The 124553-nt window shown below is 43.0% G+C and overlaps 1 protein-coding gene across 1 annotated transcript; it reads right to left on the bottom strand.

Annotated features, from left to right (window-relative positions):
* Positions 1–16573: 16573 nt before the first annotated feature.
* LOC126237424 (hexamerin-like) lies at positions 16574–66367 on the bottom strand. The gene is made up of 10 exons (XM_049947533.1): positions 66252–66367; positions 51810–51937; positions 38562–38720; positions 37008–37185; positions 34539–34843; positions 29947–30105; positions 29695–29859; positions 29473–29601; positions 22782–23097; positions 16574–17066 (listed from the first exon to the last, which is right to left on the bottom strand). Exons 1-10 carry the CDS (start codon positions 66331–66333, stop codon positions 16636–16638), a joined length of 2052 nt encoding a protein of 683 aa, XP_049803490.1. The 5' UTR covers positions 66334–66367; the 3' UTR covers positions 16574–16635.
* Positions 66368–124553: the final 58186 nt, after the last annotated feature.

Below are 124553 nucleotides of genomic sequence, written 5' to 3'. Positions count from 1 at the left end.
AAATTGATGCGTACAAGAAGAAGGGAACTAGGTTAAGAGACAAATTACAGGGTACTGACGATTGAAAAGAGATTAGGAGAAGGTATCACTGTTACAGTTGAAGTCATGTACCTGAGGATGATGTTGATTCAAGACACAAAAATCCACCAGGTCCTATATCTTATTATGAGAGAAGCAGAACACATCGCAGTGATAGTCATTTTATCCGTGACAATGTAAATTGTGGTGGTATGTTCGGTTTTGACTATAATCGTTTCTTATCTGTCAAAATTTTCAAGTGTTCAGATATACATCAAACGGTAGTCACATGCATCTTAGGTGGAGCAATTTGATTTTTAACTCCCACAAAATTGGCCTTCCAATCATAAGGCTGAATTTGTGTGTGGTTACTTGGAAGTTGAGCCTGCTGTATGCATGCATACCTTGATTAGAAATGCTGGATTTTATGAGGAGCTTAGGGGCTTTTTCTTGTCTACGTATTGGTCTGAGGAGTACAAGGCAAACATGGTACACTGACGATGTAAAATATTTATCATTTCGGTTTTGCCAGTCCTGCATATTTCTTTATACAATCCATGTAGTCATGCTGAATTGGTTCATATTTGTCTCATAAATCTTCCATTACGCTTTTGTCAGGTTTATTACTAGCTGTGTTAAAGGGGATTTAGAAGGTTTCCAAAGCTTACTCTAAGAACTGGGTGAGTAGTTATGGAAATGATCATGGTGGGAATGATAATGAGTTCTTTAATTCTAGGCCACATTGTCGTAGGAATTACAATTGCAGGTGATTTGATTCATGTTGTGATAGGTATGGGAATGATAGATGGAGGTATCAGCTGAAGTGCCTGGCTGAAATAAAAGTGATAATTTTAGAAGAGGTAGAGATGGTTGGCATAGTAGGCACAATAGTCATCACCTAGGAAGTTGGGAAAATAGCAGAAGTGGTCACTAACATGATAGAGACTCAGGGATATGCACCACTAGTGTGTGATCAGTTGATCCATAGAATAATGTGTGTGGAGGACCCACAGCCACATGATTAAAATTGCTGTCAGCAGCCGATCGAGATGCTGGAAATATGACTAACAATAGCCATGAACAAATTGGATTTCGAGGATATGAGACGACTTTTTCTCGATGAAGGACAGGAAAATATAAATTATTTGGTGAGTCCAGTGATTCAAATCGGTGTTGACAAAGGTAGTCAAGTGACTGTCTTGAGCGTGTTGGCATTTCAGGGGCGTGGAGACCTGTTCTTCCTTTGGCAACAGACAAGGGTGAAAGGTGTGATGGCTAGAAAAAGTATAGAAGTGGATATTGAATTTCTGTCTCAAAGTATTAGGTTTTCTATGAGTTGTGTGATTGTGGCAAGGCTGGCGAATGATTTGATTATAAGAGTTAATTTTTGTTGAAGTACCAACCAGTAATTGATTTGGAATGTGGTGAAGTGGTATTGAACTGTAATGAGTCTATGATGTTCTGTTCTGGTGAGTGTACGGTTTAGGAGAAGAACTTAATCCATTATTTTATGTATCTCAGCAGATGCGAGTTATCTTTTGAGTAGAAAGCCTGTCGTGAGTGAGAGTAGTGGTAGTGAAATTCTATAACTAGATTGCTAACACAGTGTTTGTTATGTGCAAGAAACATGGAACTGGGTTGACAGTCCTGAGGAGTCAGATGAGATAGTGAAAGGAAATTTGTTTACATGCTGCGACGTCTTTCTTCAGAGTTTTATGAACATCCCAGAACTATTGAAGGCTATGGGGCATAAGGTATTCTTTATCATTCTTTGTCCTATACCAGTGATATGTAAAGAGGGACATGAGGAAGAGATTTAGAAGATGTCATAGTAATGTGTAATTGAACCTGCTATTAGTTCATACAATAATCTATTGCTAGCGATGCTGAAGAAAGGAGATGGTACTGGGTTGGTATCGAATTCCAGACAAATTAATACAATTACTGTACCAGAAATTGGTAGACCATTGACATTAGATGAGCTTCATATGAAAAATACCCAGCCTTGTTTTACTATGATTCTTCCTACCAGGGTGAATGTTAGTTCAGCAACGTTTATCAGAAGCTTTAACAGGACTCTTCCAGCAGATTTAAGAAAGATATTAATCACCTACATTCATGAGTACCGATTGCGGAGGTGAGTTAGGATAGACATAATGAGGTTTTGGATAGGTTATTGAGTACTGTCAAAAAGTAGAGTGTCACTGTGAATTTAGAAAAATGGGAGTTTGGAAGGAGTCAAGTAAAATTTCTTGGACACGTTGTGACTGCATCAAGGATACTACTTGATCCAGAGAATATCGAGGAGATTAGAGACTTTCCTCTTCCTAGGATGAGAAACTAGATTCGGGGAGTCCTGGGTTTAATTCTCTTGTGTTACAGATTTATTAGCATACATATTGACTTGTGCACTGATGTGTAAGGAAACTTTTAGGGTTAGGGATTTCTAAGCTCATGTAGAGTTTGAGAGTGTGAAAGAGATTCTTTCAGAGTGTTCTTTTCTTTCACACCTCGATTTGATTAAAAAATTTTGTGTACACTCAGATAGTTCCAAGACATGTCTTGTTATTGAGCTCTTCCACAGTTTTGTGGTAGGTGAAGTGATGAAGCATTTTTTGTGAGCTGATGCTCACAAAGTGTGAATGCAACTACCCAGTCACTGAGCTTGAGGCTGTAGCTGTTGCATGGGATTTTGTGAAGTTCAGATTTTATTTGTTTAGTCGGATGAGCAAAGTCTATACTGATCACATTGTACTGGAATGTTTGATGTGTGTGACGATGACTCATGGTCATTTAGCCAGGTGGGGACTGTATCTGCAAGAGTTGACCTTCAGGATTGCGTATATTCCTGGTAAGGCAGCATCGTTGTTCATGCTCTTTCTAGATCTCCTCGAGTGTAGAATCATCGGGCCAAGGATGATCTTATAGAAAAGAGTTTCAATTTCTCGTAGTTGTAGAACATGTCATTCAACCATTTCATTAAAAGTTCACTTGAGAATATTGCTGGGTGCAAGGTAAGGATCCATCTTGAAAGTAATGAAGGTGAAGCGGAGAAACCAAAACAATGTTGCAATTAGGCACATTTATTCAGTGAAAGTGAGTTGTACTTATTCTGATAAATCATTCAATAAACTGGTTCGGCAGTCATAATTTAAATTATGTATACTTTGGTGCAAAGAAGTGTTTTCACAAATGTCATAAAACACGCTATTTTATGAATATGGAGACATGGTTTAGTAAGGTTTTAGCTACGTGCAAGCCTTGGCAAAAACGTGAAAATGCCGATGCGTTCATCATGCACCATTATTTCTGATTATTCTGTTGAGATTAAGAAGCTTGCAATAGGTTATTTGTTTGGTCCTCTTCTAAGAACTAGTTAAGGGCATTCCTTCGTTTTTGTTGGTGTTGAGTTAACTTTGAAGTTTGTATCACTGACACCACTGAGGAGACCTACTAGTCGATCTGTTGTACGAGCATTTTTGAATCGCTTTCTGTGAAGACTGGAAAGGTAGTATCAGGCAATGGTCCACAATTCAGACCTGTAGTTTGGAAATGTGATTTGCATAACAGAAGAGTGAAGACAATATTCATATCATTGTACCATCCGGCATCCAATCCCTCTGAGCAGGTCATGAAAGAGCTTGGTAAACACTGTAGACTATTCTGTCAGTGATGTCATAAATATTTTGATTCATATTTACATTTCTTTGAAGAAGTGATAAATGAACTGCCAAATGATTCAACATATTTAACCCCAGTTTTAGTATTTCATACCTGACCACGTTCGAAGTCCATGAGGTCCGTCCAATAAGGTATTGGAAAATGTACTGTTCCCAGTTTCTCCTATGTTGACACGTAACTACTGTATCTGGACACCTGGCTGAGAAAGACTTACAAGGCCCTCCATCGGTAATGCTGGAATTCAGTATAGTGTTGACCCACCTTTAGCCTTAACGACGCCTTCCACTCTCGCAGGCATACGTTCAATCAGGTGCTGGAAGGTTTCTTGGGGAATGGCAGCCCATTCTTCAGAGTGCTGCACTGAGGAGAGATATCGATGTCGGTCGGTGAGGCCTGGCGCGAAGTAGACGTTTCAAAACATTCCAAAGGTTTTCTACAGGATTCAGGACAGGACTCTGTGCATGCCAGTCCATTACAGGGATGTCAGTGTCTTGTAACCACTCCGCCACAGGCCATGCATTATGAACAGGTGCTCGATTGTGTTGAAAGTTGCAACCGCCATCCGCGGATTGCTCTTCTACAGTGGGAAGCAACAAGGAGCATAAAACATTAATGTAGGCCTGTGCTATGATAGTGCCACGCAAAACAACAAGGGGCGCTCGCCATATCCATGAAAAACACCACTACACCGTAACACCACCGCCTCCGAATTTTACTGCTGGCAACACACACGCTGGCAGATGACGTTCACCAGGCATTCGCCATAAGCCCACCCTACCATCGGATCGCCACACTGTGTACCGTGATTTGTCACTCCACACAATAGTTTTTCCACTGTACAATCGTCCAATGTTTACGCTCCTTACACCAAGCGAGACGTCGTTTGGCATTTCCCGGTGTGATGTGTAGCTTACCAGCAGCCGGTCGACCATGAAATCCAAGTTTTCTCACCTCCGGCCTAACTTTCGTAGTAGTTGCAGTGGATCCTGATACAGTTTGGAATTCCTGTGAGTTCCTGTTGATAGATGTATGTCTATTACAAATTACGACCCTCTTCAACTGTCAGCGTCTCTGTCAGTCAACAGACGAGGTCAGCCTGTTCACTTTTGTGCTGTACGTGTCCCTTCACGTTTCCATTTAACTACCACATCGGAAATAGTAGGCCTAAGGATGTGTAGGAGTGTGGAAATCTCGCGTACAGACGTACGACACTAGTGACACCTAATCACCTGACCACGTTCGAAGTCAATGAGGTCCGTGGAGCGCCCCAATCTGCTATCTCACGATGTCTAGTGACTACTGATGTCACTGATATGGAGTACGTGGCAGTAGGTGGCAGCACAATGCACCTGATAAGAAGAACGTACGTTTTTGTGGTTGTCCGGATACTTTTGATCACATAGTGCATGTAGTAAGAAAGGCTTTAGAAAATTTGAGAGGCTGCAGAAAGGTGTCGAATGAGAAGAGCAAGAGATCAAAGGCATCTTTTGCGGTAGGGCAGAAAGTTCTGATGAAGATGCACAAACTGTCCTGCAAGCGTCATGCATTGACACACAAATTTTTCCTTATTTAAATTGTACTATTTATGGTACAATAAGTGGCGCACCAGAATGCAATAAGAGTAGAAACTCTGTAAACCAAGAAATATAAGGGGTTACATTGTATCTCATATGTAAAATTATTTTGTGCCTAGTCATATTGGTAAGTGTGGTGGAGACACTGAATCTCATCTGCAATTTTATATTACAATGCGTTTTTATGTTTTATGTATCATATGATATTGTGTAAAGGTTTTTAACTGTAGCTACCAGTCATAAAATTTCTTAACTCATGTATTACTTATTTATTGTGCAACATATTTCGAGGTCATACCTCTTTATCAGGCTATACGGCATTATAAAAACAATTTCACATTAGGATCATGCAGATGTTAGTCTTTTCGTAAATGCTGTGGTTATCCTGTGGAAGAAGGGAAAACCTAGTAAGAGGCAATGTCGCTTTGTAAGCTGGTCTGATGTTTGCATGAATTGTTTTATAGCAATCGCTCACTTTGTTCTTATGGCACGGCAGCCTCGTTGTGATGAGCTGAGGTGTTTCCATTTCTGTGACTCTCTTGGCTTTCTTGATTACTGTTCACAAATTTTCACAAACGTACCAGTAACTTGGAAACACGATCACAAAAATAAACCTGTAGTGCAATGGACAAAATCGCGGTCAAAATACAGCTGGTTTCGATTTGACTATCGATCTGTCGATCTATGTGGTTCAGACGTTTACAATGCCTTCTGCACGTCTTGTTAACGTATTACAGATGTAGATTGACGAAATACATTGTAAATTGAGCACATGTTACAATATTATTGTACAAATGATGATATAAAAACTATTTATTTTACACATTTCTAAGCTATTGCTGGGGCTAGAGTCAAATGACTGTGATGTTATGTATCTTTTATTCTGAGAGTACTGTAATGAAAATGGAAAATAAATATGAATTTTTGAAGTCTTTCACTTCATTCAGGATCTTGTTATTCCCCATGTGGCCATGGATGAATATTTCCATTTCTTCCAAGATGTACATTTTCCAGTTTTTTTTAAAATTATGTAGTACTTTGAGATCGTTGTCTATTGTAATATTGTGTCCTGTATAGTTGCTTTAATTGGTTTGCCAAGTCTGAAGTAGTCAATGTGTTCTTTAAAGTGGGTTTTAAAATTTCTTCACGTTTGGCCAATAGAATATTTGTTGCAATGGGTGCACGTAATTTTGTAAATTTCTGATTTGTTCAGTTTCTCTGTAGGATGTGAGATGTAATGTATCAGTTTCCTCTTTAAGTCGTTGTTGGTGGCAAAGGTGATCCTGATGACTGCTTTTTTACACAGCTTGGCTATTTTGTCTGATATGACACCTAAATATGGTAACGTTATATACTTGGGTTTTTGGATGTTGTGTGAGGAATCTGTGTCACATTGTTTGTTGTCATTTTTAGTTGTGCATTGTGAAAGTGTACCTAATTCTTTGAATTGCTTGGTAGCTATGTTTTACTGAGAAAGAGTTTTGAAATTTTTATTGTTTTTTATATTTGAATACAGCTTATGCATAAATTTGTAGACTGTTTGATTTATAGCATTGATAATTGGTCTGAGAGGGATATTAGGTTTATGGATCTTTGGCTGGGCTCTTAACTTTGAAACTGTTGAGTTAATAATTGTTAGTCTCTGTGTTTCTTCCCCTGTTAATAAGAAATATTTTTCATTCAACTGTTTCTTTAGGTTACTGTTGAATTTCCGTGTGTGGGCATGAGAGATTCCTTGTATATGATTATTTTGAAGAACGCAAGTGTTTTATTTATATATTCAGGTTTGTCCATGATGACTACTGTATTGCCTTTGTCAGATTTTACTGCTAGTGCATTACCCTCAATGAGATTCTTGTTGGTGTTTTTAGTAACTGGTTCTCTTCTTTAGCTTCTTTTACTGGATTATTGCTGCAGTGTTTCTCTATTAATTGGTTAGTTTTATGTCCATGGCCAAATGGGGAATAACGAGATCGTGAATGAAGTGAAGGACTTCAAAAATTCATATTTCTTTTCCAATTTCACTATGGTACTCTTAGAATGAAAGATACATAACATCTGTCATTTGACTCTAGCCCCGGCAATAAATTAGAAATGTGTAAATTAAATAGTTTTTATACCATCATTTGTACAATAACATTGTAACAGGTGCTCAGTTTGTAATGTATTTCGTCAACCTACATCTGTAATACGTTAACAAGACGTGCAGAAGACATTGTAAACATCTGACACCACATAGACCGACAGATCGATAGTCAAATCGAAACCAGCTGTATTTTGACCGCCATTTTGTCCATTGCACTACAGGTTTGTTTTTGTGATCGTGTTTCCAAGTTACTGGCACGTTTGTGAAAATTTGTGAACGGTAATCAAGAAAGCCAAGAGAGTCACAGAAATGGAAACACCTCAGCTCATCACAACGAGACTGCCATGCCATAAGAACAAACTGAGTGACTGTTATAAAACGTTTCATGCAAACATAAGTCCAGCTTACAAAGCGACGTCGCCTCTTACTAGATTTTCTCTTCTTCCACAGGATAACCCCGGTATTTATGAAAAGACTGTTTAACATCTCCATGATCCTATTGTGAAATTGTTTTTGCTTATGCCGTATAGCCTGATTTATATACTCGAAACACGTTGCACAATAAATAAATAATACATTAGTTAACAAATTTTGTGACTGGTAGCGCTAACTAAAAACCTTTACATATTTTTGAGGCACTCACGATCGAAAAACAGTCAAAATTGCTTCAAATTCTCGTATGATATTAATAAACAACTAAGTTTCCGGATATGAGAACTTTTTTTAAGCCTTTTCCATCATCTGTGTGTTTTAAATCATTCAAACCCAGGAAATAAGTTTATTATGGAAAGGATATGTTGTATATATATACAATCTTGAGCAATTAATAATGGTGTATCACACTGCAAGGTGTCATAAACCCATGAGTTAACACATTAGCAAGGGAGGTTCAAGGTACTGGTATCATTTAATGAGATTTTGCTTCTACTGTGAAAGGCAGGCACACTAAGATAGTTAACGTGATATTTCTTTTTGTTCTTTTCATATTCTTATGTTCTGTGACAATTCGTTCCGTCTTGTTATGTAATGTGCTGACTCATTTTAGGTGTTACGAGCACTGTGATGAAGGAAGTGCAACAAATACTGGAGGTTATGAAAGTGGTTTCGTATAATTATACAGGATATATTTCCTAAGAGTCATCAAGTACAGTTTCTCTGGTGTTTTGGCAGATATTTCCAATTTTGTTTTTGAGATCTGTAGCTGGAGTCACCCCAAACAAATACCGTTGTTCATGTCTCTCATGTGACACCTAGTATCGACAGGAACCATCAGATTGTTTCCTATTAAAAATAAAATGATTTTTAAAGCAGACTTATGCGTCCATTCGACAGAGCAGTTCCAAATTAGTATAGTCCAATAACCTTTATCGATATGTATCAAGATGGGGAGTAAAACATTGTAGTGGTTAACAAAAAAAATGAGAAGAGAAGAAAGGAAAAGGTTGAAAATGTGGGAAGAAATGGTGAATAAAAAGGGGGTTTTAAAATAGTTAATGATCGTGAAAAGGGGAAAGAATGAAATGCAAATCGGGCTTCGTATTACAGAAAAGTTATCGGACTTCGCGATTCGAAAAAGCTATTGTTGGGGTGGTCCCTGTGGCGTTTCTGAGCAAAAGTCAAACCAATTTCCACTACAAAAATTATTTGAAAGAGAACAGAGAATAACAAAATGTGATTAACAGGGGGAAATGGCGTAGATAAGAATTCATCCTTTACCATGTTAACATGTCTTCTCTCGTGCGGCGTCCAGGTCTTGTTCTCCAAAAATCTCCTGCTTCATTTCTGCGTGAAAAGTCTTAGCTGCTCCGAAATATTGCAATAAATTTCATTGTCCAGGAATTACTAATGTATACAAATCAAAATCGTCTTGATATTAAATGCAATGTATTTTATGTGCTGCTTCCATCCTCTGAATTTCATACAAATTTCCACAATACATCTCACATCAATAAGTTTTTTCGTCTTCATGCGACCAAGACTAGCTAATAAGTAAGTTAAGCTTCCGCTCTCCAAGAGACAAAAAACGGATAGAAAACAAATAGTTTCAATTTTAGTACCTTCATTTTCTTACATATTTTCTCTGCCGTCGAGCGCTCATACCGCTGCGACGGTATAATTTATATCTGAGGGAACGAGTGTAGCGCGGCGAAATTCAAAGTCCCGCTACAACATGATGTGTAGCCAACTCTACAGCAGCAACAGCACCGCTCTTACTCACAATGACTGCGACTGCCATGCAGCAGCACTGCTTTGTCACTGCTGAAGTGTCGGCTATTCTGTTTTAATGTTAATAGTGTTTAGCTTTCAGAAGTATTCGTTGATAAGTTGTTTATTTGTTATGAATTGTGTTAGCTTTCTGTTCCAGTGAGTGAAGAAGCGAACATATATGGGTAATGTTTGGTCTTGACTGTGGTTACCAAAAGATGATCAGTAGATGTGAGTTGGGCCGAGTAGTGTTGAAATTAATGACGTAACTGTGTGTAGTTTGGAGTGCTGCGTATAAGAAAACTTTATTGTCATGAAATGTGAAAGTACTTTCTGGTACTAATCTGAGGTCTCTGCATGATATGATTATTTCTATGTTGTCTTGTTATGTTGCGATGTAAATCCAGTCTTATTTGGGCAAGCCTATAGTGGCTGTTATGAACCACCTTCTCTTCTCATTACATCACTGTAATATTTTACTGTCATCCATGAGTTTTGTATACTAGTACTGTCTTAATTGTTGTCATTGGAAACGATTTTAGTAATTCCATAGCAATGATTATGATTTCATTTATCAATGTATGATATACAGGGTGGTCGATTGATCGTGACCGGGCCAAATATCTCACGAAATAAGAGCCAAACGAAAAAACTACAAAGAACGAAACTTGTCTAGCTTGAAAGGGGAAACCAGATGGCGCTATAGTTGGCCCGCTAGATGGCGATGCCATATGTCAAACGGATATCAACTGCGTTTTTTTAAAATAGGAACCCCCACTTTTTATTACATATTCGTGTAGTATGTAAATAAATAGGAAAGTTTTAGTTGGATCACTTTTTTCGTTTTGTGATAGATGGCGCTTTAGTAGTCACAAACATATGGCTCACAATTTTAGACAGACAGTTGATAACAGGTAGGTTTTTTAAATTAAAATACAGAACGAAGGTACGTTTGAACATTTTACTTCGGTGGTTCCAATGTGATACGTATACCTTTGTGAACTTATCATTTCTGAGAACGCATGCTGTTACAGCGTGACTACCTGTAAATACCACATTAATGCAATAAATGCTCAAAATTATGTCCGTCAACCTCAATGCATTTGGCAATACGTGTAACGACATTCCTCCCAACAGCGAGTAGTTGCCTTCCGTAATGTTCGCACATCCATTAGCAATGCGCTGACGCATGTTGTCAGGCGTTGTCGGTGGATCACGATAGCAAATATCCTTCAACGTTCCCCACAGAAAGCAATCCGGGGACGTCAGATCCGGTGAACGTGCGGGCCATGGTATAGTGCTTCGACGACCAATCCACCTGTCATGAAATATGCTATTCAATACCGCACGCGAGCTATGTGCCGGACGTCCATCATGTTGGAAGCACATCACCATTCTGTCATGCAGTGAAACATCTTGTAGTAACATCGGTAGAACATTACGTAGGAAATCAGCATACATTGCACCATTTAGATTGCCATCGATAAAATGGGGCCAATGATCCTTCCTCCCATAATGCCGCACCAGACATTAACCCGCCAAGGTCGCTGATGTTCCACTTGTCGCAGCCATCGTGGATTTTCCGTTGCCCAATAGTGCATATTATGCCGGTTTACGTTACCGCTGTTGGTGAATGACGCTTAGTCGCTAAATAGAACGCGGGAAAAAAATCTGTCATCGTCCTGTAATTTCTGTTGTGCCCAGTGGCAGAACTGTACACGACGTTAAAAGTCGTCGCCATGCACTTCCTGATGCATAGAAATACGGTACGGGTGCAATCAATGTTGATGTAGCATTCTCAACGCCAACGTTTTTGAGATTCCCGATTCTCGCGCAATTTGCCTGCTACTGATGTGCGGATTAGCCGCGACAGCACCTAAAACACCTACTTGGGCATCATCATTTGTTGCAGGTCCTGGTTGACGCTTCACATGTGCCTGAACACTTCCCGTTTCCTTAAATAAGGAACTTTCCGGCGAACGGTCCGGACACTTGGATGATGTCGCCCAGGATACCGAGCAGCATACATAGCACACGCCCATTGGGCATTTTGATCACAATAGCCATACATCAACACGATATCGACCTTTTCCGCAATTGGTAAACGGTCCATTTTAACACGAATAATGTATCACGAAGCAAATACCGTCCACACTGGCGGAATGTTACGTGATACCACGTACTTATACGTTTGTGACTTACAGCGCCATCTATCACAAAGCGAAAAAAGTGGTCCAACTAAAACATTCATATTTCTTTACGTAATTCAGGAATATGTCGTTCTTTGTAGTTTTTTCGCTTGACGCTTATTTCGTGAGATTGTTGGCCCAATCACTGTCACCACCATATAATGATGTCGTCCAGGATACCGAGCAGCATACATAGCATACGCCCGTTGGGCATTTTGATGACAACAGCCATACATCAACACGATATCGACCTTTTCCGCAATTTGTAAACGGTCAATTTTAACACGGGTAATGTATCATGAAGCAAATACCGTCCACACTGGCGGAAAGTTGCTCGGTATCCTGGACGACATCATCCAAGTGCCCGGACCGTTCGCCGGATAGTTACGTTATACATATAGAGTGAGTCACTATTGCCACCAAGAATAACACCGAAAGTATGATAGGAGCTGAAAAGTTTGTGGGACAAATGTTGCGTGTGACAACGGGGGCAATAATATGGCGTTGGTTTTTTGTTACTAGGTGGGGTCGCTTCAGAGACATGCAGTTCAACTTTGTTTTTTAAAATGGGATGCTATAGTCTTGTACTTATTTTCCGATAGCGGCTATCGAGACGAATCCTACGATGTACAACAGTAAGATCTTTGAAGGCCAACGAAGGTCACAAAGGAGGCGTGAACGTCCATTTACAGAAGGTGTTCGAAGTTGTGACTATTGATATCAATACAGTGCTGTAATCTTGTTATCATGGATTGAGTGGTATTCCTTATCACACCGTCACTTATCGAGGCACGTGCTCTGTCCATTCTCTCTCTCATATCTTCAGGTGTAGTTGGTAGGTCTTTATAAACAATGTCTTTTACGAATCCCCACAGGAAAAAGTCCAGAGGCGTCAAGTCTGGCGAACGAGCCGGCCACGATACATCTCCTCTGCGTCCAATCCAACGACTTGGGAATTGTCTCTGCAACTCATTTCCAGCCATCAGCAAAAAAAAGTACCCGACACCCATCTTGTTGATATCACATTCTGTTCCTTGTTCTTATAGGTATTTCTTCGAATAAAAGACCTAATGTTTCTTGCAGGAATGTGGTGTACTTCCTACCATTAAGATTTCCTTCGATGAAATAGTGGCCTATAATTCTGTCCTCTAGAATCCCACACCATACATTGACCGACCACGCTTTTTGGTGTGCAACTTGCCGCAGCCAAATGGATTTTCAGTTGCCCAATAATGCATGTTTTGCAAATTAATATTTTCATGGTTCGGGAATATAGCCTCGTTTGTAAATAAAATCAAATTAATAAATGCGTCATTCCTCAGAATTCAATGTGACGCATACAATCCGTACCAGTCAATTCTTGGTGGAGAGTGATATGGTAAGGATGACATTTATGGCGATGCAGAACACGAACAACACTACTCTGGCGGATATGTTTCCGATGCGTTAAAGATCCAGTTGTTCTCAATTTATCATACACGTATTTAAACGTACGACTTGTAAGGCGAGTAAGTTGAGGATATCTTTCAGCGTATAAGTCTCTAGCTCTCACTGAATTTCCTTGGCATTCTCCGTAAATGAGAAGCATACCGACTTGTTCTTCGAAGGACTACATCATTCACATTCGCTTGATTCGACGATAATAGCCTTACCGTTCCTATTAGTGTTGTATTACGAAATGGGGTTTACATGTCAATGGCACGATATAGGTGAGATAATAGTCACAGCATGTGCTTCGTTAAGTGCCAAAGTGATGAGGAATACCACTCAATCCATGATTAGAAGATTGCAGTACTGCATTGATACCAATGGTCATCACTTCAAACAGCTTCTGTAAATGGACGTTCAATCCACCCTTTTGACCGTTGACCTTCAGAGGCCTTACTGTTACACATCATTGGATTCGTCTCGAAAGCCGCTATCAGAAAATAAGTACCAAACTACAGCATCCCATTAAAAAAAAATAAAAACAAAGTTGAGCTTCATATCTATGACGCGACCCCACCTACCAACAAACAACCAACGTCATATTATGGCCCCGTTGTTCCATGCAACATTTGTCCCTCAAAATTTTCAACTACTATCATACTTTCGGAGCTATTCTTGGTGGCGATAGTTAGTGACTCACCCTATATATATGTTTCATGGTTGACTATAATGTTTATATGTAAAGAAACCTACGTAAAATCATGATTATGATGTAAATTTTCTGCAGTTAGGATCAGAAAGACTAGAGGAGAGAGAGGATTTGGTGCTGGAGTGGTGGATCTCATGGAGGTTCCCTCTGGAAGTGCAGTGCCATAACTGAATCAGGAGCCTGGCGTCGTTAGCTGCTGTGTATTCACAGAGGTATCAGAAACTTCCTGATCTGCAGATCAGTGGATAAATGTGCGTATGGGAATTAGATTCCCCTAAGGAATCGGAAGTGTGGGGTGGTTGTTGGTTCACACTAATTTAATGTATCTCTGGGACAATGTGATATGTGTGCGTGTGTGTCAAGGCCACATTGCACTTTGTATCATGCTTTCATGATCAGAGAGATTTGGAATGCAAACCAGGTACTTGCGCTTAATCGCAGTGAAGAAGATAATGAAGTACTATTACTGCTGTGGCGGTCCACTTCAGACATCGTAGCGCCTACTGCATCGGCATCCCCCTTCACGTCCAGCCAACACGGGATACCTGCATTAAAGGGCTTATATTCAGCAGGGAAACCTAAGTCGTCTGTGTTGTCAACACAAATATTTGCCGGCGGCCACAGCACAACACAACACCAGGTCTCCACCAACGGCCACCAGGGACCACTACCCGTTTGCGGAGACTGCAGAACAGCTCCACCAGAGGTCACAGCTAGCCCAGGAACTACTTTGATACGCCAGGCACGTGATCGCAAATAGTTCCAGAAGATACATCCGCCAAATGGGCTTTATAGTGCGGCGTACCGTCGGGAAAGTGCCGTTCGACGCACTGCTTGGAAGTGTACCGAGCTGCCACATCGGCAGCCACGGCCAGACGCCTCTTCTAGTTGGTCGATCTGTTATGGATGAACTTGGTATATTCGTCGAACCTCCAGACGTTGTAGAATTGTTTGATTGTGATCTCTCCCGGTGACGAGTCGGGTCTTTTTCTATTATTATTTGTTATTTTCTATTTGTGATGATCCGCAGTTGGGATCGAGTTTGTTGTTCTTTTGGAGTTGTATTGTTTTCCGCTTTTATATTCTGCTAGTGCAGATACGAGGGTGAGTCAAATGAAAACCTTAAATATTTTTTAAAATATTATTTATTGTGCAGAAGTGGTATAAAGCTGTATCACTTTTCAACATCATCTCCCCCAAGCTCAATGCAAGTCCTCCAGCGTTTACAAAGTGCATAAATTCCTTTAGAAAAAAATTCTTTTGGTAGTCCACGCAACCACTCATGCACTGCGTGGCGTACCTCTTCATCAGAACGGAACTTCTTACCTCCCATTGCGTCTTTGGGTGCTCCAAACATATGGAAATCTCTTGGGGCAAGGTCTGGTAAGTATGGTGGATGAGGAAGACACTCAAAATGCAGGTCTGTAATTGTTGCAACTGCTGTACGGGCAGTGTGGGACCTTGCATTGTCATGTTGCAAAAGGACACCTGCTGGCAGCAATCCACGTCGCTTTGATTTGATTGCAGGCCGCAGATGATTTTTTATGAGTTAAGTGTATGATGCACTGGTGACAGTGCTCCAAAATGACGCCATTTACGTCCCAAAAGAGTCACCATAACCTTCCCTGCTGTTGGTTTTGGTGATGAGGAATGGCGCCATTCCTTACTCGCTCTCTTCATTTCCGGTTGGTGGAAGTGAACCCAGGTTTCGTCCCCAGTAACGATTCTTGCAAGGAAGCCATCACCTTCTCGTTCAACGCGTCGAAGAAGTTCTTCACAAGTATCTTCACAAGCATCAGCACGTCGTTCTCTCATTTCAGGAGTCAGCTGCCGTGGCACCCATCTTGCAGACATTTTGTGAAACTGGAGCACATCATGCACAATGTGTGTGCTGACCCATGACTAATCTGTAAACATGCTGCAATGTCATTCAGTGTCACTCGGCGATTTTCCTTCACTACGGCTTCAAATGCTGCAATGTTCTGTGGAGTCACAGCTCGTTGTGCCTGACCTGGACGAGGAGCATCTTCCACTGAAGTCACACCGTTTGCGAACTTCCTACTCCATTCGTAGACTTGCTGCTGTGACAAACATGCATCACCTTACTGAACCTTCATTAATCGATGAATTTCAATAGGTTACACACCTTCACTACGCAAAAACCGAATAACAGAACGCTGTTCTTCCCTGATGCAAGTCGCACGTGGGGCTGCCATCTTTATTCTGATACTGCGACGGTATGTGTGCATCTGCACTATGCTACCACTTACAGGACATTCTGCACGATGTCTGCAGCAGGCTTACCAACTTACAGGATAACGGCGCGAAATTTCGATTTGTTATTACAAATTTAAGGTTTTCATTTGTCCCACCCTCGTATTTCAATTACAGGTAGTTTCTTCTGTTCAGAAGAGTTGAAATGATTACTCCTGTGTCATGTGTGTGTAAGAATCTCAGCTGCACAGGGGAATCTGTAACGAAAAGTATGAGTTTTGAGGTTTTTGAAGCTACTGTACACAGTGTAACCGGGGTCGCCTCAGTCTGGTCCGCCAGTGCTGTGGATGCATTTGAATACCGTGAACGGTGGTGTCAAAATTCTTGTTAGGGAGGAGCAAACCCCACATGAGGTCTTAGCTCACGTAATGCTTTATAAATGAACATGTCATCATGAAATAAAACACTGTTATGTAAAACAACGAATATTTATTTGGCACTAGGAATTGGCAGCGGCTGGTGAATACATGACTAGACAGCTGGTCGATTGATCTCGTCGATGGTCTTGTGGTAGACGACGACATCCCCGATGTGGGTGTTGGGCAAGTCGTAGTAGTGCGGGATGCGGCGGTCGAAAGGGAAAGCGACCGGACGGCCGTCTGCGAGCTCTGCGGTCCAGTAGCCGGCGACGAGCGACTGCGCGTCAGCAGAGGCGGCGGTGGCGTTCGAGGGCAGGTAGCTGGCGATGACGTAGAAGCGCAGCGGCAGGCCTTGGCGGGAACCTCGCGGCAGCATCAGCCGCTCGGGGAATCCCCGGCGGGCCGTGGCGGCCGGGCTGAAGGGCTGCTTGCCTTGCAGGGCCTCGTTCACGGCCGACTCCAGCTCGCTCGTCGACAGCGGCGAGGGCCGCACGCTCGGGAAGTCGCGAGAACTGCGCGAGATCTCGTTCTCCCCGGCTTGCACTGCACAGCGGAACAAGCGAAACGTAATTACTGTTTGTCTTGAAACTAGGGCTTTTGATTGTAAAATTTTTCTAGATAACCTTAAGTATTGTGATATGAGTGGGACAGTGCATAAATGGTTTAATTCATACTTAACTGGAAGAATGCAGAAGGTTGAAATTAACAGTACAGATAGTCTACAAAAACCAGCAGAAACCTCTAACTGGGGAGGTATCAAGAATGGTGTCCCACAGGGTTCAGTCTTGGGTCCCTTATTGTTCTTAATATATATTAACGACTTGCCACTCTATATTCATGGAGATGCAAAGTTAGTTCTTTTTGGTGATGATACAAGTAGTCACCACACCCAAGAAGCAAGAATCAGCTGAGGAAATTGCAAATGTCTTTCAGAAAATTATTAAGTGGTTCTCTGCAAATGGACTCTCACTAAATTTTGAGAAAACACGGTTTATACAATTCTGTACAGTAAATGGCATAATACCATTGATAAATATAGACTATGAACGGATGTCTGTTGCTAAGGTAGAATACTCAAGACTTCTGGGTGTGTGCATTGATGAAAAATTGAATTGGAAGAAACACATCGATGTTCTGCTGAAACAGTTAGGTTCAGCTATTTATGCTATTAGGGTTATTGCAAATTTTGGTGATAAACATATCAGTAAATTAGCCTACTATGCCTATTTTCATTCACTGCTTTCATATGGCATCATATTTTGGGGCAATTCGTCATTAAGAGAGAAAGTATTCATTGCACAAAAGCGTGTAACCAGAATAATAGCTGGAGCCCACCCAAGATCACATTGCAGACATTTATTTAAGGAACTCGGGATAGTCACAGTACCTTCGCAATACATATATTCACTTAAGAAATTTGTCATTAGTAACCCATTCCAATTCAAAAATAACAGCGAAGTGCATAGCTACAACACTAGAAGAAAGGATGATATTCACTATCCTGGGTTAAATCTCACTTTGGCTCAGAAAGGGGTGGATTATGCTGCCACACAAATCTTTGGTCATTTGCCAAATAGTATTAAAAGTCTCCCAGATAGCCAACCAACATTTAAAAGCAAATTAAAAGAATTTCCGAATGACAACTTCTACTCAACAGATGAATTCTTAGATATGACGTAGTAACTAAAAAAATTAATTAATTAATTAATTATTTTGTGCAAAGGAAACTTATGTTAACGTGACACGTTCTACATCATTACGGAATGTCGTATTCATGATCTACGGAACAAGTACTAATGTAGGTATGTATGTTTGTATCCATAATTTCTGTCTGAGAAACCGGGACGTTTGTCTTAAACTGACTGAAAATGGACTTAATTTGGGAAGCAGAAACCGGGACAAACCGGGACACTTCTCTAAAGCTTAAATAGAGTGAATTGGTTAATGGAAGAAGAAACTGGCGTAGGCATACGTATTCAAATACAGAGTACGTAAACAGGTAGAATACGGCGCTGCGGCCGACAACGCCTATATAAAACAACAGTTGTTGGATCGATTACTGCTGCTACCATAGCAGGTTATCAAAGATTTAAGAGAGTTGGAACGTGGTGTTATAGTCGGCGCACGAGGAATGGGGCACAGTACCTCCGACGTAGCGACGAAGTGAGGATTTTCCATACGACCATTTCACGAATGTACCTTGAATATCAGGAATCCGGTAAAACGTCAGATCACCGACATCGCAGTGACAGGTAAAGGATTCTGCAAGAACGGGACCAACAACGACTGAAGAGAATCGTTCAACGCGACAAAAGTCCAACCATTCCGCAAATTGCTGCAGATTTCAATGCTGAGCCATCAGCAAGTGTCAGCGTGCGCACCTTGAACGAAACATCATCGATATGGGCTTTCGGAGCCGAAGGCTCACTCGGGTACCCTTGATGACTGCAGCACACGCCTCGCGTGGGCCCGTCAGAACTGACATTGGACTGTTGATGACTGGAACATGTTGTTTGGTCGGACGAGTTTCCTTTCATATTGTACTGAGCGCAAGGATGTGTACGGGTATGGAGACAACCTCATGAATCCGTGGATCCTGCATGTCAGCAGGGGACTGTTCAGTATGGTGGAAGCTTTGTAATGGTGTGGGGCGTGTGCAGGTGGAGTGATGTGGGACCCCCTGCTGTGTCTATATACAAATGTAACAGGTGACACGTACGTAAGCATCCTGTCTGATTACCTGCGTCCATTCATGTCCATTGTGCATTCCGACGGACTTGCACAATTCCAGCAGGACAATGCGACACCCCACACGTCTAGAATTGCTACAGAATGCCTCCAGGAACACTGTCGTGAGTTTAAAGACTTTCAATGGCCACCAAACTCCCCAGACATGCAGCATATCTTGGATGCCTTGCAAAGCGCTATTCAGAAGAGATCCCCATCCCGTTTACTCCTACGGATTTATGGACAGTCCTGCAGGATTCATGGTGTCAGTTCCCTCCAGCACTACTTCAGACATTGTTTTACTGCATGCCACGTCGTGTTGCGGCACGTCTGTGTGCCTGCGGGTCACTGCACGATATTAGGCAGGTGTTCCAGTTTCTTTGGCTCTTCAGCGCATTTTCTCGTCTTTGTGTTTATTACCATATGTGGTTATAACAAAATAATCGACCTTTGAAGGATAATTGCAAATCTGTTTGACAGCGTCGCACGCTGTCATTGATTTCACGGTTGCTGTTGCTTTTGTTCTGCCCAACACCACTTTTTCTTTTTCTTTTTTTTTTTTTTTGCTAGACCTTTCAGAAATATAGATTTAGTAATGGTGAAAATGTGTTTTTCCTCTTTTAAAATAAGTACCACATCAGGGATTCCCAAACAGTGGTACACGTTCCACTGGTGGTACGCAAGTACATTTCAGGTGGTCGCATACAAGCAGACAAAACACGCATTAATATAAGTAAAATTATTCTCTTCCATTACTTTATTTTTAAAGCAAAATGGTAGTGACAAAAACTAATTAATAATAGTAGCACATCTATAATCATAAAGAAAATACATTCACGCAGAATGTTTTGGACTGTGTGCACGACACAGGAAGATCGGATTGTAACTTGCCTACCCCTCCCACTTCCTTAATTAGTCGTCGCTGCCTTGGCGGGGAATGATTCTTTTTGTTTTGATGTCAGCGAATTTCTGATAGGGACTTGACGGTGGTTATTCGAAAGTTTGCATGTCGCTTTGCAACTGCTGCCAACTTATGCGGTGTGCCAGTGTGTGTTATCACTACGCAGTGCATCGTTTATTGCTGATATTATCGCTTTCTTGAGCGTTAGCGTAAATGGCATCTTGATACAAAGGAAGCTGTCTTCTGGAACCGAAATGAGCATACTACAACGAGTTGATTCTTGAGTTCTATAACTGTCATATGAAGCTTAAATTGACTGTGTGACTTATACGTGATTCTATTTTCAGTTAACCGCAAAGCAATTTTTAACCCAGGAAGCCACTTCTAAATTCAAGGGTGCAGTTAGAAAACATAAACCGACACTTAACCGCAAGTATGATGAAAACTCTTTTTAAGTTACAAGTACTGAAGAATAACTTTTTCGCATTCCCTACTCTTACATCATTATTGGAAGGTACCCTACTATTACATCATTGTTGGAAGATAATGAACTAACTCCGATGGAAGATTTAGTTCGAGATATACGTTTAGAGGTACTTCAAGAAAGTTTTGAAAAGTGCTTTCCCATATATGCAAGTGCATAGGCTTCCTTGGCTAGAGTCAGTCGACATAAAAGTTTTCTAAGTATCATGCGGCGGAGTAATGTGGAAAAAGAACTATACTGGAGGCGCTGAAGAAGGCCACTGTAATCGTGACTGAAACGTTGATTTCTCCAACATAGTTGTTTACATTATGACGTGATACGACACGAGAAGACTTTTATGTCTACTATCCCAAAGATTATGCAAAAGGCCTGTCTAAGTCGGTTGTCTCGTATGTCTAGAGACGCCCCGGACAGCGGTGGTATACCAAACTGACTGTCGCTTGCCATACTGCCCGACAACCAGGTGTGATAGCCTGCGATGCCATTTCTTTTCTTTGGTTGTCATGTGCGGCACCCGTACAACATAGCGGTACGTAGATGATTTTCAACGCCTCGTTTTGTTGCCCTTAATTGCAAGCTATCCTGGACTTACATTTCAGCAAGATAATGGCCACCCACACACGGCGATGAGGAGGAGGAGGATATTGGTGTTTAACGTCCCGTCGACAACGAGGTCATTAGAGACGGAGCACAAGCTCGGATTAAGGAAGGATGGGAAAGGAAGTCGGCCGTGCCCTTTTCAAAGGAACCATCCCGGCATTTGCCTGGAGTGATCTAGGGAAATCACGGGAAACCTAAATCAGGATGGCCGGACGCGGGATTGAACCGTCGTCCTCCCGAATGCGAGTCCAGTGTGCTAACCACTGCGCCACCTCGCTACACACGGCGAGAGTTTCTACTGCTTGTCTTCTTACGTGCCAAACACTACCGTTGCCAGAATGGTCGCCGGATCTTTCCCCATCTGAGAATGTTTGAAGCATTATGGGCAGGGCCCTTCAGACATCTGGAAGACACTCAACAACTCTAGCAGCCAATGCCAAGCCGAATAGCTGGATCAGAGGTGGACCAATGCGTTATTGACTTGCTCAGTTTGTGTAGCTCTTTCTCCTGAATAAATCTTTACAATTTTTTTTGAAATTGTAATCGTTTGTTTGTTCGTACATGTACATCACATCAACCTATTTCCGTCCCGTTCCATAATTCCTTCGTTGTGTGTAGTTTTTTTCGTCTGTGGGAAAAATTAATATTTGGGTCAACACTTGTGAAACTCTAATTCCTCTCTCTCAGACCCCACCCTATGGGGAGAGAGGGAGAGTTTTAGTAAATCAAAATTTACGACGTAAATAAGTATATTTTATTTATCAGTAACCATTTTCCACGCAAAAATGAGAACATGGATTTTGTTGAATTACAGCGCCAACTACCAAGAATCAAAACAAATGTTTAAGACAAAATATACGTAGTTTTTTAATGTAGAATCTGATTCTGCAATAAAAATGGCGGTTACCATTTGAAATTTTAAAGTTACCTCCCGCCCCACCCCCTAGGGGCTGGGGTGGCGGGCTAATTTTAGCACCAGCAAATGTCCCCCTCGAAAATAACCAACTTTGGATTCTACACATTTTTTCGTGTGAAGCTTATTTTTCGAGTTATTCTGGTTTGTTAACTTAAAATTTACACCATGTATATGAAGAAATCTTAACCTGCATTTCTGAGCCCGAAGGATAATACATATGCCGCCTTAGTTCTTGAATTTATATTTGTTTTCGGAAGGGCACAAGGTGTGAAAACCGGATGTGGAGATATGTAATGTATCCAGTTTAAGACATTATGGGACTGGGCGAATGGTTAGTAAAATTATAACAAAAACTCTGGGGAAATGATGTCCACATTATTTAGAAAGAGTGTACGTACCGCCGAAGGTTTTACTGCAGTAAATTTAACATCTAATGCGCGTGGGATAATGTATGTAAGATAAGCTGTTAGCTAAAAGCCAAATGAAAATTCTAATGCGTCCATAAGGTGTATATGACGCTTGATAATTAGTGATGGCCCTTTAAATTGCGGATAAACAATGTGTTCACTACCCGCTGTTCAGTTTTGCTGTATTTGTAATCCTATGCGGCTAAGTGTAATGTGCACTTACCTTCGTATACGAAGCGATCAAATTCAACGAAGTACTGCCTAGCCTCGTCCACCGTCATCTCGTTGCCGTACGAGTCGTAGCGTGGTCCATAGAAGGTACGGAAGATGGCCTTGGTCGGCTTCTCGCTGGACACCTTGATGCGGTACGTGAAGGGTTTGTGGTTGAGGCGTGGCTGGCGGGCGAAGATCTTCACCTTCTCGGCTTCTTCGGCGCTGGATACTTTGAGCGTGTTGTCCACCTCGATATCGAAGTTCTCGAAAAACGTCACCAGTCGGTCGACGTCCACAGACTCGATTTTGACTCCAGGGAATTCCAGCTGTAAAGAAGCAGAGTTGGTTTGTGACTCATAAACATACAGTGGAGAAACAGCACGTAATACATGTATGGAACAAGAGCAATCGATTCTGTGTTATCTGTGCTTGAGATAAAAGCAGTGTAGTATGTCTTTCCGTTACTCTAGAAAGAAAACTGACGCTGTTCACCAGCTGCAATGGAGAAACTGGAAAAGACAAAGCTCTGTGAAGTTATTGAAATCGTAAATTACTTTAAACATACGAGGCACGTCCGGAAAGCAAGTTCCGTTTGTATTTCTTTCCGCAGCAGCGATACAGTCGCATGATAGATGTGCTGAGTAAAGGAGGAATGATGGCATTTTGAGCTCTGGGTGCTTTTTAATACTACATGGTGCTTGTTTAGAAAGGCAAAGTTGATTGAAAATACCGCTGCCTATGAAATTAGATATGTAATTTGTTTACTGGATGTGAAGATTTCTAAACCAGTCGATAGTCACCGACATACTCGTATTTCCGAGGTTTACAGAGAAACTTGGACGTCTGATTCAGTGGTAAGGAGATGGGTCCACCAGTTCAAAGAAGGACGTGTTGTACACGGTGACGCAGGAAGTGGTCGTCCGTATTTAGTTAACCCTTTGTACCGCCACTTTGTAGTTCAGCAACATATCATTCAAGTCTCCATAAATAAATATTCTCGAATATTAGAGCACGAAATTTTCAGCGTTGCAGTGCTCCGACATTTCCTCTTCCTTTCTAAGTTCTCAACCTCCACCAAATATCTCTGCTGCGAGTATTCGTCAGTTGTTTTCCAAGGATACATGTATCTGAAGTCAGCTGTTTTTGATGAGGGAAAAATCGGAAAGAAGTGTTAAGTGAGACTGAACTGCCGGTGTATTTAATAGGTAATTTTACGTGTATAAGTAAAGTTATTTCTTTATTGCAGTAATGCAACACTGCTTGAATACGGTCCTCAAAAACCCACTATTTCATGCAAGACGCTCAAGATGAGAGACAGATAATAGTAATTTGCTTCCTGTTACAGACCCTATCTGGAACAGATTGTTTAAAATATCTCTGACAAAGAAACGCAGTGAAAAATTTGGTAAAGGACCTCTTGAGCAATACTTGGCTGTTAGTGAATACATGTGCTCAGCAAACCCTCGTAACAGCATGAGCCGGCGCATTCCAGACAAACCGTACTATTAGGGTTATAAAAAGGGGTTTGTACATAATGCTGTATCAGGTTTTGATTGCAGGCTGAAAGAGGCAAACAGAATTTGGTAAGAGATAGAGATTCCACATATGGGAGCTTCCTCAAATGTAGATATATGCCTAGCAAGGGACATTCCAAGATATCAGAATTATCATATTTTTTTGATAATTATTTCAATTCCTTTGTTAAGTTACGTGAACCAAAGGAGGTTCCTACCCTTTGTACTCTTAGAAGAAACTCTATTCCGAACTGTAATATACCAGTTGTGAATGAAATACAGAAAAAGGACGTCAGTGGAGGAGAAGTTTCTGTGATTATTTGGACGGATAGTAAGACAGAAAATCTGGCATTAACATTTGCGTGAGAAACGCCTAAATGACAAGTGCGGCGTTATGACAAATCTCAGGAAAAGTATATTTCCATTTACAGGCCACTGATTGTTGGTGAATGTAATCGACATACTGGTGGGGTGATCTGACCGACAGTATTATGGGGAGATAAAGAGGAGCAAGAAATGACCTGTATGCATTTTTTACCATTTTCTTGTTTGTTATATAAATGTGTGTAAAAAGAGAAAGCGCTTTCAAGGAAAACAATGACTTTAGCGGAATGTCGACATTATTTCGCTGAATTATTGCGCAGTCTAAACAAAAATCAAAGTGTTCAGTGGAAGAGGATATTCAAGAAAAGAAACATAAAGGCCCCACACAATATGTGCCACCAAAACCTCTACATCAGGTCCAAGTTGGTCATTAGACAATGGGGATAAACAAAAGGATTATATGAAAATTCCTGAAACGTTCAAGTTATGCACAAACCGCATGTGAGAAGTGTTGCGTTGAATTCTGTTGCAACCACAATTGTTTCAAGAGATCTCATAGCGACTAACACCCCAGAAGTGCTATGTTTTTCACATGTAAAAATTATGGCTTGATATCGCAATGTTGCAGAAGAACTGCAACACTCACATTTGTCAATAAAAATAGTGTTACTCGAAAGCAGCGACCTTTTTAATTATTTTTCCCTCGTACCATGCCTGCTGAAGAACATAGTTTTAGCTATGTCGCTTGAAATTGTTGAGATATAAAGGTTAATGAAGAACTCGTAAAGGGGAACCGTTATTTCTACACTACCCGACTTTTCTAAAAATTTTACACAAGTTTCAAGGTCGCTTCTTCATAACATTGTTTCTGAAAAAGTGAGTTATCGAAAACTGTGCGATCGCTGGGTGACTAAAGCCTTACAGAGCAACATTCAAACACACACACACACACACACACACACACACACACACACACACACACACATACACACACATGAAAAAAGTCTGGACAGTGCAGTTGGTTTTATTTGGCGCTTTTCAATAGAGATGGGGATGAATTCCTAAGCAAGATAGTGACAGTGACCAGGGATGAGTCTCGGATCGGTTATGAAACCCCTCAGTCGTAACAACAACCAATGAAATGGAGGCTCACTGCATCAACAGTGAAGATTAAACCTAATCAATTCTTGACACCTCGGAAAGTCAAGGTTACAGTCTTTTGGCACAGACGCGGCGTCATAATGATGCATTTTTTTTACTGCGAGTCGAACAATCATTGCAAATGCTTACTTTGAGACGAGAATGAGCGCCGCGGAAAGCTCACATACAGTACTGTTTTGATTAACGTCAGTATCCGACGTCACTCACCCTGCGAACAACTCTCACTGTACTTCGTCTGGACCGAGCGAGGTGGCGCAGTGGTCAGCACACTGGATTCACATTCTGGAGGACGACGGTTCAAACCTGCGTTCGGCCATCCTGATTTAGGTTTTCCCTGATTTCACTAAAATCACTTCAGGCAAATGCCGGGATGGTTCCTTTGAAAGGGCACGGCAGACTTCTCTCCCCAATCCTTCCCTAATGCGATGGGGCCGATGACCTCGCTGTTTTGCCGCGCGGGATTAGCCGAGCGGTCTCAGGCGCTGCAGTCATAGACTGTGCGGCTGGTCCCCGCGAAGGTTCGAGTCCTCCCTCGGGCATGGGTGTGTGTGTGTTTGTCCTTAGGCTAACTTAGGTTAAGTAGTGTGTAAGCTTAGGGACTCGTGATCTTAGCAGTTAAGTCCCATAAGATTTCACACACATTTGAACATAAGATTTCACACACCTCGCTGTTTGGTCCCGTTCCCAAAATCAACCAACCAACCAACCGACTTCGTCTGGAGCTTGTTTGACCGCTATTCGTACAGCTCTGACGTCGCCCCTATAGACTTCCACTTTTCTGCACCTGAAAACGTTCTTTGGTGGTTAAAAATTCAACAACAACGTCGATCTCGAAGACCATATTACCACATGGTTGTGAGACAAGGAAGGCGGCAGCGTTCTATGAGGAAAGCATACAAATCCTTGTGCCAGGCTACGACAAGTTGAAAGACGCCAAGCTCTCCTGGCTTGTCCCCTTCCATTTTTTGCCTTGATTCAGTTTTTTCTCACACTGATGACCGCACAGTTGAGCGCCCCACAATCCAAACATCAATTTTTTCTCGTGAAGTTCCCGAGTGGTGACGGCGAATTAAGGTCACTGGAGTAATGAAATCTGGAATGAGAGCTTTGATTTTCTGAAGACAGAAAATGGATGACAAGGCTGGCGTAGAATGAGATTTTCACTCTGCAGCGGAGTGTGCGCTGATGTGAAACTTCCTGGCAGATTAAAACTGTGTGCCCGACCGAGACTCGAACTCGGGACCTTTGCCTTTCGCGGGCAAGTGCTCTACCAGTGAGCTACCGAAGCACGACTCACGCCCGGTACTCACAGCTTTACTTCTGCCAGTACCTCGTCTCCTACCTTCCAAACTTTACAGAAGCTCTCCTGCGAACTTTGTTAGGCGTACTTTGTTAGGCATGGGACGATGTGTGGTGGCAAGCTATCTGAGCGACAGGAGGAGTGTAACTTCTCGCTCGTCGCAACACAGTGGATGCCTAGCTTTCTTTGTAGCGGTACGAGCAAGTTATCTGGGACATGGGTACCACCTGCGATGTGGCCTTAGTGCACTGGGGTCCGCTGCACGCCTACCAGACGACGTCCAGATGGCTGCATCAGTTCGGAGAATTGTAATGTCTGCGTCCAAAGGGGTCGACAATACGGCGCCCACGGGAACAGTGCCGCCCATCGGCCAGATATAGTTTCAGGCCTATACTTCCCCACGTATAGACCGAAAAACGCCATCTGATTGACGCGTGCTGACGCAAAAGAGCGCACTCCGAAACTGGAGGGACAACCCACGATAGGAGGAACATTTGTTGTAATGGCTTGGATGGGAAAGGAGCGGCAGAATCTGAGTGTGATTAGTAGCTGTTTCTGTGTCCTCCCACGATTGAAGGTCTTCCTGCGCAGTGGGGACAAGGCACTAATATTTTGTTGTGAAGGTGAAGTGGGGAGGTACTGGCATTTGCTTCTGGACAGGTGGAGACATCGGTCGTGTCTCGCTTCTGGACCGCCAAAGCGAATTTTAAAGTTATTCACTTCTGGTCAGCCAAAGTGAAGGTGATCACAAGAGTCAGAAGTGTTACTGTCACGGTAAACCGGGCAGCGCCTGTCTGTTACCACTTGGTGGCAACAGTCGGGATTGTTCGTCCTTTCGCGCTTGCGCTGTTTCGTTCGGGTCTTTAGCCATGGGCACGGACCCCACTGAGAGCAGCTGAAAGCATCATCCCCGTGCTCCGAGCTGTCGGCACGTGAGCAGTCTTGCACATTGGTGACGTATTTGCAGCTCCGGCGTAGTAAGCTATGTAGTTAATTTGACCCCTCCAAGCTTACGCTTTCGCCTTGTCGCCATACATAGACACGGCTTGCGTGTAAGATCTGTTCCAAGGACTCTGATTCCCGATCAACACTGTTCATAATAGTCAGGGGTAACGTCTTAAGGCATACTCTTACTCACAAAGTTTGTAGGGCTCTATAACGTGATAGTTCATCCCACTCCTGTATGCAAATGCCCCTGTGGACGAGCGGTTCTAGACGCTTCAGTCCGGAACCGCGCTGCTGCTATGGTCGCAGGTTCGAATGCTGCCTGACTAATGGCCTCAGATGTTAAGTCCCACAGTGTTACGCGCAATTTGAACCTTTTTTTTCCTTTCTTTTTGCAAATGCTGCCAACATCTCAATATCTAAGTTCTTGGAACTTCCTAGCAGATTTAAACTGTGTGCCAGACCGAGACTCGAACTCGGGACCTTTGCCTTTCGCGGGTAAGTGCTCTACTGACTGAGCTGCCCAAGCTAGACTCACGACCCGTCCTCACAGCTTTACATCCGCCAGTACCTCGTCTTTTCGTCGGTAGAGCACTTGCCCGCGAAAGGCAAAGGTCTCGAGTTCAAGTCTCGGTGTGACACACAGTTTTAATCTGCCAGGAAGTCTCATATCAGCGCACACGTCGCTGCAGAGTCAAAGTTTAATTCTGGATACATTGTTCTTATTTATATTCCATTCAATATTTGTGTGCTGTAATACTTCAGGAATTTTCGCAATAAATAACTCTGTGATACCAACATCTCTGTGCTATTTAAAAGTTGAATTTCACCTTTATCGTCAGCTCCCTTTGCCCGATATGAGTGATCAGCTATTAAATTATCACAAATAGATTTATGTCGAAGGCGCAACTCTTCAACTGACCACAAACAGGGCCATATCATAATTTTCTCCATGAATTGTATGTTGTGTGATAGGAAGAGTGGTGGTTAAAGTGAGGTTGGGAGTATTTACCGAACTAATACGGATTTATTTAATGAATTTGGGTGACACGTCCACCTCTCAATCCCGGTACTTTGCAAAGGAAATGTAGGCAGTAGCCTTTAGTCGCAATTTTTTATTTATTATTTTGCCTATTGGCTACCAGTTCCGGCACACAGTACGATCTTCAGGCCATCCCGTAGGCACGCACAGTCGCCAGGCTCGCTTTCTAAGTAGGGCTGTCAAATATTTGACACATGTGCTTGCGAAGCGACAATGACGATTGCGAGCTAGGGAATGGCCTGAGGATGGTACTATGTGCCGAAACTAGGCAAAATAATAAAAAAATTGCTAACATAGACTGAAACATATATTTTCAAACAAAATTGGTAAGGCTAACAGTGGTACTCCCGGTTAGCGAATTTTCTGTCGGATGTAAACATGCGGTAAGACTGTTCTGGAACTACCTGTAACTTACCTCTCGTCTCGTGTACGGTTTAAGATAGTTCTGGTACTCCTGGAAAACTCTCAACACTCTCTTGATAATCTGGTAGTACAATGGGTCACGGAGCATGGTTTCATATTTCCCAAATACTGTGCCGGCGACCTGTGAACAGAAATGAACGACAGTTTTCTCCATGTCTAGTTTGAAGCTGGTAATTTCTGTGCGGTTCTGTTAGACCATGCCTTAGACACTTACTCCGTATCGCTGTGCGGGTTCGAGGTATTTGCCAAAGAACGACAGGAGGTCGTTGTAGACGGAACCGTAGTACCTGGGGTGGATGGAGTCGGCGTTGTTCTGGATCATGTTCGCCAGCATGTTGACTGCTTCGCTTGGCTTGTACCTAAACCTGCCGTCTATTGCCTGCGGCAGAAAACGAATTTCGTCAGGAAGTCTGACTTGCGGATCTGTTACACGGAGACAAAAGAGGGAGGGAGGTCAGGTACTCACGTGTATGGCGAGGCCCATGTCGATAGCCTCGAGCACTCTGTACTCGCTAAACCAGATCCTTTGCAGGGCGGTAAGGTCACCGTCCGGAATGTTCAGTTTTGCAGGACGCACGGGAATTTCGACGCCGTTCTGCAGCCTGAGCTCAGGGTAGTAGGCAGTCTGGAAAGGAAACGAAGTCGATCTTAATAGCACGCGCAAACTCCAACTCATAACAGCTCTCCACAGGATGTGGCAACATCTTTCAACTCTTACATTTAAACTACATAATGGAATTTACAAAAATCAAACAATGGAAAATCCAGGATGGATTATAACAATACCAGAGAAAGAAAGTTGCTACTCAAAACATATAGCGGAGATGCTAAGTCGCGATAGGCACAACAAAAAGATTCACACAATTATAGCTTTCCGCCATTAAGGCCTTTGTCAGTAGTAGACACACATACACACACGCACACATACCACACAGACACTCACGCAAACGTAACTTGCACACACGTCTGCAGTCTCAGAGGTGTGGTTTCAGCTCTCTGAGACTGCAGACGTGTGTGCAAGTTGCGTTTGCGTGAGTGTGTGTGTGTGTACGTGTGTGTATGAGTGTCTACTACTGACAAAGGCCTTAATAGCCGAAAGATATAATTGTGTGAATCTTTTTGTTGTGCCTATCGCGACTCAATGGAAATTACAAATACATCTAGCAGTAACTGATGAACTACCAATTAGATTATTAATATCACTCAGCCGTATGTTGCCGCAGGTTTACGTTTTAACGTTTCCATAGTTTTATAATTACCTTTTTCCCCTTCTTTACCTTGATATATCTCCACAATCTGACAGTAATACGTTAAGTAGGACCGTATATGTAGAATGTGTGAAGTACAGATTTCGATGCTTTATTTAGAGTGTGATAATACACTGAAGCGCCAACGAAACTGGTATAGGCGTCTGTATTCAAATACAGAGATATCTAAACATGCAAAATACGGCACTGCGGTCGGCACCGCCAATACGAGTATAAGATAAAAAGTGTCTGCAGTGGTTGTTAGATCCGTTACTGCTGCTACAAAGGCACGCTATCAAGATGTGAGTACGAACGTGGTGTTATAGTCGGCGCTCGAGCGACGGGATACAGCATCTCGGAGGTAGCGATGAAGTGGGGATTATCCCGTACGACCATTTCACGAGTGTATCATGAATATCAGGAATCCGGTAAAACGTCAAATCACCAACATCGCTGCGGGCGGAAAATAATCCTGGTAGAACGGTACCAGCGACGACTGAAGAGAATTGTTTAACGTGACGGAAGTTCAACCGTTCCGCAGACTGTTGCAGATTTCAATGCTGGGCCATCAACAAGTGTCAGCGTGCGAACCATTCAACGAAACATCATCTATATGGGCTTTCGGAGCCGAAGGCCCTCTCGTGTACTCTCGATGACTGCATGACATAAACTTTTACGCCTCGCCTGGGCCAGTCAACACCGCCATTCGATTGTTGATGACTGGAAACATACTGCCTGGTCGAACGAGTCGCGTTTCAAATTGTGTCGAGCGAATGGACATCTACGGGTATGGAGACAACCTCATGAATCCATGGACCCTGCTCTTGGCTCTATAATGGTGTGGGACGTGTACATTGGGAGTAATGTAGGACGTACTTCGCTACGCCAGTGAGGTGGTGCACCATCTTGCTGGAAAATGAAGTTCTCTGACTCATCTTCTTCCAACTGAGAGAAGAGCCATTGCTCTAGTGTGTCAAGGTAGGAAGTGCCAGTTACAGTAGGTTCACCAAAAAAGAAAGGCCCATAACCTTTAACTGCGAAGGCGGGTCTGAGAAGAATATGACATGGAAAAGTTATCGAAAAACATTGGTGGCACTCGCAAGAGCATTTAAGTACAAATGCATTACAAATGCAGTACAAGAGCATTTAAGTACAAAGTGCATGAAGGTAGTAAAACCTTCTAGAAGGAATTGAAGTGCAAGAAACCAGTTTTCTGATAAACCCATACACACACACATAAGGTAGGATGAGTAAAAGAGAATAGTGGGTTTATAATCAAATTTTGTATTCAGTTACTTGTATTACGAGTTAGTGAATGGTTTTACTTTACAATTCGTGCGCTGTACTTATTCTCTTTGAAACATGAAAATAAAATGGCTCTGATGTAATTTTTGTACATAGGCCCTTTGCCCGTATAAGAAAATTGGGATAAATAATGGACTGGACTACACCGCGCAGTTAGATAGCCTGTGTATGAGAAACCATTACCAAAGTGAAAGACAGGTTAATGATACATTTGCAAAGATTTCGTGGAACTGAAGACCCAACAGTGGACAAAAGCACAGGGTGTTTATAAATGAATATCGGGGTTTTAACGCTTTATAATATTTATTATATTAAACTTACAGTTATAAATGGTATGTTAAATGAAAGAGCAACTCAAACAGTTTTACCAAAAACCTTATAAATGTTCAATGTGAGCACCATTTGTCACGCGGCACACATCAAGTCTATAGCCGAGTTCTTGCCAAATGTTGATAAGTATGTCTTCAGTGATGGTAGCAACAGCTACTTCAATCCGGTTTCTTAATTCAGGGAGATCTGCTGGTAGCGGAGGCTCGTACACACGATCCTTGATGAAGCCCCAAAGGAAAAAATCGCATGGCATTAGGTCAGGTGAACGTGGAGGCCATGCAAAGAAAGCCCTGTCATTGGGCCCCTTGCGGCCTATCCAGCGCTTGGGTACAGTGAAGTTCAACCAATCGCGTACTTCGCTATGCCATTGAGGTGGTGCACCATCTTGCTGGAAAATGAAGTTCTCTGACTCATCTTCTTCCAACTGGGAGAAGAGCCATTGCTCTAGTGTGTCAAGGTAGGAAGTGCCAGTTACAATAGATTCACCAAAAAAGAAAGGCCCATAAACTTTCCACTGGGATACGGCACAAAAAACAGTCACTTTAGGGGAATCTCGTTACATTTGTACCACCTCGTGAGGATTTTCTGAGCCCCAGATGCGCACATTGTGGGTGTTAACATGTCCACTACGGTAAAAGGACGATTCATCGCTGAAGACAACATGATCCAGAAAATCTTCATCGTCATGAAACAACATTTCGTTTGCGAAGTTGGTACATAATCCATTGTCTGCCGGCTTTAGAGCCTGTAATAACTGTAAACAGTAAGGACGTAGTTGTACGCGTTTTCTTAAAACTTTCCAAACAGTCGACATGGGGACTTGTAATTCATGACTAGCCTTCCGGACTGATTTCTTTGGGTTATGAGTGAACGAGTCTCTCACTCGCTCAAACAGTCTCTTCACTATTTCTTGGTCGTCATGTGCTCTTCCCTTTACAAAGGCAGCTGGTATTTTCAAATTGATGATACCATCTACGAATGCTATTATCACTTGGAGGATCACGACCGAACTTCAGCCGGAACGCGCGTTGCACAGTAACTACAGATTCTGTCTTTGCAAACTGCAAAACACAAAACACTTTCTGTTCACTAGTCGCCATCTTCGCTACTACCGCTGTCTAGCGGATTGCGGCGGAAACATTGCACGCTGCGCATGCGCACTGGTGCCAAACACAACTGTTTGTGTTGCTCTTTCATTTGACATATCATTTATAACTGTAAGTTTAATGTAATAAATATTATAAAGCGTTAAAACCCCAATATTCATTTATAAACACCCTGTAAATGTGAAGCTTGTAAGGGCAGAAAAATGATGTATTCAATTATCTAGATTTTATTGCTTTACGGGCTAGCTCTTACAGTTTAAATATATGTCCAGTGCGACCCAGTGATGGGAGACTTGTGAATATAAGAAATGAATTATGAAGCGAAAATATTGTGTGAAGTTTGTAGAGAACGAAGAATGTATTCCAAGAGAATGTTACATAAGACACATAGAGCTATTTCAAGTAAATGAAAATTATAAAAGGGTGAAGAAATATAGAAGGTGGTGCAAAGTGTGTGCTTTTTTTGAATAATGTCTAGAGCGATAATGCCAAGATCTCATCAGGTAGGAGACCAGGGCAGAATCACAGCAGCTGTACAGAGGAGGTGTGCAGGTGTCAGTAGGTAGGATTGGTATACACACAAACCACATAAACAGAAGAATTCATAGGCAATTGTTGTTGTCGGGGACTTCTGTACGAAGACTGGTTCAGTGCAGCTTTCCACTGCAGAGCTCCATGTTCTCGGGAAATATAATGGCTTGCTTCCAGCCATTCGCAGTACCAACATAGACAAGACCATGTCGGTCAACGTCAAAGACCAAATCAGTCAATCATACAGACTGCCCCTGCAACTACAGAAAAAGCTGTTACCCCTCTTCAGGAACAACTCTGTAAGTATCCCCTCCTCATGTGGCTGCACGTGCATCGCTGAGGGATGCATGCCACCTCACCACGCCAAGATCCATGGTTTGTGGGGGTCTTAGAAATAGATCGCAATGACGATGGAAATAATTGTGTTAGGGGAAGATGGGGAAGAGGGGGGAATGTCGCATTGAACACGAGACAAGAGGAGACAGTCCTAGCCATCTTGTGAATGCCCGTCAGAGGTGAGTTTGTAAAGGAATGCCTACCAGTGAGACTTTGTCGTCGTTGATAGGGGAGACATCTGGCAGGCCGAGCGACAACCTCTCGTGGAAGTAGCGGGCGAACAGTTGCCGCAGGACGTGGTAGAAGACGTCACCGCGGACTTTTCCGTAGTCCATGGTGTAGTTGGCAGCGCTGAGGAAGTACGGGAAGCGGTAGTTGAAGTCTGCGAAGAACTCGTTGAGTCCGACATCTTCCAGGTAGTACGAGAGCCTCTGGTCGGGAGTGTGGGCAGTCGGATAGCCAGTGTAGTTGGCCATGATGTAGTAGGGCTTCCCGCCGGAGGCGTATCCTGTGAACAGACATCGCACCTTTCAGTGACGCAGTCCAGGTACATAGAGTGAAATAGTGCTATCTGGTTCTGACAGATATTTCTTGTATCACGTACATTATCATGTTTTGTCACATTACTTGCTCTGTCAGTAAAGTTATAGCAGAACATTATAATGTTGTCAAGGATATAACAAAGACTCATCTTTGGTGTTCACAATGAGATTTCCACTCTGCAGCTTAGTGTGCGCTGATACGAAACTTCCTGGCAGATTAAAAATGTGTGCCGGACCAAGACTCGAACACGGGACCTCTGCCTTTTCCGGGCAAGTGCTCTACTGTCTGAGCTACCCAACCACCACACACGCCGTGACCTCACAGCTTTACTTCCGCCAGTACCTCGTCTCCTACCTTCCAAACTTCACAGAAGCTCCTTTGTTCCAGTAGTGCTAGTTTTGCAAGGTTCGCAGGAGAGCTTCTGTGAAGTTTGTAAGGTATGAGACGAGGTACTGGCAGAATTGAAACTGCGAGGACGGGTCGTGAGTCGTGCTTGGGTAGCTCAGATGGTAAATCACTTGCCCGCGAAAGGCAAAGATCCCGAGTTCGAGTCTCGGTCCAGTACGTCGTTTTAATCTGCCAGGAAGTTTCATCTTTGGTGTTGTTGTGACATCTATCGTTGCAAACACCTTGAATGCACTGAATGCTAGATGCAGGCAAGGCTTTTGCCCAACAGAGTTACACCACTTGCCGAAAACGGTTATAGTGTTTCGCCACTACGCCAACTCGTTGCGCTAAACGACAACACTAGAACGAATCATCCTTGTGGTTAGACGGATTGTTTATGTAGGCAAAACTGGGAGTATTTCCTCTATGATTGTTTCCTGCTTCGGTTTTTGGAACACACCTAAGACGCTCTGGCAAGAACCCCCAACAAATACTTCATTACAGGAAACTTTTTGGTGTTCGCCGGCCGGAGTGGCCGGGCGGTTCTAGGCGCTGCAGTCTGGAACCGAACGACCGCTACGGTCGCAGGTTCGAATCCTGCCTCGGGCATGGGTGTGTGTGATGTCCTTAGGTTAGTTAGGTTTAATTAGTTCTAAGTTCTAGGGGACTAATGACCTCAGAAGTTAAGTCGCATAGTGCTCAGAGCCATTTGAACCAACCTTTTTGGTGTTTTAAGAACTCCAAGATCACTTCTGATGGATATCATGTTGTGGAACGACAGCTGTTTCTTCCTCTACCAACGGCTTAAGTGAAATGTGCCTAGCACACTGGTCTTCCAACTGAACACACTCCATATGAAAAGGGGTCACTCACATGTTGCATTAGTGAAGGGCGCCGAGCGGTTCTAGGAGCTTCAGTCTGGAACCGCGCGACCGCTACGGTCGCAGGCTCGAATACTGCCTTGGGCAATGGATGTGTGTGATGTCTTTAGGTTAGTTAGGTTTAAGTAGCTCTAAGTTCTAGGGGACTGATGACCTCAGATGTTAAGTCCCATAGTGCTTAGAAGCGTGGCGTGGCATTAGTGAAGGGCATGCTGTTTCTGGATGTGTAACGCTACACTCTAGAGTTATCTGTATGACATCTATATGAATTCTGACTTTTGAACTGAGTGTGGACTGAAATTATAATCAGATTTGAGTATCGCAGTTCAAATGTTGTAGGAATGCGAAGCTTACTACAGCGTGAGACCATCAGAGCCCATTATTACAGAACTAATTGATTTAGATTTCCAAATAGTTATTGATACTATCGGGGGACAACATATTCTGAAAAGAAATTATTTTAACAATTGAAATTGCTATCACTAGTCACTTCGTCCGTCACCGAAATGTTTGTCTGTGATGGACATGAATCAGGGCACAGTGTTCTGCCATCATTCAGGTGTTGAGTGACAGCCCTTCTGATGTATGGGAAGGTAGTGTGCCCATTGGTCCATTTAAGAATTCATTGTAATTGAGCAGATGGTTAAATGAACATCGCTCTCTTTTCCTCTAAATAATGTCTGTCCACGAACAACAGTAAAGCATGTGAATATCTGATTTCATGGATCAGGTTTAATTCTTCACTTACGCCACTTCAGTACTTTCAGGAAAGAAAACAGATACACGTACGAGTGCATGTAGTACATTTCGTCTTAAAGCCGCTTTTCGATCCGCCACTGGCCTCAAGCAGTGCCTCCTTACCTCCCAGTCTGGCGTCGTAGACCTGCTGGATGACGTCAGAGGTAATGAAGAGCTCTGGATATATTTCGTAGAGGGGAGGCAAGACGAAGTCCTTCGTGTCCTGGCGCATCCTTATGGACGTGAGGAATGCTACCATAAACTGATCTCTGTTCACTCGCTCGCGGAGGTACAGGGCCGTCTGCAAAACGTAAAGTAATGTTGGAGTAGTCGCTACTTCATGATCTTAGGCGCAGCTTCGGCTGTAATAATACGATATAAAGCAAAGAACATAGAACACTTGGAGGCAAGTGAAAGGTCATGAAAAGTATCAGAAAAGACAATGACGACAAGTACAGTATATATTATTGTCACAAGGAAATTATCTGTTTCTGGAGCTATTGGAGGTAACGTACGTATTAGACAGTCACTTAAAAACCAGTAAATGATCGAAGACAAAGTGAGCGTACATGACACACGTGCGTAGAGAGACAAACATGCACACATCAGTATCAACAGTATGAATATAGCAAATCCACTACATAGTCGAAACAAAGGCACACACACACACACACACACACACACACACACACACACAGAAGGAGAGAGAGAGAGAGAGAGAGAGAGAGAGAGAGAGAGAGAGAGAGAGGGTATATTTATGTAATTTTAAAAATTGCCTGAAAAAATTTATAACCGAAACGAATGGTACAAAATATGGATGCAGATGTGTATTTATTACTTTAAGAGTAATTTTTCCCTAATGTCGCTATTCTGAAACAAAAGCAACAGTTTTATATTATAATACCACCTGAATGATAGACAATATCATCATAATCTGTCTAGTTTTTTACAGGAAATAGAACCAATATAACCGTGACGTTAATGCAGTTGCTGTCGGACTGAATTTCTGATAACGAACTCAGCACACTATAGTGGTCGAGGAATTCTTTGAGAGAAGACAGCACTGTCTTTCAAATTGATAACGGTGGAGCTGGTTTTCTGAATCTTAGACCACGGCGAATAGCAAAATATCAGTTATATTAAATACGAATGTGGCGCGTAGAAGGCAGCTTCAGAGGGAAGTACGAGGGCTATTCCGAAAGTAAGGTCCGATCGGTCACGAAATGGAAACGACTATGTAAATCCGATAAAGCTTTGCACAGATGTGTTGGGTAGTGTCTCTAGTATAACCCCAGTTAGCATCACGTCGCTCTTCTCATTTCTGAGCTCGCAGTGAGTGCGTAAAGATGTCTAGAAAATAGTGTCTGCCGCCAAGTACGGGGGCCTGGTGAGAAATTTCCCCTGAAGCTATGCAGCTAACATTACATAACTGTCGTGCTGTTTCGTCTTCAAGACAATTCTCAGCCGCATTCTGCAGGGGCAATGAAGATGCTCCTGCATCGTTTTCAAACCTTGAATCTGTAAGGCCAATAAATCGGACGTTTCTAGCAGCAGTATTAATCTAGCTCTCTAATTAAGCAGTGCAAGTACATAAAATTGTTACTAGCCTCGTGTAAAAATAATCACTACATTAATTATTAATGCGGCACCACACACATGTTATGGTGCTCTACGTACCTTGTAGAAGGTGTCGTAGTCCTTGGCGTGGTACAGCAAGTCGAAGAAGAGCTTGATCTGATCCAAATGGTGGTCATCAAACACGGAACTGGGCTGCTGCATGGGCAGAAACTCACCGCTCTGCTCCATCCGCGTGAACTCTTCCACTAATTCTGGCACCTGTAAGCAGTGCGTAGATTGTATCAAATATACGATACCAATTGGCTGTGTTACTCGTTTACAAAACACAGGCTCTACTGGGGTAGATCTATTTCTTTGAGAGCGAGCAAAAGGACAAAGGGTTTCAACCGGAACAGAAACTTTGTAAATAAACGTCAGATATCCCTTGTCCTCAGCATCAGTGAATTTGAGATTGTACGGCTCTTCAGAACGACCGTACCGAGATGAAATGGCACTATAGGCCAAGTGTCATCTCCGAACAATGATTACACTATAGTTCAGGCAATTAGTGGATGTATGACGCGTTTTCTGGTGTACAGCTGGGTTGTTGATTAACTGCATTCATAACACTTCGGCGACCGACCATGTCGCCTTCCCAGTCGTCTTCTTCAGCTGCTGTAAGCTGTGTTATGCATATTCGCTGACTGAAGCTTAATACACAGTGAATACACATAACACACCTTATAAGTAAATGTTTCCCTGAGACATTTAAGTCTCTTTTTATTATCTACTGTAATGATCGAAGCAAACGAAAGGGAATTAAAGTTTGTGCTTTGCCGGGACTCGAAGCAGAGTCTTCTTGCTTAGCAGGGAGAAATGCTAACCACTACACCATCACAGGACGATGGCCAGCATTCACCTAAGCTGAGTACCCTCCCCAACTTCAACTCATTTTTCCCTTACATATTGTCATTACTGCCAGGGCTCTCCGACACTTGCAAGCACCCCAGCATTGGACGTAATTGGACGTCCTTGTACCATTTGGTTATCTAATAGATCTTATAATTAAATGCTTCCCTGAGGCATTTAAGTCTCTTTTTATTATCTACGATAATGATCTCAGGGAAAAATTTAATTATGAGATCTATTAGATCACCAACTGGTACAAGGACGTCCCATTACGTCCAATGCTGGGGTGCTTGCCAATATAGGAGAGCCCTGGCTGTAGTGACAATATGTAAGGGAATAATGAATTGAAGTTTGTGTTGCGGAGGGTACTTAGCTTAGGTAGTTCGTGTAGTAATATTGACTATCGTCCTACGCTGGTGTAATGGTTAGCGTTTTTGCCTCGCAACAAAAAGACCCGGGTTCGAGTCCCGGCCGCAGCAGAAATTTTAATTCATTTCGTTTGCTTCGACCATTATCGTACGCATAACACTGCTTACAGCACACTAAGAAGACGACTGATCAGTCGTCCAATTTCTTTTGCATAAAACGGAAACAACAACATGGATGTAGATGCCGAAAACGCCTGAGAGATCACGTTAGTGGATGTTCTGATCTCAACCAGATCATTAGCAGACAATCTATACATATGTATAATTTAAAGTCCCCCCTGAGCGTTTCTCTGTCTGTGTGAAGGATAATCCCAGGAACTACTCTAGATATTTTGATGAAGTTTTCACTAACAGACAGACCGGCTCACGAGGAAAGTTTGTTTATACAGTGTCCCAGAAACGTTGAAACAGACTTCGAAGGGTTGTAGAGGGTGTCCTGAGGAACAAATTGATTATAGGAACTAGTGTCTGGGCCCGCATCTCGTGGTCGTGCGGTAGCCTTCTCGCTTCCCACGCCCGGGTTCCCGGGTTCGATTCCCGGCGGGGTCAGGGATTGTCTCTGCCTCGTGATGGCTGGGTGTTGTGTGCTGTCCTTAGGTTAGTTAAGTTTAAGTAGTTCTAAGTTCTAGGGGACTGATGACCATAGATGTTAAGTCCCATAGTGCTCAGAGCCATTTGAACCATTTTTTCTAGTGTCTGGAAACATCATCCAATGACGCTATGGGTCCTTCAACATGAAAAGTGACTTTGTAAGCTGATAGAAACGTAGGTGGAACGTCTCGCCAGTCGAAAAGATGGAGCTAGATGTTGAGTAGAAACACCCTGTCTCTTATGAATGCGATGCTCTGTTACATCGGTGGACGACGGTTTCGGACATGGTTTTTCAACCACAGTTTCTTTTCCTCCTGGATAGCTTGAAAATCTCCAATTTTTTCGGTATACAGTAGAAAAAAAGCTGCAGATGGAAACCTGTGTCGAAAACTGTCATCCACGAAGGCAACAGAGTACTGCATTCATAGGGGACAAAGTATTTCTACACAGCAACTAGCTCCATCCCCTCCACTGGTGATCGTGGCAATCAGTTGCGATCACTGAATAAAAAAAAATAAAAAAATAAAAATCACCACGAGTCGTTCCGCCTATGGTACGTCAGCGTACAAAGTCACGTTTGCTGCTGAAGGGGTAGCCTAATGGCTGGCGCCGGAACGTGTGACTTTGACACTCTGCAACGTCGTTGGATGATGTTTCTGGACATGGATTCCTATCGTGGATTTGTTCCTCAAGGCGCCCTCTACAACTCCATGACGTCCTCGTTCGACGGAAAACCAATGGGCACCTCAGCCCCAGTGTCTACAGGAAACCTACACACACAGATCGGTATCTACACGCTCTCAGCCACCACCATCCTGCACAAAAACGTGGCGGTCTGAATACTCCATCGTGCTAAAGTCGTCTCAGACTCTGAAAGTCTGCCGCCAGAACTGAGCCACCTCCGAAAAGTCTTCCGGGAAAACGGGAACAGCCACGGACAGGTGTCACAGGCTATATCTGGTGTGACACGCAAGAAACACACCATCAGAGAAGAGAACACCGCCGAAGAAGAAAGCAAGAAACTTGTGTTTTTGCCTTGCTGTGGTACAGTGTCGAGGAAGATTAGCCGGCTCTTGAAGAGATAAAGCATTTCATCGGTGTTCAGGTCCCTAGCAAAAATTCGACAGCTCATGAGGCTTGTGAAGGACGATCTAGGGCTTAGAACGCCTGGAGTGTACAAGATACCATGTCAGTGTGGCTGTTACTACGTCGACCAAACAGTACGCACTGTGGAGCAACGCCGGATGGGACACGAGAGGTCCTTACGTTTCGCTGTCTAGAAAAATCAGCCGCGGCAGAACACGTCTTAGAAAATGGACAGCGAATTCTGTTCGACGAAACATCTGTCTCTATGAGGCCGAAGGGATTTTGGTATAGCGTCATAAGAGAAGCTATTGAAATAAAAACCTCTGAAAACACCATCAACAAGGACAGCGGTTTGCAGCTCAGCACAGCCTGGAACCAGGCCATCGCGAGGTTAAACCGGGCGGGTCGGACGCGGGATGAAAACATTACCATATATGGCGAGGAAGAGAGCACCAGTGACGTCAAAGCCAGCAGTGCGGCTACATAACGACGCGGCCACGGCGACACAGCAGTCAGTCTTACCACTTGACAATGAGTGAGGAGAGCTCGGTCGAAAGCTCGTGGGATTTTAGCCACCTGACGCGGCTGGAAGCCCGAGAAAGTTTTATTAACTCCTTCAAAGTTTATTGCAACCTTTCTGGGACACCCTATATAATTGATAAGTATTTCCTGCAAATTTTCTGAAGTATGATGATGTTTGCGAAGTAAGTTATACCTCCTAAGAAGTTTCCTGGTGTGCGCTGCTTAAATCGTTTAAGTTAACTTTTGTTTAACAACGTTGTTCTCTGAATTTTAATCATAACTCTACGCTGTGACCTGTAAACAAATTTACCGCTACGTTGTCTAGCGCTGGATACTTAGTGCCACTCATGTGAAGCTGGGACAGATTGCTCATTGAATAATATAGATGTGTGTAGTGCATATGTCCCAGTGTACCCGTGGAACTCCTGGAGCTATTGCTACTGAATTTCGTTCACATTTGAGTTTGTGTCTGGGAAACAGTGCTGTGTGGTTAAGATACATCTAACATCTCAAGGGAGGAAGAGTTAAAACTTTAGACTGTATGTAATTATTTCAACTAAACATTGTACTATTACTTTAAAAAGAATCTGTGTGTGATGCACCGTTATTGCTCCTAAGAGGAGCAGCAGGGGTTATTGGAACACGTGCGACCTACGAACCGTAAAATATGTTAATGTACCTATAACAACTCTAGGGATAGGATAGGGGTGCGCGATTGGAACTCTGGAGTGCGTGGAGCCACTTCAACCAAACTTGGTACACGTTTGACATAATAACTAGAAAAAATTCAGAGGAGGTAAAGAACTCAAAACATCCGCAATGAGGGAGTGTGGGTGGTAAGAGGGTGAATTGTGAAGCTGATCACAACGTTGGAACGCTTGGAGCGATTTCGATCAAACTCGATAGCTATGTGACTTATCAAGTGAAACGTGTTGTGTCGATTCCCTAAGGTCTCGACACAATGAGTGGCTAGGTGCACGCGAAACTAACGCAGACGGGCGTAAATTCTGAAACAGGAGACTGGATGAAAACTATAAAGAAAAGAAGAGAGATGTTAATATACTTAACTTTAATGTAGTCTTGTTCTTGTTGAAATACATCTCTTGCATAGTAGTAAGCAATTAGCAATGATACACATGGCGCCTTGCTAGGTAGTAGCGATGGACTAGCTGAAGGCTATTTAATCTGTCTCTCGGCAAATGAGAGGAAGACGTGATACGTCTTGTCGCAAGCTATGTCGTCCGTACAACTGGGGCGAGGTCAAGTCCGTGTCTTGTGACCTGCCCTGTGGTGGCGCTACGTTTGCGAATACACAGTGGCGACACGCGGGTCCGACATGTACTACAGGACCGCGGCCGATTTAAGTTACCACCTAGCAAGTGTGGTGTCTAGCGGTGACACCACATTCCTCCCCCGCAAATCGGCGAACGGTCGTGAGATAAGGCTTCCGCCCGCCGTGGGGAGGACCCCATGTTGACGTATGCGATGAGGTGGGGAGCCTAACAACAGGCGAGGCTGTGCCACCCGCACCCGGCCATTCGGTCCGAGGGGAGCTAGGAAACGCCTGCAAACCTAGTCCAGGGTGCACGTCAACATGAGGTGCATGCGCACGTAATGAGAGAGGGTCCGCAGGGTCGACCTCCATGTGGTCGGAGCACCCGACGGGCGAAGACGACATCCGGTCCGGAGCGGGCAAGAGGTCCATGGCGGAGGACGACTGGTCACGGGAAGCAAGCGGCGGCGCGTGACCCAGGGAGGCGCGAGGCGGCTGCAGCGAAGCGTCCGCTGCTGGCGGCGCCGGCGGCGGCTGCGGCGGCGCGACGCCATGAGGCAAAATGGAAGGCATCGTCGGTAACACCTGGGGATGAGGCGAGCCAGTAGATGGGTCCCCAGGGCGCTGACCTGACGGCTCCGTCGCTGAAAGCAGACGGGGAGCGGCAGAACCCAGGCGACGACAGAGGCGCAGCTGATTGAGATGCCGACGCACCTCACCAGAGGCCCCCAAAACCAAATACATCGCGCGGCCGAGGCAGCGAAGAATGCGCCCTGCGAGCCAACGCCGTGAACCGCGATAGTTGCGATAATAGACAACGTCGCCAGGAGCAAAAGCAGGAGACTGCCGCTGCACAGGAACCTGATGTGGCGGATGCAGCAAAGACATCAGAGTTCGATGAGGACGACCATGGAGCAACTCAGCCGGCGAGCGACCATCGCGGGGCTGAGAGCGATATGAGGACAAAAAGAGCAACAAAGCGTCCTCCCGAGAATGCGACTCTTTCAACTTCAACATCTGCGACTTGAAAGTCCGGACCAATCGTTCAGCGGCACCGTTTGACTGAGGCGAAAACGGCGCGGATGTCAGATGTTGAATACCATTGGCCTTGCAGAACGACTGAAATTCTGCGGACATGAATTGTGGGCCATTGTCGGAAACAATAGTCTGCGGAAGACCTTCAATGCAAAAGATAGCAGACAAGGCTTGGATGGTGGCAGAAGACGTCGTGGAAGACATCCGGACAACAAAAGGAAAATTACTGAAAGCATCGACCACAACCAACCATCGAGCATTCCAGAATGGACCAGCAAAATCGATGTGCAAGCGTTGCCAAGGGGAAGTGGCTTTCGGCCATGCAAAGAATTTCCGCGGCGGTGCGGATTGTTGTTCGGCACACGCCACGCAAGAGGAGCACATATTCGCAATCGCAGCATCGATTCCGAACCAAGTACAGTGCTGACGAGCAAGTTGTTTCGTACGCACTATACCCCAATGTCCTTGGTGAAGAAGCTTTAAGACAGAGGACTGTAACGAACGTGGGACGACGACTCTGGATTGATCATTATCGGAACGCAACAACAAAACACCACGTCGAACAAAAAGTCTCTCCTTGTGAGCAAAAAAACGGCGAACCAAAGGATCCTCGATCCGTGACTTTGACAAGGGCCATTGCGTAGCAACAAAACGCAAAACGGGAGCAAGGACAGGGTCAGCAGCTGTGGCTGTAGCTACACGACGAAAATCAATCGGAAACGATGCGACCACGTCATCGGTTTCCGAATCAATGAACATGCAAGCAAGTTCGGAAGAATCGAATGCTTTATCCTCAGCAACAGGCAAACGGGACAACGCATCAGCGTTGCCGTGCTTAGCAGTGGACCGATACAAGATATCGTAGCGGTACTGCGAGAGAAAAAGTGACCAGCGAATGAATTTCTGCGCTGTACGTGGAGGTACAGGCTTGTTCGGATGAAAAAGCGATGTCAAAGGTTTGTGGTCCGTGATGATGGTAAAGTGACGACCATACAAGAAATCGTGAAACTTTGTTACACCAAACACAAGAGCCAAAGCTTCCTTCTCTATTTGGGAATAATTTCTTTGCGCAGATGAGAGCAATTTTGACGCAAAGGCAATAGGGCGATCATGCGAACCATCTTTGTGCGCAAGCACAGCACCGATCCCGAAATCCGATGCATCTACCATCAACAAAAGGGGTTTTCGGGGATCGAATGGCGTCAGGCAAGTATTGGAAAGTAACGCCGATTTCAACTGGCGAAAGGCGCGTTCGCATTCCGTCGTCCAGACGAACGGAACACCTTTACGGCGTAAGCGATGAAGCGGAGCTGAAATGGAAGAAGCATTGCGCACAAACTTTGAATAATAATTTACCTTACCCAGCACACTCTGCAGCTGTTTTAAGTTCTGCGGTGACGGCAAGTCCTGAATGGCACGAAGGTGCTCTGGACTCGGATGTATACCTTGGGCATTTATGACATGCCCCAGGTACGGTAAGTCACGAGCAAAAAACACACATTTGTCCTTCCTCAATCGAAGACCATTCTGACGCAATACCTGAAATAATGTCCGGAGATTCTGCAAATGTTCGGCTTCTGTCTTTCCTGAGATCACAATATCGTCCAGATAGTTCGCAGCCGTAGGGACCGACGCACAAATAGTTTGTAAATATTGCTGAAATAAAGCAGGGGCGGATGCACACCCGAATGGCAGTCTTTTGAAGCGATACAAGCCAAGATGCGTGTTAACCACTAAGACGCGCTGGGATTCTTCGTCCACAGGTATTTGCAAGTACGCATCTGCTAGGTCCAATTTTGAAAAATATTTTCCCGGGCACAGTTTGTCAAAAAGATCTTCCGGGCGGGGCAAAGGAAAAGTAGCAGTCACAAGTTGTGGATTCACAGTTGCCTTGAAGTCCACGCAAAGTCTCAATTTTCCGGAAGGTTTTGGCAAAATTACTAAGGGTGAGGCCCAGAGAGAAGCCTGCACACGTTCAATTACACCTTGAGATTCTAAATCGTGCAATGTTCGTGCGACCTCATCACGCAATGCGTGGGGAACATTGCGCGCTCTGAAAAATTTCGGGTGCGCGTTGTCTTTCAGTTCCAAATGCGCTTCATAGTTCTTAGCGCAACCAAGGCCCGGTGCAAAAATGTCTGCAAATTCTTCACAAAGACTAGAAACACTGGCGGAAGGCACAGTCTGATTCACGGATAGGACCTGATTTACAATAGACATATTAAACAATTGAAACAAATCTAAACCAAACAAGTTCACTGCACTAGAGGAACGAAGAACATAAAATGACACAAGCTTTGTCTGTCCCTTGTATGTTGCAATAAGGCTGCACTGTCCTAACACAGGTATATGCTGTCCTGAGTAACTAGTTAACGTAACATTTGCGGCACGCAATGGCGGGGCGCCCAGTTGTTTGTACGTGTCGTGATTGAGCAATGAAACTGCAGCTCCGGTATCGAGCTGGAATGGGATCACTTTTCCTGCAAAGTCTAAGTCCACAAAAAGTTTATTGTCCTGTTGACGACAAGAGCGACTGTCTCGTGCAATTTGAACTGATACAGGTCCAGAAGCACTTGCAACTTTACGGGATTTCCGGCGACGTCGACGCACACTTTGGGTGGGACGAACACAGTCACTGTTAGCTAAAGTGTCACTGGACGGGTGGGAACGAACCACATGAATGTCCATGGGCGAAGGTCCACGAGCCTGATTGTCCTGGGTTCGATTCCGGCGCGAAGCAAAGGGCCTGGAATTTGTGTGATTGTCTGTTCTTAACTTTTTCTGGCAAACACTTTGTACATGGCCTTTCTTTTGGCAGTAAAAGCAAATAGCTTGGCGTGACGGGCAATGTTCACGCGAATGTCTAGTGGCACACCGCGGGCAAGATTTCACTGCATTTGCTTGCTTACGCGGCGCACGTGGTTGCAAGCTAGGCGGCCGCAGCGAAGTCGGGCGCGAGGGCCGCTTAGCGTCCCGTGCAGCGGGCCGGGCGGGCCGATTAATGTGACACACTGCTGGCGAAGTTTCAAATGATGCCTGAGCAAAGTCAAGTGTGTCTTGCCTGTCCAATATGTCTATCACTTGTTGCAGGGAGGGATTAACTAGTTTCAAAATCTGTTCCCTTATGCGAACATCAGAAACGTTTTGTGCAATTGCATCACGCACCATAGTATCTGAATATGGGAGGCCACATTCACAGGCAAACGCGCAGTCTCTAGTAAGTCCTTGCAAAGTTGCTACCCACTCCCTATTAGTCTGACCGGCGGTACGTTTTGTACGAAAAAACGTATACCGTTTTGCAACAACATTAACTGTTTCTTTGAAATAGGCATCTAAAGCCGACAAAATTTCCTCGTAGGTCAGAGTTGCTACGTCGCGTCGGGGAAACAATTTCACTATCACACGGTAGGTAGACACACCGACACAAGAAAGCAAAAACGGCTGCCGCTCGTTACCTTGAATTCCATAAGCAGTGAGGTGGAAGTTGAACTGATCGGCCCACTCAGTCCAGCTCTCGTTATGGGCCTCAAAGGGCCTAAATGGCGGTGCGACAGCGTTGTGTGGCTGCGGTAGCGATGAAGCGGCTGCCGCCGCATCGGTTTGCAGCGCACGTTGACCCTGGACGAGCTGTCCAAGGGCTTCCAATAACGCCTGCGTCTGCTGATTCTGCAAGCGAAAAAATTCGGACAGTACATCTGGAGATTGCGGCGAAGCCATGACACAAGCAAATTAGAGCAAGTATAACACAAAGACTGCAACGTGGGCGCGGCACCACTCCTCGGCGCCAAAATATTGTTGTGTCGATTCCCTAAGGTCTCGACACAATGAGTGGCTAGGTGCACGCGAAACTAACGCAGACGGGCGTAAATTCTGAAACAGGAGACTGGATGAAAACTATAAAGAAAAGAAGAGAGATGTTAATATACTTAACTTTAATGTAGTCTTGTTCTTGTTGAAATACATCTCTTGCATAGTAGTAAGCAATTAGCAATGATACACATGGCGCCTTGCTAGGTAGTAGCGATGGACTAGCTGAAGGCTATTTAATCTGTCTCTCGGCAAATGAGAGGAAGACGTGATACGTCTTGTCGCAAGCTATGTCGTCCGTACAACTGGGGCGAGGTCAAGTCCGTGTCTTGTGACCTGCCCTGTGGTGGCGCTACGTTTGCGAATACACAGTGGCGACACGCGGGTCCGACATGTACTACAGGACCGCGGCCGATTTAAGTTACCACCTAGCAAGTGTGGTGTCTAGCGGTGACACCACAAAACGAATTACGCTTTGGGTAAGAGATCCAAAGGGCATACTTAGATGACGACAGGGACAGAAAGGAGGTGAGGAAATAATTGACAACAGCCGATATTATTACTGCATGCACAGCTCGTTACAGAGTAAAAATGTAACTATGATTAGTTCGGATTGTTACATCAGTTATATAATATGTAATCAGCCTATAATATGTAATCATCAAAACATGCAAGACAGGGAGTAATGCAACAAACTTCAGAAAGCCTCAAAAGCACTGTGATGTGATTGCTGTCGCGACGCGAACAGCTTAGCATAGCGTCGATTTGCTGCTCTTGCACTGAATTTAATGACAAGATTATGTCCAGACGAGTCAGTCAGCACATGCACTGCACATTTGCACTGTTGTGCAGATATTTTCAGTGCAGTGCAGGTATAAGAATAAATGGGAGTGATAAATCAAACGAAATGCAATCACGTGTAATGAGCCATCGGAGACCAAGGGTCTTTTATTCCAAAATACTCAGATAATATGCGTGGGTTTGTTCTATAAGAAGACCCCTTGCCGACAATTGTTATGAAAAAGAACGGTTCGAGCACTTCATAATCGCTTAAAAAAGAACTGAATGCATAGAAAGCCATTTTTCCATGCATATACGACTGATATTTTTTTCAGGGTACGATCTGTAGCGAAGTGGTAACCACAGAGAAAATGAAAAATATTTCATCTACAATCTTGCAGCTACGTTTCTACATATTCTCCACTCCGTCTCAGACATTTGTGGTAGCGTCGTACTAACTTTCCAATACCCTCGTCGTAGAAGGTAGACACCTGCGCTTTTCGCCAGTTTCCACTCTGGTTTACAGCTCGGTAAGATGCTGTTCTCATAGCCAGCGGTTCATGTGAGCAAAGAAATGAAAATCGGAGGGAGTCACGTCTTTACTGACGAGCCGGTAGCCGTGCGGTCTATGGCGCCTTGTCACGGTTCGCGCGGCTTCCGCCGTCGGAGGTTAGAGTCCTCCTTCGGGAATGGGAGTGTATGTGTTGTTCTTACCGTAAGTTAGATTAAGTAGTGCGTAAGCCTAGGGACTGATGACCTCAGCAGTTTGCTCCCTTAGTCCTTACCACAAATTTCCATGACTGATGACCATAGATGTTAAGTCCCATAGTGCTCAGAGCCATTTGAACAAATTTCCAATTTCACGTCTGTACCGTATGGTAGATGATCATACACTTCTTATAGAAAACGCTCCAGGAATATCCTTCTTGCAGCAGCACCTTGTCGCCGGCCATTTTCATGCAGAAGAACGATTCCTGAAGACAACATTCCTCTTCCCTTGCTCTAAATTGTACTTAGTAGACGATTTTCTGGAATTGCCTGATACACTCGCAGAACAAGGTCATCGGTTGGCACTCGCTTCCTTTCGTGACTGCTTACATCATGAACATCTGTCCGTTATCTGGGCTGCATGAAACCATGCGGTACCCCTCAGCATGAAGAAATCTAATGTCAGGAACGTAATTCACACTTGGCTGGAGACACTATTGTGCACTGTGACGCTATCGACGGACACATTAGAGACACTGCACAACATATCGGCACAAAGCTTCATCGGACTTTCATTGTGGTCGTAATTTCACAACCGATTGGAACTTGAAAAAAGAAAAAAAAATAGCCTTCGCATGTTCGCAGAAAATGGGACAAATAATTTACTGGACAACGCATTACAAAATATCCCGTTACACTCAAATTCTGGACCTATAGTCATGATTTCATGTTCCAATAATTTATTTTTAACTCTTGTATTTAATACATAGTCTTAGGAAACGAAATTCCGGTGTTTCGTGGAGCAGCTCCCTAGCTGGAGTCTTATTGTCCTTACAAAAGTGGGACGCGTGGCACTATTAGGTGCAAGCAAATTACTTCGAAATACTTCTAGCAATGGCTACTTTGTGTATAAAATGAAGTCACTTGAAAAATACATTGTGTCTGCTACAGTCGAACGCACTTGAGCGGACGCTTACGAAGTCTGTCAATCAGGTGCGCTGCACGGGAAGTTTCACTCTCTGGCCACGCGTAGCTGCATCGCAAGTGATGAGAGGTATGATGTAGGCAAGCGATCAGAAGGGACAACTCGCATGCGGGTTGTTGTCTTGCCGCCTCAAGCAGAGCAATAGTCTACTGCCAGGTGCACACCATCTGGATGGACAACCTCCGCGATCGTGTGGCCACAAACCACTCGAAAATGACCACAGGATCGGAAAATGATAAATGTTCAGTAACGGCGAATATGAAATCTTTTAAAAAGTCTAAGACTGTGAGCCTACAACAAATACAATTGCCTAAACTCTTGCACAGCTGCGGCGAATGCTCGAACACGTAACTACCTCACGATTTTCCGCAGCACCTTTAACAAGTCAGTTGGTTTTATCCGTAGAGATGGTATTCCGTGTAGTACTTCACTTTAAACCTCAGAACTAATATCTTGACGTTTTATTTACAAACGGAAAATTTTCGAAACAGTATTGCAAATGTACTGAAACAGTCATTATTTATAACTTACATATACGTAAATGTATTCACAGCCTGCGCTTCTACGCCACAAACATCGTTGACACTACCTCAAAATGCAGGAAAGTAAAAAAAAAAAATCAGTTTATAATCTACCGTTAAGTGAAAATAAGAACACTCTACTTCCGATTTTCCTCATTCAGTACCGTAGTAGTATTATCGCAGGTAATACACGGTTAATTCTGTGGTTTGCAAGATAGAAAATTTTCAGTTTGTTAACAAAATCTGAGAAAGGCGGGAAGTAAGAGTAACGTATAGCGACCAATTGATGATGAGTTTGCTGCGGAGGGAAGGTTTTCGAGAGATGATTCTACTCAAAGGGGAAAGTGTTATACGGCGTGGTTAAAAAATATTTTATTAACATGCTTAGTAAAGCAACAGTGGCTGTTTTTAAGTGGAGGGATGTATTTTTTTAATGCGACTTTAAAAAATTTGTGTAGAGTACTACAGAGGCAAAGTTATCATCAGTCCCTCCAGCAAAAAATTTCACTATGTGAGAGAGGAAATGTGGTAATAATGGAAGCCATTTCCGATTATTTTCTTTGCTTGACTTTTTTAATTTTCATATTAAATATTTAAGACACACTTATTTTAGGTTCACGTTAGAGCTGCTGGTGAGTAGAGGAAACGCGCGGCAGTACAATCTCCTACCGCCACATTACTAATTACTCCGCTGCGAGTACAGCCGGCCTTCCGTGTCATTACCTGGTAGTTTTCGGGCTGTAGCTTGTAGTCCCTGGCGATGGCAGCCATGTCTTCCCATAGCGGCGACTGGCGGTAATGCTTCAGCAGTCGTATGATGTCCTTGTGACGCGTTAGTTGTACCTGGTCAGCTGTCAAACAAAGAAAGTAAAGCCAGTTATTAAAATCAGAGGAGGACTTCGTTTCCTGGAGGACGACACAGATAGGACTACATGTGAAAACAGGTTCTTTATACCTTTTCCGGTAGCACAAATGTAAATATTTGTCGCCACTGACTGGGATGTCCCAAAAGGAATAATTTTGATCATTTTGTGCAGTACAATTCAACGTTAATAATAATAATTTAAATAAAATAAGTTTTTAATGTAACACGTTTTTAACACGGTCTAGAAACCATAAAAAAATTTCTCCTAATAACGTAGAGATCCCTAACCCTATACAGATAGTCCTGAAAACTCAGGCTTGTGAATTTTTAATAGCTATGCGAACACCCGCAAAATTTAAAACGAAAGATGTGGAGCGCATGCAGTGACAATTGACGCATGGAACAGTTCACCAGTGTCACTAACAGTTTTATTGCACTGCAAACTGCACTGTTTTGTGATTTTTCACAAATACAGAAACTCTCTACACTCCTTACTATTATCTATTGCATGCACTGCACGTGTCTCGTTTTAAACTTTACGAGTATTGTTGTAGCTACTGAAAATTCAGAAGCACAAGTTTCTAGGACTTCCGTAAAGGAGTAGGAATCTGCATGGGGCTATGAGAAATTATTTCATCCTTTTTAGTCTATTTTACAAACACGTTATGTTAAAAAAGTTGTTTTATTTAAATAACTATTTTCTGCTTCTTAGTCCTGGGTGTGTGAAATTTTTAAACATTTTGATGAGATTACAACCAACAGATAAGGAAAATTTCAGATTTTTTTCAGTTTCTTTGGATCAACTACATACTGCTTTCTGCTACGTTTATGTGGTGAAAATACCGTGATAGTTTACCAGCAATCGCTCTTATCGCCAAACGTTAGCGAATGGAACAGATTAAGGGGGAAGTAGCAATAGCAAAAAATGTATCTTCCAACACAAACTAAACAAGAATGTCAGTTTATATTGCATCGCCAACGAATTCTGATCTATTTTGAAAGTTTCAGGCGTCTAGCGCCTTCCCCGTTGTACAGACGGACAGAACACTCACTGACACAACACTCACTGCCACTACATGCACCGTATGTGTGTCTGAAGCAGTCATTCCTTGCCAAGTGACGCCGCTTTCGCGTGGATGGTTTTAAGTCGATACTAGGATGGTGGCCGTAATGTTCTGGCCAATCAGTGTGTAGTGTAGTGACGTCTCAATTTGGCTGACGTACCCTCTGTTAACAATATTATACCATCACTCCATGGCATTCTGTGGTTTGGTATTTAATCCACGACATCGGTGGGAAGTCAGGTGATCATGAGTAATACGCCATTGCCTCCTCTCTTTGCAGACCACATACCGGCAGTGAAACTTTCTTGCACCCTTAGAATACGAATTGCATGTCTGCATGTCGGGTGCCCATCTACACGCATGCATTAGAGAGTTTGAGCCCGGAGCATCTTCCTTGCTAGTAACTCGCTACAAGATCTGTAATACGCAATGTGGAGGCACAAGCACCATCATGAAGCTATTCAGAAAGCGAGATGCAATTATTTTTCTCTTTTGCGGACTGTACATTGAGTTGGCAGCATGTGGCAAGCCGAATCTGTATGCTTCTCGCAAGTAATCCAGATATCTGCCTTTCGCGGACCGTGAACCACGTCTCGCTGAACGACTCAGTGTCAGTACGCCATACGCCTTCCCTACTTTCCTCTAAATTCCTCACAGGCTCTCCCTGTGTCTGCAAAATTTACAAGAAATGAGAATCCTGTCCGCAGCTCGTGGTCGTGCAGTAGCGTTCTCGCTTCCCACGCCCGGGTTCCCGGGTTCGATTCCCGGCGGTGTCAGGGATTTTCTCTGCCTCGTGATGGCTGGGTGTTGTGTGCTGTCCTTAGGTTAGTTAGGTTTAAGTAGTTCTAAGTTCTAGGGGACTTATGACCACAGCAGTTGAGTCCCATAGTTCTCAGAGCCATTTGCACCATTTTTTGCAGTCGCCGCGTTACTTACTGTTCTACCCAAGAGGTAGGGAGCCAACTTTAGTTAGGGCACAGCAGAATTCAACAACGTCATTTTAGAATTCTGCATCAAACTGAAGCGTTGAGACACTCCGTGAGAATTGCTCAGATAGCGCAATTGGTATTCTACAGCACACTGTTCTATTTTTGCAGGGGTATTGCTTAATTATTTCGAAAGAAGTAAGTTTGAATTTCGCACGTTGTTACACATGATTTAATTCTCATTTTGCAACATGATGTTGTTGTGGTCTTCAGTCCTCAGACTGGTTTGATGCAGCTCTCCACGCTACTCTATCCTCTGCAAGCTTCTTCATCTTCCAGTACCTACTGCAGCCTACATCCTTCTGAATCTGCTTAGTGTATTCATCTCTTGCTCTCCTTCTACGATTTTTACCCTCCACGCTGCCCTCCAATACTAAATTGGTGATCGCTCGATGTCTCAGAACATGTCCTACCAACCGATCCCTTCTTCTAGTCAAGTTGTCTCCCCAATTCTATTCAGTACCTCCTCATTAGTTATGTGATCTACCCATCTAATCTTCAACATTCTTCTGTAGCACCACATTTCGAAAGCTTCTACTCTCTTCTTGTCCAAACTATTTATTGTCCATGTTTCACTTCAATACATGGCTACACTCCATACAAATACTTTCAGAAACGTCTTCCAAACACTTAAATCTATACTCGATGTTAACAAATTTCTCTTCTTCAGAAACGCTTTCCTTGCCATTGCCAGTCTACATTTTATATCCTCCCTACTTCGACCATCATCAGTTATTTTGCTCCCCAAATAGCAAAACTCCTTTACTACTTTAATTGTCTTATTTCCTAATCTAATTCCCTCAGCATCTGCTTATTTCCATCGTTTAATGTCTCATGACTAAGTTTTATGGACTAACACATCACTTATGAATGAAGCATTGATTGCGCAAAAGCGAATAGTAACAATAATGTGTGTTGTTTTTATAAAATCCTTTTGTGCATCAGGTCGAGTCATTTTGAAACTAAAACCATTAAAACCGACATTTTAACTAATCTGTGGTGGTCCTCTTCTGGGCTGTCGGTGTAGTCACCGCTGCAAAGACGGTCGAAACGGCGGTTTTTAAAGTCGTTTCAGATTTAAAATTTCGCTGCCTAATGTGCAAAAGAATTTTATTTAAATTGGCACTGGCCGTTGCAGCCTTCGTGCTTATAGCAGTATTTGGTGTTCACCAACGGGAGGGAAGTTACGGTTTTCACTTTTATACTTTTTATATACTTTTATATACTTTCATACTTTTTATACTTTGCTCGAGAACAGCAACCGTATTGTAGTTTAAAACAATTCTCATTTATTCGTCGCTCTTAGCTACACATTTACTACATGACATGTTTCGATCTCTCTGGATCATCTGCAGGTCAACGTAGTTGCCTCATAAACCCGTCATACCTGAGTAACAACCTCATATCTGACAAGGGAACATCCCCATCGCACCCCCCTCAGATTTAGTTATAAGTTGGCACAGTGGATAGGCCTTGAAAAACTGAACACAGATCAATCGAGAAAACAGGAAGAAGTTCTGTGGAACTATGAAAAAATAAACAAAATATACATACTGAGTAGTTCATGCTTAAGATAGGCAATATTAAGGATAATTTGAGCTCAGGAGCGCCGTGGTCCCGTGGTTAGCGTGAGCAGCTGCGGAACGACATGTCTTTGGTTCAAATCTACCCTCGACTGAAAATTTTAATTTCTTTATTTTCGCAAAGTTATGATCTGTCCGTTCGTTCATTGAAGTCTCTGTTCACTGTAATAAGTTTAGTGTCTGTATTTTGCGACCGCACCGCAAAACCGTGCGATTAGTTGACGAAAGGACGTGCCTCTCCAATGGGAACCGAAAACATTTGATCGGAAGGTCATAGGTCAACCGGTTCCTCCATAGGAAAACAAGTCTGATATATTCTATACGACACTGGTGACAGCATGTGCGTCACATGACAGGAATATGTTGTCGACCCACCTAACTAGTACACTTGGCGAATGGGTAAAATGATTCTTCTACCTTGCCCGATTTAGGTTTTCTTGTGGATGTGATAATCACTCCCAAAAAAGTGATGAAAACATAAGAGTTTGTCACATAAATTGAAAACAAAAAGTTAAATTTTTCACTCGAGGGAAGACTTGAACCAAGGACCTCTCATTCCGGAGCTCGTTACGCTAACCACGGGACCACGGCGCTCCTGAGCTCGCAATTTCCTTGATATTGCATATCTTGCACATGGACTACTCAGTTTGTATATTTTGCTTATTTTTTCATAGTTCCACACAACTTCTTCCTGTTTTCTCGATCGATCAGTGTTCAGTTTTTCAAGGCCTATCCACTGTGCCAACTTATAACTAAATCTGAGGGGGGTGCGATGGGGAGGTTCCCTTGTGAGTGCAGTACTGTGGTACGGGGTAAAGTATTGTGATATAAGGTTCTGGCACACTCTGCGGGTTGCTGACGCAACGACATAGAACTGAAGATGATCCAGAGAGATCGAAACATGTCATATATTTAAAAAATGTGCAGCTGAGGCTAAAGAATAAATGATAATTGTTTTAGATTACGGTTTTAATGTTCCGTGGACGACGAATTCACAGGGGAGGCAGCACAAGTTTTGATTGGGGAAGAATGGGGAAAGCAAATCAGCTCTGCGCCAATGCAATTATACCGGCATTTTCCTTGAGAGATTTAAGGATACCCCAGGAAATTTGAGTCTTGATTCCTGGAGAGGGATTGTAACCATCGTTTTCCCAACATTGCCGAATGCGTGTACAGCGTGCCACCTCACATCATTTGGTAGAGCTAGACAATTCGTAAGCCCCTCGCCAAGCAGCAAAGCACTGATTCGTTCCACATCCTTCAAGGATCGTATTCATTACGGGATCAGCTAAGAAAATTCGTCATGAATAATCCACCGATATTTCAGAATATTACTAATGTGCACAACAGCAGAAGAAGAAATTGCCTTCGTCTCTGACTGCTAAAGCTGTGAGTGATTGAAAAACGAGTTCTACAGAGAGCGGCAGCGTTCATAGTAGGATACTAAAAACACACCATCAGGCAGTAACTGTAATTTATTTATTACCTCTTATGTCAAATAATAGTCAAAGGTATGCCATTTACTAATGTGTAAGTCACTGTCCATTGCGTGGATTACTGTATGAATATGACTCCTGTCAAATGATGCCCCCTCTGCCCAACACATTCTTGTAGGCGGCGTTGGAAGCTTTCGTTAACTCGGCATAACGTATTCCCTGGGATAATGCCGACGGCACTTCTGATGCGATCCTTCAACTCAAGAATGTTGGCCAGAATTTGCATGGATTTCTTGCGTCAGACTTTTTCCTTTGGGGCTACCTGAAGCAAGAAGTGTTCCGAAGACGTTGTGCCACCATTCCTGAGTTGAAGGATCGCATCAGAACCGCCGTCGGCAATGTCCCAGGGAATATGTTGCGACGAGTTATGGAAAGCTTCCAACGCCGCCTCGATGAATGTGTAGTGCAGAGGGGGCATCATTTGACAGGAGTCTTACTCAAAAAGTAATCCACGCAGTGGACAATGACTTACACATTAGTAAGTGGCATACCTGTAACTATTAATTGACATAAGAGGTAATAAATAAATTACAGTTACTGCCTGATGGTGTGTTTTTAATATCATACTATGAACGCTGCCGCACCCCGTATAAGCAACCACAAACATCTGTGATCATTTACCCAATAACATAAACTGTCTGATTGCTAACAAAGTAAAGTTTAAATATAATCTGAAGCAATTTTGCTGGACAGCTTCTTTTGTTTCATAAACTACTATTTAATTAAACACCGGCAGCACGTGCAGAATAGGAGAGAAACGTATACTTTGTGTTTCACTTGTAACATAACAAAGACTAATATGTACATTTTTATTAAATTTAAGCCAATGTTCTGTTTAGAAATCGGTAAATGCAACCGCAATCACAGCAGACTAAAGCGTGTAAACTGATACTTTCCACATCATTTCGATAGAAATTGTGCAAATGTTCAGTGAAACACGTAATTAACTGATTTTATTATGTGGTTTGGGGCGTGACAGATGGGTACTGGTAATTTTAAGAAAAAATAAGATTTCACTTTCGAAGAATTTTGTTTCTTCACCTGGAGATGAACAACATTTGTAACCCCAGTAACTGCAGTGTTTAAACTGATCTGTGTGGGAAGTTTCCAATGGCATCGTCGCTGTTTTGAATCTACCGCAGTTAATGGCGCCTGACACCCATACAGCGGTTCTCCATTAAGAGGCGCAGCAGGTACCTGTTGCTACCGAAAATGCCTGCACTGCTAATTATTTCTGACACCCCGCTAAGTTTCGAGCAGGAAAACGCACTACAGTTAAGTTGGGTTCGTTCTGGCAGCGTTTGTCACCGGATTACACGACGCCTATTACGAAATGGTTATTTCTATTATGAATGTCATTCATTTATAGCGAGGGTTGACTGGAACAGAAGGGAAGGTTAAAGGTTGAAGTTCCGTCAGCGACGGAGCCGGAGCACAATCTTATATTATGTTTGCTTTGAATAATTTAAAACAGTAATCGCTTAAAAACGAAAACAAAATAACACACTTTCATTGGTTTATAAAGGTGCACTGTTGCTCTGTAACATCGAATGACAGCGAATACGACATTTTTTCCGTAGTGTAACAAAAAAAGAATTAGCAAAATAACGAATTTGTGGCTGTACACAAAAACGAATAAGTTTTTCTGATTATGCTGGTCGCTGTTCCAATCATCAGTATGTCAGGAATATGTAACAGTGTAATCAGTGTTTAGTTCAAAGAACTGTTCAACTGTGAACCAATGGAGATGGCGGATTTGATAAGAGACCGGACTCTTGCTGTGGAGGGCCGGGCTTCAAGCACCTGGTAATTCAGACTCACGTTTGCTGTGATCTTCCCTAGGTCACTTATGGTGAATGGCCGGTAGTTTATTTCAAGGCACATCCACCGTTTCCCCGCATCACCCTTGTAAAATCAGAGCTCCTGCCACGTTTCTTCTGATCTCATCGACGTGACAGTAAAGCTGTATTTTTCTTCATTTAACAAATGTTAAGAGATTTGAAGAAATGTCCGTGTGTCGATATGGGGGCGATGTGACGAAATTTTGAGCTCTGACCGACACTATACGCAAAAGAAGACTCAAGAAAATCGATATTTCAACTGAGATTCAAACACTTTTCAAGGAACACGTGGGAAGCAATCAGAATCTTCGCGAAGTACGATAGCAATAATCGAAGTTAAACCGTTAGCAGGCAGGTTTATTGAAGAATGGTTTGCGCAAACCAGCAAATCAAGTAATCACTGCCTCCCAAAAGATCTGGATTTACTGCTTACAGTGAACGACATCGAAGTACATTGAAGCTGCCTGTATTCCAGAAACAATATGACGGTGAAATTTTTGTAAAGAAATTGTGTTAAACGAGCATCATGTGGTAATGAAACAATCAATCATTTATAAATTTCTGGTTTGGAGGATCTCTTACAAAGTGTCTGAAAAAGAGCATGAAAAGCATTTAGGCCTCATGCAGTTGCATAATATTGATAAGGATTATTTACAGAAGAATTGAAAAATTGGTAGAAGGCGATCTCGATGAAGATCGCTTTGAGCTCCGGAGAAGTATTTAAACATGCGAGGCCACTACTTGGACTGAAAAAGTCAATCCTACTTTTATAGTATTTGTAGACTCACAGAAAACTTTTCATATCGTTGACAGGAAAACACATCTTGAAATTCTGAAGGTCGCAGGGGTAAAATGCGAGCAAAAAGTTATCTGCAAGTTGTAGAGAAACCACGCTGCAGTTGGAAGAGCCATGAAGGATAAGCAGTAGATGAGTAGAAAGGGAGACAAGTTTGTTGCCACTCATGTTATTCGATCTGCGCATTGAACAGGCAGTAAAGGAAGCGAAGGAGAAATTTGGAAATGGAATTAAAGTTCAAGGAGAAGGAATTAAAATCATGTGTCTGAGACGGCAAAGGACATGGAAGAGTAGTTGAAAGGAAAGAATAGTTCCTTGAAAAGAGGTTAGAAGCTGAGTATTAAAAAACATTAAACAATGGCAATTGAATATAGTGGAACTAAATCAGATGATGCTGACAGAATTTGATTAGGGAATGATACACTAGAAGTAGTTGACGAGTCTTGGAATTTGGCACCAAAATAACTCACGGCAGTGAAAGTGGAGAGGACATAAGATGCGCACTGGCAATAGAAAAAAAATTGTTTCTGAAAAGATAAGTTTGTTAATATTGAATGTAGGTTTAACTGTTAGGAAGTCTACACTGAAGATATTTTTCTGGAATGTAGTCATGTACGAAAGTGCACTGTGGGCGATAAGAAGTTCAGACATGAAGTAAAAGAAGATTTTGAAATATCACGCTACAGAATAATGTTCAAAATTAGATAGGTAAATGGAATGACTAAAAAGGAAGCACTGAATCGAATTGGGAAAAAGGAAATGTGTGCCAGAATTTGAGCAAAAGAGTTGAGCGATTGGTAGGAGACAGCATGAGGTATCAAGGAACCGTCAATTTGGTAATGAAGTGTGAAAGTAGGAGAGGGGGACCAAGGCTTGAGTACGGTAAGCAGTTTGGAACGGATGTACTCTACGACAGCTATAGAGAGATAAAGAGACATCGGACTGAAGACCACACGAACAACAACGAGACCAAAAGAAAACTACAGAAAAAATGTTACGCAAAAAAAATGTAGATGAATTCGAGTGTCTAGCAGAGTAGAAACAAGAATGATGAAGTCGGGCGGGTTTTTCCCTAGAAGTGGAACGAGATGAGAAACGAAAGATTTGCTGAGCAGGACAAGCCATAAGAAAAGACTCTAGAACTGCTGGGAAACAGGCTAAGACTGTGACTAAGGAAAAGTAGTAAAAAGTGGCTTATGTACCTTATGCTGGCGCAGTATCGGGAAAGATAACACTTCTGTGGAAATATGGCATTCGGCGTATTCCGCTCCCTTCGACTAACATAAAAAGTATTCTTTATAATGTTAAAGACGGTGTAGACCTCTGAAAGTCGGGTGTGTGTCGCATTCCATGCGCATGTGGCGTGTCTTACAAGGGGCAATCAGAACAGTCGAGGAGAGATGCGATGAACATCACCAAAACACCTTACTAAAACAACCAAGCAAATCAGCTGCCGCTTAGCACTGCCTCGGATATAATCATGAAATGAAATACGACCAGACCAGTGTCGGGGTGTAAACGCCGAGTTTGGAGGCTGTGTAATAAAGATGTCAGAAAACCTAATAAACAGAGACGGAGGTTTCAATTTTACACGTTCACGCCGGCGCTGAGAATTGTGTTTCTCGCTGTAGGGCGACGCATATATGCATGATTTCCTTCATCTGGAGGCGCTGCTTTTCCTTTTACTCGCCGTGGGGCAGCGAGCGCGTTCAAACGTCCTAGGATACTATTTTGAAAGTTGCATGAGTCTGTTCTTTTTAAAACAACGACATATCACATAAAATAATTGTTCATTAAATTAATCACAAATTATGAGATACTTCATTTATTCAGAAAGCTCTCTCGCTGAAGTGTTACACAACATTGTATTCACAACGTTCTTTGCAACTGGCTGATAGATAACACACCATACTTTACTGCGTTGCTGGTAGCATAAGTTGTTGAGTTGAGGGTGAGCCACCGGCGGTACACGCCGCCCTATGGGATGATGTAGCGCGATCCACTCGTGGTACACGCCGGCGGCAACGTGTTTAGTAACGCTTGGTGTCCGGCACACAGTTTATTAAATTCTCGCTGGACATTATATCCACCAGAGCAGCAAATCGCTGTCAGAATTTATTTTCTGCAAAATGTCAGCGCGAGCTCTGAAAAACAACGGGCGAAGGGAGGTAGGATCGAACTCGTCTACAAATAGCATCGCCAGACGGAGACATCTGCATTATTAAAAGACACTGCAGCACACAGTCTCCAGGCCCGGATGGCATTCAGTCACTCCACTTAAAGCAACTTCCATCCAATAGGAGCAAACTATCTCAGCAGCATTTTCAAGTCTTAAGTTAAACTGCTTTCCCCGACCTGCAGCGCGGAGTGGCCGCGTGGTTTTAGGCGCCATGTCACGGACTGCGCGGCCCCTCCCGCCGGAGGCTCGAGTCCTCCCTCGGACATCGGTGTGTATGTGTTGTTCTTAGCATATGTTTGTTTCAGTAGTGTGTAAGTCTAGTAATCGATGACCTCAGCAGTTGTTCCCTTAGGAATTCACACACATTTGAACATTTTTTTCACCGACAAAACTAACGAAGAAACTGTATTTCCTCGGAATGATAGACCGATAGCTCTTTTAAATTTCCTAAGCAAAATTCTCGAAAAAACTATCCTGAGCTTTCTCCGGTCCTTTCTTCAAGACACTAATATAAGCAGTCCTGAAAAATTTGTTTACCGATCATTCCATAGCAATAACCGATAGAGAGAGTACAGGTCTAGAATTACTAGATATAGAAAAAGACATCGAATTGCATAGCGGATCGCTACACAAATGCTACAGTCATGGATGTGTGCTGCACGTAAGCCAAAACGTATCAATATTTCTATCAACCCCTAAATTTTACGTTCAGGTACATAAATTCAAAAGTATCCTAAAAAGAATAGAAGCCGCAGTTCCGCATGGCTTCCTGCTAGCCCCTATCCTGTATCATATTAACGATGTTCCAACCAGACCAAACAATCAAGTAGCATTATTTGGACATGATAGCGCGATATTCAACTCACAAAAGAATCTCAAATATATCGCGTCGAATCCGATTCGACAGCTAGAAAAGAACACACAGCGGTGCAACTTTTAAATAAAAAAAGTCCTACTAAAACAAAGGCTTTCAAATTCATATATCAACAATGTCAACCAGTGCGGTAAATCTAATTGGACAATAACCCACTTCCCTGGAAAAGTCCCGTCACATACTCGACACGCATCTTACGTGAAAACCGCAGCCGAGTGGTTCTATGCGCTTCAGTCCGGAACCGCGCTGCTGCTACGGTCGCAGGTTCGAATCCTGCCTCGGGCATGGATGTGTGTGACGTTCTTAGGTTAGTTCGGTTTAAGTAGTTTTAAGTCTAGGGGACTGATGATCTCAGATGTTAAGTCTCATAGTGCTAAGAGCCATTTGAACCATTTTTTTTGGAAACCGCATGTCAAACGTCAGTCCACAATAGCATCCGATCGCCTCCTTCAACTCAAGCCAGTGCTGAAAGGACGTGGATTAGCAATACACACCAAATTTATGCTCTGGTAAAAAACATGGTTTACGAGTCAACCTACGGGTCGGAATCCTGGGGCACTACCTCGGATAGAAACTTCCATCGAATTCAAATCACTCAAAGTGAAGCTGTACGAATCATAACCTGTTCTCCATGATATGTAATAAACCATAGTATTCACGAAAATAATATTCTGCCCATCTCCCCTATATACGTATTAAAGCCACTCTATTTTCGAGCAGATCAGCCTCCTCTCTCTACCAGCTAATATCCTGCCTAGGCAACAATATCAGCAAGATAACCTACAACCAATTAGTCCAAGATTATAAGTCGCCAATTCTGGTTCTGAAATGATATTCATTCCACTTACACACACGACGGAAGGGATAATCCTAAATTGATCTTTCGACCTTATTATGGGCTTGAGTCGAACCATGGTATGCCCGCTCGCTGGGCAATGGGATCTAGGCAGCGAGTTCACGTAACGGCAAAACGGGCAGCGCCTGGGTCGGTCGTTGAATGATTTTGCAGTGAACACATAGTGTGTTGTGGGGCGATCACTCTGTTGTATAAATAATTCAAAAGCCAAGATCGCTTAAACACTGTTTACTAGATTACCGGTTTCAACACACTAAAGGTACCATTATCGGATCTGTGAAGATATAACATGACAGATCTGAGGGAAGGCTTACATGAGTTACACTATATACGTTACTATTAGTACAGCACAACATACCTGAATGTAGCTTAACATGCATAAATCATTTGGATATAACGATACATGACACAGACCAGCTGATATAAAATCATTGTCGCAGAAATAAAAATTAAAAAACAACTGCTCTCACGGTCATACTATTCCATCAGATATATAAAACCGAACTAACCAGATTTCTGCGACAATGCTTTTATATCTGCTGGCCTGCCTCGTGTATCGTTATATCCAAATGATTTATGCATGTTAAGGTACATTCAGGTGTGTGGTGCTGTACTAGTAGTAACGTATATAGTGTAACTCATGTAAGCCCTCCCTCAAACCTGTCATGTTATATCTTCACAGATCCGATGATGGCACCTTTAGTGTGTTGAAACCGGTCATCTAGTAAACAGTGTTTACGCGATCTTGGCTTTTGAGTTATTTATACGTTGAATAATTGTGCATAAAAAGGAAACAATAACTTGGCAGGTCACCTGGAAGCACTACTTTAATGGTTTACGATTATGAGACTCTAGTACAGTAGAATAGGGACTGGGAGGAACGCACAGTGTACAAAGAGTATTAGAAGGAAGTAATTAGCATAAAACTTTGGAACTATCAATGGAAGTCCACTGGTACTTTGGTGACATCTGGTATTTGTTCGCCCTTTACTCTAGAAGCATATGAAGTCCGTATGAAAACACTTGTCAGTAGAAGGAAAAACCAGTGCTAGTTGCAAATTTCCACTTCTTATTCATTCGATAACTAGCTTCGGGCCGAGACCCTTTTATAAGCATCAAATATTATGAATCACCTCGAAAGGAACGATATATTGATACGGAAACAGCATGGTTTCAGAAAACATCGTTCTTGTGCAACGCAGCTAGCTCTTTATTCCCACGAAGTAATGGCCGCTATCGACAGGGGATCTCAAGTTGATTCCGTATTTCTAGATTTCCGGAAAGCTTTTGACAGCGTTCCTCACAATCGACTACTAATTAAGATGCGGGTCTATGGGATATTGTCTCAGTTGTGCGACTGGATTCGTGATTTCCTGTCAGGAAGGTCGCAGTTCGTAGTAATAGACGGCAAATCATCGAGTAAAACTGAAGTGATATCAGGTGTTCCCCAGGGAAGCGTCCTGGGACCTCTGCTGTTCCTGATCTATATAAATGACCTGGGTGACAATCTGAGCAGTTCTCTTAGGTTGTTCGCAGATGATGCTGTAATTTACCGTATAGTAAGGTCATCCGAAGACCAGTATCAGTTGCAAACCGATTTAGGAAAGATTTCTATATGGTGTGGCAGGTGGCAGTTGACGCTAAATAACGAAAAGTGTGAGGTGATCCACATGAGTTCCAAAAGAAATCCGTTGGAATTCGATTACTCGATAACAGTAGAATTCTCAAGGCTGTCAATTCAACTAAGTACCTGGGTGTTAAAATTACGAACAACTTCAGTTGGAAAGACCACATAGATAATATTGTGGGGAAGGCGAGCCAAAGGTTGCATTTCATTGGCAGGGCACTTAGAAGATGCAACAAGTCCACTAAAGAGACAGCTTACACTACACTCGTTCGTCCTCTGTTAGAATATTGCTGCGCGGTGTGGGATCCTTACGAGGTGGGATTGACGGAGGACATCGAAAGGGTGCAGAAAAGGGCAGCTCGTTTTGTATTATCACGTAATAGGGGAGAGAGTGTGGCAGATATGATACGCGAGTTGGGATGGAAGTCATTAAAGCAAAGACGTTTTTCGTCGCGGCGAGATCTATTTACGAAATTTCAGTCACCAACTTTCTCTTCCGAATGCGAAAATATTTTGTTGAGCCCAACCTACATAGGTAGGAATGATCATAAAAATAAAATAAGAGAAATCAGAGCTCGAACAGAAAGGTTTAGGTGTTCGTTTTTCCCGCGCCCTGTTAGGGAGTGGCATGGTAGAGAGATAGTATGATTGTGGTTCGATGAACCCTCTGCCAAGCACTTAAATGTGAATTGCAGAGTAATCATGTAAATGTAGATAATAAAGTCGAAAATGGCCTTGCCGAATATGTCGAAATGTGCAATGGGCATTTACAGTGCATACAGGTAAATGTACGTTATGTTCATAGTGCATTTCTGAAATCTTCGGAAGTTTTCGATTTTGTTATGATGATTCGAAAGTGGTTCTCGGCCCGAAACTAGTCATGAATAAAAAGTAAAAAATTGCAAATTGGATTGAAGATTTGTTCTACTGGTTAACAGAAGTTGCTGACCGAAGGTACTCCAGTGTGCTGGAAGTTGTGTTACGAGCGGCAGACTCACCCTCCTTGGCGACCATCCGTGCTGGCACGGCTGCGACGGCAGCCGCTAGAGCGAGCAGAGCCAAGGCAGCGGCGGTCCTCATGTCTCCCGGAGGGCTGGAGTGCGAGTCCTGGCGCGGAGGCGGCGCGGCCCGCTCTTATACCCAGCCGTGTCGCTATCTGCGGGAGCGGGGTCGCGCGTGTCACCTGGGGGCCTTCCCCTCACGCGCCCAGCACCCGCGCTGCCCGGACCGGCTCAAGGCGTCGGCCATGCCGCGGCAGGGCGTGGGCGTGCGGTCGCTGACCCGGCCAGCAGCCGGCACAGCTGGGCTGTCGCCGGGGGACGAACCACCGTCTCCTGCCCACTGCGTCTGTCGCCCTTCTCGCGTTCACTCGCCTTCCACGCTTTGCTACGGCACGAGGACGGTACCAATGTTTCACGAACGGTGTTCGTTTGGTTATACACTACTGGCCATTAACATTGCTACACTACGAAGATGACATGCTACAGATGCGAAATTTAACCGACAGGAAGAATATGCTGTGATATGCAAATTATAAGCTTGTCAGAGCAAACACACAAGGTTGGCGATGGTGCCGACACCTACAACGTGCTGACATGAGTAAAAGTTTCCAAGCGATTTCTCATACACAAACAGCAGTTGACCGGCGTTGCCTGGTGAAACGTTGTTGTGACGCCCCGTGTAAGGAGGAGAAATGCGTACCATCAAGTTTCCGACTTTGATAAAGGTCGGATTGTAGCCTATCGTAATTGCGGTTTATCGTATCGCGACATTGCTGCTCGCGTTGGTCGAGGTCCAATGACTGTTATCAGAATATGGAATCGGTGGGTTCAGGAGGGTAATACGGAACGCCGTGCTGGATCCCAACGGCCTCGTATCACTAGCAGTCGAGATGACAGGCATCTTATCCGCATGGCTGTAACGCATCGTGCAGCCACGTCTCGATCCCTGAGTCAACAGATGGGGACGTTTGCAACACAACAACCATCTGCACGAACAGTTCGACGACGTTTACAGCAGCATGGACTATCAGCTCGGAGACCATGAATGCGGTTACCCTTGACGCTGCATCACAGACATGAGCGCCTGCGATGGTGTACTCAACGACGAACCTGGGTGCCCGAATGGCAAAACGTCATTTTTTCGGATGAATCCAGGTTCTGTTTACAGCATCGTGATGGTCGCATCCGTGTTTGGCGACATCGCGGTGAACGCACATTGGAAACGTGTATTCGTCATCGCCGTACTGGCGTATCACCCGATGTGATGGTATCGGGTACCATTGGTTACACGTCTCGGTCACCTCTTGTTCGCATTGACGGCACTTTGAACAGTGGACGTTACATTTGAGATGTGTTACGACCCATGGCTCTACCCTTCATTCGATCCCTGCGAAACCCTACATTTCAGCAGGATAATGCACGACCGCATGTTGCAGGTCTTGTACGGGCCTTTCTGGGTACAGAAAATGTCCGACTGCTGCCCTGGCCAGCAGATTCTCGAGATCTCTCACCAATTGAAAACGCCTGGTCAATGGTGGCCGATCAACTGGCTCGTGACAATACGCCAGTCACTACTCTTGATGAACTGTGGTATCGTGTTGAAGCTGCATGGGCAGCTGTACCTATACACGCCATCCAAGCTCTGTTTGAATCAATGCCCAGGAGTATCAAAGCCGTTATTACGGCGAGAGGTGGTTGTTCTGGGTTCTGATTTCTCAGGATCTATGCACCGAAATTGCGTGAAAATGTAATCACATGTCAGTTCTAGTATAATGTATTTGTCCAATGAATACCCGTTTATCATCTGCATTTCTTCTTGGTGTAGCACTTTTAATGGCCAGTAGTTTATTTATCCTGGCTGGACGCTCCGTTACACAGAACCGGACACAATATGAATCACACCGGTAGTCCTTACACTACCTGTTTCGGTCACCCATGAGGACCATCTCCAGATACACAGCAAAACACCGACAAACCAAATACAACTAATCACCAATCTACATCTTAACAAATTTCTTTTTCTCTTCAGCAGTCTCCTGATGGTCTGATGTGGCCCGCCACGAATTTCTCTTCTGTGCAAATCTCTTCATCTCCGAATAGCATTTGCAACCGACGTCTCAATTATTTGCTGGATGTATTATAATCTCTGTCTTCCTCTACAGTTTTTGCCCTCCACACCTCCCTCTAGTACGATGGAAGTTATTCCCTGATGTCTTAACACATGTCCTATCATCCTGCCCTTCTCCTTGTCAGTGCTTCCCATATATTCATTTCCTCTCCGATTCTTCATTCCTTACCTTATCAGTCCACCAAATTGTCAACATTCTTCTATAGCACCACATTTCAAATGCTTCTATTCTCTTCTCTTCTGGTTTTCCCATAGTCCATGTCTCAGTGCTATCAATTCTGTGCTCCAAATGTCTCATTCGCAGGCATTTCTTCCTCAAATTCAGGCCTATGTTTGATACTAGTAGACTACTCCTGGTCGGGAATGCCCTTTTTGCCAGTGCTGGTCTGCTTTTGATTTCCTCCTTGCTCCGTCCCCATGGCCCACTTTGCTGCCAAGGTGGCAGACTTCCTTAACTTCAAGTGCTTGGCGATCACTAATCCTGATGTTAAGGTTCGTAGCTGTCCTGACTTCTGTTTACCTCTCATTATTTTCGTCGTTCTTCGATATACTCTCAAAAATGGTTCAAATGGATCTGAGCACTATGGGACTCAACTGCTGTGGTCATAAGTCCCCTAGAACTTAGAACTACTTAAACCTAACTAACCTAAGGACATCACACACATCCATGCCCGAGGCAGGATTCGAACCTGCGACCGTAGCAGCAGCGCGGTTCCGGACTGAAGCGCCTAGGACCACTCGGCCACAGCGGCCGGCTTTAATCTTATCATTGATATCCTTTTGCCCTGAGATTATTCCCACTATTGAACCTTTCTTTTAATTCCGTCACTGCTTCTTCGATGTACGGATTGAATGGTCGGGGCGGAAGTCTACACACTTGCATTACACCCTTTTTAATCCGAGCATTTCGTTCTTGGTCTTATAATCTTATTGTTACCTTTGGCTCTTGCATGTTCTGTGTATTATCTTTCTTTCCCTAGAGATAATCCCTATTTTTCTCAGAATTTCGGACATCTTGCCTCATTTTACATTAACGAACGCTATTTATAGGTCGACAAAGCCACTGAACATGTCTTGATTTTTCTTCAGTCTTGCTTCCAGATCTGCCTCTGTGGTGTCCTAAAGCCAAACTGACCGTCATCTAACACATCCTCAATTTTCCTTTCCGTTCTTATGTATATTATTCTTGTCAGCAACTTTTATGCATGAGCTATTAAGCCTCGATTTCGGTCAGCGATGACCATCTTTAGATCTGCAGTACAACAGGGGAGAAGCAAACACGTGGGCCATTCGGCCAGTAACGTCCGCTTCGTTGCGAAATGAAAACCACAGAGAAAATTTAAAAAAAGTTTTATTGCAACAGTTATCTGCATCTTCCAGTTCATTTTCTACATAGTCGCCACTCCGAGTAAGACAACTTTCCAATACCCTCATCATAGAAGGCAGCCGCCTGTGTTCTCCGCATATTCTCTACGCTAATCTGCCCGCAGCTCGTGGTATCGCGGTCGCGTTCTCGCTTCCCGAGCACGGGGTCCCGGGTTCGAATCCCGGCGGGGTCAGGAATTTTCACCTGCCTCGAGATGACTGGGTGTTTGTATTGTCCTCATCACATCATTATCATTCATAAACATGGCGAGTTTGGACCGAGCAAAGGCTGGGAATTTGTACGGGGGATGATAACTGTGCAGTTGAGCGCTCCACAAAACAAACATCATCATCTACGCTAATCTGCAGCTTGTTGTCTGTACCAGACTGTTGTCTTCATGGCCAGCGGCTCTTGTGAACAGAGATTAAAATCAGGGGGATCCTAGTCCGGGCTGTATGGTTGAGGATCAAACACTTCCCATCGAAATCGCTGTAGCGGCGTCGTCATTGCCCCTGCAATGTGCGGCCGAGAATTGTCATGAAGAAGGAAATTCATGACAGTTACGTTGTGTGGGCTGCATGAAATCAGGGGAAATCTCCCAGAGGCACCCATACTTGGCGAGAGACAGTATTTTCTAAGCATCTTTACGTGCTCACTGTGTGCTCAGAACTGAGAAGAGCGGCGTGGCGCGATTGATGGGTGTACTAGAGACACTGTCCAACACATCTATGCAAAACTTCTCCGGATTTTTCACTTTGGTTCCCATTTCATGATCGATCGAACTTTACTTTCCGAATAGCCCTCGTACGACTGGTGGACAGTCTATATTTAAAATAATTAAATCTGCGAATATGAAAAATATTACTTTCATATTAGGGCGTGCTGAAAAGTAATGCCTCCGATTTTTTGTGTGAAAACTCTTAAAGGTTTTTAAATAAAATAATCGGTATTAACATTCTACATGTTTATTCTTATTGTCTACACATTTATGAGTTTTCTCATTTTCAGCGTATTGAAGAGCGATCTGTTTTAATTGTTAAAAACCATTCAAAAGCCAAGACCGCATAACTTGGTTTTATTTTAGACAACCGGTTTCAACAGTCATTGCTATCATCTTAAGGTCTTTAACATCTTTTTGTTGTAAAACACGTTCATTCTACTGAACCTCACACACAAGATGTGAAGTGGATAAAACTCAGTGCATTACAAACTTTTGCAACAGAATTTCCAAACTGTTATTTTATTAATAGTTTGGTAAAATAACAGTTTGGAAATTAGAGAGATGAAAGGTATTTGGTTTGACATTCTGTTCTGAACAGCCGAGATCCCGCAACCATCTCTGAAAAGCTGGACATACAGAGACTTATAAACGTTTGTCATCGTAGTGCAAATACACTTTAAATGGCGTATAAGGTGCCTTATACGCCATTTAAAGTGGATGAGAAACGTTTATAGCGTGATGAGTTTTATCTATTGGAAATCTTGTGCGTAGGTTCAGCGTAAAAGAACGTGTTTTACAACAAAAAAAAAAGTTAAAGACCTGAAGATGACAGCAATGACTGTTGAAACCGGTCGTCTCATATAAAATTTTTCTATGCAATCTTGGCTTTTAACGGTTACTAACTACATATTTACCTCGTAACATAGTCGCCATGGCGACGAGCACATTTCTCCCAACTACGGACCAATTTGTTGATACCGTCACCGTAGAATGTTTGACTTTCGACCAAGCCACCTCCTCACTTCTTCTTGCACCGCTTCATCACTATCAATGTGAAATCCTCGAACACGTTCTTTAAATTTTGGCCGGCGGGGGTGGCCGAGGGGCTCTAGGCGCTACAGTTTGGAACCGCGCGACCGCTACGGTCGCAGGTTCGAATCCTGCCTCGGGAATGGATGTGTGTGATGTCTTTAGGTTAGTTAGGCTTAAATAGTTCTAAGTTCTAGGGGACTGATGACCTCAGAAGTTAAGTCCAATAGTGCTCAGAGCCATTTGAACCATTTTAAATTTTGGGACAGATGAAAATCGTATGTTGCCGGGCCGGGGCAGTATGGAGGATGACCGATGACAGAGTCGGGTTGTTGCTGTGAGTGGTGTGGCATTGTCGTGCTGAAGGAGCGTGTGTAGACGAACTCTTAGAATTCTAAACTCGATTACAGTGGGCTGCCTATCACGCGCACCATCATAGTTAACGTTATACATGGCTACATAAGAGACTGCCGCGCGGAGTGGCCGCTCGGTTAAGGCTACAGATCCAGTACAGATCAATACCAGACATTTGAATGAAATGGGGGTATATATAAGTCTAGGTGACAAACCGTTACTATTAGCGATAGTAATATAGGCATGAAACAGTACTAAAATTGTGTTAAAAGCGAATAATAATACCCTAAACCCTTCTTTGTTGTTTATTAATTCTTTTTCTCATTGTCACCTTCCTCGTGGTAGTCCCCTCCCGGAGATCCGAAGGGGAGATTATTCCGGAATCTTTTGCCAATGAAGATATCATCATGACACTTTTTCCGTTACAGGCCACATCTCCTGTGGATACAGGTTATGTGTCTCTAATGCAGTGGTTTCCATTGCCTTCTCCATCTCCATGCCGTTGATCATTGCTGATTCTTTCGCCTTTCTGGGGCAGTTTCCCACAAGGGCTAGAGAGTGCGCTGAATCTCTGACCGTTCCTCCGCCCTCTTTGACAAAGCCTTTGTTAAAATGAGGGCGACTTCTTACGCCTTAAGTCTTCGACCACAATTACTGATGATGACTTTTATTCAAAAATTAGGTAGTGGCATGGTTCGAACCGGGTTCGAGGACGTTTTGACTGCTTATAAAAGACTCTACCGCTTGACCACGGGTGCAAATGATATAGAAAGAGAGGAAAAATAATTTGTTACGTTTTTGTTCGTTAGTGAAAATGAATACGAGGTGCTTGCTGATATCTCGGATTGTGGAACGCTCATAGGATTGTGTAGCAAAAAAATGTAAGAAATAAAATAATGAATTTAAACCGCTTTCGCGTCCTTTGCACAAAGAAAATGAATCATTACACATCTTTCACATACGCTGGAATTTATAATTAGCCGAGGCATTTGAAATGACCACCAAGAAAACCGAGCACGAGAAAATGACTGCGTAATAACGGCGGTTGTCAGCTGACAGATACAGGTATTCAGCGCTCAAGTGCCGATTTATAATCACAGCGTTTCAGTGGCCATATTTAGAAATGGAACTTAGTTTAAAATTTTGTTTCTTTTATTCCAGTCTTTGATCACGAGAACTGTCCTCAGACTATCGATTTCGGTTAGTGGCGACCATTTTCAGATCTGTGTAAAACATATGCTGTGGTAGTGAAGCCAGAATACGTTTCAAACAGATCAGAAGAAATCGATAGTCGTGGGGTTATTTTTGTCATCATGAACTGGAATAAAAGAAACAAATTCTACACTTCTGGGATCCACTGTTTTTATTCGCGATCATGTCCTAACGTATGTGAAGAAAAGCCTCGTACATACGAATGTAGTGCAACCGTAAGAAGCATATATATTCAGATACACTAGTGTACATAAGTTAAGAATAATCGGAAAAACAGGATACTGGTAAGCGACTGTATTTAGAATAGACACGTGATTCAAAGACAGGGAAAGTTGATGATAAGCTCATAATGCTTCAGTCGTTTGGTAATTTCGTTCTGAGCAAAGCCCAGCCTGTTGGTGAAGTTTTGCAGATTCCAGTGCCAGTAATGAAATAGTTTACGTTTACTGTTGCGATTACAATATTTCTAAGAACCTCCTATAACGTGGTAGCGATACACCTGCGGAAAAGTTCCCGTAGTTGCTCTTACCTTGAAACAATGCAGACACTGACTGCACTCTCAGCATCGTTGAATGTGCAACGAAGCGTCATTTCTAGGCTTTGGTGACATTTCCGTGACTTATTTTAGGCCAATTCAAGGGCTATCAAGACTAATCGCTCGACGAAAAGATCGTTATCGGTTTCTAACAGGAGAATATAGTGACACATGTTAATGGAAATGACGCATATGACGGATCATGATCAAAAAGCATTTACTCGGAAGTATTCTCCTAACAGGGTTTGTGAGGTAGCAAGTAATGTATTTGTTGGTATTTCACAATACGAGGAGCGAAGCTGAAATATTATAACTAAAATTGACTAGGGATTGGGAGCCAGGAATAGGTAGTTTGTGTAAGGTCCCTCTGTGTCAGAGTACATATCACAGGTACCGGTGCTCGTCTGTAATCAAATTTTGAAGGCGAAAAACGTTACACCGTGGAAAGTTCTGGGAATGCTCCGTCAACGGAGCACCGTTCCTCGACGTTATCTACTCAGCGCCACTGTATTCCGAAAGGAACATTTTTCGTGGTCGCTGGCCGTCGCTTAGTGGCTGTTGCCAAGGCACACAGCTACCGCAGTTACACAAGATGTGTGAGCTAATGGAAAAACGAGAATAAGAAACCTATTCCTTTCCTGAAGAAGGTACTGCGGGTAGGTGGCCTGTGTTAAATGTTGCATTTCTTTACAGAGAGAATCGTATAAACCCTACAAATCCTTCATGTAATACAGTGCAGAAACATAATGAAGCGCTAAAGCAAGAGTTTTGTATCAAATCTGACTGAAGGGCAAAGAAATTACCATTCCTACGTAAATATCACGCAACAGATTTGAACTTCAACTTCGTCTCCACTTCTGCATCTACATGACTACTCTGCAATTCACACTTAAATGCCTGGCAGAGGGTACTTCCAGCTATCTTCAGACTATTTCTCTACCGTTTCACTCTCTAACAGCACGTGGGAAAAATGAACATTGAAATGTTTCTGTACGAGCTCTGATTTCTCTCATTTTATTATTATGATCGTTTCTCCCTATGTGGGTTGGTGACAATAAAATATTTTCATATCCAGAGGAGAAAATAGGTGATTGAAATTTCGTGAAAAGATCTCGCTGCAACGAAAAACGCCTATGTTTTAATTATTGCCATATCAACTAGCTCATCTTCTCCGTGACACTCTCCCCTCCATCTCACGCTAATACAAAACGAGCTGCCCTTCCTGGAATTTTTTCAATGACCGTCAATCCTGTCTGGTAAGGATCCCATACAACGTAGCGATACTCTAGCAGAGGACGAACAAGAATAGTCTAGCAAGTCTCACTAGCAGACCTGTTGCATCTTCCACGTCAGTGGTCTCCAAACTGCGGCACCCGGGGCGCAAGCCGTCTGAATCAAGCATTCATGCGGCCGCGGTACTCAGCCGTATTTTATAATATTATGACTAACAGCCGAATCCGGAAATGTCAACAAAGTTAAGACCTTCTTAACCCTTAGCTTCCCAGGTCATTTTTGGAAACACATTGTCCCAGGTGCGGTCTGAGTGACCGCTATATGTAAGTAACCACAGAAATTACATTCAGCAGTTTCAGTGGAACAGTTAAGATTATATAAGTTTATTTTTAACAAATTTTTAACGAATAAGCGCACTGAAACAGAAAACTACACAGAATGAACATTTTATTACATGATAATATTAATGCTATGAAAATGCAAATAGCCGTGCTGCGTAGCCGCGTGGTCTAGGGGCCTTGTCACGGTTCGCGCGGCTCCTTCCGTTGGAGGTTCGACGAGTCCTCTCTCGGGCATGGGTGTGTGTGTGTTGTCCTTAGCGTAAGTTAGATTAAGTAGTATGTAAGTCTAGGGATCGATGACCTCAGCAGTTTGGCCCCATAGTCCTTACCACAAATTTTCAAATTTCCAAAACACAAATGGCCTGCACTCCAAATTCTAATGTTTGCTTTATTTTTATTGTCTATTACACAAGTAATAATAAAAACATAAAAAACTCCCACAAAATATTAAAAACATAGAAATTACACTAGAACTTTCCAGGATTTTACTTTCTTTCTCAGAGGTTTTACTTTGCATTCGCTGGAAATTTTTGTAGAGGCTTCAAGTCAGATTGGCTTCTTGCAACAATGGCAAATATAAGGTGTCTTTCTCTTCTTTTTTGGGTCACAGGTGGAGTATGTTTTGCGTTTTTCGAATCGTTGTACAACGACATCTACTCTTGGCTCTGCTACACCCAAAAAACGCTGAAACATGAATGAAGTTCACGGGGTGTGTTATCTACTCGCTTTTTGTCTGTGGAGTCATCATTGAATTTACAAGATTCTTCAAAAATTAAAGCGGTTAACTTGAGTAGGTCTTTGTAGTAATTGTGAAGGAGAAACGCATTCACCCCACTTATATCCAAAATAATGCCATTGGCAATCGTTGGGAGATGCTTCGACAAGCAGCGACATTTGTTAGGACCTAAGCACAGCCTCTAGCTAAAGATACAGTGTCCACAGTGCTGTCTTCATCACTTGTTTCAATTAAGGGATTCACAGGTGGGAAAATAAATTCGTCTTCATTCTCGCACTGTATCTATATTGCACTACCTTCCCTTTCAATTTCATTGACACTATCTAATCCAACATCACAGCTTTGAAACACTATCGTCAAAGTCAGGGTCCGTAACATGAAAAGATGACGTAGATCTGGCTACTGAATCCATAAAGCAAAGTCTCAGGTACGGTCTCAGACCACTAGCACGAAAGAAGCAGTAATAGTATAGGGTCACGTCATATTCACGTGGCTTCTGACAAAGGACATCACGGTAGCTTCGGGAAAGAACAACTACCCAACGCTGCGACTTCATATCCCACCCATATGCATTAGCAATAGAGTAACAATAAACGCTGACAGTCTGTGAGACCGCACATGGGACGTTAAGGGTTAAGAGTTTTTCTGCTCAGTAACAAGCAAAAATGCAGAGACCGAAATACACTCCTGGAAATGGAAAAAAGAACACATTGACACCGGTGTGTCAGACCCACCATACTTGCTCCGGACACTGCGAGAGGGCTGTACAAGCAATGATCACACGCACGGCACAGCGGACACACCAGGAACCGCGGTGTTGGCCGTCGAATGGCGCTAGCTGCGCAGCATTTGTGCACCGCCGCCGTCAGTGTCAGCCAGTTTGCCGTGGCATACGGAGCTCCATCGCAGTCTTTAACACTGGTAGCATGCCGCGACAGCGTGGACGTGAACCGTATGTGCAGTTGACGGACTTTGAGCGAGGGCGTATAGTGGGCACGCGGGAGGCCGGGTGGACGTACCGCCGAATTGCTCAACACGTGGGGCGTGAGGTCTCCACAGTACATCGATGTTGTCGCCAGTGGTCGGCGGAAGGTGCACGTGCCCGTCGACCTGGGACCGGACCGCAGCGACGCACGGATGCACGCCAAGACCGTAGGATCCTACGCAGTGCCATAGGGGACCGCACCGCCACTTCCCAGCAAATTAAGGACACTGTTGCTCCTGGGGTATCGGCGAGGACCATTCGCAACCGTCTCCATGAAGCTGGGCTACGGTCCCGCACACCGTTAGGCCGTCTTCCGCTCACGCCCCAACATCGTGCAGCCCGCCTCCAGTGGTGTCGCGACAGGCGTGAATGGAGGGACGAATGGAGACGTGTCGTCTTCAGCGATGAGAGTCGCTTCTGCCTTGGTGCCAATGATGGTCGTATGCGTGTTTGGCGCCGTGCAGGTGAGCGCCACAATCATGACTGCATACGACCGAGGCACACAGGGCCAACACCCGGCATCATGGTGTGGGGAGCGAGCTCCTACACTGGCCGTACACCAATGGTGATCGTCGAGGGGACACTGAATAGTGCACGGTACATCTAAACCGTCATCGAACCCATCGTTCTACCATTCCTAGACCGGCAAGGGAACTTGCTGTTCCAACAGGACAATGCACGTCCGCATGTATCCCGTGCCACCCAACGTGCTCTAGAAGGTGTAAGTCAACTACCCGGGCCAGCAAGATCTCCGGATCTGTCCCCCACTGAGCATGTTTGGGACTGGATGAAGCGTCGTCTCACGCGGTCTGCACGTCCGGCACGAACGCTGGTCCAACTGAGGCGCCATGCCATTTCCATGGCATGGCAAGCCGTTCCACAGGACTACATCCAGCATCTCTACGATCGTCTCCATGGGAGAATAGCAGCCTGCATTGCTGCGAAAGGTGGATATACACTGTACTAGTGCCGACATTGTGCATGCTCTGTTGCCTGTGTCTATGTGCCTGTGGTTCTGTCAGTGTGATCATGTGATGTATCTGACCCCAGGAATGTGTCAATAAAGTTTCCCCTTCCTGGGACAATGAATTCACGGTGTTCTTATTTCAATTTCCAGGAGTGTATTTTAAGTTGTGTTTAATTTTAATTGACGTTGGTGAATTGTGCTGTGGCCTAACTAAATTTGGCCCCCTACCTCTGGGGTAGAAGGGTAAGTAGCGCGGCCACTGCAAAGTTAGAATATGTGAGTGCGGGAATGTTTTATTGTTTGTCTTCCACTACTGACAACTCACGGGCGTACACGACTTATACCGAACAGCTACTACGGTGTATATTTTATCACGGAAGTAACTTGGGTTCGTGAAAGTGCATTACAGAGACAGCTGTCTTCAAATTCGGGGAATACGAAATTAAATTAAGGAAGGATGGAAGAAAAATTAGGATTTAACGCGCCGTCAACATCGAGATCATTACAGACGGAGCACTAGGTAGGAATGTTTCAAGGATGGGGAAGGAAATCCGGCGTGGCTTTGCAAAGAACCGTCGCGGGATTTGCCTGTAGCGGTTTAAGGAAGTCGTGGAAAACCTAAACCTGGATAGCCGGACGTGGATTTGGACCATAGTCCTCTAGTAAGCGAGTACAGTGTGCTAACGTCTGCAGCACCGCGCTCTATGAAACTAAATTAAGACTAGTGTAATAAAACGCAATGGGTAGAAGAAAACTGATACTCAAAACATTTAGTAAACATTTGTGATAGTGTCTCATGTTGCGTAATGCATTCAAATAGAAATACAATTACTGTTATTAGTCAATGTTATTAGTGAATCATCCGCTCACACGGGACTACACAACAACACTTCGTCAGACAGTTAAAGTATCATAACTTCGGGGGCGTTGAGGGTGGCAGCAGTCTGAGAAAACAGTCGACACTAAATGTTCCGAATGGCGCAGAGATTTAACGATCAGTACTTCGATGTCAGCGGCAACTTGTCGCACCCTAACTGTAGTTGGCTTATTGGGGATTTATAACATACTAGTTAATGTAGGTTCCCAATTAATAATACGATACGTATGCAGCCCGAGGTGCCATCTCAGCATTGGAACCAGAACAAAAATGTCTGACGACCACTGTTCTAAGTGTTCTGCCAATAAAACGTAGTCTTCGGTTCGCCATCCCCATAACATCATCCACACTACTGGCCGTTAAAATTGCTACACCAAAAAGAAATGCAGATGACAAACGGATATTCATTGGACAAATACATTATACTAGAACTGACATGTGATTACATTTTAACGCAATTTCGGTGCACATATCCTGAGAAATCAGTACCCAGAACAACCACCTCTGGCCGTAATAACGGCAGTGATACGCCTGGGCATTGAGTCAGAGCTTGGATGGCGTGTTCAGGTACAGCTGCCCATGCAGCTTCAATACGATACCACAGTTCATCAAGAGTAGTGACTGGCGTATTGTGACGAGCCAGTTGATCGGCCACCATTGACCAGACGTTTTCAATTGGTGAGAGATCTGGAGAATGTGCTGGCCAGGGCAGCAGTCGAACATTTTCTGTATCCAGAAAGGCCCGTACAGGCCCTGCAACATGCGGTCGTGCATTATCCTGCTGAAATGTAGGGTTTCGCGGGGATCGAATGAAGGGTAGAGCCACGGGTCGTAACACATCTGAAATGTAACGTCCACAGTTCAAAGTGACGTCAATGCGAACAAGAGGTGACCGAGACGTGTAAGCAACGGCACCCCATACCATCACGCCGGGTGATACGCCAGTAAGGCGATGACGAATACACGCTTCCAATGTGCGTTCACCGCGATGTCACCAAACACGGATGCGACCATGATGATGCTCTAAAAAGAACCTGGATTCATCCGAAAAATATGACGTTTTGCCATTCGTGCATCCGGGTTCGTCGCTGAGTACACCATCGCAGGCGCTCCTGTCAGTGATGCAGCGTCAAGGATAACCGCAGCCATGGTCTCCGAGCTAATAGTCCATGCTGCTGCAAACGTCGTCGAACTGTTCTTGCAGATGGTTGTTGTCTTGCAAACGTCCCCATCTGTTGACTCAGGGATCGAGACGTGGCTGCACGATGCGTTACAGCCATGCGGATAAGATGCCTGTCATCTCGACTGCTAGTGATACGAGGCCGTTGGGATCCAGCACGGCGTTCCGTATTACCCTGCTGAACCCAACGATTCCGTATTTTGCTAACAGTCATTGGATATCGACCAATGCGAGCAGCAATGTCGCGATACGATAAACCGCAATCGCGATAGGCTACAATCCGACCTTTATCAAAGTCGGAAACGTGATGGTACGCATTTCTCCTCCTTATACGAGGCATCACAACAACGTTTCACCAGGCAACGCCGTTCAACTGCTGTTTGTGTATGAGAAATCGGTTGGAAACTTTCCTCATGTGAGCACGTTGTAGGTGTCGCCACCGGCGCTAACCTTGTGTGAATGCTCTGAAAAGGTAATCATTTGCATATTATAGCATCTTCTTCCTGTCAGTTAAATTTCGCATCTGTAGCACGTCATCTTCGTGGTGTAGCAATTTTAATGGCCAGTAGTGTAACTGATTGTTCAAACTTCAGTTATCCCTAGTTGTAATTCCTAGGTGTTTAGTCGAATTGACAGCCTTTAGATTTGTGTGATTTATAATGTAATCGAAATTTAACGTATTTCTTTTTGTGCTCATGTGGATGACCTCACAATTTTCCATATTGAGAGACGATTGCTTCCATTCGCACCACTTAGATATTGTGTCTCAGTCATTTTACAATTGATTTCGATCTTCTAATGACTAGACGGCTAACGACAGCATCATCTAAAACAATGTAAGAAGGCTGCTCAGATTATCTCCTAAATCGTGTATGTAGATTTCTGAGAAACGTGTCGCTACATGCATTAACCAGTCAAAAAGTACTGTTTCCGTTGTTAAAGGTATTGAACGACGTGAAAAAACGACGACGTTGAATTTAAACATTTCACAATCCGTTCACTATCATAGTAGAAAAAGAAGAGTTTGTGTATACAATAAAAGCCACTTGCTGAAAATATTTTTGATATCTGTAACATCCTATGGCGAACCACGGCTTTTCGCATTACACGCGACGGTTTGCATGTAGCAAATTACTGTAGTTATGCATAATCCTAGTTGTATCATTATGACTTCGTCTTATTACTTAACTAGCTCAGGGACTGCTGCTTCACTCGCGTAGACTGTATGGCCAGCAGAGATTTTTTGGTTTTTATTTAATCGAATTTTTATATTGTTCACAAGTTGCAGCACCTTCTAAGTTTTTCACGCTAATTAAGGCCATATAAGATTGGCCTCTTCCGGATGTACTTCTGACCAAAAACCGAGCCTGGTTGCTGGAGTTAACGCCTTTTGCGTTCTTGTGCAGATATTTCCATAGCAACTTCCATCCCCTATTTCTTTATATCTAACCGAGAAGTGAAATACCGATTTTGATATTTTTAACGTAACGGAATATTTTCTTAAAAATTTCAACCTCTATTGCGCTCCCTTAGGGGTTGAATTCCCAGAAACACTGAAACACACATTTTTTTATTTCTAATTGAGAAGTCAAATACCATTTGTCACAGATGTAGACTTAAAATTCCTTTAGTAGTTGTTTAGTAATTATTCATTTTCAAAAAAAAAAAAAAAACTTTCAGCCACACTTTTACCCCCCTCGTGGTTGAATTTCCAAAAGAACTGAAACAAGTATTTTTTTCTGACTAAGAAACCAAACACCAATTTTCGTAGTTCTAGCTTCAAAATTCCCTTAACAGCGACATACTTTCAAAAAGCCTTTCATTCCATATTTCACCCCTTTAGGACTGGAATTTCGGACAATACCTTCTTGACCGACGCCTGTAGTATCAGATCCATACCCCCTATCCTTAGCGGTTTGTGCTGATCGATGATAAGTCAGTGAATCAGTCTGACTCTATTTCAGGCCTTTAAGGGTGGAATTTCCAAAAACAGCAAAACACGTAATTTTTATCTCTAACCGAGAAGACAAACGTCAACTTTCAAAGATTTAGCTTTAAAAATGCTTTCGCAATGAAATGTATTCGTAAAACGTTTCACCCTCTATTTCACCCCCTTAGAGGTTGAATTTCCAATAACAGTGACATGCATATGTTTCATTTCTAACAGAGATGCCAAATACAATTTTTTCTAGATGTAGCTTCAAGAATGCTTTCACAGTGAAATGTTTCCATAAAAACCTTCATCCCCGTTCCCCCCCCCATAGGGGCTGAATTACCAGTGAAGCACGTATTTTTTTAATTTTTAACTGGGAAATAAAATTTAAATTTTCTTATAGTTAGCTTTAAAATGTTTTCAGACTGAAATACTTTCATCCCTCTATTTCACCCCTTTAGGGATACAGTATCGAAGAACACTGAAACACGTAAAACACGTATTTTTTTAAAATTTGTAACCGACAAGTATAATATCAATGTTGATAGATGTAGCTTTAAAAATATTTTGGTAGTTCTTTAATAACGATATATTTCCAAAAAAAGCTTTCACCACTATTTCGAACCCCATAGGGTTAAATTTCGAAAAATGCTATATTTATGGCCGAGAAAACAAATACCGATTTTCGTAAGTCTAGTTTCAAAATTAGCTTAATAGCGACATTTTTCAAAAAAAGTCATCCCCTGTTTCACGCTTCTTACGGTTGGAATTTCGAAAAATGCATTCTTAAACGACATCTACAGTATTAGATCCACATCTCTAGATTTCAAGTTCCTATGATTAGCGGTTTGGGCTGGACGATGAAGATTCCGTCTGTCAGTCAGGACATTGCCTCTAATGTATAAAGGTTAATTAATTGGCGCACCAAGTAATCGTTTTTTTTTTCTTTTCCATTGTTGGTCAAATGTAGTACAGCAAGAGGGACAAGCCTGGCCGTCAGTGAATCTCTCGGTCACTGTCCGCCGACGCGTCAACGTGGTCGCTTGCAGCTGCGGTAGGCTGAAGGCAGCGAAGCTCGTAAAACTGACGAGCGTAGCCGCCGCCGCATCAGGCGGCACGTAAAACAGCAGGTGCTCTGGAGAACTGCCGCACCCAACCACATGACGTGCTTCAGTCGTTTCATGAGGGCGGAGCGCGACTGCAAAACAGCCGCCTATGGAGTTCATGAGCGGGCACAATCGCGCAACTCTTGGCAAATGGAAATGGGATCCTGCTAACTAAACCTCCGCCGGTTCTTGGTGGAACAAGAAGAATACGAGGGGTGTTCAGAAACTAAGCATGTTCGAAAAGCATGTTGGTTTTATTCAGGATTCCAATTCACCATAATATTTCCCATTATTTTGGCTACAAAACCCCTATTTTTCTACGTAATCTCCGTTCAGCGCCTTATGTGACCCTACTGGGAGGGCCTGTATGCCCGCATGGTACCACTCCATGTTTCGATGTCGAAGCCAACGTCTGGCTGCGTCACTAATCTCTCTATCATACACGTACTGCTTCCAGCGGAGTGCGACCTTCGTTGGGCCAAACAGATGGAAGACGCAAGGTGCGAGAAGGGGCTGTAGGGCGGATGAGGAAGAACTCGTAGGTTTCCTGCACTTAACTTAGGATCTACTTAGCAATTAATAAATACACGAAACGCTCCGTTGCCAAATTTACCTTTATTGTAATTTTAATTAACGTGGAAGCCATAAAAGCACCTAACATGGAGGCAAAATGTATGCATCTAAAGGCTACTTAAAAAAGGAATAAAATCACTTAAATTTTGTTTCCACAAAAGGAGAATACAACGTCCCAATTCGGATCTCGCTAACACTTACATTTTACTGACATTAAATATAACAAGATACATAATCATACATGTGACGAGAACAAATGAATAACGCTATCCATCTTTAAAGATGAGGATACGACTACATCCACGAAGGTTCGCGCCCTGGCAAGGGAGATACTTAACTTCAACATATAAGGTGATTACAGTAAGCCCCATATCCACTCGACACACGTAGTGACGATATAAGCGAGACAAATGTACTGCAGGAGGATAGCCGGATGTGCCGTAGTAAAAAGGGCCACTATCAACCCCGTCAGGACGCGACCCCCGTGAGCACGCCAGTTTCAGCTACCTGCGACATACACAGAGTCATTTGTAGCTTCTTAAAAACAATTAACATGAAAAGGTACAACGCGTAACATACTAATAAAATATAAACGACTACTTCACAGAACTAGCTCCTCTTTAGACAAAGCAAACAGCAGAATATTAATAACACGTAAAGTACTTCTAACCTATAACAAACTAAAGTACCACGTAGTGGAATATCGTCTTGAGCTCATAGAATACTCAGTTTGACTTGCCTGTTTATAGGTCTTACAACTCAACAGTGTCAGCTTAAGCAAACCCGCGAATACAAAACTCGAAATATGACAGGAATAAGCCACTGACAATGCTAGGCTGCCACACAGAGGAGACAATAGTAATTTACAGCGGCACACAACCGACCTTACATCTCCCATGTAGCATAGTCAGAATAAACAATTTGTGTATAATAATTACTTACAGTACCATGACAACCTCCGAATAACACTTATTACCCAAGGTAGGTGCTGGTATGGAAAGGGACCTTCAGCAATACAGAGTTCGAGTGTATTCACTTATTGGAAGGGTTTCGACATTACATCCCTTTCCACATATACACCGAGCGAGGTGGCGCAGTGGTTAGACACTGGACTCGCATTCGGGAGGACGACGGTTCAATCCCGCGTCCGGCCATCCTGATTTAGGTTTTCCGTGATTTCCCTAAATCACTCCAGGCAAATGCCGGGATGGTTCCTCTGAAAGGGCACGGCCGACTTCCTTCCCTAAGCCGATGAGACCGATGACCACGCTGTCTGGTCTCCTTCCCCAAAACCAACCAACCAACCTTTCCACATAGCTCTCTGTTTACACACTTCTATAACTTCTGCAACTAAAGAAGGGCATATAAATGCACATATAATTGACACAGATTTAAGCAGAATAAAACAGTACCTTAGTATGGCGCAAATGGCTTCATTTGCTTTACACGTGGGATATCTTCACCATTCAGTAATTCTGAAGTATATTCAGCAACGCGTCAGAGCAAGACGTCGCCGTGGTATCAGCTGTTTACTTAACATAATTTGATGCACAGACACAAGGCAGACGAAGCGTTTTCACACGCAACAGCGGCGAGCATCACACATTTCCTCCGTCACGCCATAGACACATCTCAATTTCAACGAGCAATACCAGAAGCTATACATGTCCTCGCAGCAGAAAAGCCCCAAAACGCAACAGTGCACCACCGCGGTACCAAAAAACTCGCAAAGAACAGATAAATTGTAGCCACTCTGAAGCACACGGTTGTTCTGATTCGGAATCATGTGAGTGGTATGGCTCCTCCGTTGTTCACACTGCAGTGGCGCGACAGGTGGTATCGCTCGAACTTAGTCTTAGAAACAGCTCTTGTCCGATAAAATTCGCTGCCCGATACTTCCCGATCTTCCACTTCATCACACACAGCACTGACTGCGAGACACAACAGACGCTTCCTTCTCCTCTGACGAACAGTCACCATTAAGTACGACGACCTGAGTTCCTTCTTCTACGAAGTCTACAGTTCAGTCGCATATCCGTTTGATTAATGCGTACCCATGTATTTTGTTCATTAGGCTACGACGAATATCGAATGAGTGGAAGGGATCAGTCATTGTCCTTACACACAAGAAAGGAGATAAACGAAACTACAATCATTACAGAGAAATATCCCTAGTAGTCACAGTACACAGAGTACTGTCATGTATAAAACTGCAAAGACTTTCCCCATATACCGAGGTCATAAAAGGGGACTACCAGAATGATTTCAGTAAAAACAGATGTAAAATAGACAGCATATTCTGCATCAAGAGCGCCAGTGTGAAAGTATGGGCTTACAACAAGAACTTCCAATAACAGTTCATAGACCTTCGGAAGCCCTACGATTCAGTGCACAGAGAAACGGTACAAAAAAACCTTGTCAGGATACGGAATTCCGAAAGAAACTCATCAGTCTGGTCAGAATGTGTATGGAAAATGCGGTAAGCAGGTTCTTTTGAGAATAAAACCGAAGAAAGGTGAGTCTTTTCCACCAATTAGCTTGGAATTTGCCACGAAAAAACACTAAGAGAAACCAAACAAGCAACAAATGATAATATCACATATAAGCAACAAAACATTCTGCACTATGCAGATGATGTAGTTTTAATAGGAAGTAACAGTGCTGAAACTGAAACGCTGTCCAGGAAACTAAATGAACCCGCCATGAAAGCAGGTTTGAAAAACTAGTGAAGAAAATACAGTATACATAAACATACAAAGAAAAACATGACTACAGAACAACGTGATAATCTGCATGTAGAAAACTCAGCTTTCAAGAACACTCCCAATTTCAAATAGCTTGGTATAAATGGCTGCAATAGAAGACAAGTCGAATGCCAAAATAGACTACGGAACGAAAAAGCTTCTGTCCTCCAAACTCTCGACTAGGAAAACCAAGTTAGAACACAATCATCAGTCCAGTATTGGTGTATGCGGTGAAAATGTGGAGCACCACCTCTGTCTTCCAAAACAGAAGTGTACAGAAAAACCTTTCGGCTAACATTGACCAAGCAACACAAAGATGGGTATGGAGATCCAACGAAGAACCACGTGGTCCAGTCACATTAATGTCACCATCGCCTACGTTCCATTCAACGTGCAATAACCACTCACAGACTGTAGATGTCAGCACTAACAGTGGAGGGTATATAAACTGTGTCGTGAAAGACACGGGAAGCAATGCAGTCGTTGTCGTAATGCGGAAACGGAGCGATTTATCTGACGTCCAAAGCGACATGGTCAGTGGCTTTCGGGCCAAGTACGGAAGCATTTTCGGAACCGCTAAGTTTGTGAACTTGTCACGTGCCGCCGTGGTTAAAATTACCGTAAATGGCAAAAAGGCGCTATCCGAAACCGAGGTAAGTTTGGTAAATAACGGGACAAAGATAACAGGGGTGAACGATGGCTGCGGAGATGTGTACCGGAGAACAGACGTGCAACTGTTCAGCAGCTGATGCTCAGCTGAACCTACGGGTTACAAACAGTGTCTCCTCCGTCACCGTTCAGTGAATGTTGCTGCACATGGGTCTGCCCAGGAGGCACGTGGTCCATGCTCCCATGCTGACTGCTGTTCATCGGCGACGAAGGCTCGAATTGCACGTCAGTACCGAACTGGGCGTCCGCTGAATAGCGACGGGTGGTCTTTTCAGATGAATAAGGTTTTATGCTTCATCGGACTGAAAGCAAACAAACTATAACAATCAGCGGAAAGGTCCATGCCGAAATATGTTATGGATGGGTGATATTTTCGTGGCATTCCCTGGGTGACCTCGTAATTCTGGAAGGCACTGTTGATCGACACAAGTATTCACCTATCCTTGGGGACCATGTCCATCCACCACGTCCGCCCCTACGTGCAGTCTGTTTTTGCCCTGGTCAGTAAACTGTCCGAATCAATAACCAATCGAGACTCGGACTACCTCGATAGAGCTGTTCGTACCATGGATCCTCAACCGACAGATAACGACAAAAAGACGGAAGGCTCAAGACTACCCTGGAAGACCAAGAAGCAGATGGCAAGGAGAGGAGATCTCAGACGGCAGAGCGTTTGGTAACACTGAAACGAAGGAAGCGGCGCAAGACAGGAAGAACTGGAGGCAGTTGGTGGAGTCACGCCACAAAGAAGCCAAAGGAATGAGTAAGTAAGGTGACGATGCGGAACTGTATCGAAGCCTTTCTGGAAGCCAAGACACAGCGCTAAGCTCAACTCCGCTATCTACTGCCCTGTGGATATCATGTTTGCACGGAGCAAGGTGAGAAGCACTCGATCGGTGCTTTCGGAGGAAAACATAATTCCCCTACAGCAGTTGTTCAGTATCCAGATATAACATCATACGTGACGACAATAATGTTTCTTCTCTATATACGTATAAGACGCAATGTCCTGGATAACTAACTGACTGACTCTCTGATTCAACATCGCCCAGCCCAAACCGCTAAGAATAGAAAATTGAAATTTGGAGTGGGTGTGGATCTTATGCTGTAGGCATCGTCAAAGAAGGAATTCGTCGAAATTTCACTCCTAGGGAAATAGGGGATGAGAAACTTTTTGAAACTACGTGACTATTAAGGAAAGTTTGAAGCTAGAACTTTCTCAGTCAGAAAATAAAAAATTCGTGTTTCAGTGTTTCTGGAAATTCAACGCCTAAGGGAGAGCAATAAAGGATGGATATTTTTAAGAAACTATTTTGTTACATTAAGACAATTTTAAAGCTAAATTTATGAAAATTGGATTTCACTTCAGGGTTATATATATGAAACGACCGTCGGAATGTGCAAGGACGTGATGGAACGTCACTGCAGGTGGAGCACAGGTTTAGTGAAGGAACACGGAGTAAGAAGCTGGCTTCAGCTCTTTCAAAGGAATCTTCCCATCATTCGTCATACCGATTCATGGAAGTAGCAAAAATTTAAACCAAGACGTCCAGTTGGAAATTTCAACTCCGTTCCAAACCGAATGCCACTGCGCCACTTCGCTCGGTGCGTAACGAGGTAGGTAACGTGGTATTTGACAGGTAACATGAGGAGCATCACGCAAGTTATAGCACGGTTGACATTTAATCAGTGAAAATCCAACAAACAACTCCATCGCCTCAACTTAAACGCACACCACTACGTCTCTGCGGAGAGGAAGAAAATCCAAACCACGTATTCGTCCAATGTCCTCGGAACACGTATCACATAAACGTCCTTGCAAGTAATCTTCGGGCTCTTCTTCATCAGTTCCAAAGCAGCCTCAAACACCTTATTATCACCCAACGATACAGTAACGTATGAACCACTGTGCGAGTCCTTCAACAGTGCGAGCATCAAGGTGTAGCTCCGGGCGCTTCTATTCTAAAGCTCTTGGTAATTATAGTGCCATGCACGACCGACGCTCTATTAACTATTTCCCACGTGGTACTCGGCGGGATATGGAACGCTCGACTTCCAAGTGTACGTCACTATCTTTTATGTATGTCAAAACTAGACTGATTGTCTTATTGGGATAGCCGAGATCGTTCTTTGAATAACAATATGGCATTTCAGTATTTGATCGTTATTTTTTTTATTTTCAATAACCGGCTTCAGGCTAGCTGCCCATCTTCAGATCATACGAGTATATTGCAGTTACAGAGTAACCTGTCAGTACAGAATGGCAGGTTCGCTGTCATAATGCGACAGCGAATGAATAGTTTTGTACTGACACGTTACTCTGTAACTGCAATATACTCGTATGATTTGAAGATGGGCAGCTAGCCTGAAACCGGTTATTGAAAACTAAAGAAAATAGCGATCAAAGACTGAAATGCCATAACTTTATATATGTGTCCGGATTCTTGTGTAGCTATACGTGTGGCTGTAATACTCAAATCTGGTTCTTGTCTGCTTTTGTCTTGTTCTGTCTAGATATTACTTATAGACTTGCATAAATATCCAGTTCTCTATCCGCAGCTTTTGAAACAGTTCTTACCGGACGTACAAAGGAACATTTTGTTGTTAATTTTGATGCATGGTCCTTAATTTGGATTGCGTCGGGAATATCCCAAATGTGTACCAACGACGATTTATCATTCCTTATTGTGTCACTAGTACGATATTTATAGCATACTATCTCTGTGTATCCTGTTTACATTTTCGTACTGTTCACTCCTTTCAGTATACAGTAGTTGGAAGACTTGTTTTATGTCGGAATAAAAAAAAATGGTTCAAATGGCTCTGAGTACTATGGGACTCAACTGCTGTGGTCATCAGTCCCCTAGAACTTAGAACTACTTAAACCTAAGTAACCTAAGGACATCACGCACATCCATGCCCGAGGCAGGATTCGAACCTGCGACCGTAGCAGTCGCACGGTTCCGGACTGCGCGCCTAGAACCGCGAGACCACCGCGGCCGGCTGTCGGAATCAGTCCTTCGTTAACCCAATGTAACTTCGTACCAAGGAACGACATAAACTAATGGCTACTCTAAATCGTTACAACAGACTGCAGTATACCATTTCCAGTACTGAGATGGCTGTACAGGCACGTTCCGAACACCAATAAATAAAAAAAAGTATTTGACAGCTGACCAGTTCACTGATGGCCCGTTGGAGCTACGAGTATAATAAGCAATATATCAGCGTTGCGCGATGCAGTGGAATTCAATTTTGGATCACAGGTAGCGAACCGATTGTGGTCATTCTCGCTGGCGGACGAATGCAGGATACGAAATCCGACTAGCGGGTTTATGAAATGCGTGTACAAGCGCCACTATGGAATTCTTGTTTTGTCTGACGTGAAGATTGTAATCAAGTCTTACTCCTGAGCTGTTGCACTGTGTATTTCAGTGTTACTGATTGGCCTAAAGACCAATCACTCACTCGTTCCCTGATACTGTCATCATTGTGGTGGTGCTCAGAACGGACACACCTGTTCGGTTCTGCCAGCTTATTAATGATTGTCATCAGTTCGGAAAGATGCGGAATCCATCCAGAACCATACTCTGAGTTACCAACATCAATGTAGAACAAATATTTCTACAATCGGTTGTAAAACTTGCACAAAATTTATAAATCTGAAATTATTTGATTTGTAACAAAAATTGGTTCTCTTTCATTTTTTGCAAAAAAATTGAAAGGCTTCCTTCGTATGTGTGTTAGATATACTGATTGGTTCAGCAAAGAGATAAGCATTAGGTGCTGCGACAATTTAAATTTATTAAGAGCATAGCCAATTTGGAATTGTCATAAGCAGTAACGATTGGCATTGTTCTTCTCAGCAGTCCTGCTTGGTACCTACCTTTCCATGTTTCCAAAAATATCCTGTTAAGAATAGGATTTTATATCGGTGTTATGGAAAAGCCGGCAGAGCTGATTGAACGGTTTTTACTTGCGAAATTATGTTCCTCCTGAAATAGCCTTTTGCAACGCCCCATTATTTTCATACTCTTAACATTTTATCGAATGCTCTTTGAAACGTATATGATGTCTGCGAAATACCATCTCTGTGCTGACGTTACTGAAATTTCCATAATTTTCATATATTACGCGAACACGTTTATTTTTTAGGTGCATGCACTGTATACTGTTCATTAACCTTTACCTCCTCGTTTAGAAGCGTTCCGGAAACTCATTCTCTCCACATAGCTAATGACGTTAATTAATTTCGAAACGCGCACTGCCCGATAGCGTACAAAAGGGGCACTGTAGAAAACAAGCATATAAAGGCATTATCGCCACGTGTAACCAAATGCAGACAGTTGCTCCAAACAGCAAAACAACGTATAGATATTGATGTACTATATGATGTAATTTCTTTTCCTTAGCGCTAGCTATAAAAGGGTTTTATGTTTGATATAACACACAAGGGCTGTGATTTAGTAGTAGTTAGTGTTTCAGTGAAGATGGGGCACTGATCAGAAGAAATAATACGGCGACATCGTGGACAGTGGTCAGTTCGCCGGATTCTCTCCCCATGTGGCGCTATAAGTGGCAGAAATGTATATATTGTCTGACTAGTAACAATGTAGTCAAGAGAACACATGAGGATGAGTGATAACTCACTTTTCTCTTCCGCTGATCATTTAGTGAACGAGACCCGCTGCCCAGCAAACAATGAAATGGATTACACATTGTGAAACACAGCAGTGGTACCCTTTGAGGGGAATTAACGTTTGATGACAACTACTATAAAAAACGACGGTAACTGAAGGCAGGAAGGTAATAAACGAACTCACACTTTCCAACAACACGCAGTTCAACATAATAAAATAACTGACAAATATAGTCAATATAGTCAACACAGACTAAAACACTCACTCACTCACACTCACACACACACACACACACACACACACACACACATTTTAGATTTAGTGGCTTCAATTCCATATATTGAATGGTGCAACAGTTGAACAACTGTCAACAGCCGACATCAATGAATGAACTTTCCACTGGGACAGAGTGTACCAGTAATGTTCGCTAAAGCTGAAACTCGAGTGGTAGGCGTGAATATTGCAAACGGCGAAATTAGAAGGCTGTTTTACAAGTGCAGTTCCTTCCAGAAATGAGAATCAGATCAACTTTCGGATAGGCTATAGCCAGGTCAACAGAGAAGCAAACACACATATACACTGACGAGACAGAAGTTATGGGATAGCGACATGCACAGATACAGATGGCGGTAGCATCGCATGCACAAGGGGTAAAAGGCCAGTGCATTGGCGGAGCTGACATTTGTACAGGTGTTTCACGAGAAAACGTTTCCGACGTGATTATGCCTGCACGGTGGGAATTAACAGACTTCGAACGTGGAATGGTAGTTGAAGCTAGATGCACGGGGCATTCCATTTCGGAAATCGTTAGGGACTTCAATATTCCGAGATCCGCAGTGTCAAGAGGGTGCTGAGATTACCAAATTTCTGGCATTATCTCCCAATACGGACATGACACTGGCCGACGGTCTCCACGATCGAGAGTAGCGGCGTTTGCGTGCAGTTGTCAGTGCAAACAGACTAGTAACATTGCGTGAAATAACCGCAGAATTCTATGCGGTATGTACAACGAACATATCCATCAGCCTTCATGCGCTCGCGCTACAAATAGTCACGCGAGCGCTCGCGCGGGCGGTCGGCCGACCGCCCGAGACTTTTCATCAATCTCTTGAGGTTTTCCGTTTTTAAAGGTCATATTTCCGTAAAATATCGACATAGGATATCTCACACAATATTGCAAACACATTTGTAATCAAAATTATTTATTTAACAATAAAATATACAATGGAATACAAAAAGGAAGCCAAATACCCAAACGAAATATAAGAACATTTTTTTAATTGCAACGTTTTGGGACTATATAATGTAATACTTAAGACTAGAATTATTCACTGTCTTAACTCGTCACAAGAAAAGCTAATTTTGCTTTGAAAAAAGAATTTTTGATTGAAAACGTCGCAAACATTTCTGTCAGATGAAAAATGCTGATCAGTCTGTATGCATTTCATTTCAGTTTTGAGGCTGACAACAATTATTGCACATAACTGTCGTGGTTGAATGTCGTAGACAGACGTTTCTTCCACATTCACCGTATTCTCGCTTTGTTTTTATATTCTTTTTTGAGCCACACAAATAACATATTCCTCTCCTTGTAGGGGTTGATACAGCTGGATAAACTACGTCACTCTCTCTGTAATTTTCCAAAAATACTAACAGATCTTTTGGTAAATGCTTCAATTTAGCTCTTTCTTTCAGGTTTTCGCTCATCAGTTCCAAAGATAACGCATGTAAGAATTGTCTTCTCGTTTTTTCTTTCATATTACCTGTGTTGAATTGAAAAATGCGTAACGAATTTATTCCTGCCAAGTCAAGTAAGCGGAAAAATATACATGCAGGCCACCTTTGTGTTCTTCTTGATGTTGAAATTCTGGAGCACATGCACATTCACTAGAGAATTGGAAGAGTCTATAAAATTGAGGAATTATAGGGGAATTACAAAAAGAAACACTTACATTCCGAAGTATACGAGTAGAACAAAGTCTCGTAAGCGCTCGTAAGGCGGTAAGTGCCGTAAGCGCTCGCAAGGCGGTAAACTGACCGCCGAACGTGTTCGTACTATTTGAACTTGTTCTGAGAGGTAGAGACTTGGACGAACTTTGAGCACCATCTGTTGGAAAAAGGTGCAACTAGAGAATACATGTCCCTCCCGCCGCCACGTTACCTTTGTGGAGTAAGCATGGCGCGAAATTGCAAAAAGGCGGTCACTTCACCGCCCGCGCGAGCGCGTGAAGGTTAATAGCGCGGCGAGATGTGACGTTAATGGACCATGTCAACAGACGACCGACGCGATTGCCTTTGCTAACAGCAGGACATCGCCTGCAGCGTCTCTCCTGGGTTCGTGGTCATATTGGTTGGACTCTAGACGACTGGAAAACCGTGGCCTCGCAAGATGAGTCCAGATGTCAGTTGGAAAGAGCTGATGACAGGGTTCGAGTGACCCCACTATGCTATTGACCCAATTTCTCAACAAGGCACTGTACAAGCTGGTGGTGGTTCCATAACGATGCGGGTTGTGTTTACGTGGAATGGACTGGGTCTTCTGGTCTAACTGAACAGATCATTGACTAGAAATGGTTAATTTCGGCTACTGTGAGACCATATTCAGCATTTCATGGACTGCATGCTCCTAAACAACGATGGAATTTTTATGGATCAAAATGCGCCATGTCACAGTGCCACAGAGTTTCGCGATGGATTTTGTATCGTCTGTCTCTCTCTTACTCTCTCCTTTTTTATGAATGTTATTTGTTTGTTACGTTTAGAACCGTGGATGAAAATATTTATAAGTACTGACATCGCGTATATTTCACACACTCGTAGTAGCGGCTAAAATATACGCTAACAATCATCAATGTTGCTACGTAGGCAAGTAATTATGAGTGAAAGTACTAAGTTGGGTTGTAACAATTTACTTATTTTGTTAACACACAGTACTAGCTCAAAAACACGCATGGTTTAAAACTGTAGTATTTAATGCCCTGTAGCGTCTCTTTTGCAGTGTTTAAGAATAATGCGTGTGAAGTGTGTATAAAAATATTGAATAAGACCAAACAGACCAGACTGAAAGTCAATTGTAAAAAAATATAAAATTATTTGCAAAAATAAAACGTCGATACTACAGTAGGGAAAGACAATAACGATGATGAACAATGTCGCAGTGAAGAATAGGGTGAAATAAAACATTTATATCTTTCTATAAGTATAGAAGATTGAAAAGGTAAGTTATTGCTAGACCTTCTGCTGTTTCTGATTCTCATGTTACTATTGTCAGATAGAGATTGTGTGTAGCGTTGAACGCTAGCAGATGTTCTTTTTCTTCTTTCGATTAGACGATAAAAAAGGCGCGTATCAGGTTATTGATGGAAATATATGTGTAAAAGTGAGTTCATTGTATTATTTCAAGAACATGCCAGCCACTAATCGCAATGTTTTAATTGAAAAGAGAGAATAATTAGTATTTTTCAGCTATCAAGAAGACGAAAGCAGTTATCGCTGACTGGCAACAATTGGCCGCCATAACGCGGCGGACTTAATATTAACTTTTCTTACAGCTTCCCACAAGAGCAGAAGTGATAAAAATCATTTTAAAACATTATTTAATTTAAATCTGAATAGTTCCATGAGTTAATTTTGCGGGAGTTCAAATACTGTGAACTTTGGCCTTGACTGTATTTAGAAGAAAACCGGATATGATAATCTTGTAGGGAGCCTGGCGCTCATTTAATTTGAAAACAAACGTTTATTTTGGTCTCCTAGAAGAAACTCTGCTTCTAACGGTTTCACCTACGTAAAGAAAATATTTAATGCTAACCTCTTACCTTACATAGTATCAAAAAGCCTAAAACCAGCATAGAATATTAAAAGAGAACCGTTAGAGACCGATAAATAAATACTGCCCCAGAGAGAAATACGATGTAATCAACTTCGTAGCTACACTATTATTCTCAATGTTACATAAATTCTTTGTTAATCACTGAACTGCTATACTGTTAATTACAGCTTGAGTAATATTTAAGACAGTGAAAACAAGATTTTTATCAGTCAGCGATTTACTCATAAGCAAGCCTGATTCTCAAACTATTATTTATTATCTTTACGTTAGAAGTGCAAATTCAATGAAAACTTTTCCGCAAAAATATTTTCTTTTGCTGATAAGAAAAATATTTACAGTATCTTTATTTGTGTTCTTGAGGGGTTAAGCCCGAAAATCATGTGATTTGTTAGATTTCACGTAACGGCTGCCAACGTGTCATTACAACAAAAGAATGGCAGATGGCCAATGATAAAACTTGAATTCTAACAATAATTAACAACTTCCTCTCAATTCAGTCACATGGAGAGATTGGTATGAAACGAAATAAAAAGGAAAAATACTTTTTACAGATATATCGTGAAAAACGGACAGACAATCAACAAAATCGTGCGTTCAGAAGCAGCCTCGTAGAAAAGCATCTAATAAGTTCGGGAGCTGACACCAGAGTGATTCATTCATTCAAGTCTTTATCTCACAATTATAGAAATTCCCTGACATGATATACTTATAGTTTTTGTTATTCTTAGTATTTGTTACATAGAAATATATTTATACGAGGGCTTTTAAGGCTTTGCCAGTCCTGGATAAATAGACCCAAAATTCTTCCGACCCCATTTGTTGAAACTGTTCTCTAGCACTCGAATCACGATTCAGTCCTGTTGCACCCTCTTATGCTTCATCAGGAAGTACGTCCACATCAACTGTGAAAGGTGATCTTGCTAGATTTACACTGCCAGTCAATAACCATGAATCAATACTTAATATATTATCCATTACGCGCCATTCTCTTAGCAGACATTTTTACTCAATGTACAAAACCAAGAAAAATTCTGTTTTGTTCTACGGAGCACTACAGTTATAATACTGAGTTAAGAAAGCAGAACACAGACTGAAGAATGTGTTGTGTCAGCAATAACTTGGTGACGCGCGGCGCAAAGTTGATGCTGCCAACTTTACAAAAAAGATGAATTCGCTAACTGTAACAAGGAATACAAAATTTCTGACTTGTCTGATCGCATGTTTGTGTGTTTGTGCTTTCTTCTGAACTGTTTGCGCCATTCCTATAAATCTCTCACACCTACCGAAGTGGGGGCCCCTCCAAAGTTGAGAACCACTGTTCTAGATAAACTGCATAAAAAGTTACGTGAAAAAGGCCTGTAATCCAAAAAAACCTTTATTGACTCAATGGATCTTCCGATAAATGTTCGGAAACACTGGCACTCTCTGATCTCCATCGATCCCCCATTTAAAGTAATCTGTGGCTACAAGACATTTTAAGCGAAATGCAGTTTTTGTAGCCGCCTTACTTGGATATTTCGTTGTCCTACCATTGTAGCGATTCGGTATGGGATCCACTAACTAGAAAAAGTGAATAAACGTAACTGATTCAGAAAATAAACACATTTTTGACCTAAAGGAATTCTTTAATTTTGTGGTTTATAATTTTTCATCTAGTTCACGTATAATGAGAGCGTTGTGGCTAGTTCATCCGCACGTGTAGGAAACTATAATACTACGTATGTAAATTGGAGGTGGACGGGGGAGGGAAGGAAAGGAAAGGGTTTACTGATGTCAGCTGCACCGAGACATGACGCGGAATCAGCGGCAGCGAGTGAAGATGTGTGGTTGGTCGGGATTTTAATCCGGAATCTCCTGCTTGCTAAGCAGTTGCGTCAACCACTGTGCCACCCGGACACAGGGTTTATCGCAACTAAGCGAACTCGCTCAGCACGCCTCTCGGCCGACCCACACTGCCATCGAGCGCCACCTATTCGCCGTTCCTCTCCATGTTCTTCATGCTCGCTACTCAGAGATTTCCGCAGGAGCTCGCACGTATTTGTGCATCCGCACTGAAGAAGATGGGTTCGTTGCCCATCGAGACACACACAAAAGTCTTTTACAATTTTTTTAGTACCAGAACCGAACCACGGATTCCAAGAATGTGATACACAGCAAATGGCTGAAATTCTTATGATATATTCCTAACATACCGATCTAGAACACTCTTAAACCTTGTATTGATATCTTTATACGTTTCCGAAATACTTAGGTACAAACTTACCTTACGTATACACGTAAAATAGGCACGGTGCGATACGAAAACGTACTTTATACAATGACGTAGCACGGTGAAATGTGATGTAAGTTCAAATGGCTCTGAGCACTATGGGACTTAACATCTATGGTCATCAGTCCCCCAGAACTTAGAACTACTTAAACCTAACTAACCTAAGGACATCACACAACACCCACTCATCACGAGGCAGAGAAAATCCCTGACTCCGCCGGGAATCGAACCCGGGAGCCCGGGCGCGGGAAGTGAGAACGCTACCGCACGACCACGAGCTGCGGACTGTGATGTAAGTGTCTCTGTCATCATCAGAAGGATTCTGGGAACGCCACGTTATAGTACAGAAGCACAAGCAAAACTTTTGTGTACCTGAAATCCCGTCTGAGGTGAAAAATTAGTTTTGCGTTATTTCAATTTTACGTAAGTATACTATCAAAATTAAAGTGATCCCTGAAGTTCTTTTCGTATGATTTACAGGCCCTTCTGTGCCAGGTAAAATATGGAACCAGCGGAAAAATGCTCCTATTGAAGCACAAAAAAGGCAATAAACTCTGTTTAAAAGACTGACTGAAAAGTGGGGTACCAGCTGCCTCAACACTTCTGAAAATTTTCCCAAAAATTTTTGGCATACGAACATATTCGCTCTTTTTTATCCTGAGAGAGAAGGAGACTAGCAGTGGGGAAGAGATGGAAAATAAATAAATACAGAAAGGTAGTGGACACTGGCTGTGGTGTAGAAATAGCGAAGGACACAGTGGTAGTGAGAGAGAAAGAGAGGGACACAGTAGCAGTGGAATAAGCTGACAGTGACAGAACAGTGCTTGAAAATGAGTGAAAAAGATAGTGCCTGTGGGAGAGGAATAAATAGACGGAGAAAGTGGAATTGGGTGAACGCCAGTGATAATGAGGGTCAAAGTCTATGACAGTGACAGTTAGGAGGAGGGAGATAGCGACAGTGGAATGAGACAGCAGCAATAGGAAGGAATGAATGAGATAGTAGTAGTAAGAGAGAGCAAGAGGCTCACAGTATAGTGAGAGGAGAAAGCAGTAGTAGGACAGAACGAAGAGGACTGTGGCTGTCACACAGGAGACAATTGCAGAGAGACACAAAGAGGTAATGACAGTGAGTTGGGTGAATGAGTAAATGAGAAAGGGCAACTGGGAGTGGATGGGTGTGAGCGACTGAACAGCAATGGATAATAGGAGTGAGTGAGTTACAGTTTGGGGAGCTTGTGGGAGTTTGAGGAGAGTAGTATGTTAAAAAAAGCGCGAATATCTTGACAAGCCAAAATTTTTGGGAATATATTTAAAGGCGCTGAGGAAGGTAGAAACTCTTTTGTGCGCTGTAATATTTCTGGCTTAGTCAGCCATCATATTACGCTCCAAAAAGCTGTTCCCAGAGCAGTGGAGATGCAAGAAGTATATAGATGACGAAATGTGGTGTGAGGTACCTGTGACAGATGTTAGAATCGGTACCATTCCCGTGAGAAAGACCGCCTGCATAATGCTACTGGCTCTGTGATTGGCTGCTGTGTTCGGAGCAAGGGCTCCAAAACGTTAAAGTATAGTTACTATTATTAGTTAAACTACTCATTGGAATGACTTCACTTTTTAATATAAATATCTCTCAATAGCTGACTATCAATCAGTCATTTTAGAATTATTAAAAACAATTTAAATAAGAAACAAAAGACTGACGAAACTGCAGACGAAGCACTTCTGAAGCGTTCGGGTCACGCCTTTTCTGGCATGGCGCGCGAAGTGTTTCGGGCTGTTCGTCACTCTGGATTAGGCAGTCGAGAAGAACAGACATGTTGTTTGTCGTAGGATGTGGTTCCAATTTTTATTTAAGTTCCTGTTCGTCACTCTGGATTAGGCAGTCGAGATGTACAATCATGTTGTCCGTGGCAGATGTGTTTGCCAGTATTCAGTATTAAAAGATTCACTCCGGTAGTCATGAGGCACAGACACGTGCCACAAGTTGTGTAAAGATACATTTTCGTAAACATTGTGTTTGATCATGTACTTCGCTGTATCATAAGGTGTTGTATTAAGATCATGTAGTCTTCTCGTGTGGCTATATTAAAATAAGCGAGTGGCATCCCAAATAAGTGATACATTATTTCAGAACAGAACTCGCTAAAAGTCAGTTTCAGCCTCAAGGTATAGAACCTACGACCTGCGTTCTGTTTTCTACGCTGGGGACATCAACTTGAAGACAGCAGGTTAGTGAACTATAACAGAGCCTTCGCATTCCACACAGTGCAGTGGAAACAACTAGACGCCTCACGTGTACTGCATGCACAGAACAAACGTGCTCAGTGACACGTCATCTGCAGTAATGCAAAGGAGGTAGAGGAGGATGATCGTTATTAACACCAACAATCAATTCATTCTTCCTTTCTTGCCGTAGCACTGATATGAGCAGTTTTTCGCTGGTTGATATGTATTGTAGACCATCACAGCCTTGTTACACTTCTTTCGGGTCCTTAAGCAATTACCTTTACATCTATCGATTTTATTCCGTTGTTGAATTGATCTGGAAGGAAATCGTGAAACCAATTACAACTAGAGGTGCTTGTACGAGTGAGAGGTAAGTTGGATGTTAAAAACAGCGCGAATATGTTCGCGAGCCAATACTTGGTAAGCTCGTATTCTATTCACTAAACGACAGTACGGAGTTATGTCAAACGTCTTCGTGAAGTGAAGGAACGCGGCAGCAAAGTGGCCCCCAGTTTCGCAAGATGGTCTCTGTCTTAATGGTTTGTGGCAGTGCTGTGCGACCGCATCTTCCATGCAGCGCACGCCGAAAGCGATGCACGCTTCATTTCGCACGCTCGCTACTTGCAGAGCGTGCGTCATGCTCTACGTAAACAATTGATAACTCCGGTAGTCACCGCTGGTGGCGCAACGTCCGCGCAAACAGCAGGGCCCGTCTCGGTTATTCCCCTAGGCCAGCATACGGCACTCTTCCGGGTAGGACAATCGGCAAACCTTGAACGCCCGGTGGCCTACGTGTGGGACATTGAGCACACAACCCACGCTCCCACTCCGCTGACGTTCGCCGTGGAGCTACAGTTCCTCTCATAAGTTTTTGAACAAACATTGTGCACAGTATGTCTGGGTATGAAAGAATTTAGATGGTTAATACAGAAATAAAGATGTACGTCTCCAAGTTGTACATGTAATTATGGGCGATGTAAAGTGCAATCGCATGTTTGCCTGTTTACCACAGAACAAGACTCATTTCTTACTGCGAGATATGAAATTCTGTACTTAAAAACTTTTGAGACAAATGTTGGCAACAGTGTCAGTGTCCGTATCTCTGTTATTTGTTACTTCCTGCCATGTCTCTCATTACCCGTCGAGAGCTCAAAGGAAACACATGTGTGTTTGTTTACAATGGGACATGGCGGTAAAAACAGCACTTTCTAACGGAGGCAGTTAGTAATATTCAACCACGAAAAGGGAAGAACATGTTGAGAAATAGGAAAGTTACTGAATATGAAGAAAAGTACTGTAGGGAGTAACGTCCGTCGATAGAAATATGAAGACAGGGCATAAAATCTACCATAGACAGGCTGTCCAAGGATATTTGTGAGGAGAGAAGAGAGGGCAATAGTACAAAAGGTCGAGAAAGATCCACGAATCACAGCTACACGAATTGCCACTGAGGCTGTGGAAGAGTTTGGGAAGAAGGCCAGTCCTTGCACAATCAGACGAGTACTGTACAGAGAAAATTACCGTGGGCGAACTGCAAGAAGGAAGCCTTGCATAAGTCCCACCATCAGAAAGAAGAGGTTGCTATTCGCAAGGGAACACATAAACAAGAATATGGAGTGGTGGAATGAAGTAATTTTTTCGGATGATACAAAATTTAACATATCAGAATCGGATGGATGAATAACGGTCCGACGGCAACCCAATAAAGAGTTGCAAGAAAATAATATGCAAGTTACAGTGAAACATAGCAGAGGCCACGTTATTGTTTGGGGTTGTATGTCGCCCTAGAGAGTGGTTGAGATGGTCTTCATTGACGAAAAAATGGATAAAAAGGTATACTTACAGAATCTAAGGAACAATTTGAAGAAGAGCGCAGAAAACATGGGGATTGGAGACTGTTTCAGTTTCATCAGCCCGACGACCCCAAACATACCACCAATACTGTACGGTTGTGGCTCCTGTACATCTATCCAAAAGTTGTCAATCCCCCTCCACAAAGTCAGGACGTGAACCCCATAGAGAATTTATGGGATGCGTTAGAAAGAAATATTCAAGAAGTCCCCATATAGCCCAAACAAGACGTCAGGAGACGACTGCAAGAAGAATGGGAAAATCTGAGTATTTCGTACTTACAGAAGCTTGTACAAAGTATGCCAGAACGCCTGACACAAGTGTTACAACGTCGCGGTAGAAGTACAAAAGTACTAATTCCTCATTTCCAAGCTTTTGGTTTATTTCTGCACTTTGTCCCAAAACTTTTGCGAAGACAAATCTATGTAATTTTACATAAATATGAAATTATTTGCATTTCGTGAGTCATGAATGAAGTGAAATGTTCAATTTTTTTCAATGTGAATATCATTCTGTCTGTTGAAATAACAAACATAATACGTTTAATTGTTTACCTGTTATTTCTCAAAGTAAATATAAAACTATTCTGTTTGTCCCAACACTTATGAAAGGCACTGTATCTGCCGACACTGGTTAACTCTGTGAGGCCTTCGAGTACAGTTCATCCATGCGAAGACACCGTTTCAGCGGGGTTGGAACACCTGCACAGAGTGACATTTGCACTGAGTGACACTTGCACGGAGCCCCGGTCTCTTGCAGAGCTATCCGGCGTTTCACAGGTACAGGCACACTAAGAAGTCTAGCAGTTCAGCATAGCTACCCGTGCGAGCTGGCCGGTGCTCATACCACGGCAGTGAGCAACCATGCGTCGCTTCAGGGTGACTCATTAACGCGTTTGGTGGCAAATTTATTTTTAAGGCTGTTGTATTAATGAGACAACTTACAATGAAATTCGACACAATGAGAAATGGCAATGAAATTCAACATCTCTTTTAATACTTTCATGATGCAAAGAACGGGGGTCAGCTGAGTAAGAATGTGATCCTGAGCTACATAGATTATGAAAATGTGCTTGCCACAGTGCAACACCACAAACTTGTACAAATTTTGGGAAGACTGCACATAGACGTCGTATAGAAAATCTGTACTGGAACCAAACTGCTTGAGGTCTGAACCGGCGGCCAGTTAACTGAAGCACAAAAGATCTGTAGAGGAGATAGACCAAGGCTGTGTACTCTCACCGCTCCTCTTTAACCTGTTCTCAGAACATATATTCCAGGAGGGACTTGAAAATCACGAGACAGGTTTAAAAGTAAATGGTATATGGACTAACAGCATAAGATACGCTGATGAACAGTCTTAATTGTAGACAACATGAACGATATGGAGGATCTTCTGACTACAGCGGAAGAACACAGCAGGAATACGGGTCTCAATACCAACAACCAAAAGACCAAAATTATGATAGTACTCGCAATTTAGGTGAGCATCAAAATGCATAATTAATGCATAATAATCAACCCATAGAGAGGGTACATAGATTTGACTACTTGGGGATGTGGTTGTGCGAAAATTGGTCATCGGGCATGGAAATCAGACGCAGAATAGAGAAGGACCGCAGTGCATTCATAAAATTTAACAAAGTGTTCACTAGCAGTGACTTTGATCTTAACCTCAGAGCTAGATTTATGAAGAGCTATGCGTGGTCAGTGCTTTTGTATGACGTGGAAAGTTGGACATTGAAAGTGAACACCGTGAACAAATTGGAAGCATTCGAGATGTGGTTATCTCGAAGAATACTTAAAATTCCATAGACAGCAAGGAAAACAAATAAAGAGATCTCGAGAGTACTAAAAAGAGACCGCGGACTGCTAACCATAATCAAACGTAAGAAAACAGCTTACGTAGGCCATGTGATGCGCAATAAAAGATATCACCTTCTTAAACTGACAATCAAGGGGAAGACTGAAGGCTAAAGAGGAATTGGCAGGAGAATAATCTCATGGGTCCGCAACATCAGGCAGTGGACAGGAATAAGAAACGCTGACGACTTGATCAATGCTGGAAGAAAATGTTGACATGTGTTGAATTCCTAAGGGACCAAACTGCTGAGATCATCGGTCCCTAGTCTTACCCACTACTTAAACTAACTTATGCTAAGAATAACACACACACCAATGCCCGAGGGAGAACTCGAACCTCCGGCGAGGGGGTGGTGGTGGGGGGGAAGGAGGGGAGGGGGAGGGGGGGCGTAGTCCGTGACATGGCGCCTCAAGCCGCGCGGCCAATCCGCGCGGCTCATGCTGGAAGAGACAGAGAAGACTGTGCAAATGTCATCGCAAACATTCATTAGTGGATATGCAGCAGAAAAGGGAGAAGATTGCAATCTTATGAGGACTGCCATTTTAGGACGAAATTTAAATTGACAAACTTATATTTCATTACAATCTTATTTACACGGTCAACATAAAAACACAGATAGTAAATAAATATTACTTGTTTTACTTTTTACTACAGGATCAACGTCTGATACCATTTTTTGAGTAATTTTAATTGCAAGCCAAACTCTGCCTGTGAGTTCATGTGGGCGGATTATTACGCCATCGCCAGTATGTACATGTAAGTCTAAACATCGACATAATCGTGACTGCAGACTTCCAAAGTCGTGAAAATTTACATTGAGGAAGCAGAAGTCGACGAGACTAATTTTACTACGGAACTATAATCATCAAAATGATTCAAGTGGCTCTGAGCACTATGGGTCATCAGTCCCCTGGACTTAGAACTACGTAAACCTAACCAACCTAAGGACATAACACACATCCATGCCCGAGGCAGGATTCGAACCTGCGACGTAGCGGTCGCGCGGTTCCAGACTAAAGCGCATAGAACCGCTCGGTCACACCGGCCGGCCTATAATCATGCAAACGTCACACTGCAGTGTATAAGTTCTAGCTGTACCCGAGTTTCCGCACTGTCATCATAAACCGAAAACCAATGCAAGTGGGCGACCCTCTGCTAGCTGAAAAGCAGTTACGTTAACTTGATCTAACTGCAGATTCATTCGTTGAGTGTTCCTCCACAGAAAAAAGAAAAATGTATTCTTGTAGTAAAAATGTTGTGAAAATTATTGAGATCGTTTTTTCCTGCTCCTGTATGATGAATACTTTCTTCAGTCATATCGCTTAAAAGAGTTCTTTTCCCGTCTTTATTTTCCACTTCTGCTTCTCGCTGTTCGTTTTCCAAGTGTCCGCAATTTTTGACATGGAAGCTATTGTAATGTTGTTGTAAACTGAATTTTTTCGTTGTGTTAAGAGTTTTGAAGCACATTAATAGAACACTAAGCGTATCAAGATACCATCACGTACAATAAACATATAGCTAGGCATCCTGCACTGATATATTGTTGATGTGTCTGAATGCTTTGAAGCTCCTAACCCGACCATTACGCTACTTTTCATCCCCAGCTACATACTATTTTAAGGGAGAACACCATCCTAAAACTTCAATTTTAATTTCAAAAGACGTTTAATGACTATTTCACAGCCTTGGAGTGTTTACTCCTAGATCCCAAAACGATTTGGCTGTATTTGATTACAAGTACGTCTAAGAAATGTTTGAAATACGGATTGCATAGTGGAGTGTGGCGCACCGAGAGATGCCGAAGATAATTTGTGATTTCCATCACCATCAAACAGAACCAGCTTTAGACCGAACTTGGCGTATACTCAAACTGGGAAAAAAAAGTTGCGAGATTTCCAGGAAGATTGAAGAGAAACATTTCGCTGTCAGTTGAAAGAAATCAGTTCATTTGCTGTTGACTGCGTAAATATAAATATAGGGAATACAATGACGTCCTGTTCGGTACAATCAACAAGCTCCAAGGAAATAGGAATTCGCTTACTATCAGATATCGCTACCACTGTACCTCCTCAAGAAGACTGTGAATAGATTTTTATTCAGAAAGTTCAAGAAAAAGACAATCTTGATCTTGAAATTACAAGAAGAAGCCTCGTATAAGCAAGAAGGGAAAACGTTATGGTGTCGGTGGATTTTAATGAGTATGTGTCTTGCAGTAACATTCATTTTTTGATAAAATGTTTGTTGTTCTGAGCTCAGTGTCAAATTTTTCATCATAAATATTAACCAATCTGAATGAAATTTTTGCAGGAGGTAGTTCTGATGTGTTTGCGTACTTCTATGCATTACTATCATCGAAAACGTAATGTGTTTATTTTATCATCACATTTATGTACCGATAATTAAAGAAAATTCAAGGCTCAAATTTGAAATAAACACTGAAAATAAAATTATTAGTTACTCATAAAGTGAATGCACAGAACTGTTGAACTAAGACTTGAGAATGTACCTACAAAATGTGCTGTGAGTACCAGAAGTTGGTTTTCAAGAAGACCATTAAAATCATATTAAAAATTCAAAACTAGAAAACCAGTGAAGTTATGGACTTCTAAACTTGGTACATCTTTACGTAGCAGACACGATTTAAAAATTTGGTTGCTATCAACAAAGTAGAAAAAAAAATTAAATTTTTGGGTGGAATTTCCCTTTAAGCATTGCGCCGTATATACTGTATGTTCGTATCTAAGGCTACGCCGAACCGAATTATGGTCATTCCTCTGAAGCCAACATATTGTTTTCACTTATCCTGCGCCTGCGCTATCAATTGGCTGTGCTGCGCTACGAAACGACGTCTGACCGTCCGCCGGCCGTTGTGGCCGAGGGGCTCTAGGCACTTCAGTCCGGAACCACGCGGCTGCTACGGTCACAGGTTCGAATCCTGCCTCGGGCATGGATGTGTGTGATGCCCTTAGGTTAGTCAGGTTTACGTAATTCTAAGTCTAGGGGTCTAATGACCTCAGATGTTAGGTCCCATAGTGCTCAGAGCCATTTGAACCATCTGACCGTCCCATCTTACAGCGAGCGCTCCCAACACAGGGGGCGGGCGAGTTTGACCGCGCTCTTGTTCGCCTAGCCGCAATCCCAACAGGCCTGCTGTAGTCTACGACATGTGTTACTAGAAATTGGTTTTAACGTATACATGCAAAACTGTGACCAGTCACTTTCCTGATTTATTTTGTCTTTGCTAGTTTCATGCTGCTTTGCTCGTCTTCTAACGGAGGGAGAGAGTATGGATTTCATTGCAAGACATTTGCCTGCATTTCCGCTGCGCCGGCCGCGGTGGTCTCGCGGTTCTAGGCGCGCAGTCCGGAACCGTGCGACTGCTACGGTCGCAGGTTCGAATCCTGCCTCGGGCATGGATGTGTGTGATGTCCTTAGGTTAGTTCGGTTTAAGTAGTTCTAAGTTCTAGGGGACTAATGACCACAGCAGTTGAGTCCCATAGTGCTCAGAGCCATTTGAACCATTTTCCGCTGCAAAGATCTTGTATCCGGTGTCCGCCCACACAGATTGTGATTCAAAGAACCTCTCAAGGCGAACGCTGCGATTATCCCCTAGAAAAAGAGTGGTTTTTGAGATACTCTTGTCAGTCTTCATTACGGAATATTTTACAAATTTAGAGAGAAATTTAGCCGTCTTTTTGTCGTTTCCAGGGGACACCACGAGGGGGTAGTCTCTTTTCGTCCACCATTAAATTTATTTACAGTATTTACAAGATTGCAAATGTTTACATTGAATTACTTTTGAATATTTACAACTGTTTCAACGAGTCTGATGTTTTCTTCGTCATTGTAATTTCTATCAGTAGGTCACACAAGTCAGAATCGATTTTACGTTCCCATCAGTTTGGAGTTTTTTTAAAGCCTTCGCAGTTGTTTCTTCAGTATTCATTGGTGACTTTTTTCTTCTGTTCCCATCAAGGTTTGAAATCAGTCGGTCAAACTGGTGGCCGTGGTACTCTGCATTTTCTCGAAGGTTTTTCACTAAAAACTAAACATTCGGACGAACTTTTGATATTAATGTGTTTATTCTTTGGTTCCATCCTTCTGAGACGTTATTAGTGCGGTGGCGCCTTCCAAAGCAATTCCTCACCTGTCTTGGCATATGTTCCTTATCGAGCCACTGGTCCACAAAATAGTCAGAAAACATTCTGAAGATTTGGCTTTCAAGCGTGCTCTCCCGAATACACGGCCAATGATCATCCAACACTTCTAGGGGAAGATGTGCCAGAGCAGAGCACGTTCTTATGTGGCGGCGTATCTCCTCGTTTTCCTTGTAGACTGAAACGAGGCCGCAACATTGAAATTGTTTCCACAAACGCTGACTGAAGTGATAACTAAAACCAGTAAGCTCTGTTCCAGGATTCAAACTGTTAGCTGCTTGGACGATGACAATTTTAAAGTCCATGATTAGAGATGCAAGGTTGCATCCAGCACGTTAGTTTCAGAAGCTTCAAATAAACGTTCATATATTTTTGGATATTTGTTTGGCAACAAAGCATAGAAACTGGAATAATGTAGTTTCCTCGCAAACAAATGTTAAGGTCGGCGTGGAGTATAAACAACTGTCCAAACTGCTTCTTCGACTTCTTGACCATTTCATCCAAAAAAACAAAAAACATAAACTATTCATCTTTTGATAAACATGCTTTTCCCTTTTCGCTGGTGAATACCAGTATTCTGTCATTCGTTCTTCTGTTTTCATCTGCAAGTAAAAATTGCTACAATCATTCATCAGCAAATTGTTTTCTTGGAGGAAGGTGTAATTAGATGAGTGACTAACACTAACTTCGCTTAACGAAGATTTATTCAGCACTTGCACAGACAAGACCGCGGAGCGAACTGTCCCCGGCCAGAACACATACTGTATATATACAGTTACAGAACATTCTAGTACAATGATCCCGTCAATGTGTGGGTACTTCTAGAATGTACTCGAACCGAATATAGATATTAAAATTGTACAGTCCAGGTAAGTTTTGAACTCACGGCCCTCAATGTAACACTTTAGTATCATAACCACCATACCACCGAGCTACTTTTTTTTTTTTTTTATTGCAGAGGACAACGAGCTCTCTGCCCGAACACTTTTTTTTCTTTTTTTTTTTAATGAACAAAGTAAAAGTACATATATATTTACTATGCAAGAGTTCTTCAAGGTACCATTGAAACATATACAAATGACTGTTAGTTAAACAAAAAAATATTAAAATGAAAAACATTAAATACAACAAAATATAACATATTCTGTCTTCTTCCATTTTTTTAAAGTTTGTTTTTGTTTTTTGGTCGATGCATGAGAACGTGGATAAGGGTGTTGCATCATGTGACAGGTAGGCATGGCACACCCCAACTTTGAGGGGGGTCAAGGAAGACGCTGCGGAGATAACCGGCAAAAGTTTGTCGGTAAGATGGTTTTCGGGTGAGGGTGCTATGCGCGGTCACAACTTTGTACCAGAAGTCAAGGACTGTATGCGGACCACTCTGAAAGAGGTATTCTAAAGCCTGTCCTCGTAACCAGATTAGGGTATGGTGCTTAGCAAGAGGGTAGTGAAATGTCTGGGGCAACAACAGGAAATCCGGGGTTACCGTCGTTGGCGGGGCACGGAGGTAAAAGCCCACGATTCGTTGGATGAGGAGCCATACGTTTTGTTTCAGGGGGCACGTAAGACGGTGCTCGTCGGTGTCTTCGAGCTGACAGTCAGGGCAGAGTGGGGAGGTGGCCAGTCCTATGCGATAAAGTCGACTATTAGTCGGGAATTTTCCATAGACTAAAACATACCAGAGTGCAAACACAGACGACGGTAAAAAGGGTGCATGCACACACCCCCAAACCGTGCGCCAGTTAATGTCAGGATGCTGTAGCACCATGGGGTCGCAAGGGCTGGACAGCATAAACAAACGATAATAATCTTTTGTACGGTGAGGACGGGTGACTGGAAGATCGGCCCGAACGTAGCTGAGTTCTATGAAACAATTGGCGACGTGGTACAATAATGGAGAAATAGGTGCCACATTGATCGGTGGATCGAGAGAAGCTGGTCGGAGGATATCTAAGAGACTGCGTGTTAAGGACGGGACCGGCCCCTGCCAGTGCCGCAACAGAGTGTGGACAAAGAGTGCAGAAGATCGTGCCCGCACGTTGACGAGTCCGAGGCCACCTTTTGCAGGAGGCAGTGTTAGAGTGTTGTAGCGGACTTTGAAAAGTGCCCCTGCTGACACGAAATATCCAAAGGCTGATTGGATGCGGCGGCCAAGGAGTAACGGCATTGGGAGGATCTGGGCGACGTGTACCAGTTTAGGGGCGACATACATGTTGATATAGGACACACGTTGGAGTTGGTTTAAGTTACGGTGCACTTGACCGCGGACATGGTGCCGAATCGACTGCAAAAGCCGCCGGTAAGCCAGGGCCACTGTGCGGTGTGTGGAGCTCGTAAATTCGATACCCAAGTAACGAAGGGTGGCACTGACTGGGAGCGGGGTCGGCACCATAGCTGGGAGGCCGCGCCCAATGTGCATCATAGTCGATTTACGGACGTTAAGAATGCTACCAGAAAGACGTCCATACTGATGGATCCATTGGATGGCGTCATTGAGTTCCGTGGAGGAGCGGGTGAGAAAGAGGAGATCGTCCGCATAAGCCCTACAGTGAAAGGTGTAGTCACGCAAAGTGAGGCCCTGCAGTCTAGAGGTAAGTCCAGTGATGAGGGGCTCAAGTGCAATGGCATATAATAAAGTAGACATAGGGCATCCTTGACGCACAGAGCGGCGTATAGGAATCGGTCCTACAAGCCTCCCATTGACTTGTACCATCGAGACCGCGGGAAGTAGTAACCGGCGAATGGCATCGATAAAAAGCAATGGGAACCCCATACGTGTCGCCACCATGAGGAGGAATGGGTGTCGAACGCGATCAAAGGCACTCGTGAAATCGACGGATACCAGTGCTGCACGAAGGCGACAAACCGACGCCAGTGCAATGAGGTCACGGCATTCTCCTAGGGCTGTTTGTAAGGTGGCCCCACAACCACGTGCAGTCTGCTCAGGTGAAAGGACCGTAGGTAAGACGGTGCGTAAGCGCGCTGCTAAGAGCCGTGCATAGATTTTATAGTCTGCATTCAGTAGTGTAAGGGGGCGATATGCAGAGACATGAGACCCTCCCTTCGGTTTAGGCACAGGTAGAAGAATGCCAGTGACGAATTCAGGTGGAATTGGGAAGGACGGAGTAAAGAGTTCCTGAACCATTTCCGTCCAGCGAGGAAGCATTAACGTGGTGAACGCCCGGCAAAACTCCACTGGGAGACGCCGCTACTCACCTTCTGTTGCGGCAGTGTTCCTCCAGAATCGGCGGCGTCTTGTGTAGTGCTCAAATAGTTTCGCCTAATACAATGTAACGTTTGTTTCGCACTTCTGTGTGATGGTAACGATGTTACTAAGTCGCAGCCTCTATTGAAGAGCTACCCTACTTTTTCAACGTAAACTGATGGAATCGTAGTGTCTATTTATTTGCCTCGTTCTTTGTGCTGACAAAATGTTTTCGCACTTCATTTGCTGCTTCATCTGGAATACACATGTGTTACTTTTGTGGATAGTCTTCTTTTCCATTGATTGTTATTAAAGTTTACGCAAAGTCATTAATTCACTTCTTCTTTGTTTGCATAGTACACTATATACTGATGCCCATTGTAAATCAGTGCAAGCTTCCCTTCGGTACTCTCGGTGAACTCATTTATCTCAGCATGAAAACACAGAACACTACTTGCCTGTCAGACGTCAACTGCAGTACTGAACCCTGGAAGAAAGCCACGCACACTACGAACTGGTGCGGAGACAGGGAACACTGTGCAGAAAACGGGCTTTGGGTTCTCCTAGAAAACGTCGCAAGTAGCGGGTGACGCGCGGTTGTACCCTATCTCTGGAACGCCCTGTCCACTACCTGCAGCGTCCTAGCCTCCGTGCAAATTGATGTACGGTCGCAGGTTCGAATCCTGCCTATGGCATGGATGTGTGTGATCTCCTTAGGTTAGTTAGGTTTAAGTAGTTCTAAGTCTAGGGGACTGATGATCTCAGATGTTAAGTCCCATAGTGCTCAGAGCCATTTGAGCTCCGTGCAAATGTCAACACATTTCCTCTCCATATAATTGCGCCTTCGTGCAAGTGTCACAAACTCGTTTCAGTACCTCGGTGATCACCGACGGAAGTACTCCCGTTCTGTAAGCCGTCAAATACATTATTTGATCAAAAGTACCCAGCACCATATTAGTGGACATGAATACCGGCTGTGTCCAGTCTTCAACTTTGGCTTGGCTGTGCTCGGGGCACGTGTGTGAATGTCTGTGGAGGAATGCCAGTCCACTCTTCCTCAAGAGTCGAAACCAGAGAAGTTAGTCATGTTGGACGATGCGTATTGGACGAAGTCGAAGATCTAACTCATCAGAGAGGTCTTCCATTGGGTTCACGTCGCGTCTCTGAACAGGGAATGTTACTGTGAGCAAACTATTGCCTCACATAAAGGCAAAGGTCCCGAGTTCGAGTCTCGGTCCGGCACACAGTTTTAATCTGCCAGGAAGTTTCATATCAGCGCACACTCCACTGCAGAGTGAAAATCTCATCCTGATATTGCCTCGCAGTGTAACACGGAAAATGTAGATAAAATACCTTCTGCACTATTCAAAATTTTTCGCTGTTTATTTTTAAATCCGTTGATAACTTGTAGTTATGATTCTGAATATGTAAGCTTTATTAGAGAAACTACATTTAATAGATAATCGATGTAACAGTGTACCTATTTCTGACTGTACGTAATTGATTGTAACTGTAATGAAAATGTTGTAAATTGCTGGGTAATAGCCAAGGGAACTTTATTAAATGTATCGATAGCAACGACGAAATAGCAGCAGCTGTGCCGTTGTTTATCTTTGCGTATGGAGACTCGCTGTCGCGTTGCGAGCAGAGAGGAGGCAGGGCAGCTTGAGTTATGAAAGAGTGCGGAAGTGTTTGTTGGGCGCTCCCGCCGACGCGGTGTGCAGCTACACTATGTGATCAAAGGTATCCGGACACCTGGCTGAAAATTACTTACAAGTTCGTTTCGCCCTCCATCGGTAATGCTGGAATTCAGTATGGTGTTGGCCCATCCCTTAGCCTTGATAACAACTTCCACTTTCGCAGGCATACGTTCAATCAGGTGCTGGAAGGTTTCTTGGGGAATGGCAGCCCATTCTTCACGGAGTGCTGCACTGAGGAGAGGTATCGATATCGGTCGGTGAGGCCTGGCACGAAGTCGGCGTTGTAAAACATCCCGAAAGTGTTCGTAGGATTCAGGTCAGGACTCTATGCATGCCAGTCCATTACAGGGATGTTATTGTCGTGTAACCACTCCACCACAGGCTGTGCATTATGAACAGGTGCTCGATCGCGTTGAAAGATGCAATCGCCATCCCGGAATTGCTCTTCAACAGTGGGAAGCAAGGAGGTGCTTAAAACATCAATGTGGGCCTGTGCTGTGATAGTGCCACGCAAAACAACAAGGGACGCAATTACCCTCCATGAAAAACACGACTACACTATAACACCACCGCCTCCGAAATTTATTGTTGGCACTACACACGCTGGCAGATGACGTTCACCGGGAATTCACCAAACCCACACTCTGCCATCGGATCGCCACATTGTGTACCGTGATTCGTCACTCCACAGAACGTTTCTCCACTGTTCAATCGTCCAATGTTTACGCTCCTTACACCAAGCGAGGCGTCGTTTGGCACTTACCGGCGTGATGTGTGGCTTCTGAGCAGCCATTCGCCCATGAAATCCAAGTTTTCTCACCTCCTGCCTAACTGTCATAGTACTTGCAGTGGACCCTGATGCTGTTTGGTATTCCTGTGTGATGGTCTGGATAGATGTCTGCCTATTACACATTACGACCCTCTTCAACTGTCGTCGGCCTCTGTTAATCAACAGCCGAGGTCTTCCTGTACGCTTTTGTGCTGTACGCGTCACTTCACGTTTCGACTTCACTATCACATCGGAAACAGTGGACGTCCAGGGATGTTTAGAACACAAGTGACACCCAATCACCTGACTACGTTCGAAGTCCGTGAATTCCGCGGAGCGCCCCATTCTGCTCTCTCTCTAAGTTCAATGACTACTGAGGTCGCTGATATGGAGTACCTGGCAAAAGGTGGAAGCACAATGCACCTAATATGAAAAACGTATGTTTTTGGGGGTGTCCTGAGACTTTTGATCACATTGTGTATACTCGCGCCTGATTCGTTAAACCGGAAGCATTGCGATTACTGTGGGAGTGGACAGACGGAGGAAGCTGCAATGTGAACTATTGCCTGTCCCATAAATATCCGTGGCTCTGGAGACGACTCAGGGTTCTCGAACACCTCCAGCAGCAACAACGGTAGGTCTGCATTGTCGTCGGCTACATTCTTCGTCGTCCGCATAAGTACAACATATTAAGACTGTTAAGTGAAAGCCGGCCGGTGTGGCCGTGCGGTTAAAGGCGCTTCAGTCTGAAACCGCGTGACCACTACGGTCGCAGGTTCGAATCCTGCTTCGGGCATGGATGTGTGTGATGTCCTTGGGTTAGTTAGGTTTAAGTAGTTCTAAGTTCTAGGGGACTGATGACCACAGAAGTTAAGTCCCATAGTGCTCAGAGCCATTTGAACCATTTGTTAAGTGAAATATTATAAACTTACGTAGCCACTACCCAGCAAAATTTCCTTCACAAACTATGGCTAAGCTGAATAACAACCTGCGATAGTTAAAACGTGTGGGGCACCTGTATTGTCATTGTCGTCAGACATTATTATCGTTCAGGGTCCCTTTCCTTTCCATGCAATAACCGAGTGTCGTAAGAATATGAAGATTAACTATTTACTGCCAGTTTTGTGTGTTTGCAAATGACCAGTTTGAGTCTAAATTTTCTGCCTCAGTAACTGTTCATTCTTTTATTGCATAACAGAGGCTACTTAAAGTAAAGTAAAATTTCACTGGAAAAACTAATGACAGCACAAATTAAGAGTGCGAAATTTTATTTATTCTGTATTTAGCTTAGCGAGTGACTTCTGCTGGATTGGTATGTATTTTGTTGTTGTTATTTTAAAAGTAAAATCAACCGCTGCTTGCTCAAAGTAAATTCAATTCAGTCTTTCAATAATCAAAAATAATTTGCTTGCCTCCTTCTAAATTTAGCATTACGTTACGCTGAGGTTACAGAAAGTAACTTTTTTTACTTAACAAAGTTTAAGTTAAGCCTGTCATTTATTTAATCAGTAACTTCATTTAATTTTACTTGCAAAGTTTAGCATTTCAGAATAAGTAACTGCAAACTCAGTGATTTCTGATTAATTTATTTTCTCGTGAACTGTTGTGCTGTGGAAAAGCGTGACAACCTTATGTTGCCACGCCATTGATTATTTGCTTCAATTTCTTTGCCATTACCTTTCTCAAGTTTCTGGAGATTCATTGCCATAGCGGGCTGGCGACCGTTTAATTATCCCCTTTTTAGCTAATCAATGTTTTCATTTGCATTATCAGTGATTTTTGTAGTAAATATTACGTGGTACCCTTTTTCCCCCTGTGCGGTTCGTGAGCGATTGCACTATGTTCCTCCCATTTCAAAATTATCACCAGCATTTAGCTTAAGTTTAGAATAGATTCTTCCTTCTGAAGAGCCTGCTGCACACTTTCCTCCAACTAACCGCGTTATTTTCCTTCGGTAACGATAGCCTTACCGTGAGGTAACGGGCGAGTTGTGGCGCTCTGGAAATTTCTAAGTTCGGAGTTGGTGTGGCCGCGCTGTGGCCTCTCGGTGGGCCGCTGCGACGTGGTGGCGAACGTTAGCTGGGGTCCAGCGGCCGCGTGGCAGGGAATTCCATGGTGACGCTGTGTCGATGAAAGAGACTTGTCTGCCGAGAGTGGCAAAGATGGCGGACTTTGTGAAACCATCATGGCAGACAGTTCACAGTTCGTGTAGAAATTAAGAGTAGCCAGGTGAATCATGATACCTCAAAAATGAACATGTGCATTACCATTATTTACACGACGATCTTTATTAGTTTAAAGTTTAGAATCTGACGATGAATTATACAAGTAACACACAGCAACTAATATCCAAAATCTAAACGGTTCATCCGATTTTGTCGATCGATGTGTCTTTAGAAAGCTATTAGTGTTAAGGTAATTTGGTATGAATTACAGGCATGTAACGTGAATAGTTCATGTGTTCAAATGGCTCTGAGCACTATGGGACTTAACATCTGTGGCCATCAGTCCCCTAGAACTAAGAACTACTTAAACCTAACTAACCTAAGGATATCACACACACCCATGCCCGAGGCAGGATTCGAACCTGCGACCGTAGCGGTAACGTGGTTCCAGACTGAAGCGCCTAGAACCGCACGGCCACACCGGCCGGTAGTTCATGTGTTATTGGAGGTCAAAGTAGCCAATTACTATCGATCGCATCAGGCCATAAGTACTCCACAGTTACACGAGAAAACGGTAGCAGCATGCTTATAAATATATTTATTCATCTATGTATTTGTTTATATCCGATATATGCTATTCATGAAGAAATTAGTCAATTATTTACTGTGTTTTTCAGAAAGCACAGAGACATTAGGCTACTGGCATACTTTTTCTTGTTATTCCTTTGATATATTTTTATTTAATTTGTTTATATATTTAATAATGTATGTTAGAGCGTGTTTATGGTCCAGCCGTAGGAGGATTTATTTAATTTCAAGTTATTTAAATGTAAATCCAGTATTTCGAATGTGTTTCATTATGTTTGTGAATGTGCATTGGCTTGAAGACATGGCGGGAGCGCTCTAGCCAATCACAGCGCTCGTGAATGGGGAGACTGGATGGAAGTGGGAGAACATTATGGTAGAGGACAGGAGAGTTCTGGACAGTACGGCACAGGACACGGGAATTGCTGGACGCGACGGACGCATGAGAGACTTGAAGAGTGTGGAGCGGTTTGTGCGTGGTCGCGGTAGATAGAAATACTTCGGAGTGCCGATTTGTGCACTTGTGTGATTTCCGTGGCTTCTGCAGTGAAGATGAAGTATGTGTTTAGAAGTGAATATCTGGCAAGCTATATTGTTGCTCATAACTAATTACGTGAAGTAGGAATCTATTGCTTCCCTGTTATTCAAGTTATATTTTATTTAATTGCTGGACCATTGACACCAATAAGTGTTTTGCAGAAATATACCGCATTCTGAAAAGTACTTCTACTATCGTACTCATCATTTAAACTCATGAAGATAGTACCTGCAGATTTTATTTAATTGCAATCTTTCATTTATAAATTTCTACGTTACATTCGCAATTGCCGAATAATAGGAACCTTTTACCATTCGATTCATATGTTATATTATATACTGTAGACTCAGCAGTATTTGGCCTGTAATGCGGCAACTACGTATCCCAGCCCCTAGACAACGAAACCAGCCAAAACTTTTAATATTTCATCTCTGAGTCTGAGGGTACGTAGTTGAGGGCCACCAATTTGATTAGGCATATGCGATCACGATCAGTTATATCACAATCCAGTAGGCCGATTACGAAGGGGGAGGTTGCAACAGATGCTGCACTGTCATAGCGATACAATCATCGTCTCCGAACTGATCTTGTGAACGCAGTACACAATGCCGTAAAACGCGTTCAAACCCATCCGCATTTGGCATTTTTAAGCGTAATAATAGTCCAAGACCCTAACACCGAAAGACACTGCCATTTCGCAACACCACCTTTTCCGCAGTTCAATGTTGGCATTAAAAATGATGGTAGATCCCTTACATCGGAATGCCACAGGGTATAACGTGATTGATCACTGCAAATCACTCTCTTCCATTCATCAACTATCCAGTAACGTCGCTCTTTGCACGATCCCATGCGTCGCTTACTGTTGACTACAGAAATGTATGGTCCGCCATCCGCTTTAACTCTCTGCACACACTCACTCTGTTATCTAGACAGCTGGTAGCACTTTTGAATTCGCGAGTGATTCCTTTCACTGATCTGCTGCGACTTTTTTAAAAATATTCTCCGCAATGCTTGACGGTCCTTATTCGTCAGTACATGATCTCTGTCTGGTCTTGATTTCGCTCGGGTTGTTCTTTCGCCTTTTCACTTCACAGTCCCGTCAACAACAGCGATCTTAGGCAGCATTAGAAGAGTTAAAATGTCCACGGTAGATTCGTTAACACGTGTCATCAAATGATAAGTCGACGTTCTAATTGATTAAGCTCTCTTCACAAACACATTCTGACGATATTTTATCTTTTAATAATGCTCAGCGCATCGTTTTATATTAGTAAATTGACCTCTTGTTACATTTTGTGCTCAGTTCCGCATTACGTAGAGATTACCATAAAGTCATACTAGATAATTGTAATGTCCCTACATAATGTAATATAACTGCGAGCATCAGCGATGATGCGCTACCGTAATGAAGACGGCAGCGCTCTTCGCTCTGACGACAACGCTCTTTGCTGTGAAATAAAAAGCATCCAGCTTTTTTTGGAATTGTTGGAGATAAGGAATGCCGATTGGATATTGATTTTTTTTTAGGTCAGATAAGTCTGCATACGGACCTAATTTGAAGTGCACAGGTCAACTTGTAATCGCAGTTATCAAGAATAAAAAAATTTCTCTTATGAAAAATAAAGTAAATACCGTCTACGAACTTTTACTCGATGTTGGATCCTCGGAGCTTCATAAAAACTATTAGTGTGTTTAGCAGTACAGTGCATAGTGATTTCTTCGAGAATTAACAATAGTGGGCGTATCTGCTACTATTACGGTCCGAACGACGCGCAGTATTTCGCCGTCAGCTTCTGTGTTCAAGATGGTCCCTAAGCGACCAGTTTGTTAGTCAGAAGATACCACACTGCCACCGTTGTTCAACCTTCTCATTCTGAAAGTGTTTCCCGAACTGAAAATCTTACGGCGACTGTGAGTACTTTAGCTGCCAAGAGAGACGGCGTCTTCATCGCGAGTTGTAGCAGTTATCTCCGACTTTGCCTGGCGTTCTCTGAGAACCGGAGAAACGGAAACCTCCGACCGCCAGCTCGTCCTGTACCTAACCCGTTCTCTCCGCACAGCAGCCACGAAGAAAACATAACCATCTATAGCCAATTTTTTTTCACAGATTTTTATCTTAGACAGGTAAAATTTTTTAGAATGTATGCATCTAGGGAAAAAAAAGAGAATTTAAATGAAGTCCCCTTGTTATCAGTGTCAAAGTCAAAGGTCAAGTTATCAAGTTAATTAATTATTTTTACGACGAAGCCCTTCGTTTAGTAATGTATGAAGGCACCGTGTAAAACAATGTGTCTGTATCTACATACATACCCTGGAAGTCACTATGATGTGCATAGTGGAGGATATTTAGCGTTGTACCACAAGATACGGTTTCATACCGTTCCAACCGTATAAGGAGAGCACACATTCAGAAATGGTAAACAAGTTTTTAAAGTATCCTTGATTAGTTTTCTGTGAATGGCCTCCCCGACAGTTTTCAATGACACAACATATTCAATTCTGTACACCTATGTTTAATGCACCAATGTTACACGGTGACAATTATTGAGCTATATAAAAAAAAACGTAAATTAGTTATAAACTAAGGGTGTGCACACTTTATTCAGTATGTAAACGTGACTACAGAAATTCGGATTGAAGTTATGACGTGTTCGCTATGCCTGCCACTATTGGCGATGATGTGGCGCAGACGAATGGCGAAATTCTGCAGGACCCGCTGATGCGTCGGAACATCGATGCTGTCGATGATCTCCTGAATGTCTATTTTCGGCTGAGCAATGGTTTTGGGGTTATTGCTATACACGTTCTCTTTAACACAGCCGCGGAAAAAGGAGTCGCATGTGCTCAGAACCGGAGACTGCGGCGACCAATCAAAGGCCATGCCAGTGGTCTCTGCCTTCCCCAGAGCCAGAATGCGGTCCCCAAAGTGCTCCTCCAGGACATAAAATACTCTCCTGCTTCGATGTATTGAGGGTGAAGAGACTTCTTGATCCCGAAATGCATGTCCCCCAAATGCGCCAATTTTGCTTATTGACGAACCTATCCAAATTAAAGTGGGCTTCGTCGCTAAACAAAACAATGCATGGACATAGTAGTTTCCATGATGCTCCACGGCCAACCGTACAGTTTGGATGTCCTAACGCAAAGCGTCCAGAAGTTACGACTATTTTATTTTATATATTTTTTGAATAATTGTTTCGCTGTAAGTGTAACAAATGGCGACGAAATAATAAATAGGGTGGAAACTTCAAAATTCTTAATTGCCCATGTTGATGAGAATTTAAACTGGCGAAAGCACATTTCGAAATGCTTAAAACAACTTAGTTGAGCCACATGTCCACTTACAATCATTGCAAATGTTGCTGATTAAGTTTGTGTATTTTCATTCACTAATGTCATAGGAAATAATGTTCTGGGTTAATTCTTCTTTGAGAAAGAATGTTTTCGTTTGTCAAAGACGTGCTTTGAAAATAATATACAGTGTTCACCCAAGATCATCCTGTCGACATCTGTTTAAGGAGTTGGGTATTCTAATTACTAATTTACAGTATATTTATTCCCTCGTGAAGTTTGTTGTAAATAATCAACTGCAGTTCAAAGGGAACAATGTTGTACATAATTACAATACCAGAAGGAAGAATGACATTCATTTCTCCACATTAGGTTGTCTTTAGCACAAAAAGGGGTCCATAGTGCTTCAACTAAAATTTTATATTACTTAACCAGTGATATAAAATGTCTGACAGAGAGCGAAGCAAAATTTGAAAACGAACTGAAAAAGTTTCTCTTTGACAGTTCTTTCTATTCCGCAGAAGAATTTATATTACTGAAATGTGTGATGTGTAGGAATTACTCACATCTGTATATTAAAAAAAAAAGACCTTATAAATATTCAGCATGTGACCATATTTAATGGTTCAAATGGCTCTAAGCACTATGGAACATCTGAGGTCATCAGTCCCCTAGAACTTAGAACTACTTAAAACTAACTAATCTAAGGACATCACACACATTCATGCCCGAGGCAGGATTCGAACCTGCGACCTTAGCGGTCGCGCGGTTTCAGACTGAAGCGCCTAGAACCGCTCCGCCATACCGGCCACCTGACCATATTTACAAATTAATTTGCGATGTGAATGTAAAATGACTCGTTCCGCATCATTAGGATTTATCATCCAAAAGAACCCATGGAATATGAAACTATCTAACTTCAGTGCCGTTCTGCGCTTTTAAATTATCCTAAACTTGTCTTGCATGCGCAGCAGTCTGAAGAGTATCCCTAGAGTCTCCACTTTTCCTACTCATGTGCATTAACTCGCATTGTTCTACAATTACAGCTAGCTGCTATTCATCACACCAAATGCAAATTTTGTCTAACTCATCTTGTATTCTCCTACAGTCTCTCAACGACGATACCTTCCTGTAAACCACAGCGTCACCAGCAAGCAGCCCCAAATTGCTGCTCACTATATGCGCCAGATCATTTCAGCATATAGAAAATAACAGCGGTCGTGTCACACTTCCTGGGGCACTCCTGACGATACCCCTGTCTCTGACAGACTCCCGCCTTCGAGGACAAAACACTGGGTTCTGATACTGCGAGGTGCCGGGGCTACCAGTGAATTTAACACTAAATTCTTCTTCATATATAAATGATGCTCTAAGCCCCCCCCCCCCCCCCCCCTATTCTAACTCCGACTTTTGCTGTTGCACATGGATTAAAAAGAAACGCGAACTGACTGTAATCGACCCTGCAAGTGGAGTAGAAAAGAGCAATGTCAGGGAACAAAATAAAAACAATATGGGATATAGTGAAACAGCAGACTAGTAGAAACAGAAAGGAACAGGAGCAAATAGCACTAAGGGTAGATGACACATTAGTAACTGATGGGCATAGTGTGGCAAATCTATTTAACAGGTACTTTATATCCGTTACTGATAGAATGGGACTTTCAGGATCAGTAAATAATGCCCTTGAATATCTGAAACTAGCCTTCACAAATAGCTTCAAGTACATGAATATATCACTCACTTCACCAAAAGAAATAACGTCCATAATAAAATCTTTAAAAACAAAGCATTCTAGTGGGTACGATGAAATATCAACAAAGTTAATTAAGGCATGTTCTTGTGAGTTTAGTACAATTCTAAGTTACTTGTGTAACCAGTCAATTATAACTGCGACATTTCCTGACTGGCTAAAATATGCAGATGTTAAGCCTCTATTCAAGAAAGGGGATAAAGAGATACCATCAAACTACAGACCGACTTCACTTTCGCCAGCATTCTCAAAAAATTTAGAAAAAGTAATGTACAGGCAGCTGCTCAACCATCTGACCACAAATAACATATTAACAAGAACACAGTTTGGATTTCTGAAGGGTTCTGATATCGAGAAGGCTATTTACACCTACAGTGAAAATGTACTTAATTCATTAAATAACAAATTACAAGCAGCAGGTATTTTCAGTGATTTGTCAAAGGCATTTGATTGTGTGAACCACAACATCCTTTTAAGTAAATTAGAATTCTATGGTGTCACGGGCAGTGCTGGAAAATGGTTCAAGTCATACCTCACTAACAGGAAACAAAGAGTGTCAGTGCAAGGAACTAGTGAATTAAGTCATCAGTCATCATCAGAATGGGAAGAAATTACATGTGGCGTCCCACAAGGATCCATCTTAGGGCCATTGCTTTTTCTTGTGTACATTAATGATCTCTCATCAGTTACACTGCCAGAAGCAGAGTTCGTTTTGTTTGCAGATGACACAAGTATTGCAATAAATAGTACGTCAAGTGTAGTTCTAGAAAGATCTGCTAATGATATTTTCATGGATATTAATAAATGGTTTAAAGCCAACTCACTGACATTAAACTTCGAAAAGACTCACTATATGCAATTCAGAACCTGTAAGAGGTTTCCACCCAGCATATGCATAAAATACGAAGAAGAACAGATAGAAGAGGTTGACAGTGTTAAATTCCTGGGATTACAACTTGATAATAAATTCAGTTGGGAAGACCACACCACAGAACTGCAGAAACGCCTTAACAAATCTGTATTTGCAATTCGAGTGTTAGCAGACATAGGCGACATAAAAATGAAAAAGCTTGCATACTTTGCCTACTTTCATTCCATAATGTCATATGGTATAATATTTTGGGGTAATTCTTCAAGTCAAACAAAAGTTTCCAGAGTCCAAAAGCGTGTAATACGTATTATTTGTGGAGTAAATTCACGGACGTCCTGCAGAAACCTCTTCAAAGAACTGCGTATACTAACTACTGCCTCTCAGTATATTTACTCATTAATGAAATTTGTCCTAAATAATATATCTCTTTTTCCAACAAACATCTCAGTTCATACATACAATACCAGGAACAAAAATGATCTGCACAAGGACTTAAAAGCACTTACTTTAGTTCAAAAAGGGGTCCACTACTCAGGAACACTCATCTTCAATAATTTGCCAGTAAACATAAAAAATTTAGTTACAAGTAAAGATCAGTTTAAAAGGAGCCTGAAAGACTTACTAGTGGTCAACTCCTTCTACTCCATTGACGAATTTTTTAATAGAAACAAATGATGTATTGTATATATTCATACTATTAGTATTGTTATTTCAGCTTTAAAAAAAAAAATGACATGTTCCACATCCACGAGGATCTCCTCAGCACGGATCTATGGAACGAAAACTAATCTAATCTAATCTAAGAACATTGCTGCGAAGCATGAGGTTTCAGTTGCTGCATCGTCTGGATCTTGTACGGGTACCAGTGTAAAGTAGACCGCAAAACTTTCCATACTGTTGGCCATGGGAGGGACAATTTTCGTGACACTGCTTGAGCACTACCTCTACCCGGGACACGTGCTGCATAGTCAGTTACAGTAACAGCAATCTCACCAATAACTTCCACAGGGATAAGACGCCTCCCTCTTCCACGTGCCACACCAAGTTCACCCATGTTATCGGATTCCATTATCACCTTCTTTAAACTGTATTTGGATCGGCTTCCTTAACTCTTGTGCAAAAAGGTGTGCAGTATACTGCTGCATCCATTTTTAATAATCTCCCACTCGAATTCAAAAATCTTAGCAGTAATCCTCGCGCTTTCAAATCGAAACTGAAGAGTTTCCTCATGGGTCACTCCTTCCATACTGTCGAGGAGTTACTTGAAAAATTAAGCTGAATCTTATTGTATTGTTGATTGCATTTACTGACTTTTTCGAGTTCATAAACATTTATTTTTATCTGTTATTACTTTTATGTTGTAATTTCATGTACTGACACGTTCCATGACCTTGGACATTTTTGTTCTCAATGTGGTCATACGGAACTTGACGTGTAAATAAAATAAAAAAAACCCTTTAACGACATCGGGGCTCTCCTCAGAATTTTCAGGCGGCGATTCTCTCTCAGTAAATCTCTGTAGTTGCTACCGTTCACAGAAAACAGTTTTATTAATACCGTACGGCCTCCCATCTCGATAGGCATACTCTTCACTCACGTTATGGCTGGTCAAATAAGAACATGGGCGTCATGCCACAAAATAAACAGTTTGCAACGCCAGATTTACACCTGGTGGCCACAATTGGAACTAACTTGTTTTCCAGCGTAAATGGTTCCCCATTAACGCATTGTCATATCTAGCAAGTTTCGTTGTCCTACGATAACTACAGCCCACACTGCAACTTCGTGAGTAGCTGCACTTTGGATATAATCACCTGGTATTTACATAAAAATATATTTATGGAATATGAAGTGCGACAATAAAGTAATGAGACTGATGTGAAAAAAAAGTTGCT

The sequence above is a fragment of the Schistocerca nitens genome, chromosome 2, assembly GCF_023898315.1.
Source record: "Schistocerca nitens isolate TAMUIC-IGC-003100 chromosome 2, iqSchNite1.1, whole genome shotgun sequence".
Lineage (NCBI taxonomy): Eukaryota > Metazoa > Arthropoda > Insecta > Orthoptera > Acrididae > Schistocerca > Schistocerca nitens.
The sequence above is the reverse complement of the archived record's forward strand: the minus strand, read 5'-3'. Positions and strand labels throughout refer to the sequence as shown.

Bases quoted from the DNA above. Each gene is read 5' to 3' on its own strand.
- LOC126237424 (XM_049947533.1), bottom strand. From the start codon at position 66,333: ATGAGGACCGCCGCTGCCTTGGCTCTGCTCGCTCTAGCGGCTGCCGTC. The intron at 38,721-51,809 runs GTAATGACACGG...CACTGCTTACAG, and splicing joins TACAGCCCGAAAACTACCAG to GTGCCAGAATTAGTGGAAGA. The intron at 17,067-22,781 runs GTAAGTGCACAT...TCCGCTGTGCAG, and splicing joins TGATCGCTTCGTATACGAAG to TGCAAGCCGGGGAGAACGAG.